The sequence below is a fragment of the Trachypithecus francoisi genome, unplaced genomic scaffold, assembly GCF_009764315.1.
Source record: "Trachypithecus francoisi isolate TF-2019V2 unplaced genomic scaffold, Tfra_2.0 Lachesis_group7, whole genome shotgun sequence".
NCBI classification, from domain to species: domain Eukaryota; kingdom Metazoa; phylum Chordata; class Mammalia; order Primates; family Cercopithecidae; genus Trachypithecus; species Trachypithecus francoisi.
This window is the reverse complement of record NW_022681472.1, coordinates 44,178,962-44,323,140: the sequence shown is the minus strand read 5'-3', so window position 1 is coordinate 44,323,140 and position 144,179 is coordinate 44,178,962.

The following is a 144,179-nucleotide window of genomic DNA, read 5'->3' as shown; positions in this document are numbered from 1 at the left end:
AGAAGACTCAAATACAGAAAATCAGAAACAAAAAAGGAAGACAAAACAATTCAAACAAACAAACAAGCAAACAAAACCAAAATCATTAGAAACTATTATAAAAACTGTAAACCAAAAAATTGGAAAGCCTAAAAGAAATGGACACATTCCTAGACACAGACAGCTGACCAAGGCTGAACCATGAAGAAATAGAAAACTTCAACAAACTTATAATAAATGTCAAGATCAAAGCCATAAAAAAGGTATCCCATCAAAAACATCTTAGGACCTGATAGCTTCACTGCTGAATTCTACCAAATTTTTAAAGAAGACCTAGTATCAATTCTACTAAAACTCTTCAAAACAATTACAAAGAAAAGTATATTTCCAAACTCATTAGTTAAGGCCGGCATAACACAGATACTAAACCAGACAAGGATACATACAAAAAAACAAAACTATGGACCAATATCACTGATGAAGGTACATGCAAAAATCCTCAACAAAATACCAACAAACCAAATCCAGGAGCTCATCAAAAAGATTATGTAGGCTAATAGTATCATGTTAAATACTAATTGTATATTCTTTCCCTATGGTTTATAGTCAATGCAATTTGGGCAAATATATATAGGTGTCTATTTTTCTGAATAATCTACAAATGCAACAGAATGTTAAAAGCCCCAAACCACTTACTTGGGAAATATTCAAAGTAGAATACATTGCAGTCAAAGGCAAGCATCAATTAGGATATTGTAGCTTGTGTTATCATTAACATGTACACAAAGAAGGTAAGAATTACAATATACATATATATGTGGGTGTGTACATATAGTTAAAAAACCATACTGCCGAAAGCAATCTACAGATTCAATACAATCACTGTCAAATACCAAGTCATTTTCAATGAAATATAAAAAATAACCCTAAAATGTGTATGAAGCCAAAAAAGAACTAGAACAGCCAAAGCATCCTGAGCAAAAAGAACAAAGCTGGAGGCATCGCACTACCTAACTTTCAAATACTTTACAAGTCGATAGTAACCAAAACAACATGCCATAAAAATAAACCCATACACCAATAGCACAGAATAGAGAGCTCAGAAATAAATCCATGTATTTACAGTTAATTGATCTGCAACAAAGCTGACAGAAACATACATTAGGGAAATAACCCCCTCTTCAATAAGGGGTGCTGAGAAAACTGGATACCCTTATACAGAAGAATGAAACTAGACCCATATATCTCATCATATATAAAAATCAAATCAAAATGGATTAAAGGCTTAAATCTAAAGCCTGAAACTATGAAAATCCTAGAAGAAAACAATGGGGAAATGCTCCAGGACACTGGACAGTTTTTTTGTGTAAGACCTGAAAACCACCAGCTAACTTAAGCAAAAACAGACAAATGGAATTACATCAAGCTAAAAAGCTCCTGCAAGGCAATGGAAACAATAAAGTGAAGAGACAGCCCAAAGAATGGGAGAAAATATTTGCAAAGTATCCATTTAACAAGGGATTAATAACCAGAATTTATATGGAGCTCACATAACCCAATAGTAATAAAATAATAATCCAATTACAAAATAGGTAGAAGGTCTGTGTAGAAATTTCTCAAAAGAAATCACAGAAATGGTCAACAGGTCTATTTTTAAAATGCTCAACATCTCTAATCATCAGATAAATGCAAATCAAAACCATAATGAGATCTTACCCCATTTAAAATGGCTTACATGAAAGACACAAGGAATAATGAATGTAGAGGAACATGTGGCGAAAAGGGAACCCTTCTGCACAATTAGTAGGAATGTGGACTATGGCAACCACTATGAAAAACAATATGGAGGTTCGTCGAGAAACTGAAAATAGAACTGTGATAGGATTCACCAATTCTGCTACAGAGTATATATCCAAAAGGGAATCAATATATCAAAGAGATACCTGCACTCCCATGTTTATTGCAGCACTATTCACAATAGCCAAAATATGGAATCAACCTAAGTACCCATCACTGGATGAATGGATAAAGAAAATATGGTGTATATACACATTGGAATGTTATTTCGCCATTAAAAAATGACATCCTGTCATTTGCAGCATCATGGATGGAACTGGAGGATTATGTTAAGGGAAATAAGCCAGGCAAGAAAGACAAACATAGTGCGTTCTCACTTATAAGTAGGAGCTAAAAACATAGATTTTATGAAGCTAGTAAATTGGTGGTTACCAGAGGCCAGGAAGAGGAGGGAGGAAGGAGACATAAAGAGAGGTTAATGAATTAGTACAAATATACAGTCAGGGAGGAGAAATAATACCTAGTGTTTCGCAGATCAGTAGGGTGACTATATAGTTAACAACAATCTATTCAAAATATATTTCAAAATATGTGGAAAAGAATAATTCAGAAGTTTCTAGCATAAGAAAAAATAAACATTTAAGGTGATGGAAATCTCAGTTACCCTGATTTGATCTTTATACATTATAATATATCTAAATATCAGATGTACCCTGAAAATGTGTACATCTATTATGTATCAAAACAGAAATAGAACAGGGAAGGGAAAATTTTCTGAAACAAAACATACAAAGCACAAATTAAAAGAAATTATTGAAGAGTTTAACTGTACCAAAAATCACAAATTTGGGTATAATAAAAAATAAAACAGAGTAGGAGAACATATTTGCAACACATATACATGGGAGATTATTTTTATGTTTTGGAATCTCAGTGCAAAGCCTTGGTCCTGTATCTCTATCATTTTTGAAGGAGGCTTTGTCTGGCATCCGACCCCTACTTCAGTGTCTCCAGGCTATGGGTTGGCATTAAATCGGCAGTTCACAGTGCCTTTCCTGTGCCCATATTAAGGATATCAGAGAACCCAGGTCTGGCAAAAAAGGTATGTTGCTCCCTCCAACATCCCTATTGTATACAGCTTTCATATTCCATGGTCCTAGGTAATGGGCAGCCTGGTTCCAGTCCACCAATGCTTTAAAGTGTGTGTGTGTGTGTGTGTGTGTGTGTATGTGTGTGTGTACAGCAGATCACTTTTAGGCCTCATTACCTTTAAAGTTGAGTTCCAGGATTAGATTACATTGCATAGTGTTCAACATTTGATAGAGATTCTTACTGAGATGTTGGGTATGATTATATCAGTCACTTTCTCTTTTAAATATTTTATCTATCATTGCTATGTGTTAGACTTAGAATGTTCTCAAAGCATGTGTTCACCATGTACATCATCTTGGCTAAAATTTGATTCCTCAGCTCTTTTACCCAAACCATTTCATGTTTCATAAAAAAATCTTTTGTCCATATGTCAGTGTTGTTCAGAACAGCAAGGATTTCAGTATACGCACTAATATTTAATTACATAATATTCATTTAAACTAATACTGAAATAGAAATTTCCAATACTCTTACCCTTCTTCATTGTCTTCATTAACTGAATAAGCAATCATAGTTCTCAGCAGGAGCTGGCCATTTAAAGTGAGAAATTCTACTGAATATTATGATTCTACTGCTATTTAACATAAATGAGTCTTTGCAATTTCTGTGACAGTTGTATCAATGGAATGCCTGCAGGCCAGAATTCTGTTTGATATTTCTAGCAGGAGGCTCTACAGGAAACTTGACATAAAATAATTGAATAGTTTCAAAGCAAAATAATTGAATAGTTTCAAAGCATGAAACAACAAAAAGGTCTGAGTTTATTGATTCAGCCCTTTATTCCATCGTATTGTACCAATAATTTTCATAATTCTATATTTGGCTTTGTAACATTTACAGTAAAATTTTTTTTAATATGTTCATATGTTTTACTATTTACAATTGATGGCATCTTTTGATATTCCTACTACTAATTTCTGCTAATATATTGGAGAATTTGGTTTTATCAGGAAACATTATATTAAGCTCTCCATTTACAGGGATATAGGCAATATAACGTACTGGTGAAAACTCAGAGTTCAAACCCTGCCTCTACCAATGATTAGCTGTGTGGCTCCGGCCAATAATATTACCCTTCCAAGCACCATATCAGAGAATTATTTGTAAGGAATAATTTTAAAGCTCTAGAAAAATATATTGCACAGAGCAAGACCATGATAGTTAATAGCTATTATTTTTATGAAGATTGCCTTCATTATTTATCTTTGAATCCCCAATTGACCTATCACACTCCCTTGCATATTGTAACTGCTGATTAGATTTTATCTGATTATGTATCACCTTTTCACTAATTTTTCAACCTTAGAATTTTTCATTTTCTGGTACTTAAAAATATTTCAAATAAAAATAATGTAAGTCATGTCCATCATTAAAATGTTACAAAAATACAAATTCTGTTGGCATGCCTTACTTTTAAGATGATGATACTGACTGTGTCTGTCAGTGTACCAGTGGTAAAGGGTAAACTATATGAGTGTAAGCAGCAAACATCTCTCTTTTACATAGTGAGCATGTGAAGCTTTTGGTGTTGATTTGGAAATAACTTGACGGGTTTTTGTTGGTCTGCCTGTTTGCACGATTGTTTCTGAGACTCAGTATTAGCCTGGATGAAGTTTTTTTCTTCCAAATAGTGAAAGTGAGTGAATGTATCACTTCATTCCTCAGGGAAATCATTCAACTGAAGAACAAGAAACAGAAGGACACAAAGGTTAAGTAACTTGACAGCTAGCCCAGTGCATTGCCTTCTGAACATTACCAACTGTGTTTCCTAGTATCCATGCAAAGATGTACAGTACCTCTTTAAGATAAAATGACTTCCACTTTAGTAAATAAAAGTATACAGGAACACTGGCATCAATGTCTATACTTTGCTCATGCTTTGTTTACTTCACCTGAAATTTCAACATTTCAAAGGCAGGTTGATTGAGACATTTTATTTTCCTGTGTCCTTTATCATACTTTCTAGAGATACTCTCAGTATCAATTCATCACTTCTTAAAATCAGCTTGATTCCCTAGGAATTAGGTAACCCCCATTTCTGAGAGACTGAATTTCCAGAAAGTATATAGCCAGGGTCGTTTTTTAAAAAAATAATCTTCCAAACTTCCACTGTCTCTAAGTATTTTTAAGCATTCTATAAATATTCTGTATGTATTCTTTCCTAAAATCATTCCCTCCTAAAAATACACGCTGCTGTCTGTTCTTTATTTGGCACAACTCTGTTCATCATTACCTTTACCTCACTTTACACACACACACACAAAAGAAAGAATGCACACTTCCCACTCTCCTTAAACCAAAGGATGGTGCACTGCTCTATGGAGTATATAAAGCCCTGTGGCACCAAACATACAGATGGAGAATATATAGCTCTTGAGAGAGCGTAACAGGAACCAAAAAAATGAGGAAGGCTTTGTTATGAGATAATAACAGGGGCAACACTTATTCATCTAAGGCATGTGATATATTCATGCTCATCTTTGCATTCCGTCTGTCTGTCTGACTGTCTACATATCTATCCACTCTTCAATGAATCTATGTTAGAATTAGATTTCAGAAGTGAGATATTAATTACAGTGATTCATAAAATGCATGTCACTTTGAATTTTAAAAAACAATAAGCTTGGCCTGGTGTGGTGGCTCACACCTGTAATCCTGGCACTTTGGGAGGCCAAGGCGGGTGGATTGCCTGAGCTCAGGAGTTTGAAATGACCTTGGGCAACATGGTGAAACCCAGTCACTACTAAAATACAAAAAAATTTAGCCAGGCGAGGTGGTGTGCTCCTGTAATCCCAATTACTCAGGAGGCTGAGACAGGAGAATCACTTCAACCCGGGAGGCAGGGGTTGCAGTGAGCCAAGATCATGCCATTGTACGTCAGCCTGGGCAACAGAGCAAGACTCTATCTAAAAAAAAAAAAAAAAAAAAAAACACCAGTAAGTCTGATTTTCCTGATTATTTGATAGGTGGTAGCACTTTTCTTAAATTGACTGGGGTAAATCTGCAGTTCTAAGGAATATATACCTACTGTATACAATATGTAATTTATATATTAATTTATATATTAATGTATGTTTCTTTCAATTATTTTAAGGTGTCATAAAATATAAAAATACAGTATTTATTTATTCATTCACTTACATATAGTCATTTATGCTGTTTTTTTTTCTGCCATAAAAAAAGCACCATAAGCATTCTCTATCTTCCTATATACAAACTGATCGAAGGAAATCACAGAGAACTATGTTGTATGATAGTATTTGCACTTTTCCAACTTTATAATATATATTTCAAAATTGTTTTCAAACATGATTATATCATATTATATTGTAAGTCCAGCAGAGTTTAGGAATTTCTGTTTATCCTCATCCTGTCCAATAATTGTTGTTATTATGGTTTAACTTTTTCTTTTATTTTTTCCCCATTTGATGTTTATTATGCTGGTGATTAAGTTATGGTCTTTTAGCTCCAAATCCACTTTGAAATGCGTTAGCTGGGACTGGTTCCACATTTGTGCTTTGGGAGATGTTAATAGGAAGCGCTGGAAGAAACTCAAAGCTGGAGGAAGAAAAAGGGTCTTGTTCCTTCCTGTGTGCTTGCTGTTTCTGTCAGCACCAGCAAACAGCCAACCCTGGCAGTAGCAATTGGTTCACATTTAACAGCTATTTCGTAGTCACCAAACTAGCCATATCACACTCCTTCAGTAATATCAGTGCATCAAGAGATCTGAATTTCTGAATTCCAGCTCCACAGAGCAAAAGAAGTGCTACAAAATTATTTACTTCAGAAAGAAAATACAATCACTTCTCATTCTTTGCAGAATAGTCTATAAAGTTGCTATGAACACTGAATAAGTGAATATTGAACTATTCCTCCAAGAGGAAATACAGAGTTAGGTTCCTGTGAGCTTCTGGTGATGCTTTCATCAACCAAAACAACACTGTATTTTATAGGTTTGTTTATCCACATCCTTGTAAAACAAACCAGCCTCATCAGTGTCAAAAACTTGCTTTTCCACATGATCTGTTCCTGTATAATACTTAGCAGGTATTTTCAGATTTCCTCCACAGCCTTCTGATCTGTAGATACCGCTTCTCTTGTAAGTTTAACATATTCCACACCTTATCATCTTTTGAAACTTGAGAAATGGAAACTAACCAGCATAAGAGAGAAGGGCTTAACCTTTCTTGACTCTGACTTTCACCCCCACAACAATGCTCTCCACCATACTTTTTCTTTTTTCAACAGAGCATCATCTCATGAATCTATATATTTAGTAGCTTTTCCATCTTTCCAATAGTTACATCACAGGCTATAGATGCTACTTTAGCACTTTCCAGAGTGGTCTCACATACTGATCAGTGAATTTTCTCTTCCTTTCTCTGGATGTACGGTATTATTGATTCATTAACATTGAACTCACAGCCAACAGCATTGGAACTCATGATTGCACGAAGCTTATCTAACACATGTATTTTCTCCATATGGCACATCACAGCCTTTGTGTGCTTGGGAACACTAGGCAGTATTTCAGCACTATGCATAAGAGATCATTTTAAACCAGAATCACCAAAAAAAAAAAAAAAAAAAAAAGACACAGAAAATAAGAAAAGCTTGTCACTCAGTTGACTACAAAAAGGAAACTTGTCTACTGTCTGAGAGCAAAACCAGGGAGGAAGGGCATTGTCTACCTCAGCTGAGAATGTGTGTGCTGAGTGACTCAATTTTTCACCACTCTGAGTATGTCCGTGATTTACTGGGAAAGTGTTATCAATACCAACTCTGAAGTTACAAATAATTTTAACAAATAGGCAAATGATGATGATTGACATCACAAGGAGGAAAGGAGATACAAAAAGATGTTAACCAAAAAATTCAGTGGGCAAATTTAAAAAAATTTGTCAGTGCTCTGTTAAACCATAAAAATTATGAATAATTTTACATAAAAACAATTGTACTTAAAACATTAAACAAAAATAATGTATAATAGGGGAAATCAAAATTAATACTTGATATGTTTGCCCATAGAATAGTGTCATTTAAGTCAGATAAGAATATTGAAAAATTAACTGTAATTAAAGAATGGAAGTAGAATTTTACACTCAAGCAATATAGAAAATAAATGGGAACAAATAAAATACAATCAACCCATGATACAGAAAAAAATAGAAAAAAGAGGCAAGGAAACAAACATGTTAAAGAGAAAGCATAAATTAAAAAGTAAAAAGCAAATACATAAATCCTGGCAAAAAAATGAAAAAAAACTAAGACAACAATAAAAGACAGAGGTTGGAAAAATCTATATGCTGTTTAAAAATACAATGGCACAGAAGCTGAGAAATAAGGTGAAAAGTTTTACCCAATAAATGCTAATTAACAGAAATATTGACAACAAGCAAAATATAATGCATGGCAAAATGCATTAATAGTAACAAATAATAAAAATAATAATCCACCAAGAATATTAGTCATGAGCCTGTATTCACTTCAGTAGTCTCCGAATTTAATAATAAAACCAATATAATTTCAAAGACAATAGTAATATTTAACACATCTTTATCAGAAACAGACCTAATAAGCAGACCAAACAACGAGTTGTGAGAATATAGGAAATATGAATTACATGAGTAAAAGCCATATAAAAATATTGTACAAAGATCTCTCTACACAAAAGGTCAGTATCCATTCTACTCAAATACATGTGAAACTTTTATAACTGATTAAGCTTCAGTTAATTTAGAATTGATAGCAAAAGCTTAATGGTTCAATATTTTACCTCTTAAAAACTTTATTTTAAAACAATGTTAAACTTACAGAAAAAAATGCAAGTACAATACAAAGAACCTCTTTCCTGATTTGTCATGTACCATATGAGAATAAGTTGCTAATCTGATGCCTCATCACCCCTGCATATGTTAGTATCTCCTATAAACAAGGACATTTTCCTATGTTGCCATGAAGAAATCATGAAATTTACATTAATAAATTATAAATCTAAATTGCATTTTGCCAGTTATCACAATAATGTTCTTTATAGTAAAGGCATCAAGTTTGGAATTGTGTATTACACTTACTTGTCATGTCATTATAGTATCCTTCAATAATATCTAACATTTATTTCAATGCTTGTGCATTTGGGGGGATTTTAGGCTATTTTGTACCAGACTTTCCTGTGAAGCACTCTTTTCCCTTTTCATAATTAATAAATATTGTGTAGAGAAGTAATTTGAAACTATGTAAATGTCCCCTTTCTATTCAAACTTTCATTTATTAGTGTATTAATGTATATTAATATAGACTCATTTTCTTACTATCATTGTTTGTTTGAACGGCTCAAATTCCCTTAGATTTGGCCAGTAGGATCCCATTGAAGCTCACTTCTGTATCCTTTTGACATGCCCCCATTACGCTTTAAACATGTCCTTACTTTCTGGTATGTGAAGATATTTTAGGTTCATCTTGTCTTTTCCCGAACTTGGTGGATTCACTCATTTCTGCAAGAAACCTAGTTACTTTCGGGAAAAGAATGGTATACACACGCTTTTGAGGCTAAACTGCTTATTGGAATGAGGAATTTACTGATATAAGGCACTCTCCGTGGGTAGAACTAGGGAATGTGTATGTATATATGTGTGTAAGCATATCTGTGTGTGTATATATATACATCTATATAGTCAAGTCTTTCTATCTATCATTTATCATTTATCAATCATAATTTATAAATTTGCATCAGTATTTCCAATTCCATCACAATAGGATAATTTTTTTATTGTCTACATGTTTATAAATACATTTTCAAACAGAAACCTGATCACCATTTTTTTTTTAAATTATACTTTAAGTTCTAGGGTACATGTGCATAACGTGCAGGTTTGTTACATATGTATACTGATGCCATGTTGGTGTGCTGCACCCATCAACTCGTCAGCACCCATCAATTCATCATTTATATCATGTATAACTTCCCAGTGCAATCCCTCCCTCCTCCCCACTCCCCATGATAGGCCCCAGTGTGTGATGTTCCCCTTCCCGAGTCCAAGTGATCTCATTGTTCAGTTCCCACCTATGAGTGAGAACACGCGGATGATCACCATTTTTTAAATATAACTACTGATATAATCAATCTCCATTATACAACCAACTTCTGATTGCAGCAGCCTTCCTCTCCCCTCACATGATTACCCTTCTCTCCTGGCTTGGGTTCTGTCTCCTCGTGCCATGTTGCCACTCTGTGTGGGCACTCTGCTCGGGCTCTGACACCCTGCCCCAGACTGCCGTCAAGAATATACATGTTCTCACTTCTTTTGAGCACTCACTTCAGGCACCCCTATGCATAAGCACCCTACTAAGTCTCTTGGATTCTGACACTATATGGTAACCAGTCTCTGAGGTGACCTCAGATGATCTGTCTTCCTGTGTTCACAATCTTATGTGGATCCTACCCATAATGTACCAATGTTAGTGTCTGTGACTAATAGCCCAATGCAGAAATTATGGGATGCCATTCTAATAGTAGGTTATAAAAGCTGTGACCTCTCCCTTGGTGGCATCTTCTCTTGGTAGTGCTCTTTTTGCTCTCTCACCATTGGATCAGTCACTCTGAAAGAAGAAAGCTTCCATGTTATGATAAGCTCTGCAGATGCCAACATGGGGAGGAAATAAAGCCTCTGGCCAACAGCCACGTGGATGAAGTGGGAAGTGGACTCTCCAGCTCTAGTTGAAGCTTTAGAAAACTCAATGGTAACTTCATGCGAGACCTTAAGTGAAAACCACAGACAGAAGCTGCTGCAGATTCCTAGCTCCTAGAGACTGCATGAGACAATAAATGTATGTAGTTGTAAAATGTACGTTTTGCATTACTTTGTTAGATAGCAATAGATAACAAATAAATATCCCCTGTTTGGTGCTACCCGCTGGCCTCCACATGAACACCATCTTCACCCTGCCTGAGTTCTGACACATCACATCAATCATCCCCACTATGGATACCCTCAGCTTCTATTTGGGTTCTGACACCTCATACTGGGCTTTCTCTTTGCAAAGGCAATGTCTTGGTTATGCTCCACCTAACTGGAAAGTTCAAAAATTGAATTAAAAGGAAGATGAAAGGGAAAAAAGGAAGAAAACCAAAATCTTAAATACTGTATTCGGAAATTTAAAACATAAACTAGAAAACACCGCAAAGAAATAACAGAATCTCTTGTGGTAAACAGGCAAAGCAGTAAAGGAATTTTCAAAGATTAAAGGTATGTGTCTATGTAGATGAAATTAGATAGAGATTTGAATAGATACACTTATCCAAAAAATATGGTATGAGGGAAAAGGATAAACCCCAAAAACTAATGAAAAACTGTTTTTAAAGTCATACATTAATGAAAAGTAGGACAAACCAATAAATAATAACAAAGCTAATAAATAGTTTCCTGGAAATGCTAATGAGGTGCACTAACAAAACAGATCCAAAGAGAATTATAAAAAGTAAGCAATATAAGAACTTTAAAGGAGAAATAACTACAGAAAGAATAGATTTTTTTCAAATTCAAAAGAAAATAATATGAAAACTTGGTAACATATTGTCTAAAAATTAGCAATTCTAGTTTTCAATAAGTATATATTTATATTGTATACTTTGTATATTAATGGGTTATATTGTTATTTAGTTTACCAAACCTGATTTCGGAAAATATACAAAATTCAGATTGATTTATAGTCATGAAATAAATTGAAATGGTATTTCGATATTTGTTTTGCCCACATACAGATACACACACACACACACACACACACACACACACAGCCACACACTTCCTTTAAATATCTTGATGGTTTTATAGCTTACTTCTAAATTCCATCAACATCCCTGTCATCATCAAAACAATCTAGAAAAGAATAAATAATGGAAAGCTCTATAGAAACCATAGTTTGTAAGAAAGATAAATCAATCCAGAAAAGGGTACAAAAATAATATTAGCAAACCAAATGTGATTGTAAGTATGTAAATACACATATGCATATATATGTATGTACATATAAATATGCACATATATTTGTATGTATAAGTTTATTCTAAGAATAGAAAGTGGTTTAACACTGGAGGGCAATTTCAGGTAATACCTTGCAGTAACAGTTTAAGGAGAAAACATTTTCATATCAGGAAAAGCACTGGATAAAATTCAGCATCTCATCATTTAAAAAGAAAGGTTTTATAGACAAGAAGCATAGACCATATTCATAATTTGGTAGTGTCCTTTATAAAAACATATGCATTATGTTAATAATAAAAAGTGAAAAGGATTCTCTTCAAATATCAGAAATAAGAGGTGATTGCATGTTTTGCTGATTTATTCAACATCTAACTGGGGAATAAATAAGTAAAAAAAAAATAAAATTACATTAAAGATAGAAAAAATGAGCAAAACTAACATAATTTACTATTATATCTAAAGAACAGTCAAAATATCTGCAGAAAAACTATAAAATCAATAGAAAATTTCAGGTAGTTATAAGATAAAAATTTAAATAAGTTTATATTTAGAAAGATGCTAACAAGAATAGCTATGATTTGTTGCTACTTATACTACTTATTACTATGTGTTAATAAATACAAGAAGAGATACCATTTACAATAACAAATAAAAAAAAAGATCCAAAAGAAGAGAAACATAACCATGAGTGGCAATTTTCAATATAAAAAGACGGAAAATCATTTTTAATTTAATCAATAAAGTTAATTCCATTCTTATCAAATCCCAACAGGAATATTCACTGGACTTGATTAAATAAAATGGAATGTAATCATGAAATACAAATGGCAGAGAAATGCCATGAGAATTCTGAAGCTGAAAGAAGGAAAGGAATTGGAGGGTTAATAAGGTGGTGATGAGGATAGTTTTTCCACCCTAGATACTAAAATTTAATGTATAGTTACAATAATTTGAACAGACTTCTGGTACAATAATGGAAGCTCTGAAATATAAACTTTCAAATTATAATAAAGAATACATTATATGGAATAGATTCTACACATAGTCTTTAATAAATCTTACCAAAATTGCATATTACTATTAATACATTTAAATATATTATCAGTGGATTAGAGATTTAGGTGTTAAAGATATCATAAAACTTTAGGTAAAAGTATAAGTGATAAAGCTGATTATCTCAGAGATAGAAAAAAATTTTCTTAGACTGACACCAAAAGCACACATTGAGAAAACAGAGATGTGTTATTAATACATTACAATTAAAACTTCTGTATGGCAAAATACACCAAGAACAAACTAAAAAGTAGCAGATGTGTTGAATTATTTGAATGAATTCAAAAGATAAAAACTCTGCCCAAATAATAAGAAAAGACAAACCACCTTTCAGAAAAGTGGGTGTGGGATAAAAATTGCCTAGTAACAAGGAGGAAACAATGGATCACAAAGGCACTAAAGTGTGCTCAATTGTTTGATAATTAAGATAATACAAACCAGACTAAAATTACAAATTATTTTTACACAGATCATGTTGGCAAAAATCACAAATCTAATAAAATCCAATGTTGGCAATGATATGGTAAATATTTTTTAAACATGATAAGGCCATAAATGGTATATTTGATTTTTGAGAGCAATCTGTTAATAGCTGCTAAATGTCTCAGAAAAAAGACATTTGTTCATGATGAAGAATCACTTTTATGCATTACTGTATCCAATTTGCTAATTTTGATTCAAAGTTTAATGTTAATGTTCATGAGGGATATTGTTCTGTGATTCTCTTTCTTGTGATATTTTCAGTTTTGCTGTTAGCCTAGTATTGCTGTAATAAAATGGTTTGAGAAGACTTTCCTCCTTTATTTTATGAACAAATTTTGTGGAGATATTGGTATTATGTTCATTTATGTGGTTGTGTGTTGTAGGGTGGATAATTTAAAAATTCAACATCTTTAATTGATATAGGGTTATTAGTGTTTTATATCTGTAATCTTTTAAAATTTCTAAGGGTTTGTGCATTTCCATAAGCTGTCATACTTATTAGCATAAAATTGTTTATGATATCCTCTTTTATCCTTTTAAGGTCAGTAGGAGATGTAATGATGTTTCCTGTTTCATTCTAGACATTGACAATTTGTGGTTTCTCTGTTCTTTTCCAGATCAGACTGTCCAGATACTTATTTATGTTCTGGATCTTTAAAAACAAAAAAAGAACTATTTTGGTTTAATTAATTTTCACTATCTTGTTCTTTGGGTTTAAATTTTTCCTCTTTTTCCAGTTTCCTAAAGTGTGAACTCTGATTTTGTATATTTATCTTTGTTTAATATAAACACCTATTTAGAGCATTTCACAAAGTTTCACAGGTTAGATGTTCATCTTCACTCAGAACAAAGTAATTTTTCAGTTTCTCTTGTAATTTATTCCGTGACCTATGGTGATTATTTATGGGTATATTTTTAAATTGCAACCATTCAGTGTTTTTCTGGTGACATCAGCATTTTCATGGCTTAATGTTGGTATGTTGTATTCATTTCCTAGGACCGCCATAGAAAAATACCATGGACTGGTTCCTTCAACAATAGAAATTCATGTTCTCACAGTTTTGGATGCTAAAATCCAAGATCAAGATGCCGGCAAGGTTACCTTTCTCCGTGGCCTCACTTTTTGGGTTACAGATGGCTGCATTCTAGCAGCCTCTTCACAAGCTCTTTTCTCTGTGTGCACACATCGCTGGTGCCTCTCCTGTTCTTCCCAATCTTTTCTTCTTGTAAGTACACAGATTAGATTAGGTTCCTCTCAAATTGTATTATTTAACTTAATCATCTATTTGAATACTTTCTCTGCAAATATTATTATATTTTAATTATTATACTTTAAGTTCTAGGGTACATGTGCACAACGTGCAGATTTGTTACATATGTATACATGTGCCTTGTTGGTGTGCTGCACCCATCAACTCATCATTTAAATTAGGTATATCTCCTAATGCTATCCCTCCCCACTTCCCTCTCCCCACAATAGGCCCTGATGTGTGATGTTCCCCTTCCTGTGTCCAAGTGATCTCATTGCTCAGTTCTCACCTATGAGAGAGACCACATGGTGTTTGGTTTTGTGTTCTTGCAATAGTTTGCTGAGAATGATGGTTTCCAGCTGCATCCATGTCCCTACAAAGGACACGAACTCATCCATTTTTATGACTGCATAGTATTCCATGGTGTATATGTGCACATATACAGACTTAATCCAGTCTGTCACTGATGGACATTTGAATTGATTCCAAGTCTTTGCTATTGTGAATACTGCCGCAATAAACATATGTGTGCATGTGTCTTTACAGCAGCATGATTTATAATCCTTTGGGTATATACCCATGGCATGGCTGGGTCAAATGGTATTTCTAGTTCTAGATCCTTGAGGAATCACCACACTGTCTTCCACAATGGTTGAACTAGTTTACAGTCCCATCAACAGTGTAAAAGTTTTCCTATTTCTCCACATCCTCTCCAGCACCTGTTGTTTCCTGACTTTTTAATGATTGCCATTCTAACTGGTGTGAGATGATATCTCATTGTGGTTTTGATTTGCATTTCTCTGATGGTGAGTGATGATGAGCATTTTTTCATGTGTCTGTTGGCTATATAAATGTCTTCTTTTGAGAAGGGTCTGTTCATATCCTTTGCCCACTTTTTGATGGGGTTGTTTTTTTCTTGTAAATTTGTTTGAGTTCTTTGTAGGTTCTGGATATTACACTTTGTCAGATGAGTAGATTGCAAAAATTTTCTCCCATTCTGTAGGTTGCCTGTTCACTCTGATGGTAGTTTCTTTTGCTGTGCAGCAGCTCTTCAGTTTAATTAGATCCCATTTGTCAATTTTGGCTTTTGTTGCTGTTGCTTTTGGTGTTTTAGACATGAAGTCCTTGCCCATGCCTATGTCCTGAATGGTATTACCTAGGTTTTCCTTCAGGGTTTTTATGGTTTTAGGTCGAACATTTAAGTCTCTAATCCATCTTGAATTAATTTTTGGTATGAGGAGTAAGGAAAGGATCCACTTTCGGCTTCCTACTTATGGCTAGCCAATTTTCCCAGCAGCATTTATTAAATAGGGAATCCTTTCCCCATTTCTTGTTTTTGTCAGGTTTGTCAAAGATCAAATGGCTGTAGATGTGTGGTATTATTTCTGAGGGCTCTGTTCTGTTCCACTGGTCTATATCTGTTTTGGTACTAGAATCATGCTGTTTTGGTTACTGTAGCCTTGTAGTATAATTTGAAGTCAGGTAGCGTGATGCCTCCAGCTTTGTTCTTTTGGCTTAGGATTGTCTTGGGAATGCAGACTCTTTTTTGATTACATATGAACTTTAAAGCAGTTTTTTCCAATTCTGTGAAGAAAGTCATTGGTAGCTTAATGGAGATGGCATTGAATCTATAAATTAGCTTGGGCAGTACGGTCAGTTTCACGATATTGATTCTTCCTGTCTATGAGCATGGTATGTTCTTCCATTTGTTTGTGTCCTCTTTTATTTCACTGAGCAGTGGTTTGTAGTTCTCCCTGAAGAGGTCCTTCACATGCCTTGTAAGTTGGATTCCTAGGTATTTTATTCTCTTTGAAGCAATTGTGAATGGGAGTTCATTAATGATTTGGCTCTCTGTTTGTCTGTTATTCGTGTATAAGAATGCTTGTGATTTTTGCACATTGATTTTGTATCCTGAGACTTTGCTGAAGTTGTTTATCACCTTAAGGATATTTTGGGCTGAGATGATGGGGTTTTCTAAATATATAATCATGTAATCTGCAAACAGGGACAATTTGACTTCTTCTTTTCCTAATTGAATACCCTTTATTTCTTTCTCTTGCCTGATTGCCGTGGCCAGAACTTCCAACACTATGATGAATAGGAGCGATGAGAGAGGGCATTCCTGTCAGGGATATTGGTCTAAAATTATCTTTTTTGTTGTCTCTCTGTCAGGCTTTGGTATCAGGATGACGTTGGCCTCATAAAATGAGTTAGGGAGGATTCCCTCTTTTTCTATTGATTGGAATAGTTCCAGAAGAAATGGTACCAGCTCCTCCTTGTATCTCTGGTAGAATTCGGCTGTGAATCTGTCTGGTCCTGGACTTTTTTTTTTGGTAGGCTATTAAATGTTGCCTCAATTTCAGAGCCTGCTATTGGTCTATTCAGGGATTCAACTTCTTCCTGGTTTCGTCTTGAGAGAGTGTATGTGTCCAGGAATTTATCCATTTCTTCTAGATTTTCTAGTTTATTTGTGTACAGGTGTTTATAGTATTTTCTGATGATAGTTTGTATTTCTGTGGGGTCGTTGGTGATATCCCCTTTATCATTTTTTATTGCATCTATTTGATTCTTCTCTCTTTTCTTCTTTATCAGTCTTGGTAGTGGTCTATCAATTTTGTTGATCTTTTCAAAAAACCAGCTGGATTCATTGATTTTTGGAGGGTTTTTTTGTGTCTCTATCTCCTTCAGTTCTGCTCTGATCTTAGTTATTTCTTGCCTTCTGCTAGCTTTTGAATGTGTTAGCTCTTGCTTCTCTAGTTCTTTTAATTGTGATGTTAGGGTGTCAATTTTAGATCTTTCCAGCTTTCTCTTGTGGGCATTTAGTGCTATGAATTTCCCTCTACACACTGCTTTAAATATGTCCCAGAGATTCTGGTATGTTGTATCTTTGTTCTCATTGGTTTCAAAGAACATCTTTATTTCTGCCTTCATTTCGTTATGTACCCAGTAGTCATTCAGGAGCAGGTTGTTCACTTTCCAAGTAGTTGAGCGGTTTTGATTGAGTTTCTTAGTCCTAAGTTCTAGTTTGATTGCACTGTGGTCTGAGAGACAGTTTGTTATAATTTCTGTTCTTTTTACATTTGCTGAGGAGTGCTTTACTTCCAACTATGTGGTCAATTTTGGAATAAGTGTGATGTGGTGCTGAGAAGAGTGTATATTCTGTTGATTTGGGGTGGAGAGTTCTGTAGATATCTATTAGGCCCACTTGGTGCAGAGTTGGGTTCAATTCCTGGATATCCTTGTTAACTTTGTCTCATTGATCTATCTAAACTTGACAGTGGGGTGTTAAAGTCTCCCATTATTATTTTATGGGAGCCTAAGTCTCTTTGTAAGTCTCTAAGGACTTGCTTTATGAATCTGGGTGCTCCTGTATTGGGTGCATATATATTTAGGATAGTTAGCTCTTCCTGATGAATTGATCCCTTTACCATTATGTAATGGCCTTCTTTGTCTCTTTTGATCTTTGTTGGTTTAAAGTCTGTTTTATCAGAGACTAGGACTGCAAACCCTGCTTTTTTTGTTTTCCATTTGCTTGGTAGACCTTCCTCCATCCCTTTATTTTGAGCCTATGTGTGTCTCTGCATGTGAGATGGGTCTCCTGAATACAGCAAACTGATGGGTCTTGACTCTTTATCCAATTTGCCAGTCCGTGTCTTTTAATTGGACCCTTTAAGGTTAATATTGTTATGTGTTAACTTGATTCTGTCATTATGATATTAACTGGTTATTTTGCTTATTAGTTGATGCGGTTTCTTCCTACCATCAATGTTCTTTACATTTTGGCATGTTTTTGCAATGGCTGGTACCAGTTGTTCCTTTCCATGCTTAGTGCTTCCTTCAGGATCTCTTGTAAGGCAGGCCTAGTTCAAGCTTCCTGGCAGCATTGTTTACCTACTTAAGCCTCAGCAATGGCAGGCTCCCCTCCCTCAGCCTCGCTGCAGTCTTGCAGTTAGATCTCAGACTGCTGTGCTAGCAATGAGGGAGGCTTCTTGGGCGTGGTACCCTCTGGGCCAGGCATGGGACATAATCTCCTGGTGTGCCATTTGCTAAGACCCTTGGTAAAGTGCAGTATTAGGGTGGGAGTTACCCGATTTTCCATGTGTTGTGTGCCTCAGTTTCCCTTGGCTAGTAAAAGGAATTCCCTTCCCCCTTGCACTTCCCAGGTGACGAGATGCCTCATCCTGCTTCAGCTCTCGCTGGTTGGGCTGCACTCACTGACCAGCACCGACTGTCTGACATGCCCCAGTGAGATGAACCCGGTTACTCAGTTGAAAATGCAGAAATCACTTGTCTTCTGTGTCGCTCACGCTTGGAACTGGAGGCTGGGGCTGTTCCTATTTGGCCATCTTGGGCACTCCCTCCCTTTGTCCCTCTGCGAATATTATTACACTGAGCTACAGGGGATGGACTTCAACATATGAATTCTAGAGAACACAATTCAGCCAATAATATACAATAAACTTTCTCTATGAATTCACATTCTGCCTATCTGTGTCTTTAAACTTTAAGCACGTCTCTTGAAAAGTACATATAGTTTTGTCTTGTTTGTTGTTTTTAATCCACTAAGACTATTTTTAAATTTTAATTGAAATGTTTGCTCTATTGTCTTTCTTTTTTTAAGTAACACTATTTTTAAGGTACATATTTAAGTTATAAAACATGATGTTTATATACTACAGATAAGCAAATTAACATATTCATTAACTTTCATAGTTACCTCTTTTTCTTCTAGTGGTAAGAGCACCTAAAAGCTACTCTTTTAGCAAATTTTTAGTATACAATACAATATTATTATCTGTAATCCTCCTGTAGTACATTAGATTTCTACACTTATTCCTCCTACAAAATTGCTAATTTGTGTCATCTGACCTACATCTTCCCATTTGCTCTCCACCCTGTTTTATTTTTTTTTATTTTTTATTTTTTGAGACGGAGTCTTGCTCTGTCGCCCGGGCTGGAGTGCAGTGTCCGGATCTCAGCTCACTGCAAGCTCCGCCTCCCAGGTTCACGCCATTCTCCTGCCTCAGCCTCTGGAGTAGCTGGGACTACAGGTGCCCGCCACCTTGCCCGGCTAGTTTTTTGTATTTTTAGTAGAGACGGGGTTTCACCGGGTTAGCCAGGATGGTCTTGATCTCCTGACCTCGTGATCCGCCCGTCTCGGCCTCCCAAAGTGCTGGGATTACAGGCTTGAGCCACCATGCCCGGCCTATCCACCCTGTTTTAACCACCATTCTACTATTTTTATTTATTCAGCTTTTTTTAAGATTTCACATAAAAATGAGATCATGCAGCATTTGTATTTTTGTTTGTATACTATTTCACTTACCATAAGTTTCTCCATTTGCTCATTGTCATTACAAATGACAGGATCTCCTTCATTTTTAAGGCTAAAAAATATTCCATTGTGCACTTATATATGTACCACAATGTATACATTTCTTTCTTCATTTATCTGTTGATGGACATTTAGGATTTTTCTGTACCTTGGCTATTGCCAATAGTGCTGCAATTAACATGGGAGCTCAGATATCTCTCCAGGTGCTAATGTAATCCCCTTTGGGTATATAGACAGCTGAAAAACTACTGGGTCATATGGTAATTCTAATTAATTTTTGAGGGACAATCATATTTCACTACATAATGGCTATACTAATTTACATTACCAACAACAATGTACAAGGTTCCCTTTTCTCCACACCCTTGCCTGCGCTTCTCCCTTGTATTTTTGGTAATACCCATTGTAACAGTTGTGAATTGATGTCTCATAGTTTTGATAAGTGATGTTGAGCACCTTTTTGTATAACTGTTGGCCATGTTTATGTCTTCTTTGGGAAACTGTCTACTTAGGTCCTTTGCCCATTTTTAATTTTTCTTTTTTTTCTTTTGCTATTGAGTTCTATAAGTTCCTTATGTATCTTGATATTAACCACTCATTAGATACCTGTTTTCCCAATATTTTCACCCCATCTGTAGGTTGCTTTTTATTTTTGATGATTGTTTCCTTGGCTGTGTAGAAGATCTTTAGTTTGATCTAGTTCCACTTTTTTTTTTTTTTTTGGCTTTTGTTGCTTGAGTTTTTGGCACCATATTAAAAAAAAAATATTGCAAAGCCAATATCAAAGAAATTTTCCATTATGTTTTCTTCTAGGAGTGCAATGGTTTCAGGTCTTTTTGTTAGATCTTCAATTCAATTTGAGTTTATTTTGTTTGGTGTAAGATGAGTGTACAAATTTATTCTTCTGCATGTGGATATTTAGTTTTTCTAACACCATTTACTGAAATGTCTGTCCTTTCCCCATTGTGAGCTCTTGGTGTTCATGTGAAAGATCAGTTGACCATATATAAGCAGATTTATTTTTGGGCTTTCTATTCTCTTTCATTGGCATCTATGTCGACTTTGTGCCTGTAGCCTGCTGTTTTGCTTGTAGGGGTTGGATTGTATCTGTATGTTGCTTTGGGTAATATGGGTATTTAAACAATATTAGGTAATGCAAGGCTGGCTTATAACATATGCAGATTAAATAATGTGATGCATCACATTATCAGAAGGAAAAACAAAACCATACAGTCATCTCAATAGATGCAAAAAAAAAAAAAATTTTTGAAAATGTTTAACATCTCTACATGCTAAAACCTCTCACTAAAAATGTATAAAAGGAAATGTTCTCAACACAGTAAAGACCATTTATGAAAAGTCCACAAATAATATCATAATGAATAGGGAATATCTGAAAGCTTTTGCTTTAAGATTGGTATAAGGCAAGGATGCCCACTCTCACCTCATCTATTAACATAGTACTGGAAGTACTAGCATCAACAATCAGACAAGAAAAGAAATAAAATCATCCAAATCACAACAGAAGTAAAACTATCCAAGTTTATGGGTGACATGATTCTATATGTAGAAAACTCAAAGGATCCTACCAAAATCTATTTGCACTAATAATTGAATTCAGTAAAGCAGCAGGATACAAACTCAATAGAAACATATATAAATTCATCATGTTTAGGAGAATTATGATCAATGAGAAAAATTTTTTAAAATCTCATTTACAATAGCATCAAAAAGAATAAAGTACTTAAGAATAAATTTAACCAAAAATCCAAAAGATTTGTGTACACTGGGAACTATAAAACACTGATGAAAGGAATTAAAGAAGCTACCAATAGATGGAAAGGTATCCCATGCTCCATTTTTCAATTAATGTAATAACTGACATGATTGGATTTAAGTCTATAATTTATTATAATTTTTCATTTGTCTCTTCTATTTTTGATTTGCTGTTCTGCCATTTTTGTCCTTTTATGAATTATCTTTAGAATTCTAGTTTTGATTTTCTTATTTTACTAGATATACCTTATTGGTTTTGTTTGTGAGTTTAGTGATTGTCTGAGATAATACTATATACATCCTTAACTTTTCAAAATTTATTTGTAATTCTTATTGTAGTGCTTTGCATGAAGTGTAGTAATTTTGCAAAAGTATAGAGGACAAGTTCGTATCCTCCCATCTTTTATGTTGCAGTTTATATAGACACTACACAATTTGACTTCCAAGAATTATATGATTTATAAAGTAGGAGGAAAAAGGCAAAAAACAGTTTTTATGTTAAATATTTCTGATTATATTTATTTATTTATCTATTTTGGAATATTTGAGTTTCCAATTGTGTCATTTTCCATACACATGAATAATTTTCCTTCTCATTACTTGTGCACGTCTGATCACAACGAATTATCTTAGTTTTCTTTCACCTAAAAATGTCTTTACTACACATTTATTTTTAAAGGATATTTTTGCTAAATATCAAATTCTGATTTAACTTTGTTTGCTTTCAGCACTTTAAAGATATTCCTTTTTGGGGGCCTTAATGATTTCTTATTAAAAGTCCAGACATTCATTAGTTTACTGTTTTCCTACCTGTAATGGGCTAGTTTTCTCTTGAAGCTTTCAAGATTAGCTCTCAACATTTACCTTTTAGCAATTTGATTTCACACAATTCTTTTATGGTTTTCTTCTGCATGTGCTCATAAATCATCTTGTATTTGTACATTTCTATTCTTCATTAAATTTAGGAGATTTTTATATAGTGTTATTTCAAATATTACTTTCTGACTCATTCTTTCTCTTTTCCCTTCCAGGATCCAATTATATGTACATTACACCATGTAATACTATTAAAAAGGTCTCTGAGTCTCTCTTCTCTTCTCATAATATTTACATTTTTTTCTCTCTTTTCTTCACTTTCTATTATTTTAGTAATCAGTGTTCAAGAGCATTGACTCTTCCTTCTATTTTGCAGTTATTTTTTTCATTTTAATTAACACATAGTCTAGTCCCAAGATTTCATTTGGATATTTTAATTGTTTATATTTATCTGCTGAAATATCCTAAATTTGTATTCATTGTGATCATATTTTATCTGATTTTATTTGTGTATTCACAAAAGCAACTTGAAAACTTCTCTTTTGGAAGTCTTTCATCTGACTGACATAAATATTTGGTTGAATTTTTTTTCTTTACTTTTGAGACTGTGTTCCATTTTCTGTATTCACATGTTGTATAAATTTGAAATATATACTAGACATTATGGACTTTATGTTGTAGATAGTTGAATTCTGTTTTTATTTTGTGTTTGTTTTTTAATGCGTGTTTATTCCTTAGGTTTAGTTTGGCTGGCTTTAATTACAAAACTGCTTCTTAGTCACAACTCCATTCTCAAATGAGATCTTTGTCTTTTGTTGAGTTACTCTGGGTCTGTTTAGCTCAAGTACAGCTCAGAGATGAATCAGAGCTCTACATAGTCATAATCTGAGGATGTCCATTCTGGATATATTCTTCTTGAAATTCAACTACTGTCTTCAGCAATCATCTTTTCCCTGGTTTCAGTTTTCTGTTGGCCCAGGGCTTAAAGATTACAGTTTATCCAACTCCATCACTGACATGTTTTTCATCAGTAGCTCTGCTGCCATTGTCATGCCATGCCATCTGTAATTAGCCCAGGCTAAAAACTGCCAAGATACAACTCACTTGTTCAGTTTTCTCCAAAGGAGTCTGAACTTCCCACAAGAATCTGTGTTTCTATGCACTTTCTGGTACCTTCATATAATTGCTTTTGTATTACACTTTCATGCTGTACACTTTTTCTTGCATGCTGAATGGTTGCTTTTAGAGTTTGAGGACCTTATACTCCAGAGCAGATATCTTTATCATCTTCTTCTGATTTTACTTTTCTTCTTACCATACATTTTTTGTCTTTGATTATTTCTACTTTCCTACTTTCTCTTATCCATATTCTTTTCTTTTAAACACAAGCTACACATTATATTCTCAAATTTTTTCAGTGGTAATCTACATACACATACATGCCCATGCACACATATTTTCTAATATATAGTCACTTAATAACTGTATTTTGCTGCTAAACATAACAGGAATCTTTTCATACCTTAAATATCATAGAATTATTCAACTACATATTCTTGATTATTTATACCTAGATTTTTTGTTTCATGTATGATATATAGAATTTATTATTATTTGACAGTATACAGTTATTGAAATTTACCGCTAAAATTAGCTCACTTTTTTTGGGTGGTTATATTCTCCTGCTTTTACCTGTGTTCATTTCTTCCTGTTAGAAGTTTAACCTTTTGGAAATATTTCACTGAAGTGGTAAATCCCCATAGCTTTTGCTTGTTTGTTTATTTTGTTACCATATACTCATTGTTGATGATAGTTTAGCTAACTATAAAATTCTGGAATAAGAAGTATTTCCCATTAGTTCTTCAATGACATGAGTAGTTTTTGGACTTTCTTAGTTAGCAAGAGATGACTACTTATTTCTGAATTTACACCATGGTATCAGCCCCTGCTTAGTTCATTACCATTTTTAGAGATTCTGCTTTTTATTTGTAAAATTTCTTCACATGTTTCTTGACCTAGCTATACTCTTATTCCCAGGATGACCTATGGAACAGGTTGGGGGATAAAACTGAGAATACAAAGGAGCTACACAAACATTGACCCTTTCCTAAGCCTCAGTATGATTAATTGGCAGGGCTTTTACCTACAGCTCCCATACAAAAAAAATTCAGTCATGAATTCAGACCCAGAAGCCAGGAACGCAATTTTCATTAGTTGTACTGTGTAAAATGTCCTCAGATAGAGTTTGTGGAGTTTGAGGTAAGATAGATATAATGGCCAGATACATTTTATAAAACAATATTTATGTATTTTGAAGGATAAACAATTAAAGTTAAGGTATTATCACAGTTGTAAATGCTATGTTTCATATAATTGAAAAGTTCTTTATCACCTAGCCCTTACAGAAAAATATTATTACCAGGAGCAAATTTGATTTTATAACTCTATTTAGCAAAGACATTTCATTGTAGGTTAAGATAAATATTTGTCTCATTTGTAATTATATTGTCTATATTTTTTACTGAACCATTTTTTCCTACTGTATTATAGAAATAACTAAGGAAAAAGGAAGAGTTATGTGCCTTATATTACGATGAAGAAGGACACCCACACCTTACTTAACATGTACATCAACACCTGCATTGGCAAAAACCTAAAAAATAAAATATTTACTTAGCAAAGAAACATATTTGCATGAGTCTTACTTTCCTAAATATTACTTTATTTGAAGACACTTGTTTTGGTGTCAAATACTACCTAAATTAAAATGTTTATTTCAATAATTATGGCAAAACAAATGTTTGTTTTGGGCCCAATGTAAATTCACAAATGTTCTTACAAATGTTCCATGGGCCAGCTGCTACTAACACTCCTTTTTAAACTTTCTTTGCCAAGAATTTTATCTACACTGGCTGCCTATTTGAAGACATTCATGAAAATGTTTACCAGGTAGAATGTTATTCACGTTTACAAATGTTGTCTATTCATTATACTTTTTGGTTTCCAAGCATAAAATATTTTCATGTGCATACTTCTTGTTGATTAGTGGATGAAATTATTTAAAATAAAATGGAAGAAAGATATTATGGTAATTCCTTAAAAGGGAATAAAAATGAAAACTCAATAAAATTATTCACTTGATAAAGTGCACTAAGAAGACTGGCATTTAAAAAATCTAAGGGGAAAAAGATTAACACAGAAAATTGGTTATTTACAAATAGTTTGAAACGGCTAGGGATGAAGACTCCAAACTGAGCTTCCAGGTTGATTCCTAGAATGACACAGAACTAGCCTTCTAAAGAAAGTTCTTTCTGCTTCAATTCAAATGCTAGGAAATAGAAAAGCTGCCACCCTAACTAATGACTCAACGTGTCCTAAGATCCAGGGATCAGGCAATCTAAGTATAATCTCCAGGATAAAAATTTCTCAGTGTTGACACTGCCAGCAAAACTGATGTCCAATGCCCACTAAGCTAGGGATTGAACACTAAACTATCCATTCTAATGCTACTGAAATAACCACATGCATGCATGAAAATACCTGCAAGCAAAAACAATGGAAGCCACAGAATCTTCATATCATTTCAACTTTTTATGTTTCAAGAAGGCCCATCAGCTTGGGAGGAGCTGGGATATAAGTAGGACATAAACTGTAAGGAGGTCCAGGAATTTTAGACTTTGTAGCCTCTACAGGGTAGTCAGTCCTGAAATAAAGGAGTTGGAGTTGCATTTATTGATTTAAGCTGCAATAATTGCCAGGATTCATATTAAAGAGATGGCTTTATCAACTCTACAGTATCATTTCTATAACAGCATTTGACATAAAGTGCAAATCTATTAGCTAATTATGCAAATCAAAATTGTGTATTGCCAAGTAAGACTACCCAATAATTGTATCAAAATATACTCATGAGCCATTGCACCATGCTGATTTAAATGGCTTCTCCTTTAAGGAGAGAATCTTAAATTGCTGTTTGGTATTAATTCGTCATTATTTTAAAAAACATTTGATGTGGTGTGGATTATGAATATTTCAAACACATAAACTCAATCAGGAAGCATTTACAATTGCAGCTACTATTTATATGTAGACTATTTACTGGTCTTCATCTATGATACTTCTGGTACCTGATGTATGTATGACTAAGAAACTGGCAGCTATACTGTTTGTTTGGGTCTTCCCTTTTTTTTTTTTTTTTTCTTTTTTTTGAGACAAGGGCTCACTGTCACCCAGGTTGTACAGTGGCACAATCTCAGTTCATTGCAGCCTCCACCTTCCTGGTTAAGGTGATTCTCATGTCTCAGCTTCCTAAATAGCTGGGATCACAGGTGAATACCAACACACCTGGCTAATTTTTATATTTTTAGTAGAGATGGGGTTTTGCCATGTTAGCCAGGCTGGTCTTGAACTCCTGACTTCAAGTGATCTGCCTGCCGCAGCCTCCCAAAGTCCTGGGATTACAGGCCTGATCCACCATTCCTGGGATAGGGGTTTTGCCTTTATAATAATTGACTGCATATAGTTTTTCACCTGACCACCTTGAATTGGGTTCATAGAAGCTCTCCAACTCTATGTCAAGATATTCACACTACCATTCCACGTGGCACTCCACTGGTTCATTTCAGTGATGACAAAATGTAGAAAGGCCTTATACATCAGGATATGGTAGCCACTCTAGTTAGTACAAAACATGCATGCCTGAGAGTGGGACATAAACCTCATAAAACCAGCGATGAATGAAGTGGTAGGGGATTCCCTCAATGAAGTGTTAGGGGATTCTAGTTGTCTGAAGCATGTTATGATACTCTCAGAAGTGAAATACAAGTTGCTTCTCATATCTCCTTTAACTAAAAATCAGCTAATGTTTGTCAGGTCTTATTGTACATATGGTATGTTATTGTATTCTATTTATCAAGAAACCAATAAAGCTATCATCCTTGAGTCGGGCCAGATCCTGAGCGGATTCTCTAACTGGTTCAGCCTCTTATATCAAGAATTCTGTCACCCTGCTTTTATGATCTAGCTGACCCAGTGATGCTCACTAAGTCTGTGGCAGATCAGGATGTTCTATGGAGCTTGCTTAAAAGCCCATAGAAGAATCACAGCCCTACAATTTTGAAATGAATTGTACTTTCTGATACATATCCTAAGAAATAATCATGCTAAGAAATAATTACTGGTTTGCTATTGGGTAATGATATAACCTGGAAAACCACCTAGTACTTCATGTAAACAGAAGACCTAAGCTCTAATTCAAATATATATGTGTGTGTGTGTGTGTGTGTGTGTGTGTGTGTTGTGTGTGCTCAGCAGCATGTTAGCATCTAGTAAAAGAATATACATGAGTTGGATTACAGTAAGCCCCAAAGGGTCATTTAAGTTGCTGAAGCAGCTGACCCATACTCCCGAAACATATAATGCTTCTGCAGGTCAACTCTTCTTCACCCACTCTTCACAGGAAATCTAATATGAACTAGGTAAGCCACTTGTATACATTACTAAATAAAGTGTAGACACCTGTCCTAAGTTGCATCATTTCAGTTTCACTCACATGAGGCCCTAAAGACACTGAGGAATGAGAAACCTCCAAACTTCAAAGTTTATATCTGGTTGTCTACATTTCTCAGAAGAACAAAAGACACTAAGATATGAGTCAGTCACGATCCATGATCAGTGGCTACTGGTTTGCTCAATAGTCAGTTATTTTGAAGGAACATATTAGAAAACTAGTGCCAAGTAGGTTTTAGGGACAGTTATATGAATGAATCTCTCAGACCCAGAGTGTGAGAATACTTGTATGCCATTTGAATAACTACCAATGAGTCCATACCTGTTTCCTCTGAAGTGAAGTGGACAAGATGCCCCATCCTTTAGATATCACTAAATTTCTTTCCTCAGCCACATCAGTGTTTGCTCAATGAGCTAATGCACAAAGTGGCCATGTGTCGAGGGATGGAAATAATACCTGGATTCAGCAACTATAGACATCACTTCATGACAGTGGTCTAGTAACTGATATAGCTAGATGTCCAGTCTACCAACAGCATACATGAACACAGCCTGCCCAGAGGATACTGTAACTGGAATGGGATATAGGCAGAAAATTAGAATCTAATCAATAGAACTTTCCACTGGCCAATGGGTAGCAACTTCAGATAAGTTATCCTATATTACATTAAGCTTCAAATTGATAATTATTTATCCTAATATACTGATAAGCTAGAATGTGTTGCACAAAAGAAACATTTACTAATATTAAACATTAGTAAATCCTACTTAGTAAATTCACTCTCTTGGAAAAATCAAAATTATTATGAAGCCTGGCCATTGCTTAGAAAAATTGAAACTATGAAAATATGGATGCAAAACTGAATTATAAGTTTGTCTACTGCTTTTTGAAGGAATAAAATGGACCGTCCTCATCATTATGAATGAGATGTATTGAATCCTTATTGAATGAATGCAGTTTATGGTGGCTAGAGTTCAAGTTCTGTTTAGAGTTAAGATTTGTTACAGTTTAAACCTTAACAAGGAAACTTTAATTTCTTCATTTATACAATGGAAATAATAATACTTGCCTCATGGATTACTTTTTATAAAGACTTAAACCTAGACAGCAAAAATAAAGTATCTAAAGCTTTCTTTCACACAGTAGGCCCTTCATGAGTGTTATTTTTCCTCTCTCTGTAAATGTGTGAATGATTCCTTTGCACTTATAGCGCAAGTTGATTTTATTTTTATTTTGAAAATACAAATTATATTTGAATACATATATATATGTTAAAAGTAATATTGAGAGGGTCAGTAGACTCCTACACCGGTGTTCTGAATGCACCTCACAATAACTTTACTTTTCTTTTCTTTTCTTTTTCTGAAATGGATTTCCTCTCTTGTTGCCCAGGCTAGAATGAAGTGGCAACATCTCGGCTCACTGCAACCTCTGCCTCCTGGGTTCAAGCAATCCTCCCCCCTCAGTCTCCCAAGTAGCTGGGATTGCAGGCATGCACCACCATGTGCTGCTAATTCTACATTTTTAGTAGAGAGGGGGTTTCACCATGTTGGTCAGGCTGGTCTTGAACTCCTGATCTCAGGTGTTCCAGCTGCCTCAGCCTTCCAAAATGCTGGGATTACAGGCATGAGCCACTGTGCCAAGCCACAATAACTTTCAACAACCACCATCACAACATGAAAACAAACAACCAGTGTCACTTCTCTGTGCTTTGGTGTGACTTCTCCATATAGCAAACTGCTAGTTACCTTTCAGTGCAGTATACTGGTTGGCAGCCTTGGTTAGTAATTATCTAGTTTAAATTGCATTTGAAATCCCCAAACATTATGAACCATTATGAAAAAAATACTTGGCCAGGAGTGGTGGCACGTGACTACAGTCCTAGCTACTCAGGACAGTGGAAGGAGAGGATTGCTTAAGCCCAGGAGTTGGAGGCTGTAGTAAACTATGATTGCACCACTGCACTCCAGAGTGAGACACTGTCTCAAAAAGAAAAAGAAAAAACTTACTCATAGGATGGGCCCAATTCCTAACCTTCTATAAAGCATTGCTACCAACATTTGAAATGTATTTGATATTCTTATAACTGCCATTTTTCAAGCCATTTTACATTTTCCTTTTTGCAGAGGAATGATTTCAGTTAAACTTGCAAGTAACTCTAGCTGAGACTTCCCTGTAACTGTCGTAAGTGAGAAATGTTTTAAAAATGAATAGTTTGTAAGGGTTAAGTCTTCTAATAGGAGCTGTTTATTTGTGGAGTTTTAATTAACTTCCCCAGTTCTTGTGGAATAACTAGACAGCCTTGAAGTATTTTTTCACTTACTAAATAAATTTAAGTTACTCCCTAGGTTATATGATAATTACACATGGCATTGGTAATTGTCAGTTTGTTGCAAATAACCAATTATGACTCAAAAGTGTCTTGAAAGGATTGTTGACATGCCAATATTGTTGACATGAGCTTAAAAGTAGCCTTTACCAGGTTTGCGCTTTGGGCTTTTCTTTAATGTTCTTTGGAATTAGGTGCAATTTTATTTTCACACTTTAACTGTGAAGTAGGCCACTTCAATATTATTTTCTTGTCTTTATTATTTCTTTTTTTCCTATTCTATAAAGTATTTGCCCCAAAATCCACAGATGACAAAATTCTAAGGGAGATTTTATAGTTAGGTATTTACATATGAAGTATTAAAAATAACATTTGACAACACCATGGTGAGGTTATGAAATTTATCCCACAGAAATACTTGCATGCAAAATTACTTACAAACAAGAGAATGCACAAAGACATAGTGATATTATAAGGATATTGAAGACAAGCTAATTTTATACCAATAGAGCATGGATCAAATACATTACTATGTAGCTATTTATTAGAGTATTAAAGGAGCAAATATACATATATTTTTATTTTACCTATTAATTTTACATAATATGTTAATTATTGTGTTATTAATTTTAATATCTCTAATATGTAAATATATGCATTCAATGTGTTAATTCATTAATATTTTAGAGCAGCATATGCTTGTAAATGCAGTGACTCTCCGGAAAGAGACTTAAGGGCCTTATAAATAGTTGTCTCATTGAAGAAGTACTGAGTGACTTTGAAACAGAGGCAGTTCAGTTGGAACAGGTAGACTAAGGTACTTATATACTGAACTGTTTTTATGTAATAGAGTGCAAATTCAGGGTGTTCACTGAGATATATTACAAGATGTTAAAAGTCTTTTCTCAAGTTTTCCCTTGATGTTACAAATGTGGTAGTGGCATTGCTGTTTTACTCCCCTCCCTCAAAACTCACTGATAATAACCAAATGAAACAAAACAGAGAAAAAAATTGCCACAACTGCAAATCACAATCAGTTGATATCAACAATCAATTAGATAAACAATATCTGCCAAATAAAATGAAATACGTTTCAAAATTTTAAGCTCACATAGAACAGATACATGCCCTGTTGGCCTCAGGCAGCATGCAGATTTTTCCAGACATAGTCTTGAAAGGTTCATCTAATAATATACCTTTAGTCCTACTGCAATCGTGCTCTATAGAAGAAACTAGAAATATTCTTGCATCGCTTCAATTTAATGGCGCAAAAAGTGAGGGGAAGCTCAAAGAAGAGAAGGCAATGTGTGATCTTCCTTAGTGATCTTCTTTATCAGTGCTGACCAAAGACAGCTGAGCAAGTATAGACAACTCATTACATATATGCAGGTTACAGAAGGCCATCACCAAAAGCCACACCAATCTCTTATTGCCCCAATGAAGGTGATAATAAAATATAAAAGAGCAATATGCCCCAGGAATTAGTATATCATAAATTTGTGAGAGTGTCATCAGAGAACAAAACTGCTAGCTAAAGCTTCCAATGCATGCCTCTTCCTTCAATACCTTCTCAGTTATTCTCAAGTGCTAGCTTGCATGGATCTACCCCACTTAAAAAGAAATACCACGAAAGGAACCAACAGTAGACCAATCCAAAAATGTGTTTTTAACTAAATGATACATATTAGAGGAGGAATTAACTCCCCCAAATCTTCAGATGTGTAGTTCTCTATATTACCAAAAAAAATGAATGGTCACGGGTCAGTTTTCCGGGAGAAAAAATTTCTGAGAGAAGGATATTAATGAAGAAATAATAAGAAAATTAAAGAGATTAGATGTGATCTGATGGATTTAGAGGAAACAACTAGAAAAATAAAATAAAATTGTCACTAAAGGCCAAATGAAATTAAATGAAAGCAATATCACAAAGGACATGCACAAAGTCTATACAAATTGTATCAAAACAAAATGATATTAAAGCAAGAGATAAAAGAGATCAGAAAAAAGATGGTAGATATGAAAGAAAGAAAATCCAAATAAGCACAATTTATATTCCTGGGAAATGAAAATAAACAAGTAGAGGATATATAGAAAAAAAAAGAAATATAAATATATTTATGCACACACACACACATATATGTATATGATGTTACAAATTAAATGACAAAAACTGCGTCCCAGGAAGAACTGATTAAAAGTGATTCATTACTAATCATATCTTGATCAATCTGCTAAACCTCAAACATAATAAAAGTACTCTAGATATACAGACAGGAAAAATTAGTTACCTACTTCAAGGAAACATCAATCTAAACTAAGTTTTTCAGTTCCCAAAATTTAATGGCAAAAATGTTGTCAAACTTTATATAATAATTCTGAATGTTATGGTATGTGCTCAAGAAAACTGGCAATCACATGTAAAAACAATGGACAGATAATCTCAAACGTGCAAAAACTCTGATCAAATATGCAGTGATCCTATGTCACAGTTTGTCAGAACTCATTTATGCCTATTGTTCTTAAAATTGGCATTAAAACTGCCCTTTTTCAGTTTTAAACTTGTCCTGGTTTGGCTAATACATCATATGGTTATACTAATAATAAACTACACTCAAAAACTTGACAAAATTAATCATCTAAAATATGTGCACAAATGAAAAATCAGAAATGGTAACATAGAACTTCCAGTTTCAGCTCTAACATCACAACAACTTATAAGTATCACTTGGATTCTAAGAAGACAAAAAATTGACCAGAGTAAAAGTCAGTAACTTTTCTTGGCCCATGAGACAGCTGAGGTTTCAGGACAAATCATCTCCCTGTACTCAGTAGAGACAGGTGAATATAGTGAGTTACAGCCAGCAGCTTATCTGAGCAGAAGCCACTGGAGCCATAAACTGGCAAACACACTTAATAGGAACTTTGACGAGTGGCTGGAGGCTGAGTGTGAACTAACCTGAGAGTGAGAAACTCCCTGGGCTACAGTTTTAGTGGAGTCTACATGTTTTCACAGGTTTGACCTCCAGGAATCCATACCAGGTCTCAAGGTAGAAAGCCAAGAAATAAAACAAAACAAAACCCCTTCCTGTTTTGGCAGAAGAGGAAAAGTAAACATTTAAAAATACTCCCAGAATGTTCTTTAAAATAAAGAACTAGTCAGACTTTAGCATAGCCTTTTCCAACCTATGGGAGGAAAATTAACCAGCTCCAGCTGCCTCTGGCCTAAAAACTAAGAAACACTTATGAAGGTCACAGTTCAGAGACATGGGCTCAGTAAAGATGGAAATTTAATCATAAGATTATAAACATTTTTCACCTACCACATCATAAATAGGGCTTCGGTATAATAATGGTATATTACCATTAGAGCTATAAGGTGAAGATTATTTTTAAGAAGGAGATTTTTAAAGAAATCCAAAGACAACATGTGGAATAAATAAGGACACTAGAGGAAACTGACACCTACCTTTACAGCAAACACAAAACAACCCAACTCCTAGTCAGATTAACAAAATCTAAGACTAAAGGCCTGCCTAATATGACATGTATATCTTTCAACAACAAAAAATACAAGGCATCCTAAAAGGCAAGAAAAAACACAGTTTTAAGAGACAAAGCAAACATCAGAGCTAGATGCACATATGACAAAGCCTTTAAAATAACAGACAGAAAATTGAAACTATGACCAAATTATATTAAGCACTCTAATGGAAAAAGTGAGCAACATGGAAGAACAGAGAGGTAATGTAAGCAGAGAGATTGAAACTCAGTGAAAGAATCAAAAAGAAATGCTTGAATCAAAAACACTAACAGAAATGAAGAAAGATATTGATGATTTATCAGTAGACAGAACACGCCTGAGGAAAGAATCAGTGAGCTTGAGGGTAAGTCCATAGAAACTCGCAAAATTGAAATGCAAAGAGAAAAAAAGAAAAAAGCAGAAAAAAAATCATGTAACTATAAGACAATTTCAAAAGTTGTAATATGCATAGATGAAAGACCAAGATGAGAAGAGAGAAGGGAGTAAAATAATATTTGAAATAATAATGGCTGAGAACTTTCCAAAATTTACTACAAACACTAAATCACAGATTCATAAAAACTCAGAGAACATAAAGCAGGCTACTCACCAAAAATACCTATATCCAGGAATGGCATACTCAAATTGCAGAAAACCAAAGACAAGGAGAAAAATGTTAAAAATAGCCAGAGAAAAATAACCTTATTAGTAGAGGAAAAATAAGAATTATAGTGGATTTCATGTCAGAAATCTTGCAAACAAGAAAAGAGCAAAGTAAAATATTTACAATGTTGATAGAAAGAAAATCTACCAACTTAGAATTATATGGTGAAATTATCCTTTGAAATGAAAGAGAAATAAAGACTTTCTCAAACAAACACTGAGACAATGTGGTGCCAACAGACCTGCCTTGAAAAAAAATTATAAAAGAAGTTTTTTAGGGAGAAGGAAAATGATACATGTCTACATAGTTGAAAGGGACCATGACAAAGAAGAAATAAATGGAGGTAAAGGAAAACATTTTTTCTTAATCGATCTAATGGTAGCTATTTTAATAATAATATTATATTGGATAATTATAGTATATGGGTAAGTGAAAGGAATGAAAGCAATGTTATAAGGAACAGAGGGAGAAGCTGGACTACTCTGTATTATGCTATCTGTACCACATGTGAAGCAGTATAGTGTTATTTCAAAGTAGATTTAGATTTGTTGTAAATACATATTGCAGAAGCTAAGAAAACCACTAAAATGTTTTATAGAGCTATATTTTATATGCTAAGATAGGTGATAAAATTGAATCATATAACATTCTACACTAAAACCAAAGAAGGCAGAACAAGAGCAGAAGAAAAGAAGAAAAGAAAGACACCGTAATTTCTTGACACAAAATTGCCAGAGAGGTCCTAGATTTTGCTTTCACATAATCAAAAATCTACTTTTCTTTTCATACTTAAATAGAAATTATTTGAAAAAGGAAAAACAGACCATCGATAAGGGTGAATGACGATTTCCATAATTTAAAATTCAGTGACAGTAATCATGTTGTAATTTTACTATTTGTGCCCACTTTTTATGTGAAAAAAGTCACTTTTTAAGGAATTAAGAATAGACATAGAAACATGTTCTAGGTATATAAACTTATATTTGAGGAAACAAATGGAAATGAACCACTATATCATATTGTCATGCAAAATTAAGTTCATTTTTTATTTTGAAAAATTCACATCTTTTTAAAACAGACAGAAACATTTTTCCCATTGCATAAAAATATTTTTTTTAATTCATTCATGGTCATTTCAAAACTTTAAATTCTGATACCCTGAGTCATTCATCTTTGATGAACATATTCCATGAGTTTTTGAGGCATTTAAATGCACTGAACCTGCCAGTTGTATGTATATATCATCAGAGGTTTAATTGGAAAAATAAGTTGTTTATTTGGAAATTTTTTTGAGTAGCTCTTTTTCACACTTCAATTTAACTGGTGAATTTTAAATATTGTATCTGTCAAAGTTCTCCAAAGAAACAGAAACAGAATGAATAGGGGAGAGAGAGTATGTGTGTGTATGTGTGTTTGTGATTTACTATAAGGAATTGGCTCAGTGGTTATGGAGACTGGCAAGTCTAAAATTTCCTAAAGTCATGTGCCATTTCCATTCTAAAGGCTGAAATCTGTGGCAAATATTCAAATTTGAGTCCAAAGGGCAATAGCTACTGTAGAGCCAGCAAGAGCGGCTGCCCCAGTTCAAAGGCCAGTAGGCAGGAGAATTCTTTCTTATTCAGGGTAAGATAAAGTCTTTTGTTCTTTAACTGATCAGATGAGGCCCACCCACATTACGGAGGGCAATGTACTTTACTTAGTCTAGCAATATAAATGTAATTCTCATCCAAAAACACCCTCATAGAAACACCTAGAATAACATTTGGCTATATATTTGAATACAACATGGCCCAGTCAAGTTGAAACATAAATTAATCCTCATAGAAATGTAACATTCTTCCAAATAATTTTATTAATAATATTCAGTCATTAGCTAAATTATTTGTACATCTCATCAAAATATTCCATACTATTTTCAGGGTTATATAATATTGCATATCACTTAGGATTTACCCCTACGTGTCACTCTTCTGAAAAAGCTCTTAAACTAATTACATTTCAAAATAAAGTTATCTATGCAGAATTAGATGTAATGTCTAAATGTCTCAATTATGACAAGAGAGTTTATTGTGTATGTGTCTTATATTCTTTCGATCTCATTCAGAAGCCATTATGTGGTATCTGTCACACAAACGAAGAAAAGAGTATGGCTTTCCCTAGAAGAATTTGAAAGTCTTTAGCAAAGTTTAGAATAATAAATACATAATTTTTAAAATAATTTAGTCCTTCTGTTATCCAAGATAATGCTGTCACATTTTATACACTCCAAATTAATTTTAACAACAATAATAGAGAGAACATGAAACAAGCATTATGGAAATATAACAAAAGAATTCCTATACTTTCTCGTAGCCCTATTTATCACAGAACACAACACAATAAATAATCAGAGAAATAGGTACTTAGGTGAATCTTTGTTCTTCATTTCTCATGTTATAAAAACACAAATAGCTAACACTTAAATATGGAAATGTTATGTGACCTTCATTCTTTTAGTGCTTATGGATGTAATCCTGTTTACTCTTCACAACAACTTTTTGATATAGTTATTCCTAGCTTTATTTTATGGATGAGGAAACTAAAGCTCAGAGAAGTTGTGTTCCATATCCATCAGCAGGCAATAAGTTAGTATTTAATTCAGATTTTCTGTCTTTGAAATCTCTTATTCCTAGTTTCCATTAGTACTTTCTGCATAAGAAATGTTCTACTTAGTAAAAATAAAAATGTAAAGGTTAAATGATATATTTCATCTAGCACTGGCATGAAATAACACTCTATACAATATATTAAAATGTCATGGCATCAAACTTTAAGTTCAGTGTTTTTATAAATTTATCCAAATTCACATTGAAATTACTCAGTTTATATTATATATCAAATCTCATCAGATTTTTTAGAAGTGCACAAAATGTGTTTTCTATATTTTGAAAACTTTTTTATTCTGTAACACTAGTAGCATAGATGTATTGATATAATATATGCTAATGTTTCCCTGAGAGAAAACTAAAACTCCAAATCAGTCCTGGTTCAACTTACCAAATAATTATGTTGTGTGCTACTATGTATTTTATCTCAATAGGAGCTTGCATCAGAGGCTACACTCAAAAGAGTCATCTCATAACCTTTCCTGCTAAGGATTAGCAATGAGAATCTGGGAACAGATGTCTGTTAGGTGTCCCTGCATGCCTGAGTGTAGACTATGATCTCATTTTATGCACTATTCTAATATCTTTGTTTTTTTGTTGTTCAGCAGTGAAGCCTGCGGAGAACTGGAAAGAAATATTATTTCCTGTAGTTCACCATCTGTGGACCAAGGTTTTTTTTTTTTTTTTTTTTTTTTTCTTTTTTCTTGTGGTACAATGCAATGCATACATCACACAACTTTGGCCTAAACCAAATAGTTTGTTTCATCTTTAATTTGTAATTGGTTTACTATACAAGAGCAGACAAATGCAAATTTAATTTGCAGAATGTGCAGAAGGAATAAAGTTATAAGAATATAAAATATATGCTACAAATATTCAGCTAGTGAAGTAAAATGATCACATGGCTTTTATTTGTGAGTCAAAGTGCCTAAAAATACAGGTGATATGGTTGGCATCTGAGTCCCCCCCAAATCTCCTGTTGAACTGTAATCCCTAGTGCTGGAGGTGGGGTCTGGTGGGAGGTGATGGGATCATGGGGGCAGTTTCTAATGGTTTAGTACCACCCACCTGGTGCTGTCCTTCTGATAAGAATTTTCATGAGATCTGGTTGTTTAAAAGTGTGTAGCACCTTCCCCCTCTCTCTCTCTTCCTCCAACTCTGGCCATGTGAAGTGCTGGCTTCCCTTTGGCCTTGTGCCATAATTGTCAGTTTCCTGAGGCCTCCCCAGAAGCTGAGCAGAAGCCATCATGCTTCCCATGCAGCCTGCAGAATCATGAGCCAATTAAAGTTCTTTTCTTTATAAATTACCCAGCCTCAGGTATTTATTTATATCAGTGTGGGAACAGACTAGAAAAAAGACAAATTCATAGTACATATTGACATGAGCATACAGCAACATGTAAGAGTATTTGAGTTGTTATTCAATATTCAAGTTGAAAGAATACAGGCCAAGATGCTTAAAATGGTCACAAAGCAACTTAAAAAAATAATAACAAACACAAAACAGAAAAGGCCAAAGCAAGCGTTAGTTTTGTCACGTGAAGCTAACTAGGGAACTGGGGTGTAACCAGTCATGTGACTGCACAGATCACGTCAAAGATGACTGAATGTCAAAAGCTGTTTATCAAAAGTGGGAGCACGTGGCAAGGACTGGGGATCATTGTTGCTTTTGTGTTATGCCAACTTGTATATTTTACCTTATAACACATATCTATGGAATGCCATTTTCAAAAATTTCCCATGCTGTGAAAGTTCTTGCCTGATTCTATTACTATAAAGAAATGCATATTTTAAAATTTTGCTGCCTCTATAAAGAAATAGACTACCTGACTGAATTATCATCTGATGAGTCATTTTATTGTATCACATCTACATCTGATACTAAGCTTTATTAATACCTATATTTACTTTAAGCTCTCAAACATATCTTAGAACCTATTTACACAAATCCACAGGTGAGGTAATTATAAAGCATGGCAATATGATATTGTACTAATTTTTAATGTTGATGAATGTTCACTTAAATTAGAGCAAATAGTTGTTTAAAAAACCCACAATCATTAAAATAAATTTTGAAACTCAGCAATATTTTACTTAATAAAATTTTATGCTTCATAAATCCATTGATATTTTATTTAAAGTAAGTAGCTCAGGGTTTATTAATAATAAAAAAGTCTTGAATTGCCTAATTTAGCTTCTTAGGGGTTCCCTGTGCAATTAAACTGCATGAAACAGAGAATGTTCTTAATAATTAATTACAAAAATTAATGATTAAATAAATAAATGAATGAGTGAATAAACCTACGAATATATAGAAAAAGAAAAAGTGGTCAAAACTATCTAATATCAGGAATACATTGAAAAGTATTCAGAAAAAGTAGAAAATTTCCACAATACCTGTAACATATTGATGTGGATATTTAAGTTCTTATTATTTGAAGTATACACACACATGCATAAATACACACATAACACACACACAAATCATTGAGATAATGAGATAAATATAATTAAGTTGAATAAAGGTAAGAGTCAAAACTAATTTTCATCTTGGATTTCATCAGGAAATTGTATGGCCATTCCAAAATAGGTATCTTTTAAAAACTGCCAATATAATACACCCATAAATACTGTTATAGAGCAAACATCATTTTATAGAAAAAATGTAGATCTTTTAATTGCAGATTTTTGCAGATCTTAATAACCAAGAAGCATGTGTATCAATAGATATTCAGGGATAGAGGTCTCTGGATTTCACTTGAATTTGTCCTAACTATATGGTAGAGGAAAATCCCAAGTTGGGAAAGCCATAGATCTGGCTTGATACGTGTCCAAAGACCCTGATTGAGTAGAAATAAGTCAACAGAGAAGAGGTTCAGCCTCAAGGAAGACATCTCATTATGACTGTGGAAAAATCTCTATCAACCATGAGTTCACAGTTCAAAATCATGAAATATACAGGAAATAAGTTATCATAACAAAAAATAAGAAAAACAAGCAATAAAGTTGACCTTACCATTAACTTTCGACATACAAGACTGCTGAACCATGGGACATAAAATAACTATGTTTACAATATTTAAAGAATAAAAGAGACTGTTTATAACTGGTAGAGGGAAAATTATACTAGAAAAACAAGACAACATGCAAATTTGAAAGAAAACAAAGGAGACGTTCTCTAAGTATATACACCAAAGTTAAGATCTTAATGTCAAATAATATGTAAGTAAAAATTAGAAAATTGAATATTAATCTCAAGAAATTACTCAGGATGCAGCAGAGAGAGAGAGATGTGGAGACAGAAAATACATCAGAGAAGTTAAGAATAAAAAGACTTTTTATTTTATTATATTTTCAGAGCCAAATTAGAGAAAAAAAGGTGATACGATATTTGTAAAACTGATGGCTAATAAATGTCTAGACTTTAGGAAATACAATGAACCTTTTGCTGTGCTTTAGGAAACACAGGAAATCGCAAGAATATATTTTTTAAAAGAAGAAATCAAATGTAAGCATATTATGGATATAAAATCCCAAAATTGGTGGTTTAACCAAGCCCATTCTACAAAGTTATCCATCTAATTGTGAAATCCCCCAAAGGGATGCCCTCATTCATATGATTTAAGGCAGGTCAGTTGTCTACATTTCAAACAGTCATAAAGAAGGAAAAAAGAAAAGGAGCATAATTTCCTTTAAACAGCATGATCTGGAAGTTGTTTATATTGTGCTTTTTGTTTATTTTATCCCTTTGCTAAAACTAAGTCAAGCATGAGGAAATCTGGAAATCATAATCTTTCAATTGGAAGTTATATGCACAGTTAAAAAAAAAAAAAATTACAAATCTATTACTATAAAATTGTGCTGCCTGAGAAAGTAGCCACTAGTCACATGTGGCTGTTTTAATTTAAATCAATTAAAATTAAATACAATTAAAAATTTGGTTTCTCATTTCCACTAATCATAAGTGTTCAATAGTCACATAAGGTTAGTGTTGGAAACAGTAGCTTAAGACATTTTCATAACTCAATACACAACATTCTATGGTTTAGTGCTGCTCTAGAAGGATAGACTACAGATTAAAGGAATTTGTCTTTCTGAGTCATTAGCTTTTCCTTTTGCCACCCTCATATTTATGTGACCCTTTATTTCTACACTTGAAACACTCTCACTCAAGAAAGACACTCACAACATCTTATCCAGTTATATTAATCATGCTCAAGTACAAAATCTTTGGGTTCCGCCCCTTCCAACAGACTCAGATGTGACTATTCTAGTGATCTACATAATGAAAGTTAATTGATCTATCTGTGGCCACCCTATACACAGTGGCGGAGCAGGAAAAGGAAAAGTACATTAAAAATACCATTTAACCAAAGGGAGAAAGGGAACCACCCAGCAGTCACTGCCCCCACACAATTATGAGATTCCTCCCATCTAGTAATCCTGGTTTTTCTTTCTGGGAATTATTCTCTAGTCCACTGTTGCCTTCGGCTCTAGCTGTGGATTTCTGGAAATGCTTTCCTTGGGGCCATAGCTGAAGTGAGCATTGGAGAATATTCTTCCTGAATATCCTGGTGCAGATTTGTGGTTTACTTTAGAGGTTGAACAATCACAAGCTTTTGCACTCCTCGAGGTCATCTGAAATCAAGGTTCTGCATAGGAGCACAAGATTCTTAATTCATTGCCACTGGGCAGATTCTTAGTTTTCTGGCTTAAAACTCTTAATGGGAAATACTTGCGAGTAATTGGTACTAGAGTTGAACCTCCTGCTAATGCTGCCTCTTTAAAGATACTTGTTAAAATTGCTTCTGGTTGGAGCACAGCAATAAAAGGATTTCTAAAGGTTCTCTATCAACTTACATTGCAGGCCACAGGCATAGAGTGCCAGGGCTTTCTAATTATCACTTGACAATGGCAATATTCAAAATATTTTGCATTGTCTTCCTCTAATCTAGCAGGTCAGTGTGTATTAAGAAAATGGGAGGCATTAGCAAACCAAAATTATTGAGAGATGAATGAAAAGAAGTCCAGGATAGTTTCTGTTCTATGATGTATAAGTAAAATTTGATCCTATTTACAAAATTAAAAGAGACAAACTACTTTAGTATCCTCTGGCATTTCTGTCAGATTTGATGGAACTTGCTCAAACAATTTGAATTCTGCCAAGTGAAGGGCAAACTTACAGGTAGACTGAATGATTTATAGCAGAAAGACTTTTCACTATCTAGTCTATTAATCATTCAATTGTGTGTGAAAAAGTTCCAGTTGTTTCTTAAGCTAAATGAGTGACAGCAGCTTGCAGGTATAAAACAGCCTGAGTTCTGGCCCTAGCTTTACTACTGTCTTAGCTATGTCAATGCAAGCCTTTTTATTTCTTGCTTGTAAGATGGCAGGTATACTTTAGTCCTGCTATATGGAATTAAGCTGACAACACAGCTTATGTGACATGCTTTGAACTAGGAAATACTGAAGTAATAGCTGAGTTTTCTTTCTTAAGGCCTAGAGAATGATTTCCTTTCAGCCAGTGGGAGAAATCCTAACCAAGTGTAGCCAGGTGAGAACAAGTAAACAGAACAAGTCTCAATAAGAAGGATAGTTATAATCCGTCGTCTCATTTCACCAGTTGTAAAGATAGCTGTCATAGCCTTTTGGTATTCTACCCAGCAGTGTGGGATTTATAACACAGGGCATTTTATATTAAATAATATGAAGGATATTCAGCAGAAACATCTATCTCAAAACATTTTTCTAAGTGCATGTTCAAAGGATAGAAATAACAAGAATGAAAAACACTTCCCCTGCATTTTCAAGTTTCCAACAAGCTCTTTAAAAATGAAATTTTTAAAGAATAACTGTACACTTAAAAACGGTTAAAATGCTAAATTTCATGTTACTTATTTTTTATCACAATTTTTAAAGGAATATTTACCAGGTTTTAGTTCTCAGAGAAAACTCTTTGGAGAATATGAAAAAATAACCTTATTACGTTTATTTTTTTATTTATGAAATTTTATTCTTATAAAAATTAGATTTGGTTTTTAATGGGTGCAGCAAACCACCATGGCACATGTATACCTATGTAACAAACCTGCACGTTCTACACATGTATCCCAGAACTTAAAGTATAATAAATAAATAATAACCTTATTTTTAGAGTGCTAACTTTAAGTTAGGTGCTATTTGTGACTACATTTACTCTTCACAAGAACTCTTACAGATATTATTCACATTTGCAGATGAGAAGCTAAGGTTCATAAGCATATACAGTTTACCTGAGGTTATAGAACTAATAAGTAGAAGAGCCAGGATTCAAACCCATACTATTGGCCTGCAAGTCACTATAAGGAGGCCAAGGTGGCTAGATCACGAGGTCAGGAGATCGAGACCATCCTGGCTAACACGGTGAAACCCCGTCTCTACGAAAAATACAAAAAAAAAATTTATACAGGCATGGTGGTGGGCGCCTGTAGTCCCAGCTACTCGGGAGGTTCAGGCGGGAGAATGGCGTGAACCTGGGAGCGGAGCTTGCAGTGAGCGGAGATCGCACCACTGCACTCCAGTCTGGGTTGCAGAGCATGACTCCGTCTCAAAAAAAAAAAAAAAAAAAAAGGCAGAAGCAAAGGGAGGAAAGTGGAAAAGAGCTCATGAATTCCGTAGACTGTGGGAAAATGGAATAGAACCTCTCAATCATATTACAACTACTCTAAGAGTTTTACTATAGTCCATTCTGGAGCAGTTTCCTGAGTGATCATGAAGATAGCACAACCTGAATCCAGCAATCAATGCAAGTAAAAGAGAGAAATAAAAATATCCTGTTGATTGATTGGTCAGTTGGTTGGCTGATTTTAGCCAGTAAAAGCCTTGTGCTATCTAAGGAAAATAAGACTTTTGTTTAGTATTGAATATGACATCCTATCCAAAGTGTTTCAAACTGAATCTGTTTGAAGTTTTCTCTCAGAGCTAACTTTTCAAAATGAAATTTCAAAATTATATTTTATCAGAAATGTAGCCTTTATTCAATGATGAAAAACAAATAAAACATCTGCCTCTCATAAAGGGTAAAGACCAAAGATGAGTTATAAATACAGTTTCAAGTATACACATACACAAAAGTTATTATAAAAATAGAATGCAGGTCGTGAATGCTTTCCTTATTCTTTGCAATTCTTCTCTCTGTTCACTTTTCTCAACTTTACAGCCAATAGTGCACAGAAAATATTAACTTTGAGAGTCTTAATCTTAAAGTCAGATTTACTAAAACTCTTTAAAAAATGATTCAACAGAAAAAATCTGCCTGTGACACTTACCGCTTTTTATAGGAGCAATAAAAACCATTCCTCATCATATGCAACCAAGAAAGTCTTTAACACTTAGGTTTAGAGGGTGACAAAACATTTTAAGAACTGAAGTCTCCATATACAATTTTTTTTTTTATCAACAAAACCTCATGACTCACCACTATTCTTTTCCTAACATTAGTGTGATCCAGGAAAAGAGTAAAAGATGTAGCCTGTAATTGCCTTTGGGTTGCTGTAGTATATGCTGAAATAATTGAGAACTGTTTCTAGTATTAGAAGTGTGGAATCTGCATGGATCTGCAGCAACTCAGCTCTTGCCTACTCACAGGAAAGAACTCAGCTGAGAGGCATAAAGCACAGTGAGAGATTGAGGCAAGTTTTACAGCAAGAGTGAAAGTTTGTTAAAAAGTTTTAGAGCAGGAACAAGAGGAAGTAAAGTACACTTGGAACAGGGCCAAGCAGGCAACTTGAGAGGTCCAAGTGCACTGTTTGGCTCTTGACTTGGAGTTTCACACACTGGCATGGTTCTGGGGCTTCTGTTTCTCCTCCCTTGATTTTTTTCCTTGAGATGGGTTGTCTGCATGCATGGTGGCCTGCCAGCACCTGGGAGGGGCCACACGCACAGTGTGTTTACTGAAGTTTGTGTGCATGCTCGCTTAAGGTGATTTTCCCTTACCAGTGGAGTGTTCCCCCAGAGGAAGGTCACATACCAGTTAAACTCTGTCATTTTGCCTCTTAGTGCAGATGCCTAAGCTCACTCGCCCAGGTCCTGAGATCTTCTCGGGAAGCTGCTGATCACCAGCTTTAGGTGTTTTCTATCTATTTGGAGACTGTCGTTCCCTAGTGCCAGCTGAAACCAATGATTAACTTAGCAAGGCAGTTTAACAACCACCTGACTGTCACCTAATGGTTGCCTGACAATAGTAGGGGGGTCCCTCTTCTGTCCTGCTCATGTCTGCTTAGCTACCTACTCTAACAGTAGGAATCGCATCAGAAACTTATCAGAGGAGGATTTTGTCTGGTTTTTGAAATATTTCAAATCACCTTATAAAATTTATAAATAGGCTACCAGATAAATAAAGATATCCAGATTGCTAAATACCTAATGATTCAGTTTTGTGATGGCCCACTGCAGAAGTTAGCCCACTATAGGTAGAGGGACATTCGCCACAAGAGACCACCTCCACATTTGACACCAACTGCAAGTTCAGGAGATTTCCAAAACTACCTTCATGTTTGATAACTTTCTAGGAGAACCCAGAACATACTGACAGCTATTATACTCTTGTTTGTGGTTTATTTCAGATAATAAACACAGAATAAAATCATCCAAGAAAGAAACACAGGGGGCAGAGTTTAGGAAATTGCCAAACATGGAACTTCTGCCGTACTGTCCACATGTAGTCTGGATGCATTTCTTTCTTGGTACTGATATGTGATGATATACATGGAGTATTGCCAAAGGGTAAGCTTGATTCAGAGATTTTATCAGAACACCATCACATAAGTATGATTGATTGGTTGATTGTCCATGTGTTTGGTCTCCTTCTACAAGCTCACTGATAGCCCATGACTCAAAGTCCCCACCATATATCATATTGTTTCACATTCTGGTGTAGCCATATCCTATCCTAAATCCCATTGATGCTATCTGGCTAGCCCAAGGCTCCCACTAAAACAAAGATTATCTTCCAAAGCTAAGGGCATAAAGCTAACCTCTTTTGGGGTAAAGTTATATGCCCATGTGGATTAGTTGGCTAGGTAGGGTTGCCATAACAAAATACCACACATCTAGTGGCTTAAACAACAGAAATTTATTTTCTCACCATTCTGAGTGCTTAAAGTCCAATATCAAGGTGCCACCAAGACTGATTTTCTCTGAGGCCTCTCTTTCTGGCCCGCAGACGGCCACCTTCTTTCTTCCTCCTCATGTGGCCTTTCCTGTGTGCATGCACCCCCCTGGTGTCTCTCCTGTGTGTCCTAATCTCCTCTTGTGGAGACACCAGTCAGATTGGATCTAGACCCTCCCTAAGAGCCTTGTTTTAGATTAATCACCTCTATAAAGACCTTATCTCCAAATATAGTCACAGTCTGAAGTACTTAGAATTAGAACTTCAGCATATGAATTGAGGGGAAAAAATTTAGCCCATAACTCTGCCTAAATTCTAAAGTAAGGCCAGTGGCTTTTATCTTGCCTTCTTTACAACACTTAGCACAATTCAAGGTGTATATTACAAATGAAGTCAGCAAATAAGTATTAATTCACTGATTTAAAAAATCACTCTATCTTCCTGGAATTCATATGTCACAGGAAAGGATACAAAAAAAGAATCTGGGTGTTTGCTTATTTGTTCCAGTCAGCATCTCAGTTTCAGTGTTTTTGTTCCCATTACAGAGAGACAGAATTAGATATTATAGCAATGTCTGCGAGGGAAAAATCATCTACGTTTTTTTCCCCCCTGCCCCGTATCTGCGAATGTAGTTCCTGAAACATTGACGTGGGGTGAAATAAAATTTTGTTGTGATTATAGAAGACACTGTCAAGGTAAGGTTCAATATGCCATATATTCAGTATGTGAAAATAGAAAGTCTGATAAAACCAATTTTTAGGTTGTTGATTTGTTTATCTGAAATTTTTCGCAGTGCTGTGAATACTCTGTAGCCATTAGGAAAGCCCACTTTGTGTCTTTATGTGTTTGACTATCTCAAGTATTCAGTGCTGTAATCTAAGAAATCCCCTATGTTTTAAAGCATGACTTTGAGAATGTGAGGTAGCTTTTGATTTTTTGTTTGTTTGTTTGTTTTACTTTGCTTTGCTTTGTTTTAGAAATAAAACAGTGTCACTCTGCTGTCCAAGCTGGAGTGCAGTGATGCAGTTATAGCTCCACTACAGTCTCAACCTCCCAGGATCAAGTGATCCTCTTGCCTCAGCCACCTGAGTAATAGGACTCCAGGTGTGTGCCACCACACCTGACTAATTTTTTGTCGAGATAAAGTCTAACTATGTTGTCCAGGCTGGTCTTAAATTCCTGGCCTCACGCAATCCTCCTGCCTCGGCACTGATATGTAATCTCTTTCCTGGCACCAAGCGATGATATACGTAGAGTGTTTCTTTTTTTTCGTTCTTTCTTTCTTTCTTTTTTTCTTTTGAGATGGAGTTTTGCTCTTGTTGCTCAGGCTAGAGTGCAATGGTTCCATCTTGGCTCACCACAATCTCTGCCACCTGGGTTCAAGCAATTCTCCTGCTTCACCCTTCCGAGTAGCTGGGATTACAGGCTCCTGCTGCTGCTACCATGCCTGGTTAATTTTGTATTTTTAGTAGAGATGGGGTTTCTCCATGTTGGTTAGGCTGGTCTCTAACCTCAGGTGATCCACCCGCCTCGGCCTCCCAATATGCTGGGATTACAGGTGTGAGCCACAGCGCCTGGCTACATAGATTATTTCTAACTAGAGGAGCTTAACCAAGCCCTGGTTCAGGGCTTGTGTGCTGGGATTACAGGCATGAGCCACCATGCCTGGCCTGATGTGGCTCTTTTGAAGGGAAGTCTGGCATTATCATCAGAGATCACATTTTTTAAAAAGTAGATTTTAATTTTTAGTACTGTTTTAGATTAACTGAAAAATTTTAAAAAGAGAGTTGCCATATACCCTACACCCAGTTTCTCCTATCGTTAACATCTTACTCTATTATGGTGTATTTGTTTTCATTAATGATTAATATTGATATTATTATTAACTAAAGCCCATAGTTTATTCAGGTTTTGTGTGTGTGTGTGTGTGTGTGTGTTTGTTTTCAGCTAAAGTCATTTTTCTACTCCAAATCCTATCTAGGATATGACATTGCATTTAGTTGCTTCCATAGGTATCTCTTGACTGTGACTGTTTCTCGGACTTTCCTTGCTTTTGATGATCTTAATAGATATGAGAAATATTGGTTAGGTATTTTTCAAAATATTCCTGCATCCTGTATTAGAATATGTCTCATATTTTAGTGTGTATTTTTATTGTTGTTCTTTATGATAAGACTCGTACTATGGATTTAGGGAAGGAAGATCACAAGTAAAGTGCCATTTGTGTCACATCTTATCAAGTATGCATACTATCAACATCATTCATAACTGTTGATGTCAGCCTGAATCATCTTACTGAGGTAGTGTCTGTCAGCCTTCTCCCCTGGGAAGTAGCTCTCTGTGTCCCCCTTTCTACACTGTAGTCTGCAGAAAGAAGTCACTGTCCACAGCCTACACTTGAGAAGCAGACAGTTATAATTCCCCGACTGGACAATATCCACATAAATTATTTCAATTTCTTTTGCATGGAACATTCTTTTCTTCTCCCCTATTTATTCATTTAGCAGTCTTTTATTTATATCAGAATGGACTCATGAATAGTTATTTTACTTCTGGTGTTCTAAATCAACAATATTTTGTTATTCGTATTATTTCAACTTAGGCATTGGGAGACTTTTCAGTTGACTTTTATGCTTCTTTTATGCTTCTTTGAGTGACCTAATTTTTAGAAAACATGAAATGGTATAATAAAAAGTTTCCTATTAAGTAAATAATAAATCCAAGAAAATACTAGAGATCTTGTTCAAAAAGCCATAAATGCCCCTCTATGTTCTCTTTCTCTGGCTGTGCTTTCTACTTTTTAAAACATTGTTTTATAACCATTACTTCTCCCATTGTCAGGTACATGACTAACCTATACCCCAAATTATTGCATGTTATCTGCTGTTCAGCAAGAACAGATACACTTCAATACAATGTAAACCAGTGATTCTTTCACATATCCTAGCAATCTTCTCCAACCCTGACTGTAGTTCAGCTTAGTAGATTATTGTGGTATAAATAAGTTGTATAACTCAATATTAGGCCAAACTGAAAAACACTGAAAAGAAACATGTTTTCAGGGTTTGTATGGTGGCTCATGCCTGTAATCCTAGCGCTTTGGGAGGCTGATGCGGGTGGATCACCTGAGATCAGGAGTTCAAGACCAGCCTGGTCAACATGGTGAAACCCCAACTCTACTAAATATAAAACAATTAGCCAGGTGGAGGGCACCTGTAATCCCAGCTACTTGGGAGGCTGAGGCAGGAGAATTGCTTAAACCCAGGAGGCAGAGGTTGCAGTGAGCTGAGATCACTCCATTATACTCCAGCCTGGGCAACAACAGCAAAACTTCAAAAAAAAAAAAAAAAAAAAAGAGGAAGGAAGGAAGGAAAGAGAGAGAGAGAAAGAAAGAAAGAAAGAAAGAAGAAAGAAAGAAAGAAGAAAAAAGAAAGGAAGGAAGGAGGGAAGGAAGAAGGAAAAGGAAAGAAAGAAAGAAGAAAGAAGAAAGAAAGAAAGAGAGAGAGAGAAAGAAAGAAAGAAAGAAAGAAAGAAAGAAGAAAGAAAGAAAGAAAGAAAGAAAGAAAAAGAAAACATGTTTTCTATATGCTTTTCTTTAAGGACAAATAATCATGCCAATTTTCATTTAGCTCTGTACAATGATCTGAGTAAAACCTCATTTTTGCTGGAACTTGTAAATGCTTTGGCAAATGAATTCTATAGTCTTGGGTCAACTACAATGATTTTAGCATGTGTTCAGTGAAGTTAGGAGATAGTCCAGTAGACAAAAAATTCCAAAAGCAAATTTGATATTGTATTCTCAGACTCCTGTTTCTCTTGAGTCCTGAAAGTGAACATGCTTTCTGTAGACAAAATGTTTTCATTATACATAAACACACAGATGTGATCTACGTTGTTGAAGAACTGTCTTTATAAACATCAACATCATTTTAAGTATTAGGTAATGCATATTACACTCTATGTAACCCTTTGAAAACCAACCAACAAACAGAAATTCTGATATTCTGGTTGTTAAATAAAAGGAATGAATCAAAAATAAGATTCTTTTCCTATAACATGAGATATACATCAATCAGTTTTCTATATTCTATATAAAGCTCTTAATCAAAAAAAATTTCTATTTTTTCCTAATTTCGTTTATTTAGTCAGAGTTCAATGATTTTTACATTAATCAATAGTTTCGCACTCAAGTACTTTATGCCAGGTATCAACAGCAAGATTAATGATAGATATCCTATGATCTTAAAGATCTTTTTGATCGAGGACAACATAAAATGTACCACTTTACCAGGACCTAATATATATTATGAATATGTTAATTCATTTTATTTAGTTAAATTTATATAAATTAAGATTTCAATTACATTTCCTCAACATGTTTAATTCACCCTTAGTATGTCTTCTTATAGTGCCTGTATGATTTTAGGTTGTTCCACGTTAACTTTAGCTTGTTGCTGATTCACAACCAGTACATTCTTCTATTCGACTGGTTGTATGTCATTTCCACTTGTCATTACCAGTTTTTTGCTTTCTCTGATATCTGTCAGCACTGCAGAGGAGTTTCTTTCTTTCTTTTCTATTTAATTATTCCAATATTTCATTCGCACTCTACCACAGTTTCTTAGACTTCTTATAGTTTAGTCATATTGACATTTCTGAAAAATTTTAAACATGATCTAACATAAATATTTTCATTAAGTGAACTGTTAGAAACACAGAATTTTTATAACAACTCTTAAGCACTATGTTAATATCTATCATAATAGCTATTCGTTCTGAAAAGTAAGCAAGTAGTATGACCAATATCCACTTGTATAATTTTGCGGTCAATATAAGAAGACCCTTATAAAAGTGATGGATGAGTTTATTTCACATGTTGTGCTGATGGTTTCACAGGTGTGCCCTTATCTCCAAACTCATCATGTTGTTTGCCTTAAGTATGTATGGCTTTTTGAAGGTCAACCATACCTCAATAAAAGTGCTTTTAAGAATATTATATCTAGAAGTCACTAAAATGTTCTATGATTTAAAAGGTTAAGTTTTGATACCACAAAATACAAAAAATAAATTATTAATGAAAGTATTAAAATAAAATGAGTGTACTTGAAAATAATAAAATTTAAAAATATTGATTTCTTCCAAAAACTGAAATGTTTTAGGATTTCTGGTATGATTATGTGATGATTATGTCTTTCTGTGCCATGAGGAAGAAAACAATTTTTGTTAAACAGAGTTAATCAACAGTATTATCAAAATAGGCTTTGACAAGAGATAATTGTCTTAAGAGGAAAGAAAATAAAAAAAAAAACATTGTAACTATGGCATTTCAGTCTCAAAATTAAATATTAAATGGTTGCTACACTAAAGTTTATTTATAAACAATAGGTTTGAAAAAAATAGAAAAGCCAAATTAATCAAGTCTCTGCTCTTACAAAGTAGGAGAGGGGAAGATGAATCATTGTGAAATATTCCCAGAACCTTCTCTATCACAAAGTCCTAACTGGGGGCAGACTTTACAGGAGCCTTATGCCACCAGCTGAAGGAAGAACATTCATCCTACTCCAGGTACTTCTCGCCTTCCTGTCTCACTTAAGGAGAAAAGAAAAGTACAAAGTCAACAGGGTTGTGGACATCAGGGAAATCAACGGGAAACACTGCAGTCAGTTAAGCTGGAGAAGGCAAGGGATAAAATAGCTATACCACTGGGAGGAGCATTTGTGAAGGTCACTGTCCCAAGAAACAGACCCACAGAGACACTGAAATTTATTGGTCAGATTACCGAATGTACCCCTTCCCGAGGCCTTACCCCCACACCAACATGGCTCCAGTGTAACAGTCTGTTACACGTAGAAAATCTGCAAGACTCCCATTGGGAAGTGATAGTTTAGGGAAGCCCAAAGTTAAGAGTGGGAACAAAAAGTTATTAAAGGAATTTGAAGCTTCTGGGACCTATGACTACAACAAACATTAAACACTGCCCAATCTCTAGTTAGTTTAGCATGAATGTTTATACAAAATGTTTAATTATCTCAATTTATATTATCTAATATATGTCTCAATTTCAAGCAAGATTAAAAAGCATGTGAAGAAATGCCAAAAGTCTTAAAGAAAAAAATCAAGCATAGAACAGACATAGCTATGAGGCAAACTGGAAGTTTAAATAACTAAGATTAGTATGTTAAAGTTTCTAACGAGGAAATAAATGATATGCAAAATATGGTAGGTCATTGCAGCAAAGAAATGGAAAATATAGGACTGAATCAAATGAAAATGTTGGAAACCAAAGAAAGCAGAGCAGAAATGATGACCTTCAAAGTGTTCATTAGTCGATTCAACAAAGTTACAAAAAAAAATCAGTGAACTTGAAGACTGATCAGCAGAAATTATGCAAACTGAAGCACAAGCATAAAACAAGAAATTAGAAAATAGCATCCAAGAACTGAGGGACAATGTAAAACCACATAATATACTCATAATTGAGATATCTGATACTGGAAAATGAGAGAATTGGGCAGAGAAAATAATTGAAGAAATAATGGCTAAGAATTTTCTAACAGTAGTGGTAGATATCAAATTACAAGATGTAATAAGCTCAGAGACGACGAAGAAGAAAAAAACTGCTAAAAATCAAGGATGTAGAGAAAAGTATCAAAAGTAGCATGGGTGACGAAAAGAATATTTTTTCTACAGAGGAATAAGGATAATAATTACACTACACTTGTTGTCAAACTATAAGCAAGCCAGAAGAAAAAGAATTGACATTTTTGACATTTTGAAAAGAAATGAACCAATGCAGAATTCTATAACCAGCAAAATTAACTTTCAAAGTCAGAGGAGATATAAAGACTATCTCAGGCAAACAAAAACAGTAATATATTTTAATTGCTAGCAGACCTACTTTATAAGAAATGTTTAGGCTGGGCACGACGGCTCATGACTGTAATCTTAGCACTTTGGGAGGCCGAGTCGGGTGGATCACGAGGTTACGAGATCGAGACCATCCTAGCCAACATAGTGAAACCCCATCTCTACTAAAATTCAAAAATTAACTCGGCATGGTGGCGTGCACCTGTAGTCCCAACTACTTGGGAAGCTGAGGAAGGAGAATCGTTTGAACCCAGAAGGCAGAGGTTGCAGTGAGCTGAGATTGCACCATTGCACTTCAGCCTGGCAATAGAGTGAGACTCCATCTCAAGGAAAAAAAAAAAAAAAAAACAAGAAATGTTTAAAGAAATTCTTTATGCCAAAAGAATGTTTTATGGGTCAGAAACTTGAATCTACACAAAGAAATAAATAGTGGTGTAAATGGATAAGTGGATGTGAAATATAATCATTTTAATGCCATTTTTAATTACTTGAAAATATAAACTGTGAAGTAATAATAGCAACAATGTATTGTGTGTTAAGGTGACGTGTAAAAATAAAATACATAACAACAATAGCCCAAGAGTGGTGAGTGTGAATTAGGAATATTGTTGTAAAATCTTTACATTGCGTGTGAAGCTTTATACTATTTTTTGAAGGTATATGCAAATTATTAAAAATTCAAATTTCAAACCCTGGGAGACTGACTAAAATATTTAAATAGGCGAATAATAAAAGACAATAGAAGAGAAGGAGTTGAATCATAAAATATCTACAATTGAATCTAGAGAAGGCAGTAAAAGAGGAAAAATAAAAAAACAAAGGCAACAAAAATAGAGTATCTAGGTCTCCTCAAACAATTCCAAAAAAATTAACAGGAATAATTATCCCTAACTCATCCTACAAGGCCAGCATTATCCTGATAGCAAAGTCAGACAAGATGTAATAAAACTACAAGCCAACATCCCTGATAAACATAGATGCAAAAATTTTCAACAAAGTACTAGCAAACAGTTTCCAACAGCACATCAAAAAGATATTACACCATGACCAAGTTGGATTTATCCCAGGGATGTAAGGATGATTCAACATATGCAAATCAATAAACATGATATATCACATCAACAGAATGAAAGACAAAAATCATATGATCATCTTGGTAGACACAGAAAAAGCATTTCATAAAATTTAACATCCATTCATGATAAAAAGTCTCAACAAACTAGGCATAGAAGGAACATATCTCAACATAATAAAAGCCATATATAACAAAGCCACAGATAATATTAGACAGAATGGGGAAAACTGAACATGGAAAAGTTGAAAGTCTTTCCTTTATGAACTGAAAGAGGACAAGACCTCCTATTCAACACAGTAATAGAAATCATAGCCAGAGAAATCAAGCAAGAGGAAGAAATAAAAGGCATCCAAATGTGAAAAGAGGAATTGAAATTATCCTTTTTTTTTGCTGATGACATGATTTTATATCTAGAGAAACCTAGACTTCACCAAAAAACCTCCAAGATACGATAAACACATTCAGTAAAATTACAGAATACAAAATCAATGCACAAAAATCAGTAGCATATCTATACACTATGAGCAAACTAGCTGAGAAATAAATCAAGAAGGCAATCCCATTTACAATAGCAACAACAATGACGACAACAACAACAAAAACCTAGAAATAAATGTAACCAAGGAGGTGAAAGATCTCTGAAGTAAAATTACAAAACACTGATGACAGAAACTGAAGAGGACACACAAGAGGAAAATGGAAGACATCCCATGCTCATGGATTGGAAGAATTCATATTGTTAAAGTGACCATTCTGCCCAAAGCAATCTACAAATTCAATGCAATTCCTAGCAAAATATCAATGCCATTTTTCACAGAATTTTTTAGAATCCTGACATTCATGTGGAACCAAAAAAGAGCCCAAATAGCCAAAGCAATTCTGAGGGGGGAAAAAACAAACAAACGAAAAACCTAGAGGCATCACACTGCCGGACTTCAAAATATTTTACAAGTCTATGGTAACTCACACAGCATGGTATTGGTACAAAAACAGATGCATAGACCAATGGAGCAGAATAAAAAACATGAAAATAAATCCACATATTTACAACCAACTGGTCTTTGACAAAACCAGTAAGACTGTGCCCGAGGAAAAGGATATCCTCTTCAATAAATGCTGCTGGGAAAATTGGATATCTATACAAAGAAGAATGAAACTGGACCCCGGTCTCTCAACATATACAAAAATCAGCTCAAAATGAATTCAGAACTTAAATGTAAAATCCCCAAATACACAACTACTAGAAGAAACATAAGGCAAAGATTTTATGGCTAAGATTTCAAAGCACAGACAAAAGAAACAAAAATAGACAAATGGGATCATATCAACCTAACAAGCTTATGCATAGATAGCAAAAGAAAGAATCAACAGAGTGAAGGAACAACCTGTTGAACACGCACACACACACACAAACACACACACACACACACACATTTCCATTATAAAGTGGGAAAAAGACATTAATGGACAATTCTCAAAAGAAAATATATAAATGGACAATAAGTATATGAGAAAAGCTCAACATAATTAATCAAAGTATATGAGAAAAGCTCAACATAATTAATCATCAAAGAAATGTGAGTCAAAACGACATATTATCTTACCCTAGTTAAAATGACTATTATTAAAACGAAAAAAAAAAAAAAAAACAGATTCTGGTGAGGCTGCACAGAAAAGGGAACTCTTACACACTATTGGTGGGAATTTAATATAGCCATTATGGAAAATAGCACGAAAATTTCTCACAAAGCTAAAAATAGAACTACCATATAATTCAGCAATCCCACTACTGGTTATTTATCCAAAGGAAAATATATTAGTATATCAAAGTGGTACCTATACTCACATGTTTATTGCAGCACTATTGACAATAGCATAGATATGGAATCAACCTAAGTGCCTATCAGCAAATGAATAGATAAAGAAAATGTATATACACGAACAATGAAATGCTATTCAGTCACAAAAAAGAATAAAATCACATTATTTACAGTAACAGACAGGGAACTGGAGGTTATTATGTTAAGTGAAATAAATCAGACACAGAAAGACAAATTTCAAATGTTCTCATTCATATTTGACAGCTAAACATGTTGATCTATGGTGGTAGAAAGTAGAATGATAAATACCAGAGGCTGGAAAGTATGTGTGTGGGGTGGGGGAGGGATTAAGTGATGTTCGTCAATGAGTGCCAGCTTAAGAAAGTTTCAGTTCTAATATTCAATAGAATGAGTATAGTTAGCAACAATGTATTTTATATTTCAAACTGACTAGAAGGGATAATTTGAAATGTTTCTACTACATGGAAATGATAAATACTCAAGGTGATGGATGCTCCAAATATTTTGACTTTATCATTACACATTCTATGCATGTAACAAAACATCACACACCCCCCACAAATATGTAATATATTATGTATCGATAAAAAATAAAGCAGCTAGGAAGACAAAAAGTTTTTATCCAACCATTTTAATGATTACTTTAAATGAGAACTTCTAAAAATACACTGAATGACAAAAATTGTCAGATTGGAAATGAAAGCAAAGAAATCCCATTGTTGGTATAAGGCTTAAATAGAGGAGTTTTTAATGGGGAAATATATTTCACAAATATAGTTAACTGATTTTTACCAAAAGCAAAGAAATTCAATGCAGAAAGCATAGTCGTTTCAACAGAAACTACTCAAACAATTGCACTTTGGCAGGAGAAATATAAACTTTGAGATATATCTTACACTTCTTTAAAAATTAACTGAAAATGATTTAGAGACCTAAATATCAAATATAAAATTATAGGATTTCTAGAAATGGTCATAGGAGAAAATCTATGTAATCTTGAATTATGTGATGAGTTTTAAAAAGGCAACACAAACTGCACAATTAATGAAGAAAAATATTGATAAATTGGTCTTTATTGAAATTCCGATCTTTTCTCTGCAACATACACGACTAAGACAATGAAAAGACAAGCCTCAGATTGAGATTAAATATTTTTAAATTACATATGTGATGCAGAATGTTAAAACTCCAATAATTAGTAATACTGATATATTGATATTGACATGTGCCTTGAGATATGATTTGATGAGAGATAATTTAGCTAGTAATTATCTGTTAGAATCTTCTAGAAAAAAAAACTCTTAATCCTAGTCTAATCATGGAGATAACATCAAACCAACCCAAATGGAAAGAATTCTTCAATTGTCTTCAAGTTTTCAATAACAAGATTGATAAGGAAAGACTGAGAAACTCCAACACACCAGAACATATAAAGGAATTAAGATAAAGAAAAAGCCAAGTAAAGGAACAGACAAGGAATGCCATTTAGTTATCAGTCTAACCTAATGAAAAGAAAATGCTACTTATAATGACAAACTGCAGTGTGGTGTCATGCATTGGATTCTGGAACAAAGCTGAAATTATAATAAAGTCTCTATTTGGTTAAGTGTTTTACCAATTTCAATTTCTTAGCTTTGACAAATGTGCCAGTTAAGCAAGGGGAAACTAAATCAAGAGTATGTAGCAACTTTGCACCATGCTTGTAACTCTTCTGAAAAACTATAACTATTTCAAAATTTAAAAGATTATTCAAAAACTTAATTTGGTGTTATGTTCCTTATAGACAAGAGGTACTAAACGCATATACTACTATAATAGTTTGTGTGAAATCAAAGGGAAATAAATAAAAGAAAGTAACGAAATCTAAAGAGGAATGAGGGCCTTGAAAATAGTTACAAGGAAAATGAATGATTCAAATTGTGATACTGAGAAAGAATGTATAGTAAAACAAAATAGAAATAACTTAAGTTCTAGTTTTTGCCATTGGAAGAGATAGAGGCATCCCTAACAGAAATGCTGAAAAATATCAAGAAGAGAAAGAAATTTGAGAAAAGAACTGATTTCTTCAGTTTTGCAAACATTAAGTATGCCTTGATGTGCTGGAAGTGTATGCAATTGTACAGGTCAATGAAGCAGTTATTAGAATGTAACAGTAAGAAGACAGATTAGAACTGGAGATAATGATCTGGTGCTAGCACATAGAAAGATAATAGCTGAAATCCTAACAGTAAATTGCTAAGGTAGAAATTTTTGGAAAAAGTCAAGTTAATGGAAGAGAATGAGACAGCATAGAAAGGATGGGGATTCTAAAGATAGCACTTTAAAAAATACACTAAGAATTAATGAAGAAGAACAATAAAAGGAAATGGTAAAGGAGTAGAGAGGTAACAGGTAAACAATGAGAGGAATATATTACCACCTAAAGAGAAGAGAGGATGGCAAGAATTAGAAGTATTCATTAGTGTCAAGTACTACAGAGACAAGGATCTATGTTGACTGAATGAACACCATAAGGTATGGATACTGAGAAGTCATTGATTACCAAAGGGCTCAATAGAGGGGCAAGGAACAAAAGTAGAGAAAGTACTTCGAAAAGATAAGAGATGTCACTTCTCTCTTATTTCCTGGGCGACAGTAAAATCTCATTCTACCTCCTTTACATACAGTGATTACTCCAGCAAAATGCCCCACTCTTGAAAAGCTCAGCAAAAAATGTTTGTCCAGTGTACACACTTTTTATTTTGTGGAAAGTCCGTTTTCATGAAATGAGAAGGGATGCAATTAATAGCCCCAAACTGAAGCTCTAAAAATAAACCATGGAGCTATAAACTATGGAGCTAAGGCTACAATTATATTTAAACATTGTGTTTATGGAAGGGGCAATTAATAAGCAAATAGTGTAGGTAATGTGCACTAAGCAACTGTAGAGATGCGATAGTCAATCAACTGCAGTAGACTTCCTCAAAGATAGAAACATCTAATTAGTGTGATATGTGAATAGACACACACACACACACACACACACACATATATACATAACATTTAAACATTATTTTTACAAAACATCTTTGAAATGGAAACCAGTAGTCAGTAGTCACAATCTAGCTGCCAGCAGGGAGAAGACAGTCAAAGCTTGTGTTTGGCCGTCATGTTGGTTTCTTGTTTGTTTGTGTTGTTTTGTTTTTTTGTTAGTTATTTGAGCACTTTGGGTTGAGGCATATGCTGTGTATTTTACTCTATTTAGCAACATTCTTTATCATCTTACTTCCAGCTAACAAGTTTATTGCTCTTCTGTGGCCCTTGAAGGTGGTTCAGTTTTGACTCTTTGTCTGTACGTTATATGCAACTATTCTTGTACAACAGAGCAATAGAGCAAGTCTCCTTTTTCTTATTTTTGGAAAATCAAACATTATGAGCATTTTTAAGTGAAAATGTTTAACATTGTTTTACTTTGGATCCCGCCATTTTCTTTTTTCTATGTTGACGTGCAAAGTTTCGCTTTAGAAATTCCAGTCATGCTTTCTGCCTTTTCTGGATTTGGAAAGAAGCAGACAGAAATGCAATAGAAATTCATTATACTGGAATCTATGTGCATGAACAATAGTTGTAACTGCTTGAATAAAAATGCCATGATATTTATATCTAGATTTATAAATATGGAGATTCTGAAGCAAGACCATAGATCCACAATTGTCAAAATAGCTCTAGGCCAATTATCTATCTGCATTTATATAGCTCACAAATAAAAGCAAACCAGGAAATCCAGAAATAAATCAATAGCTATTGAGTGCTTCATTGGAGCTTTGTTCTATGCATATAGCTTACAGCTGTAGCTTTATTGACTGATGTGGATCACTGCACAATCAATATGGCGAGGGCAATATTTATAAGTCGTAAAATCTGGCTGGGACACACAAATAGATGTGTTTATCCTGTAGTTCACATTACAATTACATAAGAACATGACTTCCAGCTGAATTGTTTAAATAATTAAGAACAGATAAGAATTTTCTTAATAACTCAGAATATTTAGATAAAGCCTCCAAAATCATTTCTGCAGCATATATTATATATAATATGCAACTTTTTCTTTATCAGAGTATTTCTAAATACTTCTACTTTAATCAATTTTATGTTAAAAGATTGTACTCTCCCTTTTATTAATTTTTTGTGGTCTAAAATATTATAATAAAAACCAGAATAGAATATCTATAAGTTACTGAAAGTAAATGTCAGTAGAATACAGGATAACAAATCTGGAAAATATTTTGGAGGAACGAAATAAAGTGATTCTTCTGTTTAATCCTTAATTAATGGCACCAACACACACCAATGGCACCAACACAGTAGGGGAATAGAGGAGAGATAAAGAGAGACCAGAGAGTTCAGAGAAGTCACTGCTGCCTTAACAGCACAAAAACAGTGTTCACAAAACCCTCTCTCAGAAGCATTCACCAGAGATTGCACTTCAAATATTTGATCATTTCTTTTTCTTTTATTGGACACAGTAAGCAAGGTAGAGAAAAAAATCCGTACAAAAGCATAGCTGGCTTTTCAAACTGTACTCTCATTCATTCATTCTATTCTTTATGGAACAGCTGTTGAACTAAGCAAAAACCTTTATTTTCAAATAAATTATATAGAATGCATTTGCCTTCTTGTCGCATGTTTGGAAGAAAATACATAACATCCATTTTGATTTGTCTAAATGTTTTAAATATGCAGGTAACAGAACAAAATGACCATCCTCTAATATTTCAGAGATATGTTTTATTGTTTGTTTGTTTTTAAAAAATTTGAAAATAGACTTTGATCTATATCCAGAGTTTTAATATAGAGAATGTTTGGAATACTTAGCAAACGTTTAGATTATTACTTGAGACCTATGATTACCTGTTCACATGTAATGTGAGAAACATTCTACATCAATGGATATAATTTTATTTCAGCAATCCCTTTTTTAAAAGGTCTAGAATACATCTTCACTGGAGGTCTCAACAGAGCACAAACTGACCTTCAGAGTCTAGTTATATCCAAAAAACTGTATAGACAGCCCCGAGGAGTTCGGAAGCAAAGATGCAGGCAAAGGGAGTTTCAGGGGATGGAGAAAGTCTATTCAAAGAACATTTGTGAAAGGCTGTAAGGAAATTAAGATAAAGAAAAAGACAAGTAAATGAACAGACAAGGAATGCCACTTAGTTATCAGTCTAACCTAATGAAAAGAAAACGCTACCTTTAATATTCCTAGATATTTTAAAACATTTCCTATTGGCCCTATACACAAATTACACAAATGTAATTTTTCCTTTGTATCTCTTTTTTTTTTTTTTTTTTTGAGACAGGATCTCACTCTGTTGCCTAGGCTGGAGTACAGGGTGTGATCTTGGTTCACTGCAATCTCTATCTTTTGGGCTGAAGCAATCTTTTCGCCTCAGCCTCCAGAGTAGCTGGGGCTACAGGTGCATGCTCCCGTGCCTGGCTTATTTTGTTTACTTTGCTTTTTGTAGAGATGTGGTTTCACCATATTGCCCAGGCTGGTCTCAAACTCCCAGACTCAAGCAGTCTCCTACCTCGGCCCCCCAAAGTGCTGGGATTACAAGTGTGAACCACCATGCCTGACCTGTAAATTTTCTCTTACTAGGCTCTCAGTACCCCACAGGAACCATAATGAAGTATCAACTGAGATCATATTTCTCAACAGAAATATAGGACCCGGCAGGAAATGAGTGCAATAAAAATTGTGTATGATATCAGTTGTGGAGACTCTTAGACATATCTTTAGAAATTCTGCAGAGAGCTAAAATACTACCTAAGGAAGAAGCTTCTTGTAAATGGAATTGAAAAATTAAAGTTAAATGACTTTCATTCTACTGACTGAAAGAAATCCTGAGAAAATTTGGGATTCCTTTATTTAAAAGTGTAATATATTGGAGCAGTTTGGCTTTCAACCACAAACAATTCCTGAATCAGACACTGTAAATGAAAGAATCCTCTGTTAGACCTTTGACAAGTCTCTTGCAAAATGCACATACAAACCATGTTTGTCTCCATTTCTTCCTCATTGTGGAACACTTAACATTTTGATTTCCCTAAATTATACCTTTATGTGGGAAAATTATTCTTTTTTTCTTATATTTTTGAAGCATGTATAACTTTAACTTTACCAAAATATCATCTTGCCCATACTGGATCTTATCTGTGCTACAATATCTACTAATGTTTCTGGCATTTATTTGCTTGGTTTTCATTTTTGTTTTTGTTTTGTGACAGGCTCTCACTCTGTTTCCCAGGCTGGAGTGCAGTGGCCGGATCTCAGCTCACTGCAAGCTCCGCCTCCCGGGTTTACGCCATTCTCTCGCCTCAGCCTCCCGAGTAGCTGGGACTACAGGCGCCCGCCATCTCGCCCGGCTAATTTTTTTTGTGACAGGCTCTCACTCTGTCTCCCAGGCTGGAGTGCAGTGGCACAATCACGGCTACTGCAGCCTTGACCTCCCAGAATCAGGTAATCCTTCTGACTCAGCCTCCCAGGTAGCTGGGATCACAGGCGGCCACCGCCATGCCCAGCTTTTTTTTTTTTTTTTTAATTATTGTAGAAGTGGAGTCTCCCTACTTTGCCCAAGCTAGTCTCAAACTTCTGGCCTGAAGGGATCCTCTCACCTAAGCCTCCTAAAGTCCTGGGATTACAGGCATGAGCCACTGTGTTCAACCTATTAATGCTTTTTTTTTTTTTTTTTTTAATTTTGGTAAAATATAGCTAAAATGAAATTTACTATGTTAACATATTTTTGGTATCCAGTTCAGTGGCATGAAGTATATTCACATTATTGTTAAAACCATCACCACTATCAATAACTAGACGTTTTCCTTTTCTCAAATTGAAACTTTCTACCCATAAAACAATAATTTCCCATTTACCCTTAACCTCAGTCCTTGAAAGCCACCATTCTACTTTGTATGTCTATGAATTTGATTACTCTAGGTACTGTGTATAAGTGGAATTATAACCGCATTTGTCCTTTTGTTTCTGGTTTATTTCACTTTGCATAATGTCATCACAGTTCATCCATGTTATAGCATGTGTCAGAATTTTATTTCTTTTTAAAACTCAATAATATTCACATGTACAGATATACTACATTTTATTTATCCTTTCATCCATTAATGGACATTTTGGTTGTCTCCACCTTTGGTGGACCATTGTGATAATGCTGCTATGAGCATTTATGTATAAATATGTGTTGAAATGTCTGCTTTCAGTTTTTGGGGCATATTCCCAGAAGTTGAATTGCTAGATTAAATGGTAACTCTATGTCTAATTTTTTGAGGAACCTCCATACCGTCTTTCTCAGTGGCAACACCATTTGTACAGTAGGATCCTGTACATCCTACCAGCAATGTACAAGAGTTGCATTTTCTCCACATCCACTTCAACACTCGCTATTTTTATGGTGGATTTTTTTTATTTTAAAATATTATAGCCATCCTGAGTATTAAACGGTGTTTCATTGTGGTTTTGATTTAGATTTCCCTAATGATTAGTGATGTTGAACATTTTTGCACGTGCTTATTGACTATCTATATATTGTCTTTGGATAAATGCCTATTAAGTTCTTTTGTCGATATTTAATTGGGTTGTTTTTTCTTGTTGTTGAGTTATAGGAGTTACTGAGTTGTCTTTGTTGAATTGTAAGGACTTACTGTGAGGTTATGTTCCATTAAACCCATTGCAAATTGAAAATATTTTAAGTCAAATTGTGGTTAATACATGTACCCTACTGAACATCATAACTTAGCATAGCCTACCTTAAACATTTTCAGAACTTTTACATTATTCATCAGCTGGGTAAAATCATCTGGCAACACTATACATTGTAGAGTACTGGTTGTTTACCCTTGTGTTTGTGTGGCTAATGGAGATGTAGCTCGCTGCCCAGAATTACACATCAAGAGAGATTTATACCACTTTCTACTGAATGTATGTGGCTTTTGCACCACCACAAAGTAGAAAAATTTTAAGTTTAGTCTGTGTGCAGTGGCTCACCCCTGTAATCCCAGCACTTTGGAAGGCCAAGGCAGGTGGATCACCTGAGCTCAGGAGTTTGAGACCAGCCTGGCCAACATGGGAAAACCCCCTCTCTACTAAAAATAATAAAATTAGCTGGGCATGGTGGTGCATGCCCATAATCCCAGCTACTTGGGAGGCTGAGGCAGGAGAATCACTTGAACCCAGGAGGCGGAGGTTGCAGTAAGCAGAGATCATGCCACTGCATTCCAGCCTGGGTAACAGAGGAGACTCCGCTCTCTTTCAAAAAAGAAAAGAAAAGAAAAGAAAAATTTTAAGTTGAACCGTTGTAAAACAGGGATTGTCTCTATGTCCTAAATATTAACCCTTTGTCAGGTATATATGATTACAAATATTTTCTCCCATTCTATGAGTTGTCTTCACTCTATTGACAGTGTCATTTAATGCAGAAAAGTTATTAATTTTGATTAAATCTGATTTATTTTTTATTTTGTTGCCTGTGCTTTGGATACCATTTCAGACCATATTGGTATTATGGTACGTCCAAGAAATCATGCCAAATCAAATGTCATAAAGGTTTTTTCTAATTTTTTTCTTAAAGTTTTATAATTGTAGCTCTTACATGTAGGTTTTTTTTTTATCTATTTTCTTTTCTTTCTTTTTTTTTTTTTTTTTTTTTGAGATGGAGTTTCACTCTTGTTGCCCAGGCTGGAGTGCAATGGCACGATATCGGCTCACCACAACCTCCGCCTTCTGAGTTCAAGCAGTTCTCCTGCCTCAGTCTCCCGTGTAGCTGGGATTACAGGTGTGCACCACCATGCCCAGCTAATTTTGTATTTTTTGTATTTTTAGTAGAGATGGGGTTTTTCCATGTTGGTCAGGTTGGTCTCGAACTCCTCAGGTGATCCACCTGCCTCAGCCTCTCAAAATGCTGAGATTACAGGTGTGAGCCACTGCACCCAGCCTTATCTATTTTCAATTAATTTTTAATACAATTTAAGGTATGAGTACAACTTAATTCTTTCTCATGTGGATATTCAGTTTTCTAAACCTCATTTGTTGAGAAAGGCTGCTTAAACGTTTTTCCTCTTTACCTTTTTCCAAGTAGGTACAAAGCTAGTACTTAAACCTCAGTATACATTTATTGTCAATTATTTATAAATCACACAAGCTATTCAGGAAAGAAAATCACATGCTGTTATAACTTATTTGAACCAAAATAGGCACCTATTACATAGTATTCTTTGTAGTTGAATTTTTTGTGCCTGAAAGATGTAAGGTATGTTTTCATATAGTAAAATAATTGAAGGACACGTATATCTGACTCTGAGATACTGAAGTGAGGTGTTAATCTTTAAAAAGATTTATTGAAGAGGTGGAGAATATTATACATAGGAAAACCTCTTGAATATTTTTAGGCTTCTCTTCTCCACCACATTCCACTCATCAAAATATCTAATCTACTAACTTGCTTCACCTCATCACATGCTGACTTTCTGATTGTCGGGCCCCTCTTACTTTAGAGCAGCTCCATACCTTCTGCTGTGTAATCCAGCCTCTCTTCTCAGGTTTTCCTGTTTGCTTCTGTTTTCTACATTTTTCTCAGCAAAACAAAAGAATCTTACTATTGATCTACTTTAGAAGAAGAGGGTTGAAGGGCAAGAGAATAATAACGTAATTGCCAAAATGATTATTTTATTTGAGACGGAGTTTTACCCTTGTCACCCAGGCTGGAGTGCAATGGCGTGATCTCAGCTCACTGCAACCTCCACCTCTCAGGTTCAAGCAATCATCCTGCCTCAGCCTCCCGAGTAACTGGGACTACAGGTGCCTGCCACCACACCTGGCTAATTTTTGTATTTTTAGTAGAGACCAGGTGAAACCATGTTGGCTGGGCTGGTCTCGAACTCCTGACTACAGGTGATCCACCCACCTCAGCCTACCAAAATGCTGGGATTACAGGCATGAACCGCCATGCCAGGCCAATTCATTTTTTTCATTATGACATATAGCATACACAAAAAATTATATGTGACTTAATTAATGACAAAGCCTTATTTCCTCTAAAGTTCCATGGATACCACTTCTAATTACATCCCCCACCATTTCCCAAAATTTATCCATAATCATGAGTTTGTGTTCAACATTCTTTGCTTTTCTTTATAGTTTTTACTACAAGTTGTTTTCTAAACACAATAAGATACAATGTTATCCAGCAGACAGAAAATTTCAAAGTTTGAAAATACCAAAAGTGAACCAAGATTTGGGACATGGAATTTTTCATAAACCACTGGAGCATACATTGTTATACAGGCTATGTGTAAAACAATTTGGTATTACTTTATAAATGAGGCTGTACATCCAGCTGTTTTCTGTCTCAAAACTCTTACATATGTACTCCAGGAGAGATGTATTTGAACGTTCAGAGCAGCATTTTAGCTGTATAAATGTTAAACAACTCAAATGTTCACCAGCATACCAGTGCATAAAGATGAAGAGATTCCAATTTTAGGTATCAAAATAAATGATTCTCAAATATTTAATGTTGTATGGAAAAGCAAGTCAGTGTATAAAATATATGATTTAATATTTTATTATATAAAATATTGCATGTAAAAACTTCTTTACCAAGATCATATGGTAGACCTTACTAGTGTTCATTGACCTCTAGTCAATCTCTTTAGGTTATATGATATAGCTTATAAAAGACTATACTTTCTTGCTTTGTTACAGTCAGTTGATGTCATCTGTTTAGTAAGGGCCATGATGAGAAGATCCTGATTTAAATAATCAAAGTGCAGATGTGTGACATTTGTGACTTCTGTTCCACATCCACTGCAATTGAAGGGGCCATGGATTTTAGAGGGTACATCTTCAAATCACTGAAATCTCTTTCTGCCTAGCAACCAGAGTGATTTGTGGAGTAGAGTCCCTGCTGACCTATAAAAGACATGTAGCTTGAATGAGAAATAAGCTTTGATCTGTTAAAATGTTAGGATTAAGGTATTGCTTATTATTGCATCAGGTTAGCTTATTCAACTATTGCAGTTGCCATGATCTCCTGTATGTATTATTCTCAAAAATTCAAGTTTTAAGTAAAAGAAGCCACACAAAAGAAAGTATATGCTGTATGATATCAGTCTTATAAAGTTTTAAAGTAGACAAAACTAATATATTGTATTAGAAGCCAAGAAAGTACCTGCCTTTAGGTTTTATTGATTGGAAAGACATATGAGTGGGGTTTCTGGAGGGCCTGGTATTGTTCTATTCTTAATCTGATTGCAGATTCATTCTTGTTATCTTTGCTAATAATTCATAAGGACTGTAGTGATGTCCTCCTATTTTTTGATATTTATAACTTGCACCTTTTCTCTTTTTTGCTTGTGCAGTTTTGTTAGGGTGTATTAAATTTTATTAGTCTTTTTCAAAGAAATGAGCTTTGGCTTGGTTAATTTTTTTCTATCATACTTTTTGTGTTATATAAGTTTCTGTTCTTAATTCTATTATTTCGTTCTATTTTCTTTAGATTCAATTTACTTTTTTTAACTTTGTGGGAGTATAAATGGTAAGTTCCTTGATCACAAGCCATAAGAATTGAAGAATGCAGGTAGGATTATAAATTAACCTGTACTCATGGCTTTATCTGCATTGCACAAGTAGTGCTTTGTTATATTTTAATTTTCATTTAGTAAAACATTTCCTAATTCCAATTTGTGATTTCTTCTTTCATTCATTATTATTTACAAGTGCTTGTATAATTTCAAAATATTTAGAAATTATCTAGTTATCTTTTTATAATAATAAATTATTAAATTTCCAAATTAAATCTACTGTAATCAGGTAACAAAATATGTAAATTCAAAAAATTAGGGTTTTGCGTCTCACATTAAGTCATTGATGCATTTGGAATTGAGTTTAGTAATAAGATACAAGGTAATGATCCATTATCAGTTTTCTCAGATATTTACTTATCTTGGCTCCGTTTATTAAATAGCTAATTATTTTTCCATAAATTTGCCATGCCAAAGCAATTTGTAATGCCAAAGTTGTCATATATCAGATTTCCTAAAATCTAACATATGATTTCTGTTTTATTGCTCTTTTTGTCTACTCCTTAGTCAGTATCAGCTTTTTTACATATTAGAACATTAAAATAGTTATTAGGACCTGAAATAACAAATCTGCCCCCTCCCACCACCTGATTCTTCTTGTTTAGGAGGTTTTGTCACCTCTCCAGATGCTGCTTCTAATTAATTTTGAAATCAACCTGTCAAGTTTCTCACATATAAAAATTATATATATATCAGTTTGCACAGAATTAATACCGGCATGATGCCATAGTAATCTTTTAATTCACTCAGAATTTCTTTAGTGACCTTTAATGTTTGTATTTTATTACAAAATCAGCTTGCATATGTTTTGTGAAACTTGTTACTAGGTAACATATGTATTTCATTGCTATTGTAAATGGTATTCTGCATGTGTGTGTGAATTTTCAAATAGTGTATTGCTTTTGTATATAAATATACTGAATTTTTAAATTTAAATTTTGAACTTATTATCTGGAAAACTTACTAAATTATCACATCCAATCAAAGGATTCTCTCTTGATCCTTTTCAGCTGTTCTTCCTTTCCTATCTCATATCTTTTTTTTTTTAATGACCCTTATTGCACTGACTGGAATGTTCTGATTGTAAATGGAATCCTTTTACCACTTAAGATTTTCCAAATGCTTCTCAGGTCAAATAAGTTCTTATCTATTTCTAATTGGCTAACAATTTGTCATAAATTCTGGTTGATTTTTTAAAGATTATTTTCTTCACTAATTGCAATAATCACTTAGATCTTATTCCCCTTTAATCTGTTATAGTTACATATCCTCTAATTTTGAAGCAATCTTGCAGTCATAAAGTGAATCCATATGTTGTGGCATTTTACATTTTTATAAAGCATTACTGTATTTGGTTTGTAATAATTTGTTTATATCTGTATTTATGTTCAATAAATTTGGATTTTATTTTCTTTCTATTACTGACCTTGTCTGGCCTTGGTTTAAACATAAAAGTAAATTAAGATTGAAACATACCTTCTTTTCCCTAGTCTTTGAGGACACCTTGGAAAGCTTAATATTACCCATTCCTTGGATATTTTCTAGAACAATGATGCAAAATTATTTGGATCTGTTATTTTATATGAATATGGGGAGGATGTAAAGGAAGGTTTTAGTCTATCGACTTAATTTCTTTCTTTGAGATAGGCCCATTTAAGTTTTCAAAATTTTTTGAATTATTTTTGATAATATTTTTCAAGGGATTTATTTTTTCATTTCAGATTTTTCATGTCCATTTCTACACATTTTTCTTTCTACTAATTCTTGAACCAGGAGGCTTAAATATTTACTTTTAGAAATTTTTATGTTTGGGTGTGATTATGTTAGTGTTCATAAACTTGGTGAAAATTTTTTGAAGTTTGTCCAAAAGAACATTTTTTAGACATTATTTGCATTCCAAATCCCATCTCAAACAATGTGAGCTTGAGTTAACAAATCTCAGAGGAAAATGCTTGGTAGGAAATCCTAGATAGAGACCTACTCAGACACCTATAGACCTACCCAGACACCTACACCGTTTCAGGTTCCACGTCCCCAGCTCCAACATCACATCTTAATCCATGGGGTTTTGTGCTTTCTGGTCTTTTATGACTTCTGAAAAATTTAAATATTTTTCCACAAGTCCAGCCACACAGTAAAATATTTTGAAAAATTACTCATTACTGTGCAGTTGTCTGAATATCTAACTAGTCTGCCACAAGGAAGGTAACAGAATAATAAACATATTTTCTTTCATTCTTATCATTTCCTTTACCATTTCACCCTTTCCCATTTAATCTAGAATTTTTCGTCTATAACTTGGAGAATAGAAGACATAATAGATTATATAGAACAAAAGAAGATGTTTATCTGTTTTTGAACCTTCAAGGCTGAGGATCTTGGACAAACAATAGATTAGAAAATCACTTGGGGATCTAGTTTCTTCTACCCAACTCACCTACTCACCTAAGAAGAAATTAGATTCCTCAGCAAAGAATAATTTTGAAAGTAATAAATAAAATTTCCTGAGAGGCTCTGAGAAGAGAGGCTTTGTATCTTGCCCATTTACTTTGCTCAACAGTTGATCAGAAGGGGGATGAAACCTTAGAGTAGACATTTTTAGGATTCCCTTAGACAGAAACAGGGTATCAGTATATCCCTTCTAATATGATGTGAGAAAAATGAAATACAAGTGGATATTAGACACATGGATGCATATGAAAACTTTTTTTCTAGACTATGAGACAGCTTTTCTTCTTTTGAGAGGAAGTTATAAGCACCTGAGATAAAAATCTGTCTTATGCTGAAAGAGGAGTATGCAGAACACATGCTATTAACAAGCAATGACATGAATGATGGTGGTACAAAGATTATTCCTCAGAGTCTAACTACTCAGAACATGAGCTCTACCCAGACAAGCACCAGCAGCAGCTTTTCCTAGAAGCCTGTTATAAACACAGAATTTCAGGCCCTACCCCAGTTCTATTTAACCTGAATCTATATTTTAATAAGATCCTACAGAGGATGACAGCAAGAAGCAATGAAAAGAAATGAACAAATAGATGAGACAAAATGTATCCAAAAAGTGACATCAGAAGATGTCACAGTATTCAACACCTCTGTTTACATGATTACTGATTGGCATTATATAAACTCTCCAAGTAACTGAGGGAAGTAGAGAGAAGACTAAATTGTCAGAGACCCTGATATTATGAGTTTATTCTAAGATTAAATGTCTACCTTCAGAAAGATGTGGTTATAAAGGAGATAAAATATCAGAGAAAATTAAAAGAAAAAAAAGCTTATTTTCTAGCATAGGCTGAAATTTGTTCCTGCCATATAAACTTTATTCCTGCTTAAATCTTTGAGGACAGGGATTATGTTACATAATTTCCAAGTCCCTACCAGCACTTTGCCCAGCATGTTTCAAAAAGGATGTTCTCAATTTATGTTTATAAATAAATAGAAATAAATTGGACTCTAAATATTTTTATTGATAATTCTAGTATATTGTTTGTATTTTATATATAATATGTGATAAATATATATTTTTATATATTATTTATAAATTAAACAAATATACATAAATAGTAGTAAATAAAGAGTATAATTTATGAACTTATTCACAATTGTTCCTTAACTTAAATATCTCAGTGTGGTAGTTCAGTCAGGGTGATGGGAAAAATCATAGAGAAAAAATTATAAAGACAGCTTTAGGAAATAGACACAAATCTTCTTGGAAAGCCAGGGGATTTGCATAGCTTCAGTAAAAGATTTGGCTGAAGGGAGCCTAATCCTCTTACCTTGAGTTAATAGCTTAAAATAGGAACAAAGAAATGTAAGGGAGTTTATCTAAATAGCTTGTTTACTCATGTGGTCCTAAGACCAAACTTTGATCATTTGCCAGCAGGATGGCTCTCTCTGGAGGAAGGCAACCAGATTAATTAGCCACAAGCATGTTGACTCAAAGCCTTTGTCATTAAATCTGTGCTGAATAAATGCCCACACGACTGGCTTATCAAGGCCAATGCTGCAGATTCAGGCAGCAGAACTCCTCAGTCAGACTGACAGGCAAAGTATCTGTGTCAGTGTACTCTTTCATCCATCAGTTGGGTCAGGGTCTGTGGGACGGACCCCGCAGGTGGTGCCCCAAGTCAGGAAGCTGCAAAAGGACTGCAAGGGATCCCTCCAAAATGAAGGTGAAAAGGACTGCACAGTCAGTGAGTCAGTAAGTCATTGGTGCCTGCTCGAGATTTCCAAATTTGGGGGGGATTGTTCAAGCAAGGGTTTCATCATGGGACAACAGTTATCAGCTCAACAGAAACAGTATATAAAAGTATTGAAACAGCTGCTTAAAGCTAGTGGAGCCTCGGTTTCACAGGCTCTATTAAGGGACCTAATGCTAACTGTTGCAACCCATAACCCATGGTTCACAGAAGACACACTAGCTGTAGCGCTCTGGGAAAAAGTGGAGAGAAATCTTAAACAACATCATGTGCAAGGGCAATGGGTCCCTTAGTCTATGACTATGACTTACTAGAGCCATTGTCTAACGCTATGGGCTCTAGTAAGGGTGGCTGTAGTCCCCCTATATATAGAGGAGCCTAAAAAGGGGAAGAAGGAAGAACCATCACCTGCTTTACTACCTCCTCTTTCCTCAGCCCCAATATCACTGGGCCAAAATAACAAAGAGAAAATGGAAGCTTTCCCTGAGCCCCATCCTCCAATAAATAGGAAAAAAGACAAGGGATACACTACAGCTATGGCACCCTGTCTTAAGCATGAGGCATTAGAAGGGGAGCTCTTAGCCTTCCCAGTAATGCAAGATCAACAAGGCAATCGGGTATATAAACTCATTTCTTTTAATGCTTAAAAAAAGATAAGAAAAGGCATTAGAGGCCAGAGCTGCGGGGTCAAGCAGGCGATAGGTAGAAAGAAAGGCTCTGCAGTGGGGAAACTCACAGACCCGAAGCCAGCAAGTGCTCCCAAGAACTCAGCCTGCACAGCAACAGTGGTGGCGATGGGGAGCCAGGCCCAGCCCTGAAGCTGGCCTGCTGGGGAGGGGCAGGATGTGTGCGCAGGAAGGTCCACCCAGCCAGCAGCAGCCACCCGGTGGCAGGAGTAAGGAGCAGCACAAACAAAAAGTGGCACAGGCAAAAAGTGGCACCTAGGCAAGCGCAACTCAGCTGCCACCCTGGGACCCACTCTGCTGCCTTCTGGCGGAGCACAGCAACATTTCAGGTGTTCCTTGTATACAAGCAACATCCCAGATTATAACTCTCTGCTAAGATTTAAGTAAAATTTAAGAATTTGAAAGACTTCTTTCTGATAATGACCACTGTTATTATCTCTCTTTTACCCCTAAAGTGACTCTCCAAATCCAATTTAAGTAAAATAGTAACCCCTGAAGGGAGATAAATTACAAACAGCCCATGAATTAATTGAGGAGCAATTAAGAGCCGGCCATGTAGAACCATCAAACAGCCCTTGGAATTTGCCCATTTTCATCATTCCCAAAAAGTCTGATAAATAGAGACTTTTGCATGACTTATGTACTATTAATGTTAATATGCAACCTATGGGGCCCCTTCAACAGGGGCTTCCTCCCCTTCAGCGGTTCCTCAAGATTGGCCTATAATCGTTACTGACTTAAAAGACTGTTTTTATACCATTCCCCTAGCAGGGCAGGACAGAGACAAATTTGCATTTACAATACTAGCTATCAATAATGGAAGACTAGCTTGCCGATTTCACTGGAAAATGCTTCCTCAAGGGATACTAAACAGTCCTACCATGTGTCAGTATCATATAAATCAAGCTTTGCTCCCCAGTAAAAAAGAATTTCCTGATTGCAAAATTATTCATTTTATGGATGATATTCTACTAGCAGCCCCAATGGAGCCAATACTTTTAAGTTTATATACCTATATCATAAAGAATACACAGTTAAGAAATTTAACCATAGCACCTGAAAAAGTACAGATGTCCTCTCCTTGGAAATATCTTGGGTACATACTAACTTCCTGGTCAGTAAGACCTAAAAAGGTTAAATTAAATACTAGCAACTTAAAAACCTTAAATGATTACCAAAAATCACTAGGTGATATTAACTCGCTTTGTCCCACCTTGGCATTCCTACTTATAAGCTGCAAAACCTGTTTTCTATCTCAAAGGGCAATACAGATCTGGATTCTCTCAGGTATTTAACCCCTGCAGCACAAAGGGAGACTGAGGAGATAAAACAAGCAATCTCTCAAAGGCAACTAGATCGCATAGATCCGAAATATTCAGTCCAGTTGTTTATTTTTCCCACTAAACACTCCCTACAGTGTTAATGGGACAGATGACCCCAGGGCTGTGGTTTCTAGAATGGGTTTTTCACTCTTATACTGGGACTAAAACACTCTTCCTATATCCAGTTCCTATATGCAGTTAATCAGTAAAGTCATCTATTCAGGCCACAGATGATGCAGTCAGTTGTGAGGTTATGATCCTGATATCATCAGGATTTCTTTAAGTAAAAAGCAGTTTGTAGCAGTTTTGCCCTATTGGTAGATCGGCAATTAGCACTCTCCAATTACACAGGTCAAATAGAGCATGTCCTTCCTGCTGATAAACTCCTTCAGTTCTTATCTCATACTCCTATGATTTTACCTACAAAAATAGTTCACTCCCCCATACTTAATCCTTTAACACTGTTTACTGATGGTTCAGGTAAACATGGAAAAGCAGCAGTTTAATAAAGACCATGTGATTTCCTTACTCAATCTGGATTTACTAGCACCCAAAGAACTGAGGTTGGGGCCTTAATATAGGCTCTGGAGACCTTTTCCTCTCAGCCCATCAATATAGTTAGTTATTGTCTGCCTACTCTATTTGTTGTAGAACCTTGAGAAAGCCCTAATTAAGTCCACTCTGGAGTTCACCCTGTGTGATCTTTTTCTTTGACTTCAGCAATTGCTAGATCAACGTACACATCCTATTTTATTACACACATTCGAGCCCACAGCAAACTGTATGGCCCTTTGGCTTATGGCAATTATCAAGCAGACCTTCAGGTTATGACATCACTGCTTGACCAAGCCAGCCAATTGCATCAATTTTTCCACCAAAACTGGAGAAACTTATCTAAACAATTTCAACTTACCCAAAAACTGGCTAAATAAATTATTGTGCAATGCCCAGATTGTCAGCTCACAGGCATGTCTCATCCTTCAACAAGTGTTAACCCAAGAGGACTAGAACCTAATCAGTTTTGGCAAACAGATGTTATGCACATCCCTGAATTTGGAAAACTTAGATATGTGCATGTATCTGTTGATACCAATACTCATCTAATTAGTGCACGTGCTCTTCCTGGAGAGTCCACTCGATATGTCATTAAACATGTTCTTTTAACTTTTGCATTTATGGGGTTACCCACAAATATTAAAACTGATAATGGTGCAGGTTATGCCAGCTCACAATTTCAACAATTTTGTCACATGTGGAACATCCAACATTTCATAGGCATCCCATGTAACCCCCAAGGATAGGCCATAGTAGAATGTGCCCACTCCACTCTTAAAAATATGCACAAAAACAAAAAAAGAGGGAATATGAGTAAGGATCCTGCAATGCTATTGGCACAAGCCTTAGTTACCCTTAATTTTTTGAATTTAGATAATAAATTTCAATCAGCTGTAGAAAAGCACTTTGCTAAAACCTCTCAAGACACAAAACCTACAGTTTTATGGAAAGATGTAAACAGTAAGGTATGGTGTGGTCCAAATGAATTGTTAAAATGGGGAAGAGGATATGCTTGTGTTCACACACCCTCAGGTCCTCTTTGGATTCCAGCACAATACATTAAACCATACCATGGCATCAACGGATACATGCACATACTTAAGTTATCCAAATTCAGGGATGTGTGTAACATCTGTTTGCCATAACTGATTAGGTTCTAGTCCTCTTGGGTTAACATCTGTTGAAGGAGGAGACATGCTGTGAGCTGGCAATCTGGGCATTGTAGGATAATTTGTTTAGGACCCAACTCAGTACCCAGCCCGGTACCAGAAATGAAGGAAATTATCCTGCAGGACCCACAGCCCCAGATGATGTGACTTCCTTGGATGATACAAGTCCTGGACATCACCTGGGGGATGCTGAAGAAGACAACTCAGGAGGCTGAATGAATCCTACTCCAGACACAGACACAATTCACTCCAGATAATTTGTTCCTTGCTATGCTCTCTGTTGTACACTGTAATTCGCATAGGGTATTGATCGTTTTCATGTTCTTGCTTTGTCTGCAACCTGTACCTGCTACATTCTATTGGGCTCATATCTTAGATCCACTTTTCTTTTGTCCTGTCACTTTGGCAGACACTCCCTTCCCAACCTTTAACAACATAACTGTTTGGCTAGGAGGGATAGATTTACCCCCAGTGGGGTCCCTCATTAATGGCACAAATTGGACTAAGGTGTCAGGTAATGCTGCATATCACTCTACTATCCTTGCACTGTGTTTAAGTTATAAAAGTTCTAGCATTTACTGTGTACCTTCCCAAACACAATTAAGCCTGCATTATGGCAAAGGAAATGCCTTAACAGTCTTAGCTGCTGGTAGCCACAAACTGGGCAGTGCAATCAATGCCAATTTCCTAAACATTCCTTCCTGTGCTAAAGAACAAAGCCAAGAAAGTAATGGATTCAACTTTAGCTGAGAGGTCTGTCATGGGGGACAAGCCCATAGCCCCCAGTTAGGAAATTATAACATCTTAGACTGGATCCCCCATGGCCATTTGCAGGGCAACCTTACTGATGTCCTCATCCATCATGGCATCAATCACAGTTTCACAGCCACATCCCATTTCCCTATGATTTGGGCTGATGGGGGGGATGGCATATCCCAGACCCCAAGGAAAGTCCATGCCACTCCAAGATACTTTATGGCGCCTGGGACATCTTAGCACTCTCTTGACATCTGACATGGGACATACCATAATTCCAGTCACAAGTATACTATAACCTTTATTCATAATCACACTGATCAGTGCCTAATTTGCACTACCTATCCATATGTTTTCCTCATGGGAACCAATATTTCTATCACACCCCAAAACTCTGTGTTTGTGACCCGGGTGCAGGGACAGGCTTGGTTCACCTCATGTATCACTAATTACAAAATGTCTAATTTAAGTATTACTAGTGTCATGATATTAAGGAGACAATCTGAGGCATTCCTACCAGAGTCAGGGTCTGCGGGATGGATCCCGCATCTCAGGAGTCTAATTGAATAGTTTCCTTCAGTCTGGTTGAAAATGGAAGTCCCAGGATAGAGGAGAAAGTTTACCACCAAAAAAGTAAACTTTTATTTATATTTGATAATTATTGAACATTGATCCAGTTTTACAAAGGAGACATGTTAGTATTAAAGCCTGGATGATGCTGTCTTTTTCAGGACAAATATTTTCTTTTTCAAATTTCATATAGTCTTTTCTTATATTCATGTGACTTTAAAGAGGAAGATCAGCCTCTGTCATTTTGAGATGGCTGTTTGTCACACATGTTTTTTTCCCTCACCATATCTCCAGTAACTTTTAATGCTAAAAACTATAGCTGAGTTGAGCATTCACACCTGAGTGTCAAGTGCTACTCATCATCAAGTGAGAAGAGCACCTTAGTGATTTCTGATAAAATGCTTGTCATACTAGCTTTAAAGAGAGTCAAGGAGGTTTGTTCAAGTCAGTATCTCCAAGTTTTGGTGTACGCCCTGTCACAGCTTCCCTGCTTTTTCAGACAACAGAAAAGTAATTTCTGAAGTACTAGCCGCTACTCCACCCTCCCTGTGTCATAAGTATCTTAAATTTCGCTCACCAACACAACTACCAAGGTGCAAACACAGACATCTACGTGTTGATTTGTTACACCATCTAGACAAATCTATATTTTATAAAATTGTATATTTTTTTTTCTTTTTTTTTATTATACTTTAAGTTCTAGGGTACATGTGCATAACGTTTATATCATGTATAACTCCCCAATGCAATCCCTCCCTCCTCCCCCCTCCCCATGATAGGCCCCAGTGTGTGATGTTCCCCTTCCCGAGTCCAAGTGATTTCATTGTTCAGTTCCCACCTATGAGTGAGAACATGCGGTGTTTGGTTTTCTGTTCTTGTGATAGTTTGCTAAGAATGATGGTTTCCAGCTGCATCCATGTCCCTACAAAGGACGCAAACTCATCCTTTTTTATGGCTGCATAGTATTCCATGGTGTATATGTGCCACATTTTCTTAATCCAGTCTGTCACAGATGGACATTTGGGTTGATTCCAAGTCTTTGCTATTGTGAATAGTGCCGCAATAAACATACGTGTGCATGTGTCTTTGTAGTAGAGTAATTTATAATCCTTTGGGTATATACCCAATAGTGGGATGGCTGGGTCATATGGTACATCTAGTACTAGATCCTTGAGGAATCGCCATACTGTTTTCCATAATGGTTGAACTAGTTTACAATCCCACCAACAGTGTAAAAGTGTTCCTATTTCTCCACATCCTCTCTAACATCTGTTGTTTCCTGACTTCTTAATGATTGCCATTCTAACTGGTGTGAGATGGTATCTCATTGTGGTTTTGATTTGCATTTCTCTGATGGCGAGTGATGATGAGCATTTTTTCATGTGTCTGTTGGCTGTGTGAATGTCTTCTTTTGAGAAATGTCTGTTCATATCCTTTCCCCACTTTTTGATGGGGTTGTTTGTATTTTTCTTGTATATTTGTTTGAGTTCTTTGTAGATTCTGGATATTAGCCCTTTGTCAGATGAGTAGGTTGCAAAAATTTTCTTCCATTCTGTAGGTTGCCTGTTCACTCTGATGGTAGTTTCTTTTGCTGTGCAAAAGCTCTTTAGTTTAATTAGATCCCATTTGTCAATTTTGGCTTTTGCTGCCGTTGCTTTTGGTGTTTTATACATGAAGTCCTTGCCCATGCCTATGTCCTGAATGGTACTACCTAGATTTTCTTCTAGGGTTTTCATGGTATTAGGTCTAACATTTAAGTCTCTAATCCATCTTGAATTAATTTTCGTATAAGGGGTAAGGAAAGGATCCAGTTTCAGCTTTCTACTTATGGCTAGCCAATTTTCCCAGCACCATTTATTAAATAGGGAATCCTTTCCCCATTGCTTGTTTCTCTCGGGTTTGTCAAAGATCAGATGGCTGTAGATGTGTGATATTATTTCTGAGGACTCTGTTCTGTTCCATTGGTCTATTTCTCTGTTGTGGTACCAGTACCATGCTGTTTTGGTTACTGTAGCCTTGTAGTATAGTTTGAAGTCAGGTAGCGTGACGCCTCCAGCTTTGTCCTTTTGACTTAGGATTGTCTTGGCAATGCGGGCTCTTTTTGGTTCCATATGAACTTTAAAGCCGTTTTTTCCAATTCTGTGAAGAAAGTCATTGGTAGCTTGATGGGGATGGCATTGAATCTATAAATCACCTTGGGCAGTATGGCCATTTTCACGATATTGATTCTTCCTATCCATGAGCATGGTATGTTCTTCCATTTGTTGGTGTCCTCTTTGATTTCACTGAGCAGTGGTTTGTAGTTCTCCTTGAAGAGGTCCTTTACATCCCTTGTAAGCTGGATTCCTAGGTATTTTATTCTCTTGAAGCAATTGTGAATGGAAGTTCATTCCTGATTTGGCTCTCTGCTTGTCTGTTACTGGTGTATAAGAATGCTTGTGATTTTTGCACATTATTTTGTATCCTGAGACTTTGCTGAAGTTGCTTATCAGCTTAAGGATATTTTGGGCTGAGACTATGGGGTTTTCTAAATATACAATCATGTCATCTGCAAACAGGGACAATTTGACTTCTTCTTTTCCTAACTGGATCCCCTGGATTTCTTTCTCTTGCCTGGTTGCCCTAGCCAGAACTTCCAGCACTATGTTGAATAGGAGTGGTGAGAGAGGGCATCCCTGTCTTGTACCAGTTTTCAAAGGGAATTTTTCCAGTTTTTGCCCATTCAGTATGATATTAGCTGTGGGTTTGTCATAAATAGCTCTTATTATTTTGAGGTACATTCTATCAATACCGAATTTCTTGAGCGTTTTTAGCATGAAGGGCTGTTGAATTTTGTCAAAAGCCTTTTCTGCATCTATTGAGATAATCATGTGGTTCTTGTCTTTGGTTCTGTTTATATGCTGGATTACGTTTATTGATTTGCAAATGTTGAACCAGCCTTGCATCCCAGGGATGAAGCCCACTTGATCATGGTGGATAAGCTTTTTGATGTGCTGCTGAATCCGGTTTGCCAGTATTTTATTGAGAATTTTTGCATCGATGTTCATCAGGGATATTGGTCTAAAATTCTCTTTTTTTTTTGTGTGTCTGCCAGGCTTTGGTATCAGGATGATGTTGGCCTCATAAAATGAGTTAGGGAGGATTCCCTCTTTTCTATTGATTGGAATAGTTTCAGAAGGAATGGTACCAGCTCCTCCTTGTACCTCTGGTAGAATTCAGCTGTGAATCCATCCGGTCCTGGACTTTTTTTGGTGGTAGGCTATTAATTGTTGCCTCAATTTCAGAGCCTGCTATTGGTCTATTCAGGGATTCAACTTCTTCCTGGTTTAGTCTTGGAGAGTGTAAGTGTCCAGGAAATTATCCATTTCTTCTAGATTTGCTAGTTGATTTGCGTAGAGGCATTTATAGTATTCTCTGATGGTTGTTTGTATTTCTGTGTGGGTCGGTGGTGATATCCCCTTTATCATTTTTTATTGCGTCTATTTGATTCCTCTCTCTTTTCTTCTTTATTAGTCTTGCCAGCGGTCTGTCAATTTTGTTGATCTTTTCAAAAAACCAACTCCTGGATTCATTGATTTTTTGGAGGGTTTTTTGTGTCTCTATCTCCTTCAGTTCTGCTCTGATCTTAGTTATTTCTTGCCTTCTGCTAGCTTTTGAATGTGTTTGCTCTTGCCTCTCTAGTTCTTTTAATTGTGATGTTAGAGTGTCAATTTTAGATCTTTCCTGCTTTCTCTTGTGGGCATTTAGTGCTATAAATTTTCCTCTACACACTGCTTTCAATGTGTCCCAGAGATTCTGGTATGTTGTATCTTTGTTCTCATTGGTTTCAAAAAAATCTTTATTTCTGCCTTCATTTCGTTATGTACCCAGTAGTCATTCAGGAGCAGGTTGTTCATTTTCCATGTAGTTGAGCAGTTTTGATGGAGTTTCTTAGTCCTAAGTTCTAGTTTGATTGCACTGTGGTCTGAGAGACAGTTTGTTATAATTTCTGTTCTTGTACATTTGCTGAGGAGTGCTTTACTTCCAATTATGTGGTCAATTTTGGAATAAGTGCGATGTGGTGCTGAGAAGAATGTATATTCTGTTGATTTGGGGTGGAGAGTTCTATAGATGTCTATTAGGTCCGCTTGGTGCAGAGATGAGTTCAATTCCTGGATATCCTTGTTAACTTTCTGTCTCGTTGATCTGTCTAGTGTTGACAGTGGAGTGTTGAAGTCTCCCATTATTATTGTATGGGAGTCTAAGTCTCTTTGTAGGTCTCTAAGGACTTGCTTTATGAATCTGGGTGCTCCTGCATTGGGTGCATATATATTTAGGAGAGTTAGCTCTTCCTGTTGAATTGATCCCTTTACCATTATATAATGGCCTTCTTTGTCTCTTTTGATCTTTGATGGTTTAAAGTCTGCTTTATCAGAGACTAGGATTGCAACCCCTGCTGTTTTTTGTTCTCCATTTGCTTGGTAGATCTTCCTCCATCACTTTATTTTGAGCCTATATATGTCTCTGCATGTGAGATGGGTCTCCTGAATACCGCAGACTGATGGGTCTTGACTCTTTATCCAGTTTGCCAGTCTGTGTCTTTTAATTGGAGCATTTAGTCCATTGACATTTAAGGTTAATATTGTTATGTGTGAACTTGATCCTGTCATTATGATATTAACTGGTTATTTTGCTTGTTAGTTGATGCAGTTTCTTCCTAGCCTCGATGGTCTTTACATTTTGGCATGTTTTTGCAATGGCTGGAACCAGTTGTTCCTTTCCATGTTTAGGGCTTCCTTCAGGGTCTCTTGTAAGGCAGGCCTGGTGGTGACAAAATCTCTAAGCATTTGCTTATCTGTAAAGGATTTTATTTCTCCTTCACTGATGAAACTTAGTTTGGCTGGATATGAAATTCTCGGTTGAAAATTCTTTTCTTTAAGAACGTTGAATATTGGCCCCCACTCTCTTCTGGCTTGTAGAGTTTCTGCCGAGAGATCTGCTGTTAGTCTGATGGGCTTCCCTTTGTGGGTAACCCGACCTTTCTCTCTGGCTGCCCTTAAGATTTTTTCCTTCATTTCAACTTTGGTGAATCTGGCAATTATGTGTCTTGGAGTTGCTCTTCTCAAGGAGTATCTTTGTGGTGTTCTCTGTATTTCCTGAATTTGAATGTTGGCCTGCCCTACTAGGTTGGGGAAGTTCTCCTGGATGATATCCTGAAGAGTGTTTTCCAACTTGGTTCCATTTTCCCCTTCACTTTCAGGCACCCCAATCAGACGTAGATTTGGTCTTTTTACATAATCCCATACTTCTTGCAGGCTTTGTTCATTTCTTTTTCTTCTTTTTTCTTTTGGTTTCTCTTCTCACTTCATTTCATTCATTTGATCCTCAATCGCTGATACTCTTTCTTCCAGTTGATCGAGTCGGTTACTGAAGCTTGGTCATTTGTCACGTATTTCTCGTGTCATGGTTTTCATCTCTGTCATTTCGTTTATGGTCTTCTCTGCATTAATTAGTCTAGCTGTCAATTCTTCCACTCTTTTTTCAAGATTTTTAGTTTCTTTGCGCTGGGTACGTAATTCCCCTTTAGCTCTGAGAAGTTTGATGGACTGAAGCCTTCTTCTCTCATCTCATCAAAGTCATTCTCTGACCAGCTTTGATCCGTTGCTGGCGATGGCTGCGCTCCTTTGCAGGGGGAGATGCGCTCTTATTTTTTGAATTTCCAGCTTTTCTGCCCTGCTTCTTCCCCATCTTGTGGTTTTATCTGTCTCTGGTCTTTGATGATGGTGACGTACTAATGGGGTTTTGGTATAGGTGTCCTTCCTGTTTGATAGTTTTCCGTCTGACAGTCAGAAGGACTGTCTGTTGGTCTGTCGGAGATTGCTTGAGGTCCACTCCAGACCCTGTTTGCCTGGGTATCAGCAGCAGAGGTTGCCGAAGATAGAATATTGCTGAACAGCGAGTGTACCTGTCTGATTCTTCCTTTGGAAGTTTCCTCTCAGGGGTGACTCCACCCTGTGAGGTGTGGGGTGTCAGACTGCCCCTAGTGGGGGATGTCTCCCAGCTAGGCTACTCAGGGGTCAGGGACCCACCTGAGCAGGCAGTCTGTCCGTTCTCAGATCTCAACCTCCGCGTTGGGAGATCCACGGCTCTCCCCAAAGCTGTCAGACAGAGTCATTCGCGTCTGCACCGGCCCCCGCTGCTTCCCCTACTGGACCTCAGCTGTGGGCTGTCCCCAGAGGTGGAGTCTACAGAGACAGGCAGGCTTCCTTGAGCTGCTGTGAGCTCCACCCAGTTCGAGCTTCCCAGCGGCTTTGTTTACCTACTTAAGCCTCAGCAATGGCGGGCGCCCCTCCCCCAGCCTCACTGCTGCCTTGCGGATGGATCGCCGCAGACGGCTGTGTTAGCAGTGAGGGAGGCTCCGTGGGCGTGGGACCCTCCCGGCCAGGTGTGGGATATATTCTCCTGGTGTGCCTGTTTCCTTAAAGCACAGTATTGGGGTGGGAGTTACCCGATTTTCCAGGTGTTGTGTGTCTCAGTTCCCCTGGCTAGGAAAACGGATTCCCTTCCCCCTTGAGCTTCCAGGTGAGGTGATGCCTCGCCCTGCTTCAGCTCTCGCTGGTCAGGCTGCAGCAGCTGACCAGCACCGATTGTCCGGCACTCCCTAGAGAGATGACCCCAGTACCTCAGTTGAAAATGCAGAAATCACCGGTCTTCTGTGTCGCTCGCGCTGGGAGTTGGAGACTGGAGCTGTTCCTATTCGGCCATCTTAAAATTGTATATTTTTTAATGTAGCCTTTTTACAAAGCAGGGTGAAATATGGTTCTTTAAAATAAATCATGACTAGTAAAAGGACATTAAATTATCTGTGCGAATTTATTAGACAAGATGGTTTATGAACAATTTTGACACTTCCTATATTTATTTCTATTTATTATTGCTAATAATAACTATTACTATTTGGGAGTGTACTTCAAAAACAAACTTAGTCATTACATAGTCAAAGTTTGAGCCATGGAGAACATTTTTGTGCTTAAGAAGGTTTGTGTTTAAGAGGATTTATTCTGAGGGAAAATGTTTCCATAGTAAAATATTACATCTTTGCCACAAATGTATTGTATTTGCCACAGATGTATTGTAGTAATAATTTAAACTCTAAGTTTGCAAAGATCACATAGCAGTAGCAATAATTTAAACCCTAAGTTCACAAAGATCATCATGCCATTCTCTAAAATATGACTAAATATCTTTATATGTATATGCCTCCCAAACATGAAAACTCAATGCAGCAGAAAATGTCCCCCCAAAAATGTATAATTGCATATGATTTGTCTAAGGATGAATCTATTAAAGTTTATCATATTCCACTCTGCCATCATTTTATAACATAGAGGGACATTATGCATTGTATGATGCCAAATTTGAATTTATTGAGTTTTTTTTCCAAGCATTAGACTAAGATTGTGAATGATGTTTTTCTTGAAATAAAGATTCCATTTTAAAAATATTTTAAGGCCAGGCGCGGTGGCTCAAGCCTGTAATCCCAGCACTTTGGGAGGCCGAGACGGGCGGATCACGAGGTCAGGAGATCGAGACCATCCTGGCTAACACAGTGAAACCCCGTCTCTACTAAAAAATACAAAAAACTAGCCGGGCGAGGTGGCGGGCGCCTGTAGTCCCAGCTACTCGGGAGGCTGAGGCAGGAGAATGGCCTGAACCCGGGAGGCGGAGCTTGCAGTGAGCTGAGATCCGGCCACTGCACTCCAGCCTGGGCAACAGAGCGAGACTCCGTCTCAAAAAAAAAAAAAAAAAAAAAAAGAAAAAAAAAAGAAAAAAAATTTAAAATATGTATTATCTAAAATGCAGAAGGGCTGCTAAATTTTCAATTTATTTTAAATAAGAGGTATTTTCAAAGCCAGGTAAAAGCTTGTTGAACCCATGATAGCTTTCTTCTCTTGCTGAAAAAGACCATAAGTGATTATGATTAAGTTGTCTCTGAATGTAAGGAAAATGCTAATTTTACAATCCTACACTGAAAAAAAGTGTCCACTTATATCATTAAGCTTCACTCTTTATGCCTATGTAATTAAAAATAATACAAAAATAAGAACTTATCATATTGACCTATGTGAAAATTTTCATCGTTCTTAAATTAACTATTTCAACATTTATAGCAAAATAGTAACGATGCATTTAAATTAACATGTATCAATTTTAATCAATAATTTAAGAATATGATATAGTACATGAAAATCTTTACTAAGAAGTTTATAATACTAATGTTTCTTAAGACAATTGAATAAAAAATGTTTTAGAGAAAAATCAAGTAATCTTCCAGTATCTCCATGGATTAGATGTAAAGCATTCCAGAATATTCTGTTTACTATCTTACTTTTAAATATCCCTTGGCAAGAAGATTTCATAAATGTCTTTAATATTATATAGTCTTTACTTAGCTTTTAGGTTTGATACCTAGGATATCTAACTCTAATATGATTTCTAACTCTAACCTACAGGTATTCTTCTACAGCTTTTGATGTGTTACTCCACATAATTGAATAAAAATCTCTATGTATGAAGTGACCAAATAACAGATGATAAAGGATTTCCCAACAGAGGATTATTTGGCTGGCAATAATTGTAGATCTGGTATATTTTTAAAGAATATTACCTTCTTGTGGAAATAAATCATCTTTTGACCATGTCACTGGGTAACTGGTGATTAAGAACTTTCTACTCATTGTTCTCCATGGTTCAAACTTTCATTATGTAATGAATAAGTATTAGGACTTTACATTGAAATGTACCTAGATTTGAACCTAATTTCTATTTGCCAGTTTAACTGAGCTTGGTTTTAATACATATAAAATGGAGATAATTATCCATATCTCCCATGACTCCTATAAGTTTTAAATGTGTTAATCTCAGTAAAAGTACCCTGCATATTATTGATATACAAAAATACTCTGAACATTTTTCTTCCTTCTTGATCTGTTAGGAATGGAGTTGAGGTCATCTTATCAAAATCAAACTCTGCTAAGCTAGAGTTTCAAAATCAAATTCAAATTCTGCTAAGCTAGAATTTCTATTTCAAAGAAAAATGACATCAATCCAATTGCCCACCTCTTCCTTGCGGGCACCCCAGAATTTGATTGTTAGTCTACACACTATCTGACTTAAGCCCATACACACATATTTTAAGTAGTTTCAGTGCTTTGTAGAAAACACCACAGGAATCACATCCTACTATCATTGGCAATTGTGAAATTTCTCCGTGAGTGCCCTGATAGGACTGGGAAAGTGTATGCACAAATTCACTCCCTTAAGGAAATTCTCAGTTGTAGACTGCCCATGTGCTCAGATTTGTCTCATCAATATATATAGATCTTCTGCCCTCAGACATTTGGACACTGCAGAATGGCTAAGAAGAACAGTTTAATGTGAAATATAGCAAAAGTATTTTGACATAGCTTTTTTCTTTCTAAGTGAACCTCCTCATGAAGAAGAAAAAGAGAGACTTAAGAGTGAAGAATTCTTCTAGTAACCAACTCTGTTAGTTCAGCTGGCCTAGAATATGTCTGAGAATAAACAAGACATTTAAAGCTTATTGGGCCAGGCACGGTGGCTCATGCCTGTAATCCCAGCACTTTGGGAGGCAGAGGTAGGTGGATCATGAGGTCATGAGTTCAAGACCAGCATGATCAGTATGGTGAAACCCTGTCTCTACTAAAAATACAAAAATAAGCCAGGCATGGTGGCACGCACCTGCAGTGCCAGCTAGTTGGGAAGCTGAGGCAAGAGAATCGCTTGAACCTAGGAGGCGGAGGTTGCAGTGAGCTGAGATCATGCCACTGACTCCAGTCTAGGTGACAGAGTGAGACTCCATCTAAAAAAATATATATATATATATTGAATATTTATTTCTTTTTATTTAAATTTTGAAAAATAAAGCTGTCTTTGATTATATTTTACTTTACTATGGTGTGAACTGTTTTTGAAGAAAGTTTTGAATCTTATTCAGCTTTGTGTCACTGGAGGCTAGCACAGTGCATGGCACATAAAAGCATTCAAAAGGTCTCTATTGGATAAGTAAACAAATAATTGAAGTGCAGAACTGAGGTAGGAGGCAGGGCTCAACTCTGAAGACAGGGCTCAGACACCAGGCCAAGTAATTGAGGACTAGCTAAAACAGGGTGGCGGGTGGTGGAAGCAGCTTGCCATAAGGCACACCTACCAGTTTGCCGTGTTATTTTACCATTGCCATGGCAACACCTTGAAGCCACCTCCCCTTTCCATGGCAACAACCTGGAATTTACTATCCTTTTCCTAGAAATTTCTGCATAACATGCCCCTTAATTTGCATGTAATTAAAACTGGGTATAAATATGACAGCAGAATGGCTTTTCAGCTTTGGGCACCCTACCTAAGGGGTAACACTACTCTGCAAGGATCAGTACCTCTGCTGTGCTGCACACTGCTGCTTCAATAAAAGTTGCTGTTTAACAACATTGGTTAACTATTGAATCCTTTTCTGGGTGAAGCCAGGAACCCTCTTGGACTAAGCCCTAATTTTAAGATTTGTTTTTCCTGCATCAGAACTTATAAGAATATCAAATAAATTCATGTATTGATGTCTTTATTTCTCATCCAACTGTATAATTGAAAGTAATCTACAACCTTGAATCACCTTTTTAATTTTCTCTCAGTTTGTCCAAGCTGAAATTGATATATCTCCATTGTTCCCACAGCCTGCCTTTTCCTACTAAACAAAATCATAAAATAATAGCACCTGTTATTGATGTGCATGCTTTATCTCTATATACAACCATTTCCATTTAATTGTAAATTTATTTTACTCTTTGGCTAATACTGTTTTACATATTAATTGAGGAACGTAGGCTTCTTTATGAAGACAGTAATTCTATTTTCTATAAAGTAATATGTAATATTTTTCTATTGACAGAGACAAATAGTTCCATTCATGGTGACAATGAGTATCAACTATTTCAAAGCACTCTTCTGAATATTTCAGTAAAAGCTGCTGTCAAGTAACAAGTTTCATAGAAGTTATGAGAAGCATACATTAACATATAAATATTCTTGGTGTTGAGATTTGAAATGATAGAAATCTGAAAATCAGAGGAGATAGCCTAAGAGAGAAAAGAGGCATTTGCAAAGGTTTATATTTACAATGCCATATAAGTTCAGCAAACTATGATTAACATAGTTTGCCCAAAGAATAAAATGTACGTTTTAGTAATTTGAGAATTTGACACACCAAGAGATTGCAAATATTAGCATTAGATAAGTTATACTTTAACCTTTTATGTTCATGTCCCAGTCAATAGGTGAAAATCAAACTTCATTCATTAAAGCTAAGATCAAGACTCATAAGAAGAAATCCTGCTGAAGTTACTTTCCATCTAATACTCCTCATTTGTAGGTACTGAGATTTCTCAGTTTAATGTTTTGATAGCAAATGAATAAAGTTGACAAAGGGGGATTATGCAATTAATGGTACATAAAAAATAAAGCCACTAGTTTGTATTTTTTTTACAAATTATCATCTCAAACATTGGCTGCAGTTGGTAAACATCTCAACATTTTATTTTTTATCTATGGAATGATATTGACAATGAAATAGAAGTGATGCTGGGGGAGCTCAGCATGACTGGCTCGAATTTTGGATAGAGGTAGGCCAAAGGGGACAGATTAATATCAGTTTATATATGAAAAAGGAGGTAACTTTTGAAGAGTTGGAAAATGTTACTCAACTTCAATGTAATTGGCAGAAAATTGCTACAGGCTTATAGTATTTGCATAAGATTTAGCTTTTTAGAACAAGAAGCATATTGGAAGAGGTGAGCAAATTAGAGTGGACAAATGAGGTCATTCTACTGTGACTGGGACAATAAAATGAATAAAAGGCAAATGCACTGTGTGATACATTTTATCTCACATAGACAGCTCTCCAAAGAGCTCACTGATATAAAAGAGGTGAAACCATGTAAAAATGTAGAGCTACAATGGCAATCATAGCTGTGGCAGAATATCCTTTATTATTGTGTTTCTTGTAGTTAATCCTTCATTGCATGGCATGAGCTATATTGCTTATTTAGCCTACTAATTTTCAGTTACTGTATGCAGCTGTATTACAGGAAGAATCCAAATTAAGCAGTAAGGTCATTTCCTAGCTTCAGCTTAGTGAAAGTGTACATGATCAATTACCTTCTGTAATTTAGAGCAGCCAATGTCCCAGACTGTTTTATTTTATTCTAGAAAGAAAAAGAAGTGATGTGTCACTGGAATAGGCTGCACAAAACAGGTGGAACAAAATAATGTCAGCAATGAATGGGAAATAAAAAGCATAAATTGGTACTTTACATTTTACAATCATACTCTTTCACTACAGACATAAAAATAGGCCTGGTATTATTATGATCATTTATTATCAAAACCTTTAGAGGACATCTTCTATGTGCTAAACACTTTGTTAGACTTTAGGATGCAAAAATAAACAAGATATAATTTATGCGTGAGGGAAGTCTACTGAATAATGACAGAGAACATGATGCTATATGTGCTATGGAATATTAAATGTAAATAAAACAAGCTTTAAAGACAGGTCGGTTAAATTTTGACTCTGTCACTTTCTATCTTAAAGAACTTGAGCAAGTTGCTTAGGCTTTCTGAGACATTTTCATCTATAAAGTGTGAATAAATAATATAGCTGGTGAAGAGGCATATTTTGAGAAGACAATGAGACTAAAGATCTGGATAAGTCTCTAGAGAGGGCCTGAAGGTAAAAACACTGACTTAGAAGATGCAGTTACATAAACAGTAAAAATAAATAAATAAATATAAATAAATAAATAAATAAATAACCAGTATGTAGGAGAATACTATAATTAAAGAGAGGAAAATGAAGAATACAGCTCTGGATAACACAAACGTGTGGAGTGGGTGAAAGAGAAGCTGGTACACAACAGCTAAGAGAGGGCCAGGTGTGGTGGCTCACACCTTTTAAATCCCAGCACTTTGGAGGCCAAGACTGCCCAATCGCTTAAGCGCAGAAGTTCAAAACCAGCCTGGGCAACATAGTGAAATCCTTTCTCTAAAAAAAATCACAAAAATTATCTGGGTGTAGTCGCATGTGCCTGTGGTCACAGGCATTCAGGGGGCTTGGGCCAGGAAGATCGCTTGAGCCTGGGAGGTCAAGACTGCAGTGAGACAAGACGGTGCCACTATACTCCAGTCTGAGTGACAGAGTGAAATCCCATCTCAAAAAATAACAAAAAGAAACCAGAAATTAGCTTGGTGTGGTGATGCAAGAATCACTATATATTACAGGAACAGAAACTAAAGGAGAATTGATGGCTTTGACTTAAAGGCCACATCCATGAGAAGAAACGCTTGATGCCCAATTTCACTGCTATTTTTTTTTTTTTTTTTTAACTTTTTTTTTTTTTTTTTTGAGACGGAGTCTCACTCTGTCGCCCAGGCTGGAGCGCAGTGGCCGGATCTCAGCTCACTGCAAGCTCCGCCTCCCGGGTTTACGCCTTTCTCCTGCCTCAGCCTCCCCAGTAGCTGGGACTACAGGTGCCAGCCACCTCACTCGGCTAGTTTTTTGTATTTTTTAGTAGAGACGGGGTTTCACCGTGTTAGCCAAGACTGTCTTGATTTCCTGACCTCGCGATCTGCCCATCTCAGCCTCCCAAAGTGCTAGGATTACAGGCTTCAGCCACCACGCCTACCCTATTGCTATTTATTATTAAAGATAACTATTAAGATGTAACATGGGATAACAGAATGAGCACTGGACTAGGAATCAAAAGTTACTACTCCCTGTTCCACTTGAAACTATCATTTTAACTTCTCTCATTCTTAGTTTCTTTAGGTATAACTGTGGGATGGCAACCATTTCTATAATCAGGCTTATCAGGAAAAACGTCAGATAAAATATATAAACATGTTCCATAAGTGATAAAAGACCATAGATTCAAAATATTAATGACATTAAAAATACAGCATAAACAGTAAAATAAAATGTGACATGGTCCAAGATATTTTTTAAAGAAGTTCATTTTTGGTTCATAACTGCAGATGAACATTATCTGCTGTCTTAGTTTAGGTTATTTTTTAAATTTCCTCTTCTCCACTGGACCCTAAGATAAGACTTCCACTCATGCATGCTGTTAGGCACTGCTGATGCCACTATATTACTGTGTCTGGAATTGGTGGGTTCATGGTCTTTCTGACTTCAGGAGCAAAGCTGCCCACCCTGGCAGTGAGTGTTACAGCTCTTAAATACTGCCTGTCTGGAGTTGTTCCTTCTTCCTGGTGGGTTCCTTGTCTTCCTGGCTTCAGGAGTGAAGCCGCAGACCTTCCTGTTCAGCGTTACAGCTCATAAAGGCCGTGTGGACCCAGAGTGAGCAGCAGCAAGACTAACTGTAAAGACCAAAAGAACAAAGCTCACACACTCTTGATGGGGACCACAGCACGTTACCTCTGCTTGCTCCAGCAGCCTGCTTTTAGTCCCTTATCTGACCCCACCCACATCTTGCTGATTGGTCCATTTTACAGAGAGCTGATTGGTCTGTTTTACAGAGCACTAGCTGATTGGTCTGTTTTGACAGAGTGCTGATTGGTGCGTTTACAATCCCTGAGTTAGACATAAACGTTCTCCAAGTCCCCATTAGACTCAGGAGTCCAACTGGCTTCACCTAGTGGATCCCACAGACTGGCCACAGGTGGAGCTGCCTGCCAGTCCTGTGCTGCCGGACTGCACTTTTCAGCCCTTGGGCGGTCAGTGGGACCCAGCACCACGGGAACAGGGGGCGGTGCCCATCGGGGAGGCTCCGGCCACGCCAGAGCCACTGCGGGGGCAGGGGACTTGGGCATGGCAGGCTGCAGGTCCCGAGCTCTGCCCTGTGGGGAGGTGGCTGAGGCCCAGCGAGAATTAGAGCGCGGTGCGGGCGGGCAGGCAGTCCTGGGGGACCCAGTGCAACCTCCGCAGCTGCTGGCCTGTGTACTAAGCCCTTCACTGGCCGGAGCCGCCGGCAGGCCACTCTGAGTGCGAGACCCGCGGAGCCCGAGCCCACCCGGAACACGCGCCGTCTCACGAGCGCCACGGGTACCCGAGGTTCCCGCCCGCACCTCTCCCTCCACAGCTCCCCGCAAGCAGAGGGAGCCCGCTCAGGCTTCGGGCCAGCCAGAGATGGGCTCCCACAGTGCGTGGCGGGCTGAAGTGTTCCTCAAGCGTCGCCAGAGTGGATGCTGAGGCCGAGGAGGAGCGGAGAGTAAGGGCTGCTAGCATGTTGTCACCTCTTATTATGAGCAATCAATAAGTCAGTTGTCTTGAAGAGAGAATCTAAAACTAATTTCAGAATTCTTAAACGATAATAATTTTGAATCTAAAACAGAGCTATTTGAACCAAAAAAGAAACCAAAAAACACTTTAATTCTTACACAGAATAAAATGGAATTTTTAAGTTCCACAACATCCATTAGTAATTTCAGAGGAATTAAATCAAACCACAAATTACTTGTGGGAAAATTGACATGTAAATAATATTCAAGTCATTCCATTCAAAAATGTCTTCGTGTGCCTCATACGTTATTTCAATTTCCTCTTTATTTCCTAATAAACTTTGGAAGTTTCTTCACTAAAGTTTTATTCCTTTCATGAAAGGAGTCTTTTTTCCATAAGATTTCCAAATGGATTACTATTGGTATATACAAGCTATTAATTGTTCCGTATTCAGCTGGTAAGCAAACATCTTAGTGAATTTTTTTGTTACTTTAAACAGATTTTCATTTTATTCCCTTGACTTTTCTGTTTAGGCCATCATAAAGTCTTCAAATAAAGATAATTTTTTTTTGGTTATTAAATGTTTTAATTCTTACTATTTATTGTCTATGCATTAAATAAAATTTTATGACAATGTGAAATAATTGTAATAATGGTAGTTATCTTCTAATTTTAACTTGTATTTATAAAAGAATCAAGATGTATCACTTTCTAAAGTTGAATGTATTAAGAATCTGCATCAAATGAATAAAGCCATATATAAGATTAATTAAACTTAAATGATAATTTGAAAGTGGAATTAAACGTATGCTATGATTTGAATGTTTGTTTCCTCCAAAATTCATGTTGAAATTGTATTGCCATTGTGATGGCATTGGGAGGTGGGGCCTTTAAGAGGCATTTGGGTCATCTTCATGAATGAACCAATGCCTTTATCCTGGAAGGGGGTTCTCCCTTTCTTGCTCTCTATCTCACTCTCTTTTTCCCATCCACCATAGAATGATGCAGCAAGAAGTCACGTGAAAGATACTGGCCTGTTAATCTTAGACTCCCCAGTCTCTGGAACCATGAGCCAATCAATTTCTGTTTATTGTAAATTACTCAATCTGTGGTATACTGTTATAGCAACACAAAACAAAGACAATGTGCAAGTTTTGATGAAGAATATTTAATAGTGTTTTCCAAATTGTAGAATATAAAAATCATTTTATAGACAAGGTGTCCAGAATAACAGTTGACTTAAGTGATATATAAATGTATAGCTTTCTGATGTTACAGTCTGAGCTTAAGCACAGCATTATGTCGTGCCTTAAGTCTCACCCACACCTGATTTGGATGAGACTTTGTACTTTGGACTTTTGAGTTGATGCTGGAATGAATTAAGCCTTAAGCGGCTCTTGGGATGAAATGAATAATATTTGTGAGAAGGAGAGGAGGTTTTAGAGCAGTGAGTAGAATGTTGTTGTTGAAATTCTGTCCCTTCTAAAACTCATATTGAAATGTAATGGCCATTGTGATGTCACTGGGCTGACACAGCAGCTTCTTCTGCTGTGTTGTGCTATTGCCTCATCTGTAAGGTTCCAGATGACTTGCTGTTGTGTCCAGTTTCCAAGCCACAAAATGGAAAACTGAAGGGACAGGAGGAGCCCAACCCTTTCCTTAAGGGCTTGCCCTGGCATGTAAATTTATCATTTTATTCATCTCTGATTGACAAAACTTAGTTCCATGGCTGCACTGGCTGCAAAAGGGCCATGGAATGTATTATTTAGCTAGTCAGACAAGTTCCCAGCTTAATATTCCATTATAATATATAAGAAGGGCAAAACAGGTATTGGGACTCAAGGAAGATAGCTATCAGTATTTGCTAAAATCTTACAGGACTTTGAAATATTAATGAATGCTGATTTTTTTCCCACATTTTCTTGAACCATTTGTTCTCTTCTATGGTCTGAATGTTTTTATGCCCCTCAAATTCATGGTGAAACCTAACCCTCATTGTGACAGTATTAGAAGGTGGGGCCTTGAGGAAGTGATTAGGTCATTAGGGCTCTTCCCTCATGAATGGAACTAGTGCCATTATACAAGATACTCCTGAGATCTAACTAGTCCCTTTTGCCATGTAAAGACATAGTGAGACGGTGCAATCTTTAAAACAGAGAACCCTCATCAACACTGAATCTCCTGGAGCCTTGATCTTGGATTTTCTAGTCTCTATAACTGTAAGAAATAATTTTCTCTTGTTTATAAGTCATCCAGTTCATGATATTTTTGTTATAGCAGCTTGAATGTACTAAGACATTTTCCATGAGCTTCATCTTCAATTTAGTCTGTGGCGACCATTGTCTCAGAGAAAAGGTAACAGTGCCCAAAGTAGGAGGAAATGCATGAGTATGGTTTTTTGAGTTTCAAACACTGAAAGATTCAATGCATTATGCTTTTTCCTTAAACAATATGTGTAGTGCATATAAATATTTATCACATTAAGGAGGAGGTAGGAGTTAAAGTGAAGTGAAAGAGAAAATAATACACACCCTATTTGTTGGAGGGAGGTAGAGAACAGGGAGCAGATTGACAGCGTTTCATGTGTCACCATGTTACTCCTTGGTCCTAAAGAAGCTATCAGATTCTATAGCTGTTTCAAATAATCTCTGGCATAGCACAGAACTATTACAGGTTCTGAAAAATATAATTACATCTACCATCAAATCTTCAACTTTACATTGTCAAAAAAGTCAACTTCCCTCACCCCAGCTTCCATCTAATTTAGTTCTGGACTCTGCAATTTGGGAAACCAAGTGTGTTTCGTTTCTTTCTTTCCACCTTTCTCTTTAGCAATTTGAAGATATGAAAATTCTCATTTACTAGAAAGAGAAAACACAACCACAACCAAAACTTGACAAGTTGCCTGCAAAATGTGTGATAATAGCAGAGAGTAACACTATTGAGGTTTAAAAGAAAACCAAGAACTGGAACAGTTGCCCAGTGCATGTTAATATGCTGTTCTTTTTGCCATAGCTAATTTCTTATTTATGACAAAATCTGTATTGCCTTAGGCAGTTACTTAAAATCGCATTATAGTGATTACCAGGAAGTTTCAGAAACTAAATATAAAGAGTATTAACAATAAATATTGATTGCAGCTGTAAATGAATGTGTGTGAATTTCATTGTCCTTTAAGAAAAGAGAGAGATCATATGCTCCAAGAGGTTGGGTGGAAATTATACAGGTGTTAAGTTTTACATCTGATTTTTGACTGGACTCATGCTACATCATTTATTTACCATTGGTCATCTAGTTCCAACTCAAAGTTTAATACGCATCTAAGGATTAGTCAATGTTTACTCGTCTTTTTTTAAATGAGATGAATTTTGCTACTATATTTGTTCCCTCACACTATGACTTAAAACACTTTTGCTGTATGAATTGTTGCATTTAAAAGATCAGTCACACAAACACAGCATGTTCAAATGACTGCGTTAGAAAATATAATATTCTATCTTTTTGGTAAGTCCTTTAAATACTATAATACATTTTTTAAATTATGTAATTTATATTTTTATGATTTATTGATTTATTCAACTATGGTCAGGTATTAAGAAAAAATACTTTGTAAAGAAAAGTATTTAATCCTGAAGAACACCAGTGAGTTCATCATACCCTTCTCTTGGTTGTATATTGTATTTCACACCACCAGTAATGGTACCCCCTCTGTTCTTTGTTTCATGCATTTTAAGCTTAGTTTTGTCTCTTCCCTCCCTTAACATCCTACTCCCCCATAAGTACCTACACCAATGTATTTAATATATATCCTTATCTATGAATTTGTCCTACAGCATATGTAGTTTTTGTGGGAAGAGGAAGTATGGTTTCCAATTTACATAGATGTTAATGTTTTCCAAATCTGTTTCTGTTACCTACTTTTATCATTCATCAACATTTTTGAGATTTATATTGTTCTATTAATAATTAAATTTTTGTTTCCTAATGTGCCAAGTGTTCAGTACTACAGATTTCCAGCACTTTACTGATCCATTACTATAATGATTGATACCCAGGATCACCCTCAATTCCCAGCTAACATAAATAAGGCTTTAGTGAATATCCTTTCACATGCCACCTTACAGACCTATGTGAAAACATTTCTAAGCTAAATACCCAGGAGGGAAATACAGGGCCTTAGAAGATGCAAACATATGGCTTTATTAAGTTCAGTCAGATTGACCCAGTACAGCCTCAGTAATGTACATTTCCCACTTCAGAGCTCCCATCTATCAACACCTCCGAGAGTAATTATCATTATCCATCTTTCCAATACTTGTCACATTATGAAGGAACTTCTCCTATTGTTTAACTTATTCAATTTGTGCTTCTCTAATGAGTTAAAGCAATTCTTTATATACTTGTCAGCCATTCAGGCTTCCTTTTTCATTTTTCTCTTGGATCTTCACTCTTTTTGGTGATGTGTAAGGTATTTTTTTTGCAGTCTACATATTAGTAACTTGTTAGTTTTAAACATTGCAAAAGTCCCTTCTTCGTGTCATAATCTGCCAAATTTATCTGTGGAATTTTTGTTCAATATATACTGTTATTTTTGATGTAGCCAAACCCATCATTTTTAAGCCTTGGAAAGTTTATACTTTTAAAATCTTAAAAAAAATTTCCCCAACCTTTAGTCAGCAGGATTATGTTCCTACATTTAAGGGAAGAAACTTCACAAAGAGTCTAAGGTAATCACATAGGAGTTTACATCTGTTTTCAGATTCCATTTATTTACCCTGTATAAGAAAGTTCACAATTACATGTGAATATAATTATATTAAATCTATTAAAAAATCATGCACTTAACCAGGTAATACAAAATAATGCAATGATAAAAACCATTAAAATATATGAATAAAATAACCAAGATTTTCTTTTTCTTTTTCTTTTTTTTTTTTTTTTTTTTGAGGCAGAGTCTCACTCTGTTGCCGGGCTAGAGTGCAGTGGTGCAATCTCAGCTCAATGCAACCTCCGCCTCCAGGGTTCAAGTGATTCTCTTACCTCAGCCTCCTGAGTAGCTGGGACTACAGGTGAGCACCACCATGCCCAGCTAATGTTTTTGTATTTTTAATAGAGAGAGGGATTCACCATGTTGGCTAGGATGGTCTCAATCTCTTGACCTCGTGATCTGCCCACCTAGGCCTCCCAGAGTGCTGGAATTACAGGTGTGAGCCACTGTGCCCAATCAAGAACCAGGATTTTCTGTAGGTATCAATGGTAGTTATGAAAAGAAGGTGATTAGAAGAGACAAACAAAAGGAAAGCAGTATCCTTAGATGCTTGAATGTGTTCAAATTATGACCTCTCACTTCAAAATTAACCTGAAACCTAAAAGGATGATTGGAATACAAGCAAACATTGTGAGGGATATTGCAGAGCCTTTGTAAAAGCAAGTTGAAGGGAAATTATATGTTCATTTGCAAAGAGATAATCATATTCTCATTCCTTACCAATTGTCAAAATTTCTTCTCTCCACTAGAATATTGGGTACGTACTTACTCAATAAGTATGCAAAACTACTATCAACATTTAGTGTTGGTGATTTTCCCAGCTATCTTTTATTGACTTTCTATCTATAGGTCTATACTGAGTTCATATTATTTAGAGTAGGGGTCCCCAACCCCTGGGCTATGGACCAGTACCAGTCTGTGGCCTGTTAGGAACCTGGCTGCACAGCAGGAGGTGAGCAGCAGGCTAGGGAGCACTACTAACTAAGTTCTACCTCCTGTCAGATCAGCAGCAGCATTAGATTCTCACAGTGAACAGTGCATGTAAGGGTTCTAGGCTGCATGCTTCTTATGAGAATCTAATGCCTGATGATGTGTGGTGGGACAGGTTCATCCCAAAACCAAAACTATCTTCCCCCTGCTATCCATGGAAAATTTGTCTTCCACAAAACCACCCCCTGGTGCCAAAAAGGTGGGGGACTGCTGATTTACAGCCTCTAAAATTATTCCTATATACTTTTTTCCTATTCTCATTTTCAACACTCTGCTTGGATGAGCTCCACACCCGTAACTATCAACAACCACCCATGCATAATCTCCCATTGCCTAAATCTCTCAGAAGAATATATCCAACATAGGTGCTATTTCCCTTAAGAACCTCTTTAAATCTTTCTCCTTTGCTCTCCCTCTTGCTCTTTCTCTCTAACACTATCGCTGTCTCTCTCTTCCTTTCCTTTTTTGACCCGCAAAACAATCTCATCCCTATCTGATTGCAGATCCCCTTATAACCCATAACTTACTTCCATAAAAATATTTATAAAAATGAATTTTAAAGATTTTTCTCTCATAACCTAGATATGAAAAATATTACACAAATACTACATGTAGTTTGATGGTTGATGTTTTTTGTCAGTTGGGGGATGCAGATGGGAAGCAATAGGAAGAGATAGAGAGGAATACAAGAAAATTCCATGTTTTCACATCTTTGACTCTATTTAGCCTGAAGAATAATTTAACTCCAAATTTATTATAAAATGTTATAAAATAACATTTTATTAAAAAGTGCTATTTTGAGACTATATCGTTTCAAATACAAATTTTTATCATAAGCCTTTAGTAACTCAAGGTTTTTTAAATTTAATTATCTTAATGTATGTTGTTCATATTTTGAAAGAAAATTAGAATGGAAAAAAAAGAAAGTAGGGCCCCAAATGGCAATGCTGCATTTCTTGATACTTTTCTCAATTTTTCTTGCATGATAGTGATTAATGATCCCTGACTTTGGCTGTTTCTTATCAAGTTCCTTCAGGTTCTGATTTAGAAAGTGAAGCTTAACCTTTCTACTCTTGATCAAGGATACAGAGAGGCTTCGGGGTAATAACAGACTACAAATGAGAGCTTCTTAAACTGTAAAGATAAAAGCTGAGAAATAAGATAACAACCCTTAAAATCATGAAGTTTATGGATGGGGTAGACATAAACTTATTCCCAAATTTTAGTCTACTAACATCAGGAGAATTTACTGAGATTTACTTAAAAATAACAATAAAATGGTTAAATTGCAAGTCATCTATATATACAGAGCAGTAACAAGTAGTTCATGCAAGTAAATATATTTAAGGAATTTTAGATATATTCATAGATAATAAATTTAGACTTATTCATAGATGATAAATCTGGATTTAATTAACAAAGTAAGGTAAGAATATTTAGAAATCTATGTCTAAATGTAGAGATAAGTAAATTGGGAAAATTTCCACTTCACCTATTCACAAAATATCTGGCTATATAGAACATTTTATTAATCACAACAAGCATGTTACTCTTTATAAAAATTGTATCTTTGTGCTCTGGATGTTAGATGTGAGGTCTAGAGGTCTGGATATGATAGATCTTTCCATCTTGCCCCCACATATCCTTGCAGAACTCTACATGCTCCTGGAAAGTGTCCCTCTCTGTCCCTAATATTCCCCTCCCCAACCCCACTCACAATACTCACTGAGTCACCACCATCATTTGTACTACAACCACAAGCATTAGTCTTCTTAGGCTCTTATCAAAAATAAAAACAAAAACAAAAAACCCAAGATCTTCAGATTCTCTTTAAAAAGTAAAAAGACAGGCTAAGCATGGTGGCTCATGCCTGTAATCTCAGCACTTTGGGATGCTGAGGCGAGCGGATCACTTGAGGTCAGGAGTTCAAGACCAGCCTGGCCAACACATTGAAAGCCCATCTCCACTAAAAATACAAAAAATTGCGTGGGTGTGTGGCCCGCGCCTGCAATCTCAGCTACTCAGGAGGCTGAGACTTGAAAATCGTTTGAACCTGGGAGGCGCAGGCTGCAGTGAGCCAAGATCACGCTATGCACTCCAGCCTGGGCAACAGAGCAAGACTCCATCTTAAATAAATAAATAAATAAATAATAAAAAGACAATAATACAGGAGTTATTAAGAAATAATTTTTAGGCAGCTAGAAAGGGTGAAACTTCTCGGTGGAATTTTCATTTCATAAAAAGCAGCCCCCAAACTATTTCCTGTCTAATAGAAAGCAGCCTGACAAGTCAGGCACAGACATGCAAAGTAGGAACTTTTATATGTAAATACTGGCAGCTGTACCTGGAAGCCAGGTACATTCAGTATGGCATCTCCTGCCCTCTTTTCCTTGTCACCGTGTTTACGGGTATCATCGCAGCCTCCAGGTAGAACTACGTGTACAGGCATTATGGCTGCCGCCAGGTGGAGGCCATATTTGCATAATAAAAGTCTAGGGTGGGAGGGCCAGTCTTTTCCAGGGCTAGGTAAATAGCACACCTGGTCAACCCAATCCCCTGAGCCCTATGTAAATTAATCACTGCCTCCTCAAGCCTCTGTACAAAACCGATTGCGTTCCCTGGCAAATTGGAGACCCTCTTTTGGGTGACCTGTTTTCTCAGCATGAGGAAGCTTTTTCTCTCTCTTTTCTTTTTCTATTAAACTTTGCACTCCTAAACTCACCCCTCATGTGTGTCCATGTCCTGAATTCTTCTTTCTCGACTGAGACCAAGAGCCACGGTACATACTCCAGAAAATGGAGCACTTTCAGCAATGCTGAGTTTACTTACTTGTCAATCAAGTGAACGCACATTAGAAGATGAAAGGCATTGAGTAGGTTAATGAGCGGGAAAGGGTGAGCTTTTTAAATGCTAGAAAGGTGAGGAGTCTGTGGTGGCTGTGTTTGTTAAGGACTAAAAACTAACACTCTATCAGATAAGATAGTCTACACATCTACATACAGTTGGGCTCAACAACATCTATTTGTTATTTGTCATGAAAAAGCCTTCAGTTAGGGCCACTAAATTTCTCACAAATTTGAAACAACCCAAGGTTTTGCTCTGGATTAATTTCGCTAGAGGTGGATAAGATGAACTCACTGAAATATCTAGAAGTTTGGTCCTTTACTAACTTTATTTGTTTAGAATCAGGTATGGAAAAACACAACATTCCATTTGATACTTCCTAAGCAAGGAATACATTGGTCTCCTAATGAACCTGAAAATTCAGGTTACCCTGATTACCTGGCCTCTGATCTCCTAATCTGATCTCATCTAGCATATCCCCTCAACTCCCAAGACCCTCAGGAAATCATTGTCAATTCTTATCCAAATCGCCTATTCTCTTCAGGTTTTTGTTAATCTGTTTGGAAAGTCCCTCTCTCTTTCTTGTTCAAACTAAAATCTGACTCTGCCCTGATGACTCTGCATCACTCCAGACCCATGAGAAGGTAACTACTTTTTTCTTAAACAACCTCAGACATTGGGCTTCAAAGTGTCCTCTGTGCTCACATTGCCTCTTCTAGTCCATTCTCCTTGTCCTCCAAAACAACAACAACAACACAACAACAACAATCCCAGCTTTGAATTATATGTCAATAGACCATGTAAATGATTGAGTGGTCTACCCCCACACTGGCACTGGGTTTGTCCCAGTCATTTGCTTTGGCCAATGAAGTAATTACAAACATTATGCAAGTAGGCATTTGCAAATTGCTGACACTTGGGGCTTGCTCTATCTTTGTTTATGGGAATTTTACAATCGCTAGAATGTGTAGGAGCCCAGGCAATTATGTTGTGTACCCACAGGCCCTTGGTAAAGTCATCTCATTGCCCATACAGGCTCCCAATCAAACTTCTAGATATTTCAGTGAGTTCATCTTACCCATCTCTAGCCAAATTAATCCAGAGCAAAAAAAAAAAAAAGAATTTCCTAGCTAATCCATAGAATCCTGAGACATAATAGTAACTGTTTATTGTCTTAAATCTGTAATCATAGAATGGATTTTTTTATATTGCAAAAGCTAACTAATACGGATTACATCACCCAATTCTCTTACTAGACTGTAAACCCTATGAGGACAAAGATAAAATTTTTCTCTCCAATGCTGCAGCTCCAAAGTCTAGAAAATTTTAGATGTTCAACAATTTCTTCTTAAATAAATAAAAAGTTTAAATATGTTCTTAGATCTATATTGCCCCAAATTAAGCATTAAAATAAAATAAATATTTACTTTATGGTTCACAGTTCCTGAAAATTAGAATATATAAGTATCCTAGACAACAATTTTGCTAAAACTACAGTAAACTTAAATTTTTTCCAACCCTCTCTTTTGCAAAATTAAAGTGGTAGTATGATAATGATGACATGGTAATGGTAAATTACAATGATTATAACATTAACATCATATAATTGTTATTATTTATTGAAAATCCCTTGAATCCTCATATGCCATCAAATCTTCAAGTGAAACTTCTAAGATAGACAATATTATTATCTCTGCTTTACTGAGGAAAAAACCTGAACCTTCACAATATTAGTCATTAATCCAAAGTCTCACAGTTAGCAAGTGCTCAATTATATATTCAAAACCAGAAATTTCTTATTCCACTGCATTAGTTATATTCTCTCTCTGAGTGAATCTTATTTATATCCCTGTTCTTAAAATCGTTTTTGAGATAGAAGGAAACTTAGAATATATCTGATTCCATTTCTCTATTGAGTAGGTGAGGAAACAGAGAGCAACGAGGTCAACTAATGTGTCCAAAAGGACATAGAGAATAATTTATTCCATAAATGTGCCATGAATTTAGAGACTAGTAGCAAGTAGATAACAAATGGAAAGAGAAAAGATGTTTTCATTTATTAATGTTCTACCGTGTGCTGGGCACTGGATAGGTATAGTCATGTGTATAACTTGGTTTATTCCTCACAGGATGCCAGTTAGTTAAGTGCATGAGTTCTACTGATGAGGATTCTGGAATTCAGAAGTGACTAGAGGCAAAACAATATGTATGAAATTCAAACATACTTCTATCTGAATTCAAATAGCATGCTTTGTCAGTAAATATACATCAGTTGGGAATTATATTCTTTTTCTGTATTTTTAGCAGTGTCTTAGGAAGAAAGGCAATTTATCTGAAAAAGAATGTTCTATTCAAAAGAAATCTCTATGTAAGAAAACTAGGATCTTCTAATATTTTGTTAGTTAAACTAGTGAACAAGAGGAATGGGGTCAAAACAAAAGTCAGGTCAGAGGAGGAAATGTGTTGTTTAAAAAAAATTATTCAAAAATATATTTCTGAAAGAGTAAATGTCAGCTATGTGCAATACACATAGTCTATTTCAGAAACATATACATAAATACATAAACATACACACAAATATATAGAATGTATATATTTATATATATACACACACACACACATTATTAAAACAGAATTCATTAGGATTTCACAATAGGTTTTCCACAAATGTCATTTTGTTTTGTTTTGCTTTGTGTTTTTGTTTTTGAGACGGAGTCTCATTCTGTCACCCAAGCTGGAGTGCAGTGGTGCAATCTCGGCTCACTGCAAGCTCTGCCTCCCAGGTTCACGCCATTTTCCTGCCTCAGCCTCCTGAGTAGCTGGGACTACAGGTGCCCGCCACCATGCCCGGCTAATTTTTTGGTTCTTTTTAGTAGAGACGGGGTTTCATCATGTTAGTCAGGATGGTCTCGATCTCCTGACCTTATGATCCATCTGCCTTGGCCTCCCAAAGTGCTGGGATTACAGGCTTAAGCCACTGCGCCCAACCCACAAATGTCATTTTTCTGTTCCAGGAACCACTGTAGGATCCCACATCAACTGTCATGTCCCATAGACCCATACACGCACTTTAATTCCCCCAGCGCCTTTACATGTGTTGTTCCTTCCCTCCCTTGACTTTTCCTCCGTTACCTGCCTGGTGACCTTGTCATTCTTTTTTTTTCATACAATTTCAACTTTTATTTTAGATTCAGGAAGTACATATGAAAATTTTTTATATGCTGATGAATATATTAAAATTATAATAAAATTCACTCATTTTTCTTCTGTAATAAAATTTGCTACAGGTTAACAATCTGGAAATTACATCAAGGTTCTGCTTATATAGTACCCATAAAAGGCACAATAATTTGTGCCATTTTAAAATATTTAAAATATTTAAAAAATGATTTTAAAATATCAGGAGGCACTTGTCTTCAAGACTGTACGTGAAGGAGTGATTCACCTAGAACAACCTGGCTTCAGTGGCCAGTTTCAGCATTCCATGTCAGTGGTGATCAGTTTACTGAGAAGGAAGCCATGGGAGGGCAGGTTCTTCTAAAGGTAACTGCAGTCTTTTAATTACCTAATTGTCTACTTTCTGAACCAGATTGTGAGTTATTTAAGTGATTGAAATTAATAATTGATGAATGAATTAATTAATGGATGAGGCAAGGGTTGGAATAAAGTTACCAAGTGAAAAATTTAGCATACTTGTAATATATGATACATCTTGGTCAGAGATAGGTCAGGATGATACAATATAGATGAAAACTTACAAAAATGTATCAATATGTAACATTTTAGAAACATATTTTACACTCAGTGAATCTTTGCTCCAGATACTACAAATGACAAAGAAGATCACAGGTTATTTTTAATTTTTTATGTATTAAATATTATTAAGAATATTATCAAGTTAAAGTTTGAAGTGTCTCCTATTTCCATGGGTTTAGAGTAGTGAAATAATAAATGCATTTTAATATACTTCTTAAAATAGCCCCAAACTAGATGAGAGTTACCATTTTACATTAACATAATACCAACATAATTTTAATTTAAATACATTTCCATATTTTTGATCAGAATTGTATTAATATTCAAGTTCATTACCTCTTAACAGAGACTTATTCCATTTAGAGGTTATATGAATATGTTAGTTGTTAAGCATACTTACAACAGTTGAAATTTCTTAATTAAAAATTGTAATTGAAATACAAAATGTGCAGCATAGCAGTAGGCAAAGCAAGCCAGATACAATTCTCTTTGTGTGTCTTTGGCTGTTGTCTTCTTTCCATTACACTTGAGAACCCAGAAAGATAAGTTAATATCCTTTTCAGCTTAACTTCATTTATTCTAATAATTGTAAATGATATTCAGAAATGTTATTTTTTTCTGGGTTTAATTCTAAAAATCTTTCTTCCATACCCTAAAAACCTATCTTCTGTGCTTTCTGAGAAATAGCAAGTGCTTTAATGGGGCAACCACCTTGACTACTTATTGGAAGTGATTTCCTATACAGCCTGGTTGCTATGAATCAGTATTCACATCATAAAAAATATTAGACTAGGGAAAACTATCACTATAAAAATATTTGACTAGGTTACTAATTGTATGCTATTAAAGACATGTGCCACACATTCAGGATTTAAAACATTATCTTTTGGGACATACTGACAGGCAGTCAGGAAATACATTTTTCAGTTAGAATGTGACCACCAAATACTGTCTTATTGACTGACAGTTCCATTATGAATTTAAGCTGGGGATATAAAGTAGTCAATTGAACTACACATTTGTCACTACCTGCAGTTGTGGATAAGAGGAAAAGAACTTGTTAACATGGGTAGGTGGAGGTTACAGTTTCCAGGAGCTATTGATTTAGTTCTGTCTGCAACTCAATTACAACTGAGGTGTATGGGGGAGAGGGAGATTGGGAAACTAAGGCTAAAACAAATATAAGTAATTATTTAAAATACAGAAAATCATGGGCCAAATGTACAGCATCTGGGAACCTGGATTTAGTCCAAAGTGGACCTTGAAGACCTAGAGCTAGGGTTGCCATTAACAGACATGAAATCAGTGGCAAACTATTTAAATTTTTTAAGCATTAATGTGTTCATCTGGAAAAAAAAAAGTGAAGGGGTTTTAGTAGTTTCAGTAATAGCATAAATCAACACTCAAAGTGCTTAATTTTGTAAGGACCATGTTGGAATTCTCGTTTTATTGTGGGCTCTTAAACTCTCATGACACAAAGCATCCATCATTGGTAAAGCCCTAAGTTGGAACTGGAAACAAAGGACATCTTGAAATAAAGTAACATCAATAAATAAGAAAAAGTATACAATTATACAATTACTACATATCATAAAGAGAATAAAAATTCAGCATTGAAGGTCATGACTCAATATATAATCATAAATTAGAATGCAGAATGGAAAACTCACTGGGTGGACTAATCTATTGAAAAGACAATTCAATTGTTTTTAAGTCAAGCTTTCAGATCTTCCAAAGATACAAAGGGAAGAGAATACATACTTAGAAAGGTTGTCTTTTCTGCCCGTTAGGCTTGATGACTACAGTACAATACCATTTCATTTGTTATGCCTCTTAAGTTCCAAATGCAAACAGAAACTGCCAAAATGTATTCATCAGAATTGCATCATGAAACATATATGATACCTATATATTTTTCAGAATTTACTATTAAAAAATAAATTGGAAATCAAGCATTGTAATTTTGATTACACTGTTCTTGCTATTTGATATTATTTATCCTAGGATCAGATAGCCTGAAGACCACTGATTATGACCGTAAGATATAAAAGAATAACAGAAAGTATTCTCTCTTTTTTCTTACATTATCCATGATATAAGTCAAAACCCAAAAAACATAAAAATAATCAAGATTAAAGTAAATAAAAACTGAAATAGAAGAGTAGAGGTATACAATCATTATTAGTAAGTCCTGGACAACTGATAATGATGACATAAAACTATTCCAAGTTGTGTCTTGTGATTATTTTGTTTGATTTTTTTCACCATCAAAAGAGTCATGTTAACTTTTATCAGGAGAGGAAAAAAATCAGCTTTAGAATGTCAAAAGTAGAGAAAAACTATATTTGTACCATACTATCTTATTGTTGAGATTTTAAGGACTCTTTTGTTCACTAAAATGTAAAACAATTCTATTCATTAAAAATAATTATTTTGATAGAAGGAACATACCTGAACATAATAAAAGTCATATATGACAGAGCCACAGCTAGTATTATACTGAATGGGGAAAAACTGAAAGCCTTTCCTCTAAGATCTGGAACATGACAAGAATGCCCACTGTTACCACTGTTATTCAACATAGTACTGGAAGTCCTTGCTAGAGTAATCAGACGAGAGAAAAAAATGGGAGACATCCAAATTGGAAAGGAAGAAGTTAAATTATCCTAGGTGGCTGATGATATGATGTTATATTTGGAAAATCCTAAAGACTCCACACACACACACACACACACACAAACTATTAAAACTGATAAACAAATTCAGGAAAGTGGCAAGCTACAAAACCAACATACAAAAACTAGTAGCATTTATATATGCCAATAGTAAACAATGTGAAAAAGAAAAAAATATAATCCCGTTTATAATAGCCACACATACAATTAAATACCTAAGAATTAACCAAATAAATCAAAGATCTCTGTTATCAGAAGTATAAAACACTGAGGACAAGATGGCTGACTGGATGCAGCAGCAATCAGAGGCTCCCATTGACAAGATCCAAAATGCATGCTAATCCTACACCAGCAACTGAGATATTCAGGTTCTGTCATTAGAACTGACTAGGCAGCTGGTGTGAGCCACAGAGAGAAAGGAAGTGGAGTGTAGTGTGGCAACCCACCTGAAAGCCACACAGGGGAGGGGAGCCCCCACCCTCAGCCACGGGAGACCATAAGTGAGCATGCTACTCTGCCTGGGAAACCATGCTTTTTCTATGGAACTGTGCAACTCACAGATTGGAAAATCCTACTTGTTAGCTCATACCACCAGTGCCACTGGGCAAGACTCTGCCTAAGCCTGCCAAGTTGCCAGAGGGGAAGGTGGCCATCATCACTGTCTGCTGTCTAGGTGGGCTGAGCTCCTTGCGGGAGGGGCAGCAACCAACACTCTAGCTGCAGGGCCTCCTTGCAGGAACCCCAGCAACTCCAGCCTGGGGCTCAGGAACAGAACTCTGATCTCCCTGGGTCTGAGCCCCTGGGGAGAGGGGTGGCCATAGTCTTCATGGACCAGCAGACTTAGTCTTTCTTCCTGCTAGCTCTGAGGAATCTGGGCAGGCTAGATAAGTGAGTTTCCCTCCAGCATAGCACACCCCATCCCGTCCACCAAGGGACAGCCTAAATGCTTCACTAAATGGGGCTTGCTTCCCATGTCACCCAACTGGATGAGACACCCCAACAGGTGTTGTCAGACGTTCTATACAGCAGCATTCCTACTGTTACCAGGTTGATGCCCCATGAGGTTATAGATCCCAGAGGAAGAAGCAGGCACCCATCTTTACTGTTCTCCAGCCTCCTCAAGTGACATCTCCAGGTGTGGTTGCAAATCTGATGAATAGGGCCTGAAGTGAACCCCCGGAAAACTGCAGCAGCCCTACAGAAGAGGGACATGACCACTGAAAGAAAAACATACAAACAGAAAGCAACAACAGTATCAACAAAAAAAGTTCCCACAAAAACGTCATCCAAGGGTCATCAGCCTCAAAGATCAAAACTAGACAAACTCATGAAGATAATGAATCAATGAAAAAAACACCAAAAACTTGTAAGACCAGAGTGTCGCTTCTCATCCAAATGATCACAACACCTCTCCAACAAGGGTGCAGAACTGGATGGAGGATGAGATAGATGAATTGACAGAAGTAGGCTTCAGAAGATGGGTAATAACAAACTTTGCTGAGGTAAAGGAGCATCTTCTAACCCAATGCAAACAAGCTGAGAACCTTGATAAAATGTTACCAGAGCTGCTAACTAAAACAATCCGTTTAGAGAGGAACATAAATGACTTGATGGAGCTGAAAAACACAGCACAAGAACTTCATGAGGCATACACAAGTATCAGTAGCCAAATCAATCAACTGGAAAAAGAATATCAGAGATGGAAGACTATCTTGCTGAAAGAAGGTAGACAGAGAAGACTAGAGAAGAAAATAATGAAAGCAAATGAAAAAAACCTACAAGAAATATGGGACTATGTGAAAAGTCTGTACCTATGACTAATTGGAGTACCTGAAAGAGACAGGGAGAATGAAACCAAGGTGGAAAACACACTTCAGGATATTATCCAGGAGAACTTCCTCAACCTAGCAAGACAGAACAACATTCAAATTCAGGAAATGCAGAGAACCCTACTAAGATATTCCACAAGAAGATCAACCCTAAGACACATAATCATCACATTCTCCAAGATCGAAATGAAAGAAGAAATGTTAAGGACAGTCAGAGAGAAAGGCAAGGTCACCTACAAGAGAAGCCATCAGACTAATAGTGGATCACTCAGCAGAAACCCTACAAGCCAGAAGACAGTGGGGACCAGTATTCAACATTCTTAAAGAAAAGAATTTTCAGCCCAGAATTTCATATCCAGCCAAACTAAGCTTCATAAGCAAAGAAAAAATAAAATCCTTTTCAGACAAGCAAATGCTGAGGGAATTTGTCACCACCAGGCCTGTCTTGCAAGAGCTCCTGAAGGAAGCACTGAATACAAAAAGGAAAAACCAGTTCTAGCCACTGCAAAACACATGAAAATATAAAGAACAATGACACTATGAAGCAATGGCATCAACTAGTGTGAAAATAACCAGCTAGCATCATGAGGACAGGATCCAATTCACACATAACAATATGAACCTTAAATGTAAATGGGCTAAATGTCCCCAATTAAAAGACACTGATTGGCAAATTGGGTAGAGTCAAGATCCATCAGTATGCTGTATTCAAGAAACCCATCTCATGTGCAAAGACACCATGGGCTCAAAATAAAAGGACAGAGGAAAATTTACGAAGCAAATGGAAAGCAGAAGAAAGCAGGGGTTGCAATCCTAGTCTCTAACAGAACAGACCTTAAACCAACAAAGATAAAAAAAAAAAAAAAAGACCAAGAAGGACATTATAAAATAGCAAAGGGATCAATTCAACAAGAAGAGCTAACTATCCTAAATATATATGCACCCAATACAGGAGCACCCAGACTCATAAAGTAAGTTCTTAGAAACCAAAAAGAGACTTCCACTCCCACACAATAATACTGAGAAAATGTAACACCCCAATGTCAATATTAGATCAATGAGACAGAAAATTAACAAGGATATTCAGGACTGGAACTCAGCTCTGGATCAACTAGACCTTAATAGACTTCTACAGAACTCTCCATTCCAAATCAACAGAATATACATTCTTCTCAGTGCTACACAGCACTTAATCTAAAATCAACCACATAGTTGAAAGTAAAATACTGCTCAGCAAATGCAAAAATCTGAAATCATAACAAACAATCTTTCAGACCACATGCAATCAAATTAGAACTCAGGATTAAGAAACTCACTCAAAATCACACAACTACACGGAAATTGAACAACTTGCTCCTGCATTACTCCTGGGTAAATAATGAAATTAAGGCAGATATCAAGAACTTCTTTGAAACCAATGAGAACAAAGAGGCAACATACCAGAATCTCTGAGATGCAGCTAATGCCATGTTAAGAGAAAAATTTATAGCACTAAATGCTCACATCAGAAAGCTGGAAACATCTCAAATCAACACCCTACATCAAAATTAAAATCACTAGAGAAGCAACGGGAAACAAATACAAAAGTTAGCAGAAGACAGAGTGGAACTAAGGTAGATAGAGACACAAAAAACCATTCAATAAATCAAGGAGCTGATTTTTGGAAAAATTAATAAAATAGATATACCGATACCAAGACTAATAAAGAAGAAAAGAGAACAGAATCAAATAGACACAAGAAAAAAAGATAAAAGGTATATTACCACTGACCCCATAGAAATACAAAATACCATCAGAGAATAGTATAAACACCTCTATGCAAATAAAGTAGAAATGCTAGAAGAAATGGATAACTTCCTGGACACATACACCCTCCCAAGACTAAACCAGGAAGAAGTCCAATCCCTGAATAGACTAGTAACAAGTTCCAAAATTGAAGCAATAATAAATAGCCTACCAACCAAAAAAAGTCCAGGACCAAATGGATTCACAGTCAAATTTCCTAGAGGTACAAAGAGAAGCTGATATCATTCATTCAGAAACTATTTCACACAATTGAAAAGGAGGGATTCCTCTATAACTCATTTTATAATGCCAGCATCATCCTGATAGCAAAACCTGGCAGAGACACAACAGAAAAAGAAAACTTCAGAACAATATCCCTGATGAACATCAAGGCAAAAATCTTCAATAAAGTAGTGGCAAACCAAATCCAGCAGCACATCAAAGTTTATCCACCACGATCAAGTTGGCTTCATCTCTGGGATGAAAGGCTGGTTCAGCATATGAAAATCAACAAACGTTATCCATCACATAGACATAACCAATGACACAAACCACATGATTATCTAAATAGCTGAAGGAAAGGCCTTTGATAAAATTCAACACCCATTCATGTTAAAAACTCTCAATAAACTAGGTATCGATGGAACATACCTCAAGATAATAAGAGCTATTTATGACAAACCCACAGCCCATATCATACTGAAAGGGCAAAGCTGAAAGCATTGCCTTTGAAAACTTGGCACAAGACAAGGATGCCCTCTCTCACCACTCCTATACAACATAGTATTGGAAGTTGGCCAGGGCAATCAGGCAACAGAAAGAGATAAAGCGTATTTAAATAGGAAGAGGGGAAATCAAATTGTCTCTGTTTGCAGATGACATGATCCTACATTTAGAAGACCTCATCATCTCAGCCCAAAAACTCCTTAAGCTGATAAGCAACTTCAGCAAAGTCTCAGAATACAAAATCAATGTGCAAAATTCACACGCTTCCCTATACACCAGCAATAGACAAGCAGAAAGCCAAATCATGCGTGAACTACCATTCACAATTGCTACAAAGAGAATAAAATACCTAGGAATCCAACTTACAAGGGATGAGAAGGACCTCTTAAAGGAGAACTACAAATCACTGCTCAGGGAAATAAGAGAGGACACAAACAAATGGAAAACTTTCCATTCTCATACACAGAAAGAATCAATATCATGAAAATAGCCATACTGCCCAAAGGAATTTATAGATTCAATACTATTCCCATCAAACTACCATTGACATTCTTCACAGAATTAGAAAAAACAACTTTAAAATCCATATGGAACTAAAAAAGAGCCTGTAGAGCCAAGACAATCCTAAGCAAAAAGAACAAAGCTGGAGGCATCATGGTACCCAACTTCAAAGTACACTACAAGGCATCAGTAACCAAAACATCATGGTACTGGTACCAAAACAGACATATAGACCAATAGAACAGAATAGAGATATCAGAAATAAGACCACACATCTACAACCATCTGATATTTGACAAACCAGACAAAAGCAATGGGGAAAGGATTCCCTCTTTAACAAATGGTGCTGGGAAAACTTGCTAGCCATATGCAGAAAACAGACACTGAACCCCTTTCTCACACCTTATACAAAAGTTAACTCAGGATGGACCAAAGACTTAAATATTAAACCCCAAACCATAAAAACCCTAGAAGAAAACCTGGGCAATACCATTCAGCACATAGGCATGGGCAAAGATTTTATGGTGAAATTTCCAAAAGCAATCGCAACAATAGCTAAAATTGACAAATGGGATCTAATTAAACTAAAGAGTTTTTGCACAGCAAAAGAAACTATCATCAGAACGAACAGGCAACCTACAGATTGGGAGAAAATGTTTGCAATCTACCCTTCTGACAAAGGTCACGTGGCGATTTTTCAAAGACAGAAATACCATTCAACCCAGCAATTATAATAAGATAGAATGATATATATTCCTTTGGGTATATACCATTGCATACAATAGCATAACTGCATTCGTATTTTGGAAATATTTTCTTTATACTATAAGGAAGTCTCATTTTTAATTAAAATGATTAGCCATGGGTGATACTACAAAACAAAATGTCTCCATTTGTATTCTTATTATTTTAAAATGTGATTTAAATTTCTTTTACATATATATGTGTATATATATATTAATTTTATATTCAGAGTGGTGGCAAGCAAGACTGCCTTGCTACCACAATGGATTCCTTCTACTTGGGCATGTCTCTTAAAATGATTATTACTTTCTTATTATGTTAATATTTTTCTGCATATATAATACTCTCCCTTGGTAGATTTTATATAACGTTTTCAACTCATGCTTTCAGTAAAGGTGACCTTTAAAATATATTTCCAAAATAGGAAATGCAAATCTTAATAGAAAATTACATCTATACAAACTAAGAATTCCTGAGAACATACAGGTCACTGTACTTTATTTGTACAGGAAATTTTGAAATACAATAAAATAGAAGTAAATGAATTAAATATCATTTTTATACTAAGCTTACATAAATAATAAAACTAACAAATACAATTTTTCTCAAACTCTAGTAACCTGATTATCCCTCTAACTGTTGTACTTTGAACAATGTTATAAATTTTGATCATACATTATTTATAATTTTCTAGTACAACCTTGTTTAAATGCTGACTATTAAAATAAGCAATGATGTTATTGATGAAACATAATTAAAAAACAACAATACATACCATAAATTGTCCTTTCCAAAAAATATAAAGTCTTGATTATTAATTTGTTATCATGGGGTTGAATACTTAAAGAACTTTTAAATACTAAGTACCATATTTTTCATAAAAATCTTTATAGCCATAATCACTATATATGATAGCCTCTATTTCAAAGTAAAGTTTGATACCATGTTTATAACTCATTATTGTTTATATTACTTCTGAAGACAGTGGCTCCAAAATTTTATTAAGTTTATTAATGTATTCATTTAGTTTTTCAAATTATAAGTGTGCCTAATCATAGCTGATGTTTGAGTATTTCTTACAGAAAGTTCTAAGTCAGTTGGTGGAAACTTCCCTATTAAGTTACTGAAGGATTTTACCCCCCGCCGTTCTGTGATACAACCATCTGAACATGTCTTCTAAGGTTGTCAAGATGATGAGGAACTTGCAGCAGGCATAACACCTTTTAATTGACTTGACTGAAAGTAACCCACATCACATTTAATCATAGTTCACTGGGAAAAACTGGATATTGTCCTATCCTAACTGCAAGAGAGTTTGAGAAATGTCAGAACATCATAAGACCTAATTGTCTGTCTCTTCCACTATTATCAAGAACTTACTAGAAATTACTAAGGTGCATGGTAGATGTTTAAAAAGCCATTTAAAAAGTCTGTGTCTTCTGAGATTACATGTTAGCAAAGTAGGTAAAAATTTTTACTAATGTTCGTGTTCTATGTGAAGCAAATATGAGTAAAAGGACTAATTCTGCATAGGGATTGTGGAAAATGTAAGTAGAAGAGGTAACATTTAATGTGGGATTTAAAGCATGAGGATTTTATCAAGCAGAGAAGAGGAAAGAGAAAGTTTTAAGTAGAAGCAATAATGCACACTTCTACTCCCCTGAGGTGGTTCAAACTAAGTTCTGGTAATGGGATTCATTCCTGTTGGCTGAAGTTTGGCAACCTGCTGGAGATACTGAATGTGATGGATGTGTGGAAAGATGGAAAACATATTAAAGCCACTTCAATATACCTTTATTGGCATCAATCAATATGTTCCACAAAATGGGAACATAATAAGTCATATCTGGGTGGCATAGACAGGTGTATAAATCAGTAATTGTAACTTGTATCAATAGTTGATAATATTATATTTTACAATATCATGCATATAAAACTTCAAGACTGATGAAAGGGAAACAGTTTGTTTTGAATAAAGGAAATAGAATTTTAAAAATTGTAGTAAAATTGACCTCAGACAGACAAGTGGGGCAAGGCATTCCAGGCAGAGGAAGCAGCAAGTGAAAGTATGTGGACAAGAACTTTCAGGGTTCATTCAGACCATAACAAATAGGTTGGTATTGCTGGAGATTAAAATGCAAAGAAGATCCCATGGAAGGTAAAATTTTAAGAGCTATCTTTTTGGCAGTAGACTTAGGGCGGGCAGAAAACGAAAGTGATCTATATGACAAATTTTGAGATCCAATGAGACTACCATGGTGACAGTGGAGAAGAGTACAAGTTGGTTTTTAAGGAGGTGGCTCCAGTGGTTCTTGGTAACTGATACCTCGAGGGAGATAGGAGGAGGAGTCTAGAATTCCTTCTAGTTTGCTGTTTTAGGCTATTCTTGCAATGCTATAAAGAAATACCTGGGATTGGATAATTTGTATTAAAAAATATAATTGTCTCACAGTTCTACAAGCTGGACTGGAAGCATAGCACTGGCATCTGTTTCTAGCGAGGCCTCAGGAATCTTACAATCACAGAGGAAGGCAAAGCTTACAATCATGGAGCAGGCACATCACATGGTGAAAGCAGAAGCAAGAGAAAGAGAGTGGGAGGGGGAGATGCTGCACTTTGCAACTGGATCTCACGAGAACTCACTCACTATCTATTGAGAGGACAGCACCAAAAGGAAGCTGCTAAACCATTCAAGAGAAATCCAGCCTCAGCCCCAGGATCCGATCACCTTCCGTCAGGCCCCACCTCCAATACAGAGAATTAAATTCAACATGAGATTTGGCCAGGGACAAATATACCAACTATAACATTGGTTGAATTGAACGTCCATGTCAAAGAAACTTACAAGAAAATGCTGACAAATTACAATTTCCCTCATGAACTCACCTGATCCTCCTGGTGGAGCAATCTGAGCTCTAATCCTGTCCACTTTCTTTAAGTGTTTCTTCTGTCAAGCCCATCCACGTGTGAGGCTGGAGGAGATTAACTTGGCCTATTTTCTCAGACTATTAAGCTCATTTTACTCCTTCTGATGTGAGTTTATGACTACAGTGTTGAGGGGGAAATCCTCGGCCCAGGTAAAATCCTCAACCAACAAGGAACAGCATTGATGGATAAACACTACCACCCCTTTTCTCTCAGTGGGACAATTCATATGCACAATCAACCTGTCTCCTCCTAGGGTACCCAGGGGGAATGAGTTCACTGTTCCAGGCTGATAATGGGTAGTGGAAATTTTATCTATTTTGCCTAAGATAGTGTCCTATGTACAATAACCTCAAAATGATGAAAGTTTTCTAGCTGATATTTGGAATCTCTTTTCCACACTTCTGACATACGAATGAGAAAAATGGGTCAAAGAACCTAAATGATTTGTTAAAGATAAGTGGCAGATTTCAAGATGAAGCCAGGGTCTTTTTAATGATAAGAAACAGAAATGTTAATTAAAAAAAAGAAAATTCACAAAATATATGAACTAAGCAGGCAATTATTCCCTTTACAATATAATCCTTTATAAAACACAGGAAATTCCCACCTGTCCAAGTTAACACTATGAAACAGCTTACATATATTTTCACTGATTGGTTCAATATTGGTATCCTGCCTTTCCTTTCAAAGAAATTGTAATCAAATATAGAAATCTGGAGTAACACATGCTTAACTCGGTAGCTCATTTTAGCCCTTTTAAAACATGGCGATTGGTAAGAAATTCAGATACCAAAAATGTTGTATGAATGGGCAGTAAAGGAGATTAAATTGGTTGTCCATGGTTAGGTTTCAATCAGTTGATGGTGGGATAAGCTTATGAAGAATTTGTTAAAACAATATAACTTAGAAGGGGCATGAAATTTGGGAGATATATTTTTAATCTGTAAATAAAGAGTCTACTAGAAGAGAGCAAGTTTAAAAACTTTCATGTTTTTTTATAAAACATGCTAAGACTTTAAGATTTTGTGTCAAAAAAACATTTCTAAGAAATTCAACGTGGTATATCTATGTTTTACTAGACAATTTTAAAGAGAAATTTCACTGCACTACGTAAATGTTAGATGCACAGGAGCTATATGAGTAAGGAGCAATATTTACTCTCTAAAGAAATGAATAAAATAGGCTGGGCATGGTGCCTCATGCTTGTGATCCCAGAACTTTGGGAGGCCAAAATGGGTGGATCACTTGCAGACAGAAGTTTGAGACTATCCTGGTCAACATGATGAAACACTGTCTCTACTAAAAATACAACAATTAGCCAGGTGTGGTGGCATTGCCTATAGTTTCAGCTACTCAGGAGGCTGAGGCATGAGAATCACCTGAATTCGGGAGGTGGAGGTTGCAGGGAGCCGAGATCATGCCACTGCACTCCAGCCTGAGTGACAGAGTAAGACTCAAAAACAAACAAACAAACAAAAAAAAAAACAAAAAAAACTAAGAAAGAGACTAATAAAACGATTAGATATCCTATTTTAACTTATTTATAACATACTTAGTCTCTAATCACACTTAAATACTTTAAAATGCCTTTTTGGATGCAGACATTTTAAGAAAAATCTGACTTTTCAAATAGAATAAAGAAAATGGATTTATCCATACAATAGTAGTGAATAGTGTTGCATACTTAAAAATAAAGTTCATGCAGTTTTCCATAAGCCCATTAACACTATGCAAATAACAAAAGGATGCATTTATTATCAGATTCTAGACTAGGGTCAAATCCATCTCTCTCTCCAGAAAATCAGAGTCCCCAAAGGAACCCTCTGGATGACTTTCAGAAATTTTGAAGCCACAGCACCTTCATAAGATCCTCAGCATGGCAGATGTGGTCTTCCCTTCCAAAAAAGTGATGCAAATCATGTATAAGGGAAAACTCTTCTGCTGCTTATACATGTTTGCCTTGATAAAAGGTGGGATATCACTTTCATAAACCCAAAATATTTAGAAGGAAGTGTTGTATCCACCTAATAAGCTCAGGGCTTTAAGAATGAAAGTTTTCAGATGAATGATAACTCCAGCAAAGCAATGTATAATCCCAAATCCTACAAGACTTACTTTGGGTGACACTACTTCTGCAACAGTATAACAGATTATTCTATTTCATTTCTTGCCCTGGCTTAGCTCTTATTATCTTTTCAGACAAGCCTCTACCCAAAACACAAGTGTTTCAGCCTTGACCTCAGGATCATCCAGTCAAGTCAACTCAACTCAGATACTTTTTCAATACTATTTTATAGGCTTTGTATATACAGACATGAACAAAAAATTGTTACTTCCTTTGAGGCTTTTAGTGAAGCTGAAGGAACAGACATGTTTTTAAATGACTCTAATATGATGGAAAATACACAGCGTGCTAGGTCTTAAAAGATCACTGCAGGAAAACTCAGGACGTTGCAGCGCAGTTCAAAGCAGGGCAGGGCTGGTCTTACCAACCTTTGATGATATTTTGTTTTAACATATACACAGCCTAATTGCTAAAATGCTTGTCTCCTGTCCAACACTAGAACAGTGCCCTGGATAAGTTAGAATAATTTGTTTCCCCAAAGAGATCTTTTAAGATGATAAGTCAAAGGAGCTTGGCAAAACAATATTTTATGGTTCTAACAAGTTCAAATTCCTTATTGAGCCTGAGTCTTCATAGAAATACTTAATGGGAATGAAAAAAACTGAAGGACCATAGGCCAGATATGAGAAGCCACGTAAGACATAGAATACTTCATATTGATTTGCTTTGATTTTCTGCTGCAGGTCACAAGTATATCATCATATAATCATCTAGTTTCCTGGAATAAAGAATAATCTTTCTACTTAATCATTTTATTCAATAGTTAGTGCTTTTTAGCTCCTAGATCTAGAATTTTTGTGACCCATTATTTTTCATAAGACTCTATTCACATTCTATTTTAAATGCCATTAATTTTCTACAAATAACACAGGAAATATTAGATAATACTCCTTTTTATTCATCCACTGTATTTAAACAAACCATTCTCTACTTTTACCATCTCATACTAGACTTAATCAGGCTTTAGGCAGTTATTGAAAAATTCATTTAAGTGTATGTAACACTACTCTATCTTCACTTTTCTTTTTTATTGTTATTATTATGATCTCCTATTTTAACCCCACAATTTCATTTGAATCTTTCTTCACTATTTCACTACATGTAATTTCTATAATGTTCTTTTTTGAGATTTACAAACTAATACATGGTTTTGCCTAACAGTGAGCACAACTTTCTCTTCTATACACTATATGTTTTCCTTTGTTATTTTCTTTATAACTAGCAATTTACTTCCCTTAGAAATAATTATACTTTTGTAATAAAATCTATGCCCTTAACTACATTATTTTTTTTGATTGCTGAAAGCTTTTTATCACACCACATTGCACAGTCCAGATTAAATGATGCACACAGAAGTTGTGCAAAGTTGCTGTTGACAGTAAATTTTTCCACGGACATTTTTCTTTCTTTCTTTTTTTATTTTTTATTTTTTTTGATCTCTACTTAGGAGACACATTTTTGAAATTTTTAGTAAATATTCAAGTTTTATCAAAGTTTATTTTTTCCCACAAAGATTCTTGCTAATTTTTCCCCATCTCTGCATATTCTAGCTTAGATGCTTATGCAGGAGCGTGCACTCCATCTTATGTATAAGATGCCCCCGTTTAGCCTCCCTTACACTTTTCTTTAGCTTCCTGGACAAACTCTGTATTAGTCATCCTTCTTACTGCTGATTTGAATTTTGTCCCAACATTTTTTCTGCTTTCCATACAAACCTTCCAATTTGTGCTTTTTCCTGGAAGATGTTTTTAAATTCAGAAAACGAGTTTGATCACACTCATTGGGTAGCTTCTGTTTAAAAACAGAAACTGCATCAACATGGGAGAAAGACATTTAGGAGTTGCTTTCTTCTGGTGAATATTGCAATAGTTTATATTACCTAGTAATTAACTCACATATTTTAGCTTTGAATATACTTTTAATTGTACTTTGTCTAGAGTCAGATTACCTTGGTTTGAGTTTACATTTATGAGCTGTACAACTTTACTCAAGGAGCCTAACTTGATGAGCTATAGTTCCAATAACATGAAATGGGGATTTTAAGAATACCTATGACATAAAATTGGTATGAGCACTTGCTAACATTATATTAAAAAAGCACTTGCGTGCAGTGGCTCACGTCTATAGTCCCAGCACTTTGGGAGGCCAAGGCCGACAGATCACAAGGTCAGGAGATCAAGAGCATCCCGGCTAAAATGGTGAAACCCCGACTCTACTAAAAATACAAAAAATTAGTCAGGCATGGTGGCAGGTGCCTGTGGTCCCACCTACTCGGGAGACTGAGACAGAAGAATGGTGTGAACCCCGCAGGCAGAGCTTGCAGTGAGCTGAGATCGCTTCACTGCACTACAGCCTGGATGTAGTGCAAGATTCTATCTCAAAAAAAAAAAAAAAAAAAAAGCACTTGACCTAATCTTTGGCACATAGCAATTTGAGCTGTTTATATTCCAGCATTATTACCCTTCCTATGGCAAATATGTGAAAATAAATATATCATTATTCACCATATTTATGTAGATACTGGAAAAACAACACATTCTGTTAATACATAGTTTGAAACAGAAATTTTTCCATCTAAAGGAAAATTAAGTCATCTAGTAAGCTTAAGAAACATTAGGTAAAAGTTGAAGTTCTTGGCTACAAGCCTTCTCAGAACTCTACATGCTTTTGGGGAAAATAGGAAACATTGACCTATCAGGCCTCTGAGCCCAAGCTAAGCCATCGTATCTGCTGTGATCTGTATGTGTACATCCAGATGGCCTGAAGCAAATGAAGAATCACAAAAGAAGTGAAAATGGCCGGTTCCTGCCTTAACTGATGACATTCCACCATTGTGGTTTGTTCCTGCCCCACCTTAACTGAGTGATTAACCTTCTGAAATTCCTTCCCCTGGCTCTGAAGCTCCCCCACTGATCACCTTGTGACCCCTGCCCCTACCCTCAAGAGAACAACCCCCTTTGACTATAATTTTCTACTACTTACCCAAATCCTATAAAACGGCCCCACCCATATGTCCCTTTGCTGACTCTCTTTTTGGACTCAGCCTGCCTGCACCCAGGTGAAATAAACAGGTTTATTGCTCACGCAAAGCCTGTTTGGTGGTGTCTTCACACAGATGCGTGTGACATTTGGTGCCAGGACTCAGATCGGGGGACCTCCCTTGGGAGATCAATCCTCTGTCCTCCTGCTCTTTGCTCTTTGAGAACGATCCACCTATGACCTTGGGTCCTCAGACCGATCAGCCCGAGGAACATCTCACCAATTTTAAATTGGCTAAGCGGATTCTTTTTACTCTCTTCTCCAACCTCTTTCACTATCGCTCAGCCTCTTTCTCCTTTCAATCTCGGTGACATCCTTCAATCTCTCCCTTCTCTTAATTTCAGTTCCTTTCCTTTTCTGGTAGAGACAGAGGAGATGCGTTTTATCCATGAACCCAAAACTCTAGCCCTGGTCACCAACTTGGGAAGACAGTCTTCCCTTGGTGTTTAATCACTGCAGGGATGCCTGCTTGATTATTCACCCACGTTTCAGAGGTGTCTGATCACCACAGGGACACCTACCTTGATTCTTCACCTTTAGTGGCAAGCACCACTTTCCTGGGGGACTAGCACCCCTCCACCCCTTCTCTCTGTGTCCCTACCTTCTCTTCTCTCTGGGCTTGCCTCCTTCACTATAGGCAACCTTCCGCCCTCCATTCCTCCTTCTTCTCCCTTAGATCCTATGTTCTCAAGAATTTAAAACCTCTTCAACTCACACCTGACTTAAAACCTAAACACCTTATTTTCTTCTGCAATGCCAGTTAACCCCAATACAAACTCGACAATGGTTCCAAATAGCCAGAAAATGGCACTTTTGATTTTTCCATCCTACAAGATCTAGATAATCCTTGTCATAAAATGGGAAAAAGGTCTGACGTGCCTGACCTCCAGGCATTCTTTTACACATCGGTCCCTCCCTAGTCTCTGTTCCCAATGCAACTCATCCCAAATCCTCCTTCTTTCCCTGCCACCTGTCCCCTCAGTCCCAATCCCAAGCATCACTTAATCTTTTCAATCTTCCTTTTCTACAGACCCATCCGACCTCTCCCCTCATCCCCAGACTGCTCCTCCTCAAGTCACTCCCCACCAGGCTGAATCAAGCTCCAATTCTTCCTCAGCCTCCACTCCCCAACCCTATAATCCTTCTATCACCTCCCATCCTCACACCCGGTCCAGTTTACAGTTTCATTCCATGACTAGTCCTCCCCCACTTGCCCAGCGATTTCCTCTTAAAGAGGTGGCTGGAGCTAAAGACATAGTCAAGGTTAATGCACCTTTTTCTTTATCCGACCTCTCTCAAATCAGTTAGCATTTAGACTCTTTTTCATCAAATATTAAAAACCCAGCACAGTTCATGGCTTGCTTGGCAGCAACCCTGAGATGCTTTACAGCCCTAGACCCTGAAGGGTCAGAAGGTCGTCTTATTCTCAATATGCATTTTATTACCCAATCTGCTCCTGACATTAAATAAAGCTCAAAAAATCAGATTCTGGCCCTCAAACCCCACAACAGGACTTAATTAACCTCGCCATCAAGGTGTACAATAATAGAGTAGAGGCAGCCAAGTAGCAACATATTTCTGAGTTGCATTTCCTTCCCTCCACTGGGAGAGAAACCCCAGCCACATCTCTAGAACACAAGAACTTCAAAATGCCTAAGCTGCAGTGGTCAAGCATTCTTACAGGACCTCCTCCATCAGGATCTTGCTTCAAGTGCCAGAAATGGGCCAAAGAATGCCTGCAGCCTAGGAGTCCTCCTAAGCTATGTCCTATCTGTGTGGGACCTCACTGGAAATCGGACTGTCCGACTCTCCCAGCAGCTACTCCCAGAGCCCCTGGAACTCTGACTGACTCCTTCCCAGGTCTTCTCAGCTTAGCAGCTGAAGACTGACACTGCCCAATCACCTTGGAAGCCTCCTGGACCATTGCAGATGCTTTTGGTAACTCTTACAGTGGAGGGTAAGTCTGTCCCCTTCTTAATTGATACAGAGGTTACCCACTCCACATTACCTTCTCTTCAAGGGCCTAATTCCCTTGCCTCCGTAACTGTTGTGGGCATTGACAGCCAGGCTTCTAAACCTCTTAAAACTCCCCAACCCTGATGCCAGCTTGGACAACATTATTTTATGCACTCCTTTTTAGTTATCCTCACCTGCCCAGCTCCCTTATTAGGTCAAGACATTTTAACCAAATTACCTACTTCCCTGACTATTCCTAGGCTACAGCCACACCTCATTGCCACCATTTTCCCCAGTTCAAAGCCTCTTTCGCATCCTCCCCTTGTATCTCCCCACCTTAAGCCACAGGTGTGGGACACCTCTACTCCCTCCTTGGTGACCAATCATGCACCTCTTACCATCCCATTAAAACCTAATCACCCTTAGCCCGCTCAATGTCAATATCCCATCCCACAGCATGCTTTAAAAGGATTAAAGCCTGCTATCACTTGCCTGTTACAGCATGGCCTTTCAAAGCCTATAAACTCTCCTTACAATTCCCCATTTTACCTGTCTAAAAACTTGACAAGTCTTACAAGTTAGTTGAGGATCTGTGCCTTATTAACCAAATTATTTTGCTTATCCATCCTATGGTGCCAAACCCATATATTCTCCTATCCTCAATACCTCCCTCCACAACCCATTATTCTGTTCTGGATCTCAAACTTTTTGCTATCGTATTAATATATACTTGCTCTGAACAATGGTAATAAACACTTTAGGGAAAAAATCATTACTCAATGCAAATGCATCTCTGAAAACAAAATAACAAAATATCTAAATAAACACCTTAGAAAATGCCAGAGATTATACGGAGACAGACATGTAACCTAGGTAATTAAAAATAAAACCTGAAGTTGTCCCTAATAGTATATAGTTTACAGGTTAAAGCAATGGCAGAACTTAATATCTATTGATGCATTCCATTTAAATTTATTTAAAAATATGCTTCAAATTATATTTTACAAACCATTTTTATTATCTATATGTAATATCAATATGTTTACTGGGTCCTAAAACAGTATCTGGCACTTTGTGGCCTTCAATATATGGTTGTTAAATGAAGCACAAATCAAACTACAGACCATTAGCTTTGGTGACATTTTTCAGGACATATAAGTGAGTTTTACATAATTTATCTTCAATGGCCTGAGGGTTTTTAGATATTAACTATGAGTTAATAGTAAAATACTTCTGTAGTACACAAGTTACCGATACTGGTAGGTGAGGAAAACCAAAGGGTAACAAAATCAATGATAATCATTCCATTTTAGAAAACAAAACAATGTTTTAATACTTCCCATGTGTAAAAACTGGAATTTCTAAGGATTAAAATATAGGTGTTATTGAAAAGTGATATAGAAAGGGTGGCATATTTTCTAAGAGAAGTTATGATATAGCCAAAATTATTTCTTTTAATAAATATAATTTTTGCCCATTCTATAATAGAAATATTGCTGAAAAAGCAATCTTGATGAAGTAGTAAGTACAGTATTAGTTTCTCACTAAACTATATAAGAAATACCCAAGTCAATCTTATTAAATTAGCAGCTAATTAAGAGTATAAATTAACTTCATTGAAATGAATTTTAAAAACCTTTGTTCTATAGAAACACCATTAAAAGAGAAGGTAAATTACAGATTGGGAGACAATAAATATTTGTAAATCATGCATCTAACACATGTTTAGAATATAAAAAGAAGGCTTTAAACCATGTAAACAACAACACAAATTAAATTAGAAAATGAGAAAAATACATGACAGATGTTTCACGTAAGAAGATATACAGATGGCAAATAAGCATATAAAAGGATTTTCTATATCATTAGCCACCAGAGAAATGCAAATTAAAACTAAAATGAGATAGTACTACATACCTATATTAATGATGAAAATAAATGCTTGTGAAAACTCCCAATCCTGGCAAAGCAGAGATACCAAATCACTCATATATTGCTGGAGAGAATGTAAAATGATACACTCACTCTGGAAAGTAGTTTGTCAGTTTCTTTTAAAACAAAAAATGACCTAAAATAAGACCCAAAAATTGCACTCTTAGGAATTTATCCCGGAGAAATGACACCTATGTTCACACAGAAATTTGTATATGAATCATCATAGCAGCTTTATATTTAATATCCAAGACCTGGAAATAATCCAGATTTCATTTCACAGGTGAATGGTTATACAAGCTGTGATACAACCAAACCACAGAATACCACCTAGAAATATAAAGGAACAGACTATTGATACATAAAACAACTTGGATGAACCTCAGAGCAATTATCCTGAGTGGAAAAAGCCAACCTCCAATGATTACCTAGTGAATGATTTCATTTATATAACATTCTCAAAATGCCAAGACTATAGAAATGGAAAACAGATTAGTGGTTGTCAGGGGTTAAGATGGGTGTGTGTAAGGATGGCTACAGTTAGGTAGAACAAAGGAGCCATTTGATGATGGGACAGTCTGTATCTTAAATATGGCAAGTTATACGAAGCTACACGTGATAAAATTTCAAAGAAATATATACATTTATAATAATCACTGTATCTATACCCATGAATTGTGAATAAGTTCTGTAGTTTTAACAATGTCAGTTTTCTTGTTTTGGTATTGTGTTATACTTAGGCAATATGCTAATTTAACAATAGGGGAGGCTGGTAAGTCTTCCTTACTAGGGGGTCTGCATGCATGGGACCTCCCTGTACCCTTCTTTGCAACTTCCTGTGAATCTATAATTACTTCAAAATAAAAAGTTAGAAAAAAAGTCACCCAAAAGAAAATAAACAATGCATGGTATATAGGATAACAATATTGTCTGTTTTCTTAATTGCTATAACAGCATCCAGCATATTGGAGACACTTAGGAAATGGTTAATTACAGAACAGTTTACCAATAATAAAAGCAGCATTTTAAATTCAATCTCACAATTAATATATATATAACATGTTCAGAATGGTTTTAATATTTGTTGTCCAGTTCTAACTTTTGTAATAGATATGCAATCAATGCATCTTAGAGCTTAGCAAATTAGTTTCAAGACATTGATAAGACTGGGACCATAAATTGTTTTTTATTGATATATCATAGTTGTACATATTTTGGGGTACATATGGTATTTTCATACATGTGTATAAAGTTAATGATCAAATCAGGATAATTGGGATACCCATTACCTCATTTATCTTTTTCTTGTGTTGAGAACATTACAATTCTTCTCTTTAGCTATTTTGAAATATATAACAAAATATTTTTACCTGTAATATCCTTATTGTACTATTAAATATCTATATGAAAAAGAATTAAACTAAATCTCTGTCTCTAAGGAGTAGAACTCATTTCTTCTGTGTATTTTTACCATTAACTTCTCTTTATTCCTCCCCTACTCACCTTCCCTTCCCAGTCTCCGGTAACCACCATCCTACTCACTACCTTCAAGAGATCCACTTTTATAGCTCCCATATGCAATGAGAACACGCAATATTTGTCTTTCTTTCCCTGGCTTATTTCACTTAACATAATGACCTCTAATGACCTCCCTCCATGTTGCTACAAATGACAGGATTCCATTCTTCTTATGGTTGAATAATATTCCATCATATATATATATATATATATATTATATATATATATATGATTTCACTTAACATAGTGACTTCTAATGACCTCCTCCATGTTGCTACAAATGACAAGATTCCATTTTTTATGGGCAAATAATATTTAATTGTTGTGTGTATATATATGAGAGATATATATTGAGTTGATTTATATACATTGATTTTATATATCATATATACTACATATATTATATATTGATTTCATATACATTTATATATACTGAGTTTTATATAGTTGTGTGTATATATAATATACGTGTGTGTGTGTATATATATATATATATACATGTACATGCACACACATACACACAATGTTTTCTTTATCCATTTATCTGTTGATGGACCCTCAGGTTGATTTCCTATTTTGGTTATTGTGAATAGTGCTCAATAAACATGGGAGTGCAAATATCTCTTTGATATACTAATTTTCTTTCCTTTGGATATGTACCTAGAAGCAGAATTGCTCAATCATATTTTTAGTTTTTTTAAGGAACCTCCACAGCTTTTTTCATAATGGCTGCACTACTTTACATTTTCACCAACGGTGCATAAACATTCCCTTTCTCTGCGTCATCACTGGCATTTGTTATTTTTTGTGTTTTTGGTAACAGCTCTTCTAACTGGGATGAGATGATATCTAATTGTGTTTTTGATTTGCCTTTCCTTGATGATTAGTGACTTCAGCATATTTTAATGCATCTGTTGGCCATTTGTATATCTTCTTCTGAGAAATGTCTATTCAGGTCTTTTGTCCATTTTTTAAGTGGATTATTTGTTATTAACTTGTTTCAGTCCCTTATTATTCTGACTATTAATCCCTTGCTGAATGGATGGTTTGCAAATATTTTCTCCCATTCTGTAGGTTATCTCTTCACTTTCTAAATTGCATCCTTTGCTGTGAAGAAGCCTTTTGCCTTGATGTAATTCTATTTGCCTGTTTTTGCTTCTATTGTCTGTGCTTTTGAGATCTTCCCAAAAATATCTTTGTCCAGACCAGCGTCCTTAGTACTTTCCAAAGTTTTCTTTGGGTAAATTACAAAGTTTCAGTTTCTATGGCAAATTATAAAGTTTCATAGTTTAAGGTCTTACATTTAAATATTTAATCCATTTTGAGCTGATTTTTGTATATATTGAAAGATGAGCATCTAGTTTTATTCTTTTGCATATGGATATCCTGCTTTCCCAGAACCATCTATTCAAAAGGCTGTCTTTTCCACAATGCACGTTCTTGGCACCTTTGTGGAAAATAAATTCTTAATTCTCAGAGTTCTTAAGATAATCAAGGTATAACATACACAAAGGTTACAAAAGTGGATGTCATCTATATAAAATAAGTACAGTAACCAAAGAAAATCTTGATTACGTGAACACTGAGGAAAAGACTCATATTCTTCATGTTGCCCAATTTTCAAACTTAGATGCAGTATTGATTTTTGCACCTTGTTAAACTAAACCTTACTGCAAGGGACCATTTTTTTTTTATTTTCAGGAGACCTTTTAAGATAAGAAAATTGGACTTCGTTTTATCTTAATTCACCTGATGAAAGCTTTCTCATTGTCTCTCTCATTCTACCCCTTCACTGCCTTCCCCATTATACTCCTTAATAGACAAAGCTTCGCTTCAAACACATAAGAATCAATACAAAACTAAATACAGTGTGCTGCTACCCATCAAGGACCAAATGAAGAAGTATATGAAAAGTCTGGCACTTCGAGTAAAATCAGTAAAAACTGCCCTTTTGCTACTTAACCTTTAACTAGTCAAAAGCTTATTTTACTAGAAATAAGAGAAGGGTATCGGATGCATTTTCTCAGATGCTGACTCAGTTATAAAAGTAATACAGACCCCCTCAAAACAGTGACTTAAGCATGACTAGAATTTCTTTCTGAAGTGAAATAAATACTTAAGTAGGGTGGTTAGATCAGTTTCATCTCTCCTTGAAGACATCAGCATCAGGGACCAAGTTATCTTCCAGTCCATCTCTCTGCAAACTCCAGGTTATAGCCTTGATTCCCATGCTGTAAGATGGCTGCTAGAGTAGCAGCTATCTCAAGGTTCTCAGAAGTTCTACATAGGACCTTCATTCACATATCAATCACAATAACTTGGTCAACTAGTATTGCAATGGAAGCTGGAATTTTCCTTTATAAATGTAGGCAATATGCTCACTAAAATTTATCTTTTTTAAAATCTTAGGGAAGAAAACATACAATGGTTCTTGGGAGGTGAATAAAACCCCCAAAATAGATGCTATATTAAGATTCTCCAGAGAAACGAAACTAATATTAAACATATAATCTATCTATCTATCTATCTATCTATCTATCTATCTATCTATCATCTATTTTTTCTATCCAAAAGCTAGAGATGTAGATGAATACACACACACACACACACACACACACACACATACATACATACATACAGATTTATTATAAGGAATTGGCTCATACAATTATGGAGGCTGAGCAGCCCCAAAATGTACAGTCAGCATTCTGGAGATTCAGGATAACTAGTGATGTAGTAGTTTCAGTCCAAACCCAAAGGTCTGAAAACCAGGAGAACTAATAGTGTAAGTTCTAGTCTGAGTCTGAAGATGTGAGAAGCAGGAGAGCTGATAGTTTAAATTCTAGTCCAACAACAGGAGAAGACTGATGTCTTAGCTCAAGAAGTCACACAGGTGAAGTTTCTTTCTACTTTGCCTTTTTGTTCTATTCAGATCTTCAAGTAATTGAAGGAGGCTTACCCACATTAGGGAGAGCAGTCTGCTTTACTCAGTCTACTGACTTAAATATTAATTATATCCAGAAACATCCTCACAGACACACCCAGAATAATATTTGACCAACTGTCTGTGCACCCAACGGCCCAATCAAGTTGAAATTTAAAAATTAACCCTCACAAACATATTCATAACAAAATAAATAGGAAATACTCAAGAAAATTAATCTTTGTATATGTTACTGGTCATGTGGTCATAACAGGTATTTATAACTACCTTCTTCCACCACAATTCTGTATTCTCTCTGCATTCAACAGGGTCCTCAGTTGGCTGTGGTTTTTTATCTGGCAAGATAACCCAAGTCTGTATTCCTGAAGGATCAGGGCCATTTGTCAACCTGCCTGGATTGGGTTGTTGTAGTTTCCCATTAAGTTTAATCCCAGGATATGGTAATACTTAGAGACACCCCAGGAAATCTCTTCTATTTCAACTACATTCTCCCTTAACTCCATTGTGAAATAGCAAGCCAACTTCCACTCAGTAGTTAGGCTCGATCACCCCAACCAGTTCAGGAGCTCCATTCATTATCTAGTGATTCAGAGACACAAGGAGTCCAAAGTGACTGAACAGCAGTCTAAACTTCCAGGTCAATGCAATCATTGTTTTGTCTTCTAGTAGAAGCAGTCTCCTTTAGAACAAGACCTCTAAGCCAGCAGAGCATAAGTTCATGGGAATAGGAAACAAAATTTTTGCTAACGTGTCACTAGGGAACATAGTGAGTGGTTCCACCCTTATCTCTACTCCCCAACTCACAGATCCATGAATCTTAGCTATAGGAGAAAGAGCACCATATATTGAATGCTGATTTGGAGCATATGCAGCCTTCTAGAGAACCTTTCCTCTTCCCTGGAAGGTATTGCCATGTAGCTGGTGCTGTAACTCGGTCTTCAAAAGGTCATTCCACCATTCTATCAAGACAGTTTCTTCAGAATGATGTAAAACATAATAAGACTGGTGTCTTCCATAAGCATGATCCAATTGCTGCACTTTTTTGGCTGTGAAATGAGTTCACTGATCAGAAGCAATGCTGTGTGGAATGACATGATTTTGGATAGGGCATTCTATAAGTCTGTGGATGGTAGTTTGGGCAAAAGCATTGCATGCATGGGAAGCAAATTCACATCCAGAGTACATATCTATTCTAATAAGAACAAAATGCTGCATATCCCATATAGGAGTGGTCCAATCTAATCAACCTGCTACTAAGTAGCAGGCTTATCAACGCAGAGAGGACTCAATCTTCATCTCTACCATTGACAGATTGGGCATCTAGAGTAGCAGTAGCCAGGTCAGCCTTGGAGAGTGGAAGTCCATGTTGCTGAGCCCAGACATAATCTCCATCCTTGTCACCATAACCATTTCATTCATTTTAACCGCCCAATGGGTTCACCTTGCCTGCTGCCTAGACAGAGCCGATTTCTCAAGGCAGGAGAATTGCAATAGAGAAAGAGTAATTTATGCAGAGCCGGCTGTGTGGGAGACCGGAGTTTTATTATTACTCAAATCAGTCTCCTCGAGCATACAGGGAGCAGAGTTTTTAAGGATAACTTGGTGGGTGGGGGAAGTCAGTGGGCCAGGAGTACTGATTTGTCAGGGATGAATTAATAAGGAGTCAAATCTGCCTTCTTGTGCTGAGTCAGTTTCTGGGTGGGGGTCACAAGATTCAACGAGCCAGTTTTTCGATCTGGGTGCTGCCAGCTGACCCATCAAGTACAGGGTCTGCAAAATATCTCAAGCACTGGTCTTAGGAGCCATTTAGGGAGGGTCAGAATCTTGTAGTCTCCAGCTGCATGACTCTTAAACCATAATTTCTAATCTTGTTTCTAATGTTAGTCCTACAAAAGCAATCTAGTCTCCAGGCAAGAAGGAGGTCTGCTTTGGAAATGGGCTATTATGTTCTTTGTTTTAAACTACAAACTATAAAAGTTTCTTCCAAAATTAGTTCATCCTATACCCAGGAATGAACAAGGACAGCCTGGAGGTTAGAAGCAAGATGGAGTCGGTTAAATTGATCTCTTTTTCTGTCTCTGTCATAATTTTGCAAAGGCGGTTTCATCATGAGCCCATTTAGGTGATGACAGAGGTGACTGAGAAAAGAGGCTGGCTGGTATCTATAACTGGGCCATTCTATCGACTTGATTAATGAAATTCTGTTCTGTGGAAGCCACCCTTTGTTAAGTATTCACATGGAAAACAAATATCTTTTTGTTTTTTACCCATTTAGCTAAGTCTATCAATATACCTTTTCCCCAGACTTACTTGTCACCAATTTTCCAATTATGTTTTCTCCAAGTCCTTGATCATCCAAAGAAACCATTGGACATGCCCATGAATTGGTGTATAATCAAATATCTGCTCATTTCTCTTTCTATGTAAAATGAACAACAAAGTGTACTGCTTGGAGTTCATTTAGTGTCCTGCCCACTGGAGGGGATTTTTCTTCATTACTATTCATCAGGGATAGCCCAGAAACAGGCTTTAGTGCTGCCTCTGTCCACTTTTAGATGGTGCCTGCATAGTGTTTGGAATCACCTATAAACCCAAGACTTCCATTCCTCCATAAATTGATTATCTATCATGATGAAACTCCTGTGAAATCATAGATGCAGACTGGGAGAGAATGTAGTATAACAGGAGTGGGGGCCTTTGGCATTTGGGCCCCTATTTCATGTAACTTACTTGTCCCTTCGGGGCCTGCTCAGACCTGTTCTTGTATCTATCACTTTCATTTGATAATGAAGTGTGCACTGCATGCCAAATTTTATGACTTGCTGGGTGAGATGACATGCAGTTCATGACAGGCTCAGGCCTCATGGTAACTTGATGGCCATGGTTAAGTTTTCAGTTTAGTCCAAGAGCTATTTCTCAAAAGGGTAGTAGTTAACTTTAAAGGATGGCAAAGTGTTACTCCAAAATCCTAAGGGCCTACAGTGCAACTAACCTATAGAGGCCTGCTAAAGTCTCCAAACAGCATTCCTATCTACCACTGACAATCTACCATTGGATAGGCTGGATCATGTGGCCTCAGTGATAGAACCATTGGATAGGCTGGATCATATGGTTTAAGTGATAGAACAGATTTCACAGCATCTCGGATCTGTTATGGAGCCTTTTCTTGTTCCAGGTCTTACTCAAAATTAGCAGCTTTTCAAGTCACTCCATATATGGTCTGGAGTAACACACCCAAATAAGGCATGCGTTGCCTCCCAAATCCAAAGAAGCCCACTAGGTGTTGTTCCTCTTTTTTGGTTATGGGAGGCAGGGCAGATGCAACAACTTATCCTTCACATTAGAAAGGCTATCATAACATGTCCCACACCATTAGACACCCAGATATTTCACTGAGGTAGAAAGACTCTGAATATTTGTTTGATAAAAGTTGTCCCACCCTCTGACACACAAATATTTTACCAATAAATGTACAGTAGTTGCTACTTCTCACTCACTAGGCCCAATCAGCATAATGGCATCAATGCATTGGACAACTGTGATACCTTGTGGAAGGGAAAGGTGATCAAGATCCCTGTAGAAACTAAATTATGGCATAGGGCTGGAAAGCTGTTATACCACTAGGATAGGACTGTGAAGGTACATTGCTGGCCTTGCCAGCTGAAAGAAAACTGCTTCTGGTGGTACTTATTGACAGATGGGGTTGGGAGGTGGAGCATTAGCCAGATCAATAGCTGGATACCAAATACCAGGGAATGCAGTAATTTGCTCAAGCAATGAAACCACATTTGTTACAGTAGCTGTAATTGAAGTTATGACTGGTAAGCTTAGGATAATTCGTTGTCATTCTCCAAGATCCATCTGTCTTCTGCACAGGAAAGATAGGAGTGTTGAATGGAGATCTAGTGGGAATCACCACTCTTGCATCTTTCAAATCCTTGAAGATGTCACTATTCTCTGAATCTCCCCAGGGATAGAGTTTTTCTTTTGATTTACTGTTTTCCTCAATGGAGGCAGTTCTAGTAGCTTCCACTGGGCCTTCTCTACCATAATAACCCTCAATTTTAGGTTACAGAACCAATGTGAGGATTCTGTCAGTTACTAAGTGTGTTTATTTCAGTTAAGAACTCTGGCAGTAAGGAAATAACCACAAGATGAGTTCAGGGATGCACTGGCCTCACTATGAAACAGACCTGAGCTAAACATTCTACTGATCACCTGATCCCCATAATTCCTTGCTGTGACTGGAGGGTCACAATTCCCTGTAGTCTCTGAAACATGTCATTATTTCCTCTTCCCCAGTAAACAGTTAAACCCTAATAAAAGGCCATGGGTCCCTTTGGGGAAGGCTGAAAGAAAGATTAACTGTATAAATTTTACATAGTATACTTGGGTTTTTCATTGAGGAGATTTAGCCTCTCCATTCACGGAGTTCTCAGTCTACAAAGGCTTAATTATGCAAATTGCTTGAGGGAACATGACTCTCTGTTTTCATAATTTGGGTTGAACTTTTTTTTTCTTTTTCTTTTTTCTTTTTTGAGACAGAGTCTGACTCTGTTGCCCAGACTGGAGTGCAGCTGTGTGATCTCAGCTCACTGCAACCTCCATCTTTCAGGTTCATGTGATTCTCATGTCTCAACCTCCTGACTAGCTGGGATTGCAGACATGTGGCACCATGCCCAACAATTTTTTTTTTTTTTATTTCTACTAGACATGGGGTTTCACCATGTTGGCCAGGCTGATCTTGAACTCCTGGCCTCAAGTGATCCACTTGCCTCTGTCTCCCAAAGTGCTGGGATTACAGGCATGAGACCCCACACCTGACCTCGGGTTGAACTTTTATTCATTGACCTAGAACTTTTCTGCTTATATAGCTCAAGTAAGATTTTAGTCAGCTTCCTGTCTTTCACTTCTAGAAACACCCCATGATCAACTAGCAACACCATAGTTCTAAAAACTCAAATTATTCTTATTGTTGTCTCGACTTTTGTCCATTACAGTAACCACAACCACCTTGCCTTTGATGGTTGAGTGTTGTTACTCAGCCCTGTCACCCCAGGATCCAATTACTCCATTGCTATTAGGTTCCCCAGTTTAGTGACTGTAGTTCCCACTGTAAGATGTGGCCTGCAGAGAAGATCACAGAGCTTCTCTAGGATGCCAGGCTTCCATTCACAAGTTTATTTCTCACAGTGCTTGTAATAGGTACATCTTCTGGACCCTCCCTGGGTAGGTGAGTAGGTCTTAAATGACAAATTCATGCTAACATCCCAATCTCTCTAATCCTCTGAATCCTTTCCTCTATGATAAATCAAGCCAAGTTCACCATTTTTAACATATTCATTGTGGGCCACCTATTGCTCCATGTTGCAGTCGAGCAATCAAACTGTTTAAACCTTTTCTAACTCCTCCAAATGTAATATTAAATGCAGAATCTCTGCTTAGTGAATCCATATCAATGAATTCAGCCTGATCTAATTTTATGTCTCTACCACCATTATTGCATACTCTTAGTATCCAGTCCCACACATGTTCCCTGAATTTCTATCTGTATATATTAGGTAAGTAGATAGATTAGATAGATAGATAGATAGATAGATAGATAGATAGATAGATAGACACATACATACATAGATACATACACAGATTTATTATAAGGAATTGAGTCACTAATTATGAAGGCTGAGAAGTCCTAAGATCTGCACTTAGCAAGCTAGAAACCTAGGAGAGCTGATGGTGTGAATTCTGGTCTGATGGATACTTAGCTCTAGCAGTCATACGTGTGTAGTTCCATCTTACTCTTCCTTTTTGTTCTACACAGGTCTTCAAGTAATTGGATGAGGTCTGTCCACATTAGGAATGGAAATCCACTTTACTCAGTCTGCTGATTCAAATACATCCAGAATCACCCTTACAGACATGTAGAAGAAACTGTTTGATCAAATGTTTGGGCACTCCATGGCCCTGTCACACTGACAACTAAAATTAACCATTACAGGAGTCACGGAGTTTACACCAGGTTGTGAATTCATTACTGAAAAGGGAATGTATTGACTATCAATTCAACAAAAATATTGGGGATCTGCAATGTGCATCTTGCCAGATGCTTAGGGTCATCCACAAATGTGGAGAAAATACTTGCTAAACAAATATCTGATGAGACTTGTATCCAGAATAAAGAACTTCCACAACTGAACATTAAAAGACAAATAGCCCAACTTAAAAATGGACAAAGGATTTTGAATAGTCATTTCTCCAAAGAATATATACAAATGGTCAACAAGCACATGAAAAGTTGTTCACCAGTATTAGCTATAAAGGAAATGGAAATCAAAACCAAAACAAGGTCCCACTTCACAAACACCAAGGTGGCTACAATAAAAAAGATAGATAATAATTAGCATTGGTGAAAACGCAGAGAAATTGTAATTCTTATATACTGGTTGATTGTGGAACTCTCCTAAGTTGATGTAGCTTCTCTGAAAACAAGTCTGGCAGTTCCTCAAAATGGTAGACATAGAATATTACATGATCCAACAATTCCAATCCTAGGAATATACCCATGAAAAATGAAAACTTATGTCAACACAAAAACTTGTACATGAATGTTTATATAAGCATTATTTATAATTGACAAAAAGTAGAAACAACCCAAAAGTTCATCCAATGATAAATGGATACATCCAATATGGTATATCCATGAAATGCAACATTATTTGGCCATAAAAGGAAATGAAGTATTAATATATGCTACAACAAGCCGGGCGCGGTGGCTCAAGCCTGTAATCCCAGCACTTTGGGAGGCTGAGACGGGCGGATCACGAGGTCAGGAGATCGAGACCATCCTGGCGAACACGGTGAAACCCCGTCTCTACTAAAAATACAAAAAAAAAACCTAGCCGGGCGAGGCGGCGGGCGCCTGTAGTCCCAGCTACTCGGGAGGCTGAGGCAGGAGAATGGCGGGAACCCGGGAGGTGGAGCTTGCAGTGAGCTGAGATCCGGCGACTGCACTCCAGTCCGGGCGACAGAGCGAGACTCTGCCTCAAAAAAAAAAAAAATAAAATAAAAAAAAAAAAAATAATAATATATGCTACAACATGCATGAACCTTGAAAACATGCTAAGTTGCAGAAGTCATAAAAAACACACATTGTGTTATTCCAATTATATGATGTAAGCAGTTTAGGCAAATCTATAGATACAGAAAGTAGATTAGTAGTTGCCAGGAGCTGTGGGGAGAAAGCAGTAGAGAGTGACTGCTAAGGAACATGGGGTTTCTTCTGGAGATGATGACAATATTACACAATTAGATAGTAGGAATAGTTACATAATATTGTGATTTGTCAATAAAATGACACCAATAAAATGACTCTCCAGAAAAGAAATTTTACTACATGGGGGATAGCAAAGATCAAAACAATGCCAATCGACAGGAGCAGCAGTTCCAGGATGTCAACCCCTTGTGCAGTTTGCTGGTAGATGTTGGGGCTACCAAAAAAGACATGGTTCACAGAAGCACTGGAAAGAATAGCACTCTGCCCACATAAAGATGAGACAGAGAAAAATCAGCTTCAGTAGTGAGCATTGGTCTCCAATGGCCATCGGGCGTCACCTGATGGCCATCGTAGGAAGATCGTTTGCACATAGCCCTTCTTGTACAGCAGGTGAAGGACCCCATTTTATTCCTATTGAAAACAGATATAGCAGTGGGGTTGGCCAGGTATTATATGACACACACACTTGAAAAGAACAAAGAAGTACACATCAAACCTGGAAGAGGAAATGATATTGCCAAACAAGGTGATATACCCACATGTTGTGAGGGCTTCTTATCTCCACTAAAGAAATATTCCAGGCATGATGCATGTTCCTGTGCAAGTATGCAAGTTTCTTCAGGCCACATGACCACCTTTCCCAGCATGAATATGTACTACTAAAAACCACTCAATTGCACAGTTAGATATCATGCCATATAAATTATATATTCCTAAAACTGGTATTACAAATCATAAAAGTGTTTCGGACAAATAAAGATGGTAAGATATAGTATTGTTCCCTCTCTTCAAAGACATTGAAATCCAATGAAGATTAGGTAGCCAAGTAACAGTTATATGTTTCATGTTCTAAAACTACCATGTGCAAGAAGGGGATGATAACAACACATGCAAACATTTTGTAGAAAAATATGAAAACAATGTCAGTCACACATTCAATTGTTAATAGCTCATATGAATTAGAACATACTAAGAGAAAAATCTTCCAGTAGCTCTACAGTCAAAAATAATGCATGAGTTTAGGTCATTTCCTGTCACCTTAACCTCAAATAGAGTACTGCAGGGTTCATTTTAATACACAGTATAGCATTTAGATGCATAGCATATCAAGTATTTCCTTTCACTCCCCAATGAGTTTTCACCTAGTGTTTTAATAGAATTAACATCAATAATAATATAATATAATAGTATCAATAATTGTAATGCATTCTGATACTATGGAGAGTATTTGTTCGGTACAAATAACTTTGTATATGTGAAGAAATGATAATATAGTCTACATTATATTTCTATTTTTATATAGAAAGTAGACCTTCCTTTGATTCTTTGATTAAAAAAGAGATTGAAGATTTTAGATTCTATGTCAAAAAGATAACGATTAAACTTTATAAGTTAAAAACGTAACCCTTAAGAAGTGAGAGGTCTAAAGTCAATGTCTGTCAAAACATTTACACTCATTAAAATAAAATAGCCTAAAGTATATTATTGTTATTTTAATTGTCATTAACGCTTACTAAGACAAAACACTTTGCTAAATTTTTAGGTGAATAATGTCATTGTACTAAATAAATACTAATATCGATTTTTCCATTTTAAGTTGAGGGAAATAAGACTAAAAAATATATGTTAATTTATCCAAAGTTACAGCCAGAATTCACATACAAGTGAGTCAGAACCCCAGTCTCATATTCAATGCCTATTTCAATTTTTACTAAATCATATATATTACATTATATCTTACTTTAGTATACTATTCAAAAAAGACCAAAAAAGTAAGAAAAATAGCAATAATAGTAGCTAATATTTATTTTAAATATGCATAGTACTAAACACTATGTTGGGTTTATGGTATCATTCAATTAAATTGAATATTGAGGATATCATATTGAATAGAACATATTAATATTAATGGGTATTATAAAATTAAATTCTATCACTAATGATGTTATGATGATGGTGATAACAAAATTGAAGGAAAGGATATGTAGAGCATTACAAGAGGAGAACTTCAGGTCTGATTCTTAAAAAGTTCAGTTGTTAAGGATTTAGCAGATTCCTGTCTATCAAGTATGTTTTAATGGATATAGAGTATGAGTTTCTTTCTCTAACTGAAAAAAGATGAAGTACAGGCTGAGTAGTCTTTTTTACAACGTTTCTTTTTGCCATTTCATATCTTGTAGAAAAATAAAGATTTTTCTGAAGACCAAGCATTATTCCAAGGAGGGGTCAATTTCTACTTTTTTAAGGGTATGAAAAGGGTTTAAAATTACACTAAATATTGCTCAAGTAGTTGAAAGTGAGTTTCATTGTGGACCCTATATTTTTCTGTTTCTCTTTGTCATTACTCAAAGCAATGAGCTAATATTTAAGCTCCAATTTAGACATGTCATTAGGGTGAAATTAATTACTTTATTTAGGTCAATTATATTGAACTCTACCCTCAACTGTTTTACAGATATTACAGCTTTGTTTGTTTATTCCTTTGTTTAATTTATTTGCCTATAGTAAGAACATTACCTGGGATTTGATTCTGTATATCATCCATTGACTATTTCTTTTTTCAGTTTAATCACGAGCAAAGATAAGATTTTCTACTATTTATTTAATGTAACCTTAGGAATGACTAGATAAATTTTATGGTATAATTTGACACTCATCCGTTGTAATTGTTTTTGAAAGCTTTGATTGTATTTTGATCCATGTTGGTAAGTAAACAATGTAAGCAGACTTGGTGTGGGAGGAGGAGGTACAAAAACATTAGAATAAGCACTGATTAATTGCACCGAGTGATTAGTTTTAGAATCAGTAACATTTGATTGAGATATTATCCTTTTATTTGTAAATTTCATTCAACTTCACAAAGGAAAATTATAAAAAGCAAGGGACCATTATCTCTTTTATATGATCAGAACCAGAAAAGAGTGTTATGAGGGAAAGAGGTGAGTAGGGATGGACCGGTGCCACTTTAAGAGTATAAGGGTTTGAAACACATAGTAATTTAGGAATTTCTTCATGAAACCATTTGTTTCAGTTCAGTCACTTCCTTTTATAAAAGACAGCAACTCAGCTCAAAATGGCTTCATCAAAGTAGTGTTTGGCTGACATTTTCTTCAGGTATGAATGGATCTTGCTCTTCATACCATGTCAGTCCATAAACTGAATGTTATTGGTTCTGAATCACATGACATTATCTTCTGTCCATCTTTGATCCAATCACTATGGCTGAAAGAATGATATGTTCTAATAAACCATCCTTATATTTTGTGATCATTCCTGGAATCAATGCCATCTAGACCTCACAGGCTAATAGTTGATGAGGTCTGGTTTCTCAAGGAAAATTGGGATACACTTACCATGAAGAAGACGCATGAATGCCAGGAAGACAAATTAACAAGTGTCTACTAAACCATCTGAAAAATAAAAACACTAGACATTAGATATTTATTGTCATTGATAGAGGCCAGGTGCAATGGCTCACACTTGTAATCCCAGCACTTTAAGAGGCCAAGGTGAGCGAGGTGAGCAGATCACTTCACATCAGGAGTTTGATACCAGCCTGGCCAATATGGTGAAACCCTGTCTCTACTAAAAATACAACAGTTAGCCAGGTGTGGTGGCACACGCCTGTAGTCTCAGCTACTTGGGAGGCTGAGGCAGGAGAATTGCTTGAGCCTGGGAAGCGGAGGTTGCAGTGAGCTGAGATTGTGCCATTGCACTCCAGCCTGTGTATCACAGCGAGACTCCATTTCAAACAAAACAAAACAAAATGAAACAAAACAAAAATCATTACTAGAGAACGTAAGACAAGACGTCCTATCGCAAATCTGGCTAGTGTCATTTTAGTTAAAAATGTATTCAGTTAAATAAACCTCTCTTTATCAGCTTCTAACATACTGTATAACAGCAACATGGCTTAATCACTCTTCTTTCTTATCACATATCATATTGCACAGCATTCTGTACTTCCTTACTTGGTTAAACTATTTTTGGATTGCACTGTTGCAAGTTAATTTTGTTAGCTATTGTGTATTAAATAAACTGGTTAATTTATTGCTTTTCTGTCAGTTTTATTTCTTAACAGGAAGAATATACTTTGAAAGCAAGAAAGGAACAAAACAGTTGTACTTAAACACGTGATTTTAATACAGTGGTTTCTAATTCTTTTATGTAGTCAATTATTTTGATTTCAAATGGAATATAACTTAAAAGCAGCTTTGAGAAGCCTTATTAAAAGGAATTACTAAACAGTAGTGCAGGCCTTGTAATGGAGCACTAACAAAAGGAGAAATTATTAATTATTTAAAAAGCTATTCATGATGCTTTGTTCCAAACCACACAATCTTATATGTTTACCTGCTCTGATACCATTTAACAGTTGAAAAATCACTTCCTAATCCCATTCTATTTAAAGGATCATCAGTGCCCTGCTGGCAGGAACCCTGTGCTAACGTTCAGTGTGTAAATGCCTCTCAGCCTATCATTTTCTTAATTTGTTCCATTTGAAAAGCAAATCTACAAACTGACCTTTTAAATGAATAACTACTCTGAAATGGCCTCAAATAATATAACTGATGAATTACCTCCTTTTCTTCTGTCTCTTTAAACTGATCATTTTTGTTCTGACATCTCCCAATGTTTCCTGCTGCTAAAATGTTCATGCTATTCATCCAGTATTCTGTGGATTTGTATAAATTTACTCCTATGGATAGCTGGAAGTTCAAAAGGATAATATTTATCTTTGTGAAAGGCATGTATGGTGAAAACATCAAGTTAAAATGTGCTATTTGCTTCCAATCTATCCTTCCACCCACATCTCCTGTCAGATTTGAATTATATTCAAGTCATGTTTAACCGTCTACCACATTCTTCCAAAGCATTCTGCATAAGCCATCATTTCCTCAGGTAAGTGTTCCTTGATTTCTGGTGGGACTCCATTTCTATGGTCTCTATCTTTAGAAAATTGCATACTTTTTACTCCTAAAGATATCAATATTTTCCATAATGTATGCCAGGCCATGTTAAGAGAGGGAATTAAGCAGATGAATAAAGAGATTAGGAGTTCAAAGGTTTGGGATAAGTATTTTGGAAAGAAAAAGCCAGCTAAGATCTCAGAAAATGTTTGATTGCCTTGGGAGTACTGATGGATAAGGTAGCTTAGATACCATGATTTGAGCTGTCACTAGTTTATAAGCCATTATTATTTCCTGGAGCAGCATTCAGCTGCAATATGATTTGAAAAGTCAGCTGGAAAAAGTACATCAATTTTCAACTTTAGAGATTATGAGAGAAAAAAATGGAAGAGTCATAGCACATCTAAGTTTGAGCATATGTCCATGTAGTAAGCTGTGGATTGGAGTCTTCAGGCAAGTGCTGAAATTGGATAGATCTTTAGAACTATATTGTTGGACATGTTTACCACATGAATGTTAGGCTATTTTCCTGATGACATTAGGAACTAATATCAAGAAGATTATAAGTTGGGACTCATTTCTCTAATACTTAGGGAAAATACAATAATTGGGAGATTAGATATTAAGAGCAGCAGGAGGCAGCCAAATATCTAGGTAGATAGGGGTGGGTTCTCAGTGAAACCCCACCTCCAAGCCAAAGACTGTTTAAAGCCTCAAAGCCAACCTACAAGTTAAATCCATGGACTAGACTAAGAACTTGTCTTCCTGTTTGGTGTACTTTCCTCTGATTGATCCCCACCCTTTCCTAATTGGTTTTCTACACTGTTGTGTTCACCTTTTAGTGGTGTCTTAACTTTAACCATTTTGCATATTCACAAACCAATCAGCACATACTTCCCATTTTGAGTCCATAAAAAGGCTTGGACCCAGCCACATGGGGGACATTCCCAACCTCAGGTAGGGCAAACAGCCTCTGTGTCACCTCTTTGCTGAGAGCTTTCCTTTCACTTAATAAATTCTACTCCACTCGCTCTCCAGTGTCCACTCACCTAATTTTTCCTGGTTGTGAGACAAAATCTCAGATATAGCTAAGCTATGGAGCAGAAATACCTCAATAATATGATAGTAAAAGAAGTTTTCAAATTGATTAGTGCTATACTTCATGAAACTGAATAAAGGGGTTCTCTTTCAATAAAGAAAACAATGGTGTTGATTTAATGCCATTGGTACCAGTATTTCTCCCTGGTCTATAATACATTAGAGGGGGAGGCTGAGCCATTTCCACTCCAGAAGGTAACAGGGCTAATTGCACTCTGAAGGAAAACTGAGTCTTAGTGAAGGCAAAGGAAGAGGGGAAATAGTTAATTTAAACCCTGAAGCTATATACAAGTTTTAGAGCAGAGTGGTGGGGAAATAAAATCAGAGGGAAGAAGTACTGGCCATCAAATGATGAGTGTGCATAAGAAGATAATTGAAAGCTTGCATTTTCACCATGGTAAAAGGTAGAAGTGAAAAATATTGACCGCTTGATAAAAATAGCGATTTTTGCTAAGAATTTTTCTTGCACCTCTTAAGATATCTCTTCCAAAAAGCTAGTTGGGAAGATTACTTACATTACAATATATCCACCTTCCACTGGAAAAAGTTAGTTGAAATTCCTAGGAGAATCCAGGCTTCAGAAAGTGGCAAAAGTGAAGATGGCTGTAGTGAATTGTGAGAAAAATCAAAGATTCCCAGGTGATTTATATTCTTATACATTCACTTCCCAATGGAAATACATTATCTCTCTGTGGCTATAAAGACAAAACTTTATTGGAAAAGCTGTATAGCCACTGGGGAAATGGCCCTTGGATAGAATTTCTTTTACACCACATGGAAGAGATCAATGGCTATCCAGTGGGTCTTCTGCCAAGAGAATCACAGCAGGTGGCATTTAATCTTTGAGGATATTTATTGCATTTTCTCACCACGCTATATATCACTAATTCAATAAGTTTATATTATTTAATTTGTTCTTTTTGGATTTTATTTTTCAATGTTTCTTATAGAACATCATCTTAAATATACGTTGTCCACATTCAAGACTTCCAACCAGTAACAATTGCATTTATCTATCTTGCTAGAAATAAAATGACTAAGAATGTAAATTCAAGTAAGAATATGACGGTTTAAAGAACACCTGATCAAGACCATCCTGGCTAACATGATGAAACCCCGTCTCTACTAAAAAATACAAAAATCTAGCCAGGCGAGGTGGCGGGCGCCTGTAGTCCCAGCTACTCGCGAGGCTGAGGCAGGGGAATGGTGTAAACCCGGGAGGCAGAGCTTGCAGTGAGCTGAGATCCAGCCACTGCACTCCAGCCTGGGTGACAGAGTGAGACTCCATCTCAGAAAAAAAAAAAAGAACACCTAACATTGATGCAGGACTAACTAGGTGTGAAAAACTAAAATTTTGTAAGTGCATAATATCATAACAGTCTTCTTATTGTCATGATTATGTGTGTCCTGTCTTCTATTCAAAGTAAATTCA